The following is a 144,179-nucleotide window of genomic DNA, read 5'->3' as shown; positions in this document are numbered from 1 at the left end:
AATAATTTTTATGTTACCCTTTTATGTTAAATTTTACCAAAGTAAAAAAGAATGATTTTTTTTTTTTTTAAGTTGTGTGATAGGTTGCTACAGGGAAGAGGTGGACTAATTTACCCAAGATGGTTGGGGAAGGCCCTTCTGGAGGAGGGACACCAGATCACAGAGCGGAGAAGAGATAGGCTTGGCCGGCTTGGCTGCACCACCATTGTGGGCAAGATGGGCAGGGACTTTGGAAGCTAGGGGAAGGAGGGCAGCTTTTATTTTAGGAGCAGAGGGAAACTACAGAAAGATTGTAGCTGTGGGAGTGACCTAATCCAGCTGACATCTTTAAAAGACCACTCAGGCTGCTGTGTGGCACGGAGATGGCCAGGCGACGCAGAGGCAGTGGTGGGAGGCGGTGCGGCAGTGCAGGTGAGAGGTGAGGTCTCTCCCCTTACGCATCTCAGCCCCTTTACCCCCTCTCTCCGACTGTCCCCTCATCACGAGGCCAGCGGGTCACATGGTGGAAAGGAAGATGGAGAAATCAGTGTTGAAATCCGCCGGTGCCTGTGTCAGTGGCAAAGGCTCCACTTCTGGGGATGGGGCGTGGCCCACGCAGCCTCTCCTCTAGCCTGCTTCACCCATTGGCCAGAGGAGGAGAAAGGCAGGGCCAAGGGTAGGGGTGGGTGTGGCTTACAAGAGCACAGGCCTGAGAGTTTGGCAAATGAGCTCATCTCCCTGGGCCTGGGTTTCCTCATCTGTAAAAGCAGGATAATAATAGTACTTACATTGCAAGCTTGTTGCAAAGATTCAATAACGTAATGTGTGTCAAGCTTTCAGCATAGTTTCTAGCACAGGGTAAGCACTCAGTAAAAGATAGCTATCATCATCATCATCATCATTATTTTGCTTTGGAAATCTAAAACGTTTATTTAGTCTGCTCTGGGTACACTAAGACCATGAGACTTCCCCATCTGAGGGTGTAAATTTAGTTTAAGTCCCTTTGATTAGTAAAGTTAGCTACTTTTTTATACTCCGTGAGCTTCTCAGTGTCAGGGTGTGGAACTTCATCTTTTTTTTTCCTCCTTGGGGTCACATACTAAGCTCTCCCATCTATATCCCTTAATGCCCTGGTCTTTATACGCTCAGAACACCCGGAGTTAGGTATTGTCTGTGTTCCCTGCTGGATATGCTCCATTAAGAAAGGACCACCCTTCCCCCAGGCATTGCTATGTTAATAGGGCACTAGTTAAGAATCTGGACTTCCGGTATAGATACAAAATAATCGAAAACAGGATCTTGAAGGGCTATTTGCACATTCAAGTTCATAGCTACATTATTTGCAAAGGCCAAGAGGTGGGAGCAACCAAAATGTATGTACCTGAAATATTATTCCGCCTAAAAGAGAAGGAAATTCTGACACGTTGCGAACATGGATGAACCTTGAGGACATTATGCTAATAAGCCAGTCACAGGTCAAATACTGTATGATTCCATTTGAGGTATATGAGGTAGCCAAAGTAGTCAAATTCATAGAAACAGAAAGTAGAATGATGGTTTCCAAAAGCTCAGGAAAGGGGGAAATGGGGAATTGTTTAATGGCTACAGAGTTGCAGTTTTATGGGATGAAAAGGTTCTGGGTATCTATTGCACCACAGTGTGAATATACTTAACATATATACTTAACAACTTTTTAAGTTTATTTACTTATTTTGAGAGACAGAACGAGTGGGGGAGGGGCAGAGAGAGAGAGAGAGAGAGAGAGAATGAGAATCCCAAGCAGGTTCCATGCTGTCAGCATGGAGCCCGATGCAGGGCTGAAACTCAGGAACCATGAAATGGTGACCTGAGCTGAAATCAAGAGTCAGATGCTTAACCAATGGAGCCACCCAGGTACCCCACGTTATGTGTTTTCTTTTTAATTTTTTTAACGTTTATTTATTATTGAGAGACAGAGAGACACAGAGAGGGAGGGGGAGGTGGGGGAGGGGTAGAGAGAGGGGGAGACACAGAGTCTGAAGTAGGCTCCAGGCTCCGAGCTGTCAGCACAGAGCCCAATGCGGGGCTCGAACTCACAAACTGTGAGATCATGACCTGAGCCGAAGTTGGACGCTTAACCGACTGAGCCACCCAGGTGCCCCCCATGTTATGTGTTTTTAATCATACACACACACACACACACACACACAAGACCTAAGACTTCTGAGGAGAGAGGGCTAAGTTACCACCTGGACTCCAACATAAATGGGAATAGCAACTGTACTGATCTCTTAGGTGGAAATGAGTATTGCATGAGATATTCATGTAAAACTCAGTGCTTGGCGCATGGTAGGTACTTAATAAATGCTATCTCTGCTTTTATTATCACAAGTGCTTGATACATATCTGCTGAATGAGTGAAGCAAATACTTGAAGAGTAAGTAACTCTTACTCATCACAAGAGGACTTGCATTTGGAGATCTTTTTGGTCGTCCCCCTTCTCAGTGAGGTCCCCTCCCTAACCCTAGGATGGCTTCCTCCATTGCAAAAACTAATGGTCCCATTTTGACTATCACAGTCAACTATTGTCATAGTTGTTCATTCTTTCCTTCCTGAAACCTTTTCTTCACCTGGCTTCAGGGATGCCACTTAATGTCTTAGTCTGTTTCCCCGTATCTCCCTGACCTCTCAGTGCTGATGTATCCAGAACCCAGTGATGGCTTCTCTCCTCTCTCCTCTCCTCTCCTCTCCTCTCCTCTCCTCTCCTCTCCTCCCTTCTCCTCTCCTCTCCTCCCCTCTCCTCTCCTCTCCTCCTCTCTCCTCTACCTTCCTCCCCTCCCCTTCCCTCCCTTCCTTTCCCTTTCTTCTCTTCTCTTCTCTTCTCTTCTCTTCTTCTCTTCTCTCTCTCCTCTCTACACTCGCTCCCTAGATAACTTCGGCCAAACTTGTGGCTTCAAATACCACATACACAGTGACTCCTAAATTTATGTCTCCACCGTGGACCTCTCCCCTGAAATCCAGACTCCCATATCCCCTCCCTACTTGATGCCTCCTTATAAACATTTCACTCAGCATATTGGTAAACAAATAAGAGAGATCCAATTTAATATGCCTAAAATAAACTTTCTATCTTAGAAAATGGAAAGTCCACTTCCAATTCTTCAGACCAAAAATGTTGAAGTCATCCTTAACTTTTCTCTTTCTCTCATGTTCCACATGCAATCTGTCAGTAAATCCCAGAATATATCTAGAAACTACCCACTTTCTTCCACTGCTACCTTCTTGCTTCAAGCTTCAACACTCCTTGCCTGGATTATTGCCATTGCCTGTGAGTGGTCTTCCTGCTTCTATCTTGAACCCCTCCCTCTCAATAATTTAATCCCAAAAACAGCAACCGGAGTGATTTAAAAATGTAAGTAGGAAAATATGAAAAGCCAAAAGTGAATATCCTACTCAATGGTAGAAGCCTGAAAGCTTTTCCTCTGAGATCAGGAACCAGGCAAGGATGCCTGCTTTTGCCATTTCTATAAATGTACTGGAAGTTCTAGCCAGAGTAATTGAGCAAGAAAACGAAATAAAAGGTATCCAAATTAGAAAGGAAAAAGTAAAATTATCTGTTTGCAGATGATAGAGCTCACATATGGAAGACTACAAAGAATCCCCAAAAAGAACTGTCAAAGCTAATAAACGAATTCAAAAAAGTAGCAGGGTAGAAAGTCAACACACAAAGTTCGGTTGCATTGTTGTATGCTAACGAATCAACAACCTGAAAAGGAAATTACAAAAATGACTCCATTGACAGTAGCATCAAAAAGAATAGAATATGTCAGAATTAATTTAACCAAGGACGTAAAAGACATGTCCAATAAAAACTACAAAGCATTGCCGAAAGAAACTAAAGGAAACATAAATAAAATGGAAATCCTTCCCATGTTCATAGATTAGAAGCCTTAATATTATTAAACTGTTAATATAACCAGAAATGATTTGCAGATTCAATGCAATCCCTCTTAAAATCCCAATGACCTTTTTTTTTTTTTTTTTTGCAGAAATAGAAAAATCTATCCTAAAATTCATATGGAATCTCTAGAGACACCGAATAGCACAATCTTGAAATAGAAAAACAAAGCTGAAGGACTCACACTTACTAACCTCAAAAGTAACTACAAAGCTAGTCATCAAAACAGTGTGGCATTGGCCCAAAGACAGGCATATAGACCAATGGAATAGCATGGAGGGCCCAGAAATAAACCCTCACGTACATGGTCAGATGATTTTTTTTTTAATTTTTTTTTCCCAACGTTTATTTATTTTTGGGACAGAGAGAGACAGAGCATGAATGGGGGAGGGGCAGAGAGAGAGGGAGACACAGAATCGGAAACAGGCTCCAGGCTCTGAGCCATCAGCCCAGAGCCCGACGCGGGGCTCGAACTCACGGACCGCGAGATCGTGACCTGGCTGAAGTCGGACGCTTAACCGACTGTGCCACCCAGGCGCCCCTATGGTCAGATGATTTTTGACAAGGGTGCCAAGGCTGTTCAAGGGGAAAAGGACAGTCTTTTCAACAAATATCCAGGAAAACTGGATATCTACATGCAGAAAGAGTGAAGTTGGACCCTTAAACACCTAACACCATATACAAAAATTCACTCAAAGTGGATCAAAGACCTAAATGTGAGATTCCAAACAATAAAGCTCTTCGAAGAAAACACAGGACAAACCTTCCCAACATTGGACTTGGCAATGATTTCTTGGCTATGACACCAAAAGCAGAGGTAACAAATGAAAAATGGACCAAGTGAATTCATGAAAACTTAATTTTTTTTTCTTTTTGCATCAGAAAGATGACACTATTAACAAAGCAAAAAAGGCAACCCACAGAATAGGAGAGCACATCTGCAAATCATACATCTGATAAGGGATTGGTATCGAAAATATATACAGGACTCCTACAACTCAACAGAAAAACCGACCTGGTTCAAAAATGAGCAAAGGGCTTAAATAGCCATTTCTCGAAAGAAGATGCAAAAGTGGTCAATAAGCCCGTGAAAAGATGCTCAACATCACTCATGCTATGGTCTGAGTGGCCGTGCCCCCACCCCCATTCATATGCCAAAATTCTAACTCCCCAAATGATGGTGTTAGTGGGCGGGGCCTTACATGTTCTGAGGTATTTTGCTATAGCAGCCTGAACGAACTAAGACACTAATCATTAGGGAAACACAGATCAAAAATATAATCCAAGGGGCACCCGAGTGGCTCAGTTCATTGAGCGTCTGACTCTTGATTTCGGCTCAGGTCATGACCGCGTGGTTTTTGGCTTTGGGCCCCATGCAGGGCTCTCTGCTGTCAGCACAGAGCCTGCTTGGGATTCTCTCTCTCTCCCTTGCTCTCTGCTTCTCTCTCTGTCTCTCTCTGTCTCTCGCTCGCTTTCGAAAATGAATAAACATTTAAAAAAAAATACCATTAGATACCACCTCATGCTCACTCGGGTGGCCACTATTTGTAACATCTCTGAACATTCAAAAAACAAAACCCCAGAAAACAAGTGTCGGTGAGGAAGTAGAGATATCGGAACCTTTGTACACTGTTGGTGGAAAGGCAAAGTGGGACAGCCGCTGTGGAAAACAGCATGGCAGTTCCTCAAAAAATTATAAATAGAATTACCATATGATCTGACAATTCCACTTCTGGGTATATACCCAAAAGGATTGAAAGCAGGCTCTCAGAGAGATATTCGTACGCCCGTGTTCCTAGCAGCGTTATTCACAATCGCTACAATGTGGGAGCAACACAAAGGTCCCCTGACACTTAGGTAAGCCAACCGGGGTACGTCCGCACTGTGGAATATGACTCAGTTTTAGGAAGGAAAGAAATTCTGCGACATGTTGCAACATGGGTGAGACTAGCGGACATTATGCTGAAGGAAATCAGCCAGCCACAGAAAGGCAAACACGGTATGATCTCACGTACGTGGGGTAAAGTTGTCAAAATCCTGGTGACCGGAAGTAGAGCGGCGGCCGCCAGGGGATGAAAGGAATAAGAAGTTGGTTAATGCGTATAAGCGTCTCTGTTTTTACAAATGAAAAGCGTTATGGAGATGAATGGTAGAGACAGTTGCATAACATCATGAATGCATGTCGTCTGGCTAAACTCTACACTTAAAAATGGCTAAGATGGTAAATTTAATGTGGCCTGTATTTTACCAATAAAATTTAAAATATATATATATATATATATATATATATACACATAAGATCACGTCTTTTCTGCCATCAAAACCCTCAATGACATCTCCTTTCACTCAGGGTGAAAGCGAAGTCCTTACAGAGGACTTGAGGGCCCCCATAATCTGGTGCTGTCATCTCTGCGACCTCAGCTCCTACCACCTTCCCACTGGTCCACTCCGCTCCAGCCTCGGTGGCCTTCCTGCAGTTCTTTGAGCAGCTTCGCGGGTCTCTGCTGCAGGGTCTTTGCACTTGCACTTGTCCTGTTCAGAGCCCTCTTGCTGCTGCTGTCTCTACGGCGCACCCCCTCCATTTTCTCAGATCTCTACTCACTTGTCTTCTTATCAACAAGACCTTTCTGCCTCCTTTATAAGGAGTAACACCACTCCATCAATTGCCCACCTCCCGCTCTGCCCTTTACCTTGCTGTATTTTTCTCCGTAGCGTCTATCACTGTTGGACGTGCTCTGTGTCTCACTGATTAATCTCGTTCATTGTTAACAGACCCCCTGAAATCTCAGCTCTGTCAACGCGGGGATCCTGCCTGACTCCCGCACTGCTGTCTTCCCAGAGCCCGTCTCAAGCATATGTAGGTCTGTAGCAAATATGTGCCCAGTGCATGAATCAATGGGCTCAGTGTACTCATCTGTAAAGAGGCCGGCATCTGCAGGGGTTCTTGAGCTGTAAGAGTCTCTGAATGGTTGAGATGCACTGTGCTGTGTCTTTCCTAGAAGAAAGAGCATCACTGTCTTAATCGCCTCAAAACCCACTGCTTTGGGTAAACTTACTGGGTAACCCCGTGGCCCCAGCCCAAACTGGAGACTGAGACTTACTGGGTCTTTTCCCCATTTCTGCACTGACTGCCTCAAGCCCCTGTCTCATAGCCGGCCCCTCCAGCTGGTGTCTTTACTAAGAGGGATGCTGTTTGCCCAGGGTACCAGGATAGACTCCTGGATCCTCTGGGGAAAGGGCCGTAGAGATGCAAATGCTCATCCCCGGGAGGCCGGCTTTGCTGGGTGCACACAGCAGAATGAACAGCAAATTCTTTACAGGCAGAGCACAAACCTCCCTACCCCCTCCCCACTTAGGCTGGGAGTTTTCCTTCCTGTCCGCTGTGGCAAGGCTGCCCCAGCTATGGCATCTGGCAGTATTTCCCTGATTCTCTGGCTTTCTCTCTCCATTGCCATGGAAATGAGCCCCTGACGCTCCAGAAAGACATATCCAGCGGCGTTCATTCACACATCCAATTGCCCTCACAGAGGGCTGAACACACATTCACATGCACACACACACACACACACACACACACACACACACTGACCTCGGTGCAATCCCGCAACTGTCCCGTGACACCACAGGCATGAGAATGAGTGTCACATGGCAGGTACTTAAGACTCACATGGGCTGCTCATGTGGCTCATGTGCAAAGATGAAGGGGATATAACCTCGATTCACAAATGTGATAATCTTTGCAAGAATCTCTCCCTCTCGCCCCCTTGACTTCAGCTTAAGAAGCAGAACCAGGGGAAAGGCCTTTTGTTTTTAAAGCAAATCAAATCATTGTTCTAAGTCTCTTCACTAGGGAGAAAGAAGACCAATACCTTGCTCTACGTTTTGTTTTGTTTTGTTTTTTAATGTTTATCCATTTTTGACAGAGACGGAGTGCAAGTGGGGAGGGGCAGAGAGAGAGGGAGACACAGAATGTGAAGCAGGCTGCAGGCTCCGAGTGGTCAGCACAGAGCCGGACGTGGGGCTCGAACTCACGGACCGTGAGATCATGACCTGAGCCGAAGTCGGCCGCTCAACCGACTGAGCCCCCCAGGCGCCCCAGTACCTTGCTCTACTTAAGGGTGGCTGTGATCACATTCCCTCTCAGCGTGCCTGCTACTTACTTCATTATGCGGCTGTAACAAGGGTATGTCATGCTTCCCAGGCTGGTGAGGACCCACTGTGGACTCAGGCTTTTTTTGCTTCCCTTGACTTATCAGAGGGGGTCTTCAAAGTTCTGGAAGGAGTCTTGTGTACTGGAGCAAGGGGCGCCATGGGGATAACTGATGGTTTGATATCTGTACCTGCACCAACAGCTCAAGCATATGCTTCACAAGTGCGTGCATGCACACACAATACATATATCTACAGAGATCATTTCCACACACCACACACATAGGTGTGTATCTATGTACATATATCCCAGCCCTGCATAGACTCCTTAGGCACAAATGGACCCACAGACGACTGTCTTCTTCAGTGATACCTACCAAGCACATATCTGTGTATGTAGCACATTTACCTAATGATAAGCAACGTGGGACCCTTTGGTGATAATTTCACAGAGATCCCAAGAAGCTGAAAATAAACAATAGAGGGCATATCCCCTGCCCGTTGCCAAGTGAGGAGCCATCTCCACCTATGCAGGACTTAATAAGCAGGGGGAGGAAAACCTAGCTTTTCAACCCGGAGCCCCCTATGCACTTGAGGGTGTCAAGGTGTTGAGGTTGAAGACGTAGAGGGGAAAGGCATTCCTGGGAAAAATTGCTGGAATGCTCTGGCATTTTCTCTTGGCCTCACCTCAAGGCAAGAGATGGGAGTGCTTTCCTTCTCGTCTTAAGGAAGAGATGTGGCTAGGGATCCGAGAAGAGCTTGGCCTATGTCCCTGGGGTTTGGGGGAATGCATGGGATTGGTGTTGGCCTCCCCACCCCATTGGAGAAGTCTACAGGCAAGAGGAGGCTGGACTGAGGAGAGGGATGAGGAGGGTTCTAAGCTGGGAATGGCCAGCACTCCAGTGTTTTCGAGGGCAGAGAATGCATGAGTACTTTTTGCGGCCATGTGGACCATGCAGAAGAGACAACTGGCTGGAGACTTTATCCAAAAAGGCCACCCAGGTGTAATGACCCCAATGACGAGTCTACAGTGGATAAGGCGGCTAGTACACCGGTCAACAGAGATAGTCCCCGCCTCACAGGAATTGCAGTTGGGAGACCCACCCAGTGATAAGGGTTTCCAAGAACCTACAGAGTACCCCGGAGAGAAAAAGTAGGTTTAAAACCTCCGCCAAAGCCAGAGGAAACCAAAGCGAGGGACCAGGGGTGCCAGGGAGATCAGGTCTCCCCTGCCCCACTCTCTATTTCTCTTGAAGGAGCCAGAGGAAGCCTAGGCAGTGGCCTCCCCATCCCTCAGGAGGCCCTGATTGGGCGAGCGGACATGCCTTTACTTTAAATAAAATTTGGAGTTTCTTCAATTCCCCAGACTGGAAATTTTAATTATGGAAATGAGAGTATTCTTGGGACTATAAGTGTCTGGGGAGGATCTGTTATTATGTAAGATGAGTGACCAAAGAAATGATGGCTGAGTTTCCACCCCTCCAAGGTTTCATCCAAAGTGGCAGGGAGAAAAGAGTCCGGCCAGCTGTTTACAAGGGCAGTCATAAGAAAAAATGAGGTTCCTTGGTTGGTGCCTGGAACCTAAAGACTTGTGCTTTTTCTACCAAGAGTGGCACCTGCTACAGATTCACCCAGACGTAAAGATCCAGCAATGAGCTTTCTGCCCCAACCCACACTCCCATTAACATGTATACTCAGCCTCCTTGTGACTCGGGGAGGGGGGAACACTAATTTCATTTCTTCACCTAAACCACAGACACATGCACACACACACACACACACACACACACACACACACACAGACTCACTCACTATTAACACTATGGATTTGCTGCAGATCGACCAGAGCCAAACTAGGAAAGAGCCCTTCAGCAAACCACTACGAAAATACATATTCTTTTTCCTTTTAGACCCATAGATAACATGTGAAAAATTACCACATTTGAGACCCCAGATGATGATGTCTTACCTTTCAACACTTCATATCTTTGGCCAAAAAAAAGTTGCAGTGTGACCTTAGACCATGTATGGGATTGAGCCATGGAAAGCACAATGACCTATAAAGCTATTTCATAGGTTTTGACCTACTGCCACGTTTGTTTGAGATCCTGTTTATGAAAGTGAGCATAATAATTCACACTTAGCAGGACTGTTGTGGAGATTAAATGAGCAACAAATACCAGGACCTAACTGGGCAGCCAGACCCACCAGTTTGCAGATGTATCTTGGCTACAGATTGACAGGACTGAGGTGCCTTGCTGCTCATGGCTTGTTGCTTGGTTTCCGTGTGTTGCCCCTCCCTAGACTCTGGGGGGCCTAGGCCTTTCGAGCCCCTTGGCCTACTTCTCTCCTTTCAGAAGGGATCTTTCTTATTCTCTACACTTTCATTTTTATAGCCTCCATCTTTGAGATGTAACTCCTCTCTTTCTGAGAAAATCATTAGTGTTGTTTTTCTTATTGTTCTTTGGCAGTGTTCCATGGCAGACGACAGGCACTTCCACATCATCTCCGTTACCCGTGGGTCCCCTCTTTCCTACTTGGTTTGTTCCAGAGATAGACTGTTGCGTTGTCTAGTTGGTGAGTTTCACTATTATGTAAAGAAGCGGTGACTTTGTTTTGTCCTTCGGCTGGTCAGTTTCCCTGGATTGGTGTCCTTCAGTCTCCCGCCTGGGGATTATCAGCCTGGCACCTCGTTCAGATTCTCTGGATTCAATAGGGAGACTTTTTTCTTTTTCCCAATATCCTCATAAAATAAAGTCTTTGCCCCGATTTTGAGCGGTGATCGCGTCTCTCCATCTCGTCTTCTACCCGAGAAAGCGTCCAGGCTTTGTTGTATTGGAGGAGAGACGTTTGTCTGGGCTCACTGGTTGAGGGGGAGAGTGGTGGTAGTGACAGCCATGATAGCGATAGATGGCAATGATATTGGTGACGACGGTAACGGGCGGTGATGGCAGAAACCGTGATGATGCTGGTGGCGGCTGTGGTGGCAGTGATGGTGGCGGGGATGGGTCTCGCTGTCTTCCTTCTTCAACCATCCCTACTATTCTTAGCTCCACTCCTCATCCAACCTCCAAGGTACCCAGGGCCTCCAATTCCGAAGATGGGCTGGGGGCCTGTGGCTTTTCCCTTGTAGGCTTCGGTTAAAGCTCTCTCTTGTCGGCAAAACTGGTTACTATTCACCCGTCTGCTTTCAAAAACATTAATTGGCACCTCCACGCTTCTGTTCTCTTTGTGCTTGTAAACTTATATTTTTTAAATCCCTTTGTCATTTTCGCGGTGTTTGAGAAAGAAACAGATATAAATGGGTGGGTTTGATCGCCACTGCCCTTTTAAAAGCTGAGACTTTGGCGTTTTAGATCTTATTTTCTGCTTTCCCCCCATTTATTCCTTTATTTTCAATATGAAGGATTGAAAGCACATTGAACACTCCAGAAGAGCTAAGAGCTATGAGTTCCTCTCTATCCCATACAAGCTCACCAGGGGCTTGGATCTCTCAGGGAATAAAAGGGATCTGCACAACTTCAAATTTTTTTAGTATTTTTGAGCACATTTTTTACAAGTGAAGACGCGCTTAAACAAAAGTTAGGAAAACGGACGTATTTTTTAAACAGTCGCATTTATCAAATTCATGGTTTCAACACCGAAAAAAAGATCACACGGCAAGATAATTATGCCATCCAGAAGATAATTGCAGGATTTATTAAAAATATTAATTCATAACACAGAGGCAGACTGGCACAGTAATGAGATGCAAGCTTAAAACGGTGTGATGAATATCTTCTTTGACTTGTACCTCAACTCGGTTAGAGATAACATCAGCCTGCTAAATCTTAGGGCCTGCACGGATATGGAGGCTGTGAATGCACCCTCCACATGCCCCTGCCTCCTCCCAGCACACACACACACACACACACACACACACCTGTGATGAGCTGCACCCCAGAACACCTACTTGCCCCAGAGGCAGTGAGCAGAGTGGCAGAAATGGTGAGCAAACACTGGCCCATACTTGCCCCCGTACCATGGGCCAGGTGGACCAGGCTTGGTCAGCAGCATACCACAGTGCAGCAGACGCTTTGCTCCTGGCACTAAGCCCGGGCCCAGGTCTTGCATATGACTGTCTCTCTGGAACAGAATGTCCCCTGGGCCCTGGGAAGTAACCGGAAAAGGAGTTAACTGACCAACAGAGCTTTTCTCACTTTAAGATACTCGGGATACTGGAACTCAGCTCCAGGAGGACCTGGAACCTGGGTGAATTCTTCTCTTCTCAGCTCAACCTATCATTCCAAGCAATTATATATGAAACAAGAGAAAAATCGCCCACCATCTTACTACTCACCCATCCCACAGGTCATCCATTTTCTATTTTTTCCACGCTTTCTTCCTATTTATCTACATAGTCATTGGTTGGCGTGCATGCGCGCGTGCGCGCGCGCGCGCGCGCACACACACACACACACACACACACTGAAATAAACAGAACACCGGCTTGAATGTCAGGCAGAGCTAGAATTCAAATCCTGTCTCTCCCTCTTCACCAAGTGCGTGGCCTTGGGTATGCGACCACTTCCCTGAGCCCATTTCCCCTCTGTACAAACGGAATAACAACACTATCAACATCATAAGATTATTTCAATACAAAGTCACGTGAAATAGCATATGGGAAATGCCAATCGCAAAGACGGCTGCATAGGAGGTGCTCGATAAACAGCAGCCAAAACGATTGCCCTTGACTCTTTAACTCAATGAACATTTTTTGAAAGCGTGGACTGAGTGCCGGGCAGCAGGGAGAGAGAAAACAGAGTGCCCGTCTTCCAAAAAATGCGTCATCCAGAGCCAGACACGAACATGCGGGCGACAGTGACACCATCTCTGTGCTGGCAAGGATAAGGCCGGAGCCGAGCCGGACGGAAAGATGGGAAGGAAGCACCAGGCTGGTAAAGATTTGGTTAACACAGACCACGGCGGGTCTGAGAGAACCTGCAGGGAGACGGGCTGGGGTTCTGCCTTTTTAGACTGAACATCAAATGACAAGCCCTTGGGATGTTGCTACATAATCTTCCCATCATTTGTAGGGACTGCATAATATTACACCGCTTCCGCGTGCTGTATTTTCCTTAACCTCTCCCCTGCCCCTTGGTTTCAAGGTTACCAGTTAAGCTATTAGTGATATCACCACCATGAACACGCATGTGAAAGATTTTTCCTTTCAGGAATTACTTCCGTCGGATCAATTCTAGGTCAAAGGGTATGAACCTTTTCCAATAGCTCTCGCAACTCACTGCCAAGTTGTGGTCAAAGGGTTCACACACTGGATGGTATCATGATTCCGTGCGTTTTGCCGGAATAGACAAAACGGGTCCTTCGGTGATGTGTCGGCTTCCATTTCCTCGATGAGTTGTTTGGTGGAGGAAATTGAATTCAAATGAATTCCCTAGGGTGGGTATAAGGGACGGGGAGGGCAGGAAATCGTGGCCACGGGTCTAGGTTGGGGACTCAGATTTGGGGACTGGGATTTCTGCGAAGCCTCAGCCTTGAGGAGGTGTGAGGGAAGCATTTCTTTTTTTTTTTTTTTTTTTAATTTTTTTTTTTTTCCAACGTTTATTTATTTTTGGGACAGAGAGAGACAGAGCATGAACAGGGGAGGGGCAGAGAGAGAGGGAGACACAGAATCGGAAACAGGCTCCAGGCTCTGAGCCATCAGCCCAGAGCCCGACGCGGGGCTCGAACTCACGGACCGCGAGATCGTGACCTGGCTGAAGTCGGACGCTTAACCGACTGCGCCACCCAGGCGCCCCGAGGGAAGCATTTCTTAATTGCATTGTTGGTATTTCCCCTCTCTTCCGTGGCTGACCAAATGAATAATTAACACCATAATAATCACCACTGAATGTATTCAACAGGGGAGAAAAGGGGCCACCTGTAACCCTGACTTCCTTTTCACGAGGATGGTGACCATTACATAGCAACCCCCTGTTCTGCTGAGCACTTTGAAAGGTTTGGAAAAGCAATTGAGACCAAGATAATATTTGTGGATCTTCCACGACTGATGGGCAAGGTGTTGGGGTTCCTGTGGTTGTCTGCCTGCACCTGTCTATCCCGGCCTCGGGGAAGGGCGGGGTGAAGGCCATCCCGGGACAGAGGAGGGGATTCAACTTTTCTTGAGTCCTGGCCTGAAGGAGGTGATGAAGGGGAGTCCAGTTCTTCCTGCTCCACGATGGTTGTTCCATCAGGAGGATAGATGGTGAGGGGAGCAGGTGCCAGAAGGACGACTGTCTGGTTTTCCCAGACCAGAGAGGATCCCTAAAAGAGGGCATGATGGAAACGTCCAGGGAGGACAGAGGATCCTGAGAATATGGGATGGGCCGAGGAGATAGGATGCTGGTGGCGTGCTTGCCTGGACAGGGTGAGTCGGCTGGACAGCTGGATGGGGCACTGTGCAAGGCCATGTCCAGCTGTGCAGGGACAACCGTGCAGCTCTACAGAAGTGAGTGGCCAGATAAATGAGCCTGAGGCAAAATGAGATGTGCAAGGTTTTGCTAAGTTCCCGGGGGCCCCAGAAAGGAATGCTGAGACACTGAGAAGGGCTAGTGTGGGTGGACTTTGGAACCAGAGGCGAATGGCCAGGACCATGGACTTCAGTGATGGGTGGGCACACAATGCCCCAGAGGTCAGTTGAAGGCAGTCACCCAGAGCAGGCACCAGCCCAGTGACCGGACTAAACCGTCAGACAGCTCAGGCTGCAGAACACCACCGACTGGGTGGCTTAAACATCAAATATTTGTTTCCCACAGTTCCGGAGGTTGACACATCCAACATCAGGGTGCCAGTGTGGTTGGGGTCTGATACAAGTTCTTGACCAACCCCCAACCCCGCCTCCCCCCCCGCCCCCCGCCACCGTTTGCCGTCTTTTTGCTGTGTCCTAGGGTGGAGAACAGAGAGAAAGAACAAGCTCTCTTCCTCTTCCTATAAGGACACTGATCCTATCATGAGTAATCACCATCTGACACCACCTCTTAATGCCATTTCTTTGTAAGTAAGTAAGAGTAAGGGTTTCAACACAGGCATTGAGGTGGGGTGGGGGTGGGGAGCGGATATAAACAAGCAAGCCATAGCAGAAGAGAAGAGACGACCACCAGCAAGATGGCAGAAGACCGTGAGCTTTGAGGTGACCTTCCTTCCTTTGACCCCCCCCCCCCCAAAGTCCTAAAATCTACTCAGCTAACTTAATCGCTTGTTGTAAATTGAAGTTTTGTGAAAACCCATAATGAGGCTCCGTTTCCAGCCCAGGTGAAATAGGCATCTGGCCGGCAGGCAGAAGCTGGAGCCCTGAGGGCCATGAGGGTGTGGCCACAGAGAACTCTCAGAAACGAATGGAGACGGTTGTTGGCTTTCAAGACAGTGACACTGGGTTGCTCCAGCCCCAGTACACAGGCTGTGCACAGAACAAGGGCATCCAGCCTCAACTTCAAGGGCAAATGGGGCTGAAATCCCCCAGAGAAGCTGCCTTTTCTTAATACGCTTGTGGTCCAGCCCTTAGCAGGGTTTGGACGGATGGGGGAAACTGGAATGTTTGGGCCTTTTGCCTCTGGCCTCCATCGGCCTCGACTATTTACCCCAGGATACCATACAAGCATGATCATTTCCTACGTGGGCTGTGACGTGAAAGCATTTGGGGGGTCTTGCTCTCAAGCTGCTCCGCCCAGTTCGGTAGAAATGTCTCGTGTCTCGCGACATTTCGTACAAACGTGTCTCGTACAAACTGAGATGTGCTGTAAGTGTAAAATACATACCAGATTTTGAAAACTCGGAACGAGAGCAAGAAAGTCACCAATAAATGGCTTTATGTTAATTACATGCTGAAACGCCAATATTTTGAATGTGTATTACCTAGGCTGCTGAAATTACTTGCCTTACTTTGTTACTTTTCCAATGCGGCTGCTAGAAAATTTAAAATCACCCATGTGGCTCCCGCTACATGTAGGGGCAGTGCTGCGCCAGAAAGAAAGTTAACATTTTGCAGACGCCATAGGTGATTGTGTCCGTCTGCAAAGGTAGCGTATTTGCGTACGTGTGTGTGTGGGTAGATGTGGGTACGTGTGTGTGTTTGTGTGTGTGTACGTGGGTGAGAGTGAGTGTAGATGTGTGTGCGTGTAGGTGTATCTGTGTGTGTGACTGAGTATATATATATATGTGCGTGCATATGTGTATGTGTGTGAATGTGTGTGTGTGTATGAGAGTGAGTGGCTCTGTGTATGAGTATGTGCGTATCTACGTGCGAGAGAGCAAGTGCGTTCGTGTGGGCACATGTGTGTCCGTGGATATGTGTATCCGTGTGTGTGTTTGGGGGGGCCCGAGCCATTGGAGGGGGGGCGGAGGAGGCCCAGTGGTAGGTCAGGACACCGTGATTCAGAGGCCGTGACAGGCAGCCTGACCTGATGAGACAGTTTGGAATGGCACGTAGGAGCAGAGTGAAGGGGGCCCCGGGGGTCTCACAAATCACCAAGCTCGAGAAGCAGCGCCATGGAACTGAGGGAGGAGCCAGCCAACCGCGGCGTGGCTGCCACATGGATTGCCCGGTGGTTACAAGGATGGGCTTTGGAGCCGGATTGTTCGATTCTAGCTTCTCCACGAACTACCTGTGTGGCCTTGGGCAAGTCACTTAACTTTGCTGTGCCTCAGTGTATTCATCCGTAAAGGGGACATCTATTTGTCATTGGTGACTATATCATTGGGTCATGGTGAGGTGGTAACGCGCTCGTACGTGCCAAGTGCTTCAAACAGGGTCTGTTGGGTCCTGCTTGGTCACAGAATCCTCTATTATTTTTGCCAGGAGAATATGGTCTTATGACTGAATTGGCCCGGGTCTTGTGCCCAGCTCAGGTGCACAGGCAGCTGGGTCTGTCACCCCAAGAAAGGGGAGAGGCAGGGAAGTGTGCAGCTGATATAAACAGCAGCTGTCCCATCTACTCCACCCTCTGGCTCTGTGACCTTGGGCAAGTGACTCGATGAATCAGAAGCCCAACTTCCACATCTGTAAAAGCTTCCTGGAGAAATTGTAAGGATTACACAACCTGTGCCCCACGGAAGGTGACGAGCAAATAACTTAATGACCATGTTGCTGTCATTGGCAGTAAGGGGCTGACTTTCGGTTTGGGCTAGACAATGGCCCCGACTTGGAAGCTGTCCCTTCTGGAGATCAGATCCCACCTCAAGCTCTCAACTCAGTGGCAGCAGAAAGGTCAGCTGGGACTTTGGGGCTGAGACCTGCTCAGTGGGCACTGGCCTGTGTCTGTTTAATAAATATCCCCTAGCCTCCTGGAAGGCTTCCTTCCCTTGCTGCGAAGTTTTGGTTCAACCTGTTCTCCTTTTGTAGTTGGGGTTTTGTAAGAGGCCAAGTTCCAGGCTGGGGCAGGATAAACAAGATTGCATGGCTAATGATTGGTGAGCTGGCCCGGAATGCAATTTACTGCAGGTTGCAGTGGAGGGGAGTCGGTCACCCCCTGGGCAGTTTACAGGGAGGTTGTTAAAACAGGAAGGAGGGTCCAGACTCTGCAGGATGGCTGCTCCGCATTTTTCTCTACCCTTTTTTTTTTAGGAGTGGAGACACCTGCTTCCGACGGGGAATTCTCTGCCTCAATCTGAGTTACGAAGAAATAAAAACCGTGTGACCAGAGCCTTACATTTATCTCGCATTTTGCAGCTTGCAAAAGATACTCAGTTCTACCACCACTCCAGTGTTGCAGGTGGGGCAATTGGAGCTCAGAGAGGGGACGTGACTTGCACAAGGACACACAGCCAGGAAATAGCAGGGCCCGGATTCTAAAATTTTCCACAAAGCCAGTGAGGCAAAAATAGTGTTTGTGCTCAATCTTCTGGAGCCGAAGCTGACCCTTCCCTCTGGGTGGGGACATTTGAATTGAATACAATCTTAGAGGAAGGGAATGCGATGGTTCCCCATTCTAATGGGATGTCACGATGATGGGGAGAGACATTTTCCTTTTTTCCTAGCTCGGAATTTTAGAAGTCTGTTTTCTCGACCTCATACTGTTCTTCTCTGCTCAGTTATCGCCCGTCTCTCCAACCCAACTCTGGCCATCTGCCCCGTGTCTGAAGGGACTACACGGTGCAAAGGCCGAAGGAAGAGATCCAAGTTCTGTTCCTGCTGCCTGACCTCAGGCAAATCACTAACTCTCTCTGGACCTCAGTTTGCTTATCTGAAAAAGGGGTAGGTAAAGTCTAGATGAGCTCTGGGAGCCCGCCCACGCTTCTAAAGCTTCCAGTCTGGCCCCCTGCCTGCAGCTCCGCCACAGAAGAACCGGGGCCCAGGGCAACGTCTGGCCCTATCCTGGCACCTCGGTGCTTTGTCCTGCTGGGGACATCTGCAAGTCTCCCCAGGCCTCCGTGGATGGCCCCAGCTGCCCTCTCTGGTGAGCTCAGCACAGCATTCGTGAGAACCGATGGTGGAGATAAAGACAGACATGCCGAAATGAGGCTCTCTCTCTCTCTGTCTCTGTCTCTGTCTCTGCCCCACGCAGGTTTCCTCCCTCAAGGCAGCTGCAGACTGGCCTGGGGGAGGACTGGTTGCCATTCCAGAAGGAGCAAAAACTCGGGGTGGACGGGTTCCATTAGCTCATTCTTCTAATTGTTCTGGCTGGTTATTGTTTCTCCTGATTTATTTCCAATTAGCGCTAGGGAGCTCAGCTTGGGGTTGATTCTGCCAGTTTCCCGGAGCCAGTTCTCAGCTATTTCTGGCTTGGCCAGACCCAAAGCCTTCCTGCTTCCATGCTAGCTGCCATTCGGGGAGGGCCTTCTGGGCACTTAGACCACGCTGCCTGCCACCCTCCCGACAGCACTTGTGAAGCTGGTCTCGCCATCGCCATTTCACAAAAGCGGAAACTGAGGCTCAGTGAGGCGGTGAGGCGAAGGGACTTGCCCAGGTTCCCACTGGCGGTGAGCGGGCGGTGAAGGCGAATGCTGCCTTACAGACCGTCAAAGACAGGCGCGTTTCAGTAAAATTGGTTGCCATGGTCTGCTTTTATTGCGCCCGGCGCACTGCCTTGCCATCGCATTACTTGCACTACTTAGAAACAATTAATCCACAAATAAACCCCAGGCCTCGTCTTCCAATCGGAAACCCAGCTTCTGGGACTTTTCGGGCCGTTTCTGAGCTAGCCGGGAAATCTCCTGGTCATATTAGGAATAAGCGAAGCCATTTGGGTTTTAATAACATGGTGAGAAAATGGTGTGACTTTAAAGTCTTTATTAGCCCTGGAATGCATTTTCCAAAGCAGGAATTAGCTGACACAGGCAGAGTGTCAGCTGGAAAAACAAGGTCTGGGTTAGGTGGCCCAGAAAAAAACCTGCTTTGGTGCCCAGAGCCTCCCACTGATTTCAATTGCTGGTTAGCACAGGCCAGCAGAATAATTGTCCCATTGGTGAACGTGCCATTAGAAATGACCCCACACAGCTAATGGGGGTTTAATACTGGCTTGCTTGGTCCTTGGTATGGGTCCTGTTCTCATTTTTAGGAAGAAAATTACCTGTCTGTCATTTCTTTTAAACTTGTACAGTAATAATTAGCCAGGCCCCAAAGAGAAACTGGTTCCCCTTAACCTTGGCCGGATGAAGGCTCAGTGACCCATTAAAGTCTGTGAAGTCATTTGACTCTGGCTGGCTAGGGAGGCAATGTGGCAGATATTTGATAGAAAATGGTTATAATACCTCACATTTGTTCCTCCTTTTACACTCTTCAGAGCTCAGGGTAACCTTGGGGTCATGAGCAAGGATTCTCACGAAGGGGTCGGCCAACCATGGCCTGCCAGCCAATCTGACCCACCTCATACTTTTGCAAATAAAGTGTTATTGGAACACCGCTGTGCCCATTCATTTACATTGTCTGTGGCTGCCTTTGCACTCTCACGCTACGATCGAGTAGTTGCATCAGAGACTGGATGGCCTGCAAAGCCTAAAATATTCACTCTCTGACCCTGGACCAAAAGGGTTTGCTGACCTCTGCTCTAATTCACACAAGCCAAGTTTGAATCCTGGCTCAACCACTCACTGGCTGTGTGATCTTGGGCACATCACTTTATCTCCACTCTCTGCTTCAGTTTCTCCATCTGTTAATTACAGGTAATAACAGTACCTATGTGGTAGATGCTAGCTAGCAGCCCTCATGACTCCTTCAACTTGGGCATGACCATGGGACCGGCCTTCAGCAACTCAATGTAAGTGCAAGTGGTGTGCATCACTTCTAGACAGAAGCGTTTGGAGCCGGCATCGGCTTCCCGTGCTCCCTTTCTCTGCCACGTTGTCCAAGGAGGCCGTGTGACCCGGCTGCTGCACCTACGAGCCGGTCAATTCGTTTCTTGAAAGATTAAAATGGTGACAGATCCTCTCTACCCACAAATGATGTTTAGCACGAGTGAGGAATCAGTCTTTGGTGTTTAAGCCGCTGAAGATTTGAACATCGTTTGTTACTTCAACAACACCTAGCATATGGTCTCCGGCCCATTTCACAGTGTTTTGAATAAATTAGAGGAATCAGAGGCGCCTGGGTGGCTCAGTCGGTTCAGCGTCCGACCTCGGCTCAGGTCATGATCTCGCGGTCCGTGAGTTTGAGCCCCGCGTTGGGCTCTCTGCTGTCAGCGCAGAGCCTGGAACCCGCTTTGGATTCTGAGTCTCCCTCTCTTTCTGCCCCTCTCACGCTCTGTCTCTCAAAAAATGAATAAACATTAAAAAAATAAAAATAAAAAAATAAAACTAGATGAATTAGGTGTGTAGGCTCTGTAGAATAGCGGCCGCCGTATAGTAAGTCTTCAGTGAATGCTAGCCGAAATCACTAATATCATGATGTCAATCATTATTAATGAAGACGTATACTATTTTTTCACAAACGAGCTCATTTTCGAGCTCTCAATGACTATGAGGTAGTGACTATTATCTTCATTTATTTGTTCAGTAAGCATCTCATGGGCACCTGTTTTACGTTCGGTAATATGCTAGACTCTAGGATATAGAAATAAATCAGAGAAGCTTTTGGCTCATAGAGGGAAGATCTGTCTCACTCCGACTTTAGAGTGGAAGTGATATTATAGGAAGACGTCACAGCTGAATCTTGGAAGATAAGTGGGGGTTCACCAGATGGAGAAGGGAAGGAAAGGCATTCCAGGCAAAGGGAACCAGCATATGCAATGACACAGAAGCTGAAATTATATGCTCTTTTGGGGAAACATTGGGCGGATTCGTGTGTTAGACAGACAAAACTTTGATTAGGAATGTAGCAGACAATGTTGCTTGGCCACTCAGTAGGTATCTGCAATTCATTCTCCCTTACCAGCTATACCACCCAGAGAGAAGCAAGATATATGCTTTCCCAGACTTCACCTTGCTAAAGATGGCCACGTGACACTGTTTCATCCAAAACAATGTCAAGAGAAGTTTCCTGGAGGAGCTTCAGGTTAAAGCAAAGAAGCCAACGAAGAGATCGCCTCACTGTTATGTGTGAGTGCAATGCCTGGAGCCGTGGCAGCCATCTTGTGACAATAAGAGGAAGGACAGGAGACCTGGGGAGACGTGAAACCAATATCTGGACCTTAAAGTGCTGCAAAAGCAACGTTGGAGGCAGGTACCCTCAGACTTCCTGACAAGTGAACAATATATGTCTTTGTGATTTAAGCGAATGCCCGCCTGTTGTTTGAAGCCCAAGGAGAATTCTGAGAAATGACGCTGGAGAGGTTAGCAGGGCCCAGATTAGGCAGGGTCCCTAAAGGCAGTGGGGTTTTGTGCAGGGAAAGCTTTGCATAGGGAAAGGAAATTCAGGCTTACGGAGGGTAAGTCACTGCTCAGGATCCCACTGCTAATAGGTGTCAGAGGCTGGGATTTGCCCAAAGATCTTACAAACTGTTGACCAAGCCTCTTCCCACTGCTGTGTAGGGCATTTTGCCTCATTTTGCCTTCAATTTGCTCGTGGCTTGTTTTGGCCCGTGGGTTATTTCTAACTGCATGCCGGATGAGTTGAGATTTTGCCAAAGCTTCTTCCTAAGTTGGGAGTAGATCTGTGAATTTCGTAAATAAGGAGACTTGAGGGGGTCGGGGAAGAAATCGCAGAAGGTGAGAAGGTGAAGCAACTTAGGACCAAACTGGCTTGGGGAAAAGACTCACAAGGACCAGGACATGGCCCGAACTAGACACAAGAAGGATAGTACCAATCTTTCCACCATCTTGGTTTCATTGGCCGAGAAGAAAGTTACAGCCACAGCATCCTCTCCTGACCCTCCGTGGTTTGCATCTCTCTGACACACGTTGCTGTGACAGCCTCTATGAGACCATGAGCTCCTCGGGGCTAAAACAGTGCCTGACCCATCTGTATCTCTCAGAGCCTGGCTTTGTGTGTGCCCCAGACTGGGTACTTCCCAATATCTGCCCTGTGGAACCTGAAATGTAAGGCAAAGAGAAATTAGGGGTGTCCTCATCTCTGGGGTAGCCACCTCTTCAAAAGATAGTATCACAGGTCATCCTGAATCTTGGAAGATAAGTGGGCTTTTCTCCCCCCCAGGCTCCTTGAGACAGGTGGACCCAACTCGCACATCAAGTCCCTCCCCCTGGTCCCCAAAAGACGAGCGCCAAAGACCAGCTGATATTCAATCTAGTTTAAGAGTTAAGAAGGCCAGTTCTTTCTTTTTCCTTTAAAAAAAATTTTTTTTAATGTTTATTTAGTTTTGAGAGAGAGAGAGAAACAGAGTGTGAGTGGGGGAGGGGCAGAGAGAGAGGGAGACACAGCATCCGAAGCAGGCTCCAGGCTCCCAGCTGTCAGCACAGGGCCCGATGTGCGGCTTGAACCCACGAGCCGTGAGATCATGACCCGAGCCAAAGTCGGAGGCTTAACCGAACGAGCCACCCAGGCACCCCAAAAAGGCCACTTCTGAGACCCAAATGGCCTGGCTCTGCCACTTATTAGCGTGACTGTGGGCAAATAACTTACCATCTCTATGTCTCAGTTCTGTAGTAAGAAAGGATTGATTTCATATACTTGTGAGGATGAAGTGAATTAATACTAGGAAATGCTGGTATGTGCCAAGCCCTTGGTCAATGTTATTATTGTTATGTTTCGATTTGATCAGTTGCCACTGTTATCGGTATCATGCTTCCAGGCAGCCCCTTAGACCCTGACCCTTACTCTGACCCTGCTCCAGCTTCTGGTACATAAATTGAGTCTTCACCAGGGTCCTCCTAGCTGCTGGCATCCATTCCGCCATAACTGGCTCTGGATTGGGAATCGATCTTCTCGCCCCAGGGCTTGGAGCCCGGGCATTGCCCACTAGATCCTGGCTTAGTCAGCCCCGCAGGCCCAATGTCCCCTGTTGCCCAGGGAAGACCAGCTCTGACCCCGCACTCCCCCCCTCCCTGCCCCGCGGGGCTTGCCCCCTTCCACCAGCTCTGTACTCTCACGGGTGGGGGAGGGGAAGTCTGCCCCGGTGGCCCTGCCACGCTGAGCCTGGTCTGTGTATTCCCACCTTCACGCTTCAGTCGCTGTCACCCCTGACTCATCAGTTAGTTAACAAGCTCCGGAACCATTCCTCTTCCCCTGTGGCACCTCATCAAACAGCCCATCTCGCCTGCGAGAGTGCGGGCTCCATGGGGATCGTTCTGTGGGAGAACTCCGCTTGTCTGTTTTTCTGTGCGTCTGTCCTCCCTTTCTCATTGCTCGGAGAGCGTCTCAAGGGCAAGGGCTCTGTCTCTTCTTTCTTTTGCAGTTAGTATGTAGGGAGAGTTTTGCTTTTCGCAGCAGGGAGTTGCGGACCATCTGGCTGGCTGATCAGGAAGGTTATTAGTTTTAACAATAATAATAGTGGCTCACATTTACTGAGCACTTACTATAAGCCAGGCCGTCTGCAAAGCACTTTTTTTTGCATTAACTTGTAGAGTGTTTACAATAACCTTGGGAGGGCAGATTTTTTTTTTTCTTCCTTAATCACTATTTTACAGATAAACCACACTGCAGCTTAGAGAACTCATTGCCCACATCAGGCAGCTAGGAGAGACTCCGTAGGATTTGACACCAGCCGGTCTGACTTCAAAACTGTGTCCTAAATCTGTGCTTCTCAAACTTTTGGGGATGTACGAATCACTTGGTGACCTTGTTAAAATGCGGATCTGGGTTAGGACCAAAGATTCAGCATTTCTAAGAAGCTCTCACACGACGATACTGCTGACGAGATCTGGATTAAATCGTATTTCCTCCTACCATGTTAGGTTGACTACAGCATGCTCAATTAAGCTTTTTCCTGGAAGGAAGTGTTTGAAGTAAGTCATGGAAAAGGCTCGTGGCTGAGAGTCCTGGGTGTGAATTCCAACAGTTTTACAGTCATCATGACCTTGGGCAACTTCTACTCTTAGGAACTCAGTTTGCTCATCTGTAGGATGAGGCTAAATACAACTTGCTGGATTATGAAGGATCAGATGTGATAACGCCCCTGAAAAAGGACTCTGTGGACTACAGAAAGTATGGCTGTTACATTTACTATTAAAGTCCTAAAAACCCAAATCATACTATTACTAATAACAGCTCCCAACCGAACGGACCATGGGTCACGGACATTCAAGTTGTCATTCATTCACCAAACTCTCTTATTTTTTTTTTACCATCTGCTGATCAAGGGTGAAGGGATTCATCGGTGTTTTATTGCGCTAATTAAGAGCTTTCACTACCTCAGGATGTGAGTCTTACAGAACTTTCTGTGGTGTGTTTTATACCCACAAACCGATTCGCCCAAGCCCCTTCCGTCTTTGGTGCAATGGATGAAAAGGTAAAAAGCCTGCGTCCAAAGGAACATGAGATCACAAGGAGAGCTCGACTGAGCAGGAACGTGGAGCAAAGTTGACGTCCCCCCACTGAATCCCCAGCCCTGGAGGTCCAGCATGGAAAGCAAACAACGGCTGTAGTACGTATCACTACAGTGACCAACGGACCGATTAGCAGGGTTGTAGGTATTTCTCAGTAGGTCCCTTAATGTAGTCTCTGTAATAAACCAGAGGTGGTGGGTTAATGATGGCTACAAATTCTCTGCTGCTCCTCCTATTAAGAGGTGATGTCTAGCTCCCCTCCCCTTGAATCTAAGCTGTCCTTGAGACTTGCTTGATACCAATAGAAGGTCGCAAAGTGATCCTCTGGGGCTTCCAAGCCCGGGCCTTAAAAGGAAAACTGACAGTTTCTGTGCTCTCCCCCTTGGAAACCAGCTGCTTCCAAGAAGCTTAGGCCAGACTACTGAGGGGTGAGAACCCTGGCAAGGGAAGGGGCCTTGAGGGTGAGAGGCCATCTTGGGTGTTGTAACTCCAGCCCTCAGCTCCACCATGTGGAGTTAGATAACAACCCACCTGAGCCCAGTCCACCTCCAGAATCGTGAGAAATGATGCATTATTGCTGTTTTGAACCCCTGCGTTTGGCAAGTTACACAACTGAACACTAAAACCCTAGACACTTCGTGGATCTGTTTTCTCTTTCGAATTCTCCGTCCAGTTCGTACATCCGACACGTATTTCCCACGCGCGAAGCCGGTAGCCCTTCGTGTAGTCCCTCCACAGGCAGCGTCCAGGGCTGGCATCACGCAGAAACTGGTTAGAAATGCAAATTCGGAGCCCCACCTCAGATCTACTGCCCCGGGCACGCGGAAGACGGATTAACAAGCCCTTGGAGTTATTCTGACACGACACTCAAGTTATCGAACCACTGGGCTGAGCCCACGGTTTTCTATCCTGGGAGGACTTGAAAAACGTACGCTGGCTTCAGAGAGTGCTCAGGTGTGTGTGACCCATAAGGAGTTTCATGCTGCCTCTGCCGCGTAACCGGGTCCCACGGAGGAATTAAAGAGGTGCCTCCTGAAGCTGGGCCCTCTAGACCAGGGCTTAATGCGTAGAGGCACAAATGATTTACCTGAAGCTTTGGTAAAAAACAAACAAACAAAAAAGAGGCAGATTCTGATTCAGTGGATCTGAGGGTCGGGCCTGAGATAAGTGCTCCTCCTTATAAATTCCCACCTGACTCTGATGCAGCAAACCTTACCTACAGTCGCAAGGCTCGGGGTAGTCGCTGTCACCATCTCTTCCGAAGGGTAGATGGCTTAAAAGGCAGTTTTCGTTTTTTTTTTTTTTTTTTTTTTTCTTTTTTCTTTTTTCTTTTTTTTTTCAACGTTTATTTATTTTTGGGACAGAGAGAGACAGAGCATGAACGGGGGAGGGGCAGAGAGAGAGGGAGACACAGAATCGGAAACAGGCTCCAGGCTCTGAGCCATCAGCCCAGAGCCCGACGCGGGGCTCGAACTCACGGACCGCGAGATCGTGACCGGCTGAAGTCGGACGCTTAACCGACTGCGCCACCCAGGCGCCCCAAAAGGCAGTTTTCTATTACACAGCCACACACAGAGGCCCACGCACACCGTTAGGAAAGCTTCAATCAGAGGCAGCCATGCCCACTGCCGCGGGGGCAGCCTCGGTGTCCCTTCCCCATAGGAGATGCCATGTGAGCTTTGCCTCGCATGATCATAGATGAAGAGGACTTTGTCCAACAGACACGGAGAGGGACGTTTTTCTTTCTTTTCCTTTTTCTCCCCCCCAACTCTTTTTTATTATCAATACGTATAAGAGAAATTTACCATCATAACCAGTTTTAAGGATACGGTTAAGGGGTATGAATACATTCATAATACTGTGCAATCATCCCCACCGTCCATCTCCAGAATTCTTCCCTTTGTCACAACGCTGAAACTATAGCCATCCAACAATAACTCTTCATTCCTCCCTGGCCCCCGCCAGGCCCTGGCGACCTCTATTCTCCTTTCCATCCCTGATTTTGATGACTCGAAGTACCTCACCTAAGTACGGTGTACGTCCTTCTGTGACTGGCTTATCTCGCTTACCATAACATCCTCAAGTTTCGTCCCTGTTGTAACAGGTGTCAGACTGTCCTTTTTAAGGTTGGACAATACTGTGCGGTATGTATATTCTACCTGCTGTCTATGCCTTCATCCGCTGCTTGGACACTTGAGGCACCTCCGCGTTTTCGCTGTTGTAAATAATGCTGCTGTGAGTATGGTGTACAAACATCTTTTCGAGACCCTGCTCCCATTTCTTTTGGGTATGTACCCCGAGGTGGGATTGCCGGATCATATGGTAATTCCATTTCCATTTTTAATTCTTTTTGAGGAATCGCCGTACCATTTTCCGTAGCGGCCCTCCCATTCCCGCCAACGGTGCACGGGATTCCAATTTCTCCACATCCTCCCTGACGCTTGTTAGCTTTCTGGTCTTTTGATAGTAGCCATCCCGATGGGTGTGAGGTTGAAAGGCATTCTAAGGTCGTAGGAAGAGCCTTGTCAAGGATGCTCCAAAGAGCCACTCGGTGTAGCCAGGCAGCGTGGAGAAAGGGAAATAAAGCCAGAAATGGTTTATGGCTAGGTTAGGAACCACCTTGAAAAGTAGGCCAAAAAATCTGAATTTTGTCCCATGGGCCATGGAGAGCCACGGAAATTTCTTCAGCAAGGAGGTGACATGTCTGAGATCAGAGTCTAGTTCCCCCATAAGGCGGAGGGGCTGTCCCGATTGCCGTCACGACCACATGATTTATAGGATGAGACCAAGTGATACCAGAAAGACTTGAGGGCTTGGTGTGAGATGCAACAGACCGATCTCTTGAAACTGAGGGGACTTGCCCTCCTTTAAACTGGACACTTCTCCAATCAATTCGAAGAGTTGTCTTCAGGGGGAGGAACAGCAAGGTTTCCATTCCCAGAGAGCATAGATCTGCTCACCTGTTCCAGTAAGTAATGTTCTCCCTGCCGCGATGAACAGAAAAATGTGCGTGATGGAATGAAAATCTCCACTGCCGGGCTACCCGTGGGCAGCCTCGGTTACTATGGAAAATTCCTGATTAAAGTCAGCAGACGAGTTTCCTAGCTAGCGACTATTATTAAGAGGAGCTTCAGCCTTGCGCTGACATTCAAGATTGGGTTCTTTAATATGTCATTCCACAAGCCAGGTGATTAGACCTCTATGTTTTTTAAAAGCAAAGAGAATGCACCCACCTTTGCCAGACTGACTACCCTCTTTAATAACCCACGCGGTCCTGCTCAGTTAGCATGAGAACAAAACTGCAACCATGAAATTATTTTAACAAGACCATAAAAAAAACAATTTGCTGGAGTGATGTTTAGGGAGGGGGGGGGCCACCCTCTCTCTAAACTAATTAAACTGTACTATATGTCCTTGTGTAGTTCCTGACATTTTTCTGGTTCACTCAGTTTGAATGGTTGCCCGAGGATCAGCGCCAAGCTCCCAAATGGCTAACTCAAAACAAAAGCAGGGTCTCCAGAGTATCCTTGAGCATCCAACAAATTGAGGGGAAGTGATTTTGGGTTAATCAATGTACTTCGGTTGCAATCACATCTTGCCTCATAGAAAAGACCAAAACAAAGAATCACTGTCTGAAGTCCAATCCAGGATAAACTGGAAAGTGACATTGACCTTATTGCATTCATTTAGTTTTTATTTTGTATTTTATGTTATATTTAATATTCTATTCTATTCTTTTCTAAAAATCACACCCTGCTGTGGATGAAACTATTGACAATGGTCCTTCATTTTCTGTCCACTCAGCCCCACCCCTCTAATAATTTATGTCTTTCCCACTCACACTAGCTGTTACCGGAAGCCACTGGCAGTTTCCTTGAACATCTTTACAGGCAAGTGGTCTATTCTCAGCATGGTAGGGACTAGACATTGATTAATGGCTGGGAACTTTGGTTTCTGGCAAGACAAGCCTTAGTTCAAGCTGGAGAGGCCTTTGGGTGTCGGTCAGGCTCTCGTCAAAGCCAAATTGAAAAGCATATTAAGTGTGTTGGATGCAACGCAATTATGTATGTGTTAGATATGAAACCCCCTTCTGAGAAAGGAGCCCAAATAGCATGCCCTTATACTCTTTCAAACTAATGTTTACTAACCCTTTTGGAGTTTAAAGAAAATGTTCCCCTTTGAAAAGCTCTTTAACAATGACAAGGCAATAAAATTTGTGGAGTACCGGCTCCCCTTAAATTCCAAAGAACTGTGAAGCACAGATAAAATACATAATTCAGTTCATTTCCAGTTAAGCAACATACAGCGAGCACCTGCCGTGTATGAGATACTGACGGGGGACTATCTTTTGGGGGAACAGGATGAAACTGATAGTGACGCTTCCTGACTTCAAGGAAATTAGACTGTCCGAATTTAAGAGAGGAATTGGTAAGATAAATGGTTAAGCAGAATTAAGAGCTGCTCATTGATAAGCCCTAACGTTTGCATAACCCTCTACAATATGCAAAGTACGTGCATATATGTGTATGTGTACACACAGCTACGAGGCTGTTCTTATCTCCTGGCAATAGATGCTGATGGTCTCTGACTGCAAATCAGCGGGGAAAAAAATCAGTGGGGGAAAATATCAGCTGGAGTCATGGGGACGCTCCAGAGGTGAAAACAACCAGGTGATGGATAAGAAAGTACGGGCTTTCGGAGTCCAATAGAGATGTGAGTCCTGGCTGTGCCACACACTAACCCGGAGCTTGTCAAGTGAGAGACACGATGCCCACCTATTAGGGTTGTTGAGAGGCATCTCCGAGATAAAATGTCTTAACCCATTGCTTGGTTCATGGCTGGCTCTCAGTGTCTGTCATGTCCTTTCCCTTCTTGTGTGATGCTTGCTTTATCAATCCCAAGTGTGCCTTGTGCAGAGGTGATGGGCCATGCTGAAGCTCATGCTATCCCTTCCCAGGGTGCCCTAATCAGTGCCATGGCACATTCTGTCTCCGACCCCAGCGCTCCATAAAGGATGTGTCTCACTTTTTACAGAATGGCTGCCTCCATTTGTCTGAAGGAGGGGCTGCCCGGAAGGGAAGCTGCCAAGAAGAACAGCAACCCAAGTCAGGCAACTTCCTGTTTTGAAACCCAAGGACCTGCTTGTCATCAAGGAGGAGCAGTAGAGGCTTGGGGAAGACAGTACCAATACCCCGTGCATAAAGGGCTGCCTGTCGCCTGCGGTTAGCATGGCTGGCACTGGGCTCTTGAGCCCGCTTCTGGCTTAACTATACACCCTTCCTCTACGGCATGCATTTTCTTAGAAATCCAAGATCCACGAAGGGGGTTATTTGGTGGCACGATCTGGTGCGGGAAGGATAGCCTGTTATTTGGTTTCTGCATGAACCCGTGGCGTATGTTACTTCACCTTTGCTCCTCTGGTGTTTTCCGTCCCTATCCACGTGAAGAAGCAGCAGCAGAGCTCCTAGTAGAGGCTGAGAGCCCTCAGTCCTCATGGCTCACGGCTTGCCAGAAGCCCAACGCCTGAACGTCAGCTCTCTAGTGTCACTGCGGCCACCCTTGGTCAACCACCATCATCTCTTAATTAGATACCTGCGGTGGTCTCCTAATCACTGCTTCCCACGCTATCGCCCTTGCCTTCCCACAACCTCCAGCCCACGTAGCCGTCAGTATCAACTCTCAGAATGGAACTCTGACCCAGGTCCGGCCAAGTGGAGTACAACATCCCCCCCCTGGCCAGCGTGACTGGCTCAGAGATGGGCTGTAATCCAAGCTAGTGAGTAATTAAAACTCTCATCTCTTAAGCACTTGCTGTGTGCCGGACACGGGACAAAACCCTCAACCAGCAGCATCTCACTTCTTCACCCTCACAATAATCTTATGAGGTCAGAGCTATTATCATTAGAGAGGGTGAGACAATTGCCCTCTCTATTAGGCACAGCCAAATAATTGAACTCCATTCTTCCCGACTCCGGAAGCCACACTTGCACTTGAGTGTAAGTGGGGACACGGACCCCTCTGTGGATGCTTTCTCCAAACAACGGAATTTGTAACTTTAAGACTTTGTCCTCTAGTGAGGATATCATGATGATGCAATATACTCTCCTTGAACAACATCAAGGAGAGTAGGGTCCTGCCACACAGCCTGGCTGCCCGGGGCTTGCCCTGTGTTCCCTCCCAGCAATGTGAGGGCAACATATTTTCTGCCTGATGATAATGGGCATTTTATTTTTTTCCGGGTAAAATGCCATCGTGTTATCACAGTCTGGTGCATCCTGGTACACCTTGCTGGATTGATCAGTTTCTCCCTCCGAAACTGATGTGGACACTTTGGTACATTCATCCTGGGATGGAGTCTCCTGCACGATTCTTCCTTTTTGGTTTGATATGGAATAAAATTGACCTTGTGACCATGACTCCCACCCTCAATGCATTTAACGGACTCCCCCCACAGAGAAAGAGTCTCACGCTTCAGAGCAGGAATCTGGGGTCGGAAAGACCAGTGTTAAGAACTCTCTGATCTCCAGCAAGGTACAGAAAGTCGCTAAACCCATCAGTAGGTGGAACGATAATCTTACCTCTCAGGGCTGGTGGAGGACCCGAGCTCATTTAGGTCACCTGCTTAGCATAGTTCCTGACATACAGTAAAGACTCAGTAAACTGTAGTTCTTTTTGTTCATTTTCCTACTGAGAGGGAGAGTTCATTCTTAGACTTATGATTATTTGATTCATTAATTTATAAACCCACTCCAAACACATGTTGTTGATGCTTAAGCAGCCCCATCCTTCTTCCTCCTTACGTCTCCTTTTCTTAATCAAAATATATGTCTCTCAGGGCGCCTGGCTGGCTCAGTGGGTAGAGCACCTGGCTTCTGAGCTCGGGGTTGTGTGTTCAAACCCCACGTTGGGCGTGGAGCTTATTTAAAAGAAATTTCTCTCGTAAAATGATTTCTACTACACCAGTTTCTGTATTTTTAATTGGAAACATGCACACGACATCGCTTAGTTGTCTCTCTATAAAAACCCACGTGAGATACTTCTGTCCAAGTCAGGTGTCAAGGAAAATTTTTCTCCTGAGATATTAGCATGCTTATTCCTTACATAATGTAAATAAAGTAGCTGGTCATGTTTCCTTTTTGTTCTGGCCACTAGGAAGCTCAAAGCCCAATTTGTGGCTAGACTTTGATAAAAGCCTAGAATCCCGTTTGCTTGTTTATCTTATCACTGCCTTCCTGGTCCTGATCTGTTAAATCTGCCTAATCTTGATTTGGTCTCTATGCATAGTTTGCTACTCTTTACTGTATTATTGTAATGTATTATATTACTGTACATACTTAATAGTTAATGTCTCATTATACGATGCCCATAGAAAGGGGTCGATTATATATAGTCATTGGGATGATAATTTATCAAAATATTACATATTTGTTTATCTGCCGAAATCACATAGTCTGACAAGTCCAGATGATAATGAAGCAGGTTGTGGGGGAAGGGGAAGGTGCAGGTGTGTGTACATAACTATGTGTCCGAGAGAGAGGGAGAGAGAGACAGAGAGAAGCTTCCTCCACAGCATATATGACTCTATAGTGGGCTTGGGTTCCTGGGGAGTGTGTCACCTAAGACAGTTGGGGAGTTTTATCTCCTATCTTCTGATAAACTTGGGTGACTCATTTCTTTCTGGCTTGTACATTTGTCCCAGCCCTCTGGCTACTCCCTGGACTCCGGAATGGGCACCTTTAATCCACTTTCTACCGGATCCCAGAGTAGTTTCCTTTCCGTTTTTAATGCAATATGAGCACGTGACTTTCCTGCTTGAACCTTTCCGTGCAACCCACAAAGTAAGCCTTAAGACTTTCTAATGTAGTGCAACCCCCTCATTCTATAATTGAGAAGAATGAGAGCCAGAGAGGCAAAGCGACCGTCCTAAGGTCACACAGCAAACAAGGCGCAGAGTGGGGGCCAGAACTGAGGTTTCCTTCCTCTGTTCTTTCATTCCTACATGCATACATCTATTTATTCAAAAAATATTTCTGAAGATGAAGAGGCATCAGACATATTGCAGGCTCCCGAGACAGCAGTGGGCGAAAATGACGCCGTGCCTGCTATCTTTGGGCTCACGTGCTAGAGGGGCAGATTAACACAGAAATGGGCGGCTTGAGCTGAGTGCTGTACAGACCACGAAGGGGCACGGTGCTAGAGAGTGAGTGGGCCAGTGCGGGGAGGGGGCAGGGGCCGCTTTGACGGGGACCTTTGAGCAAGACAGTCGGGGGCAGATCTGCCCCCGGGCGTGTGCATGGGCTCCTGAAGAAGGCACTGGCTTGGCTGGATAAGGAACATGTCCAGCACAGGGAGAGAGCCCGAAAGAGACGACGGGAGAAGCGACGGAAGAGGACGCAGGGCCTTGGCCAGGCCTCCTGCTCTGACACCCCAGCGCTGGTTTCAGAAGCTCATCACAGGCTCGGGTGCGTTTTCAGACCAAAGTCCTTCGAAACATCGCAGGGGAGCAGGGAGAGGGGGGTTTCCTTCCAGACCCGACCCAACCACAGCTCACCCCTTCTTACTGGATCAGATTTACACCCGGTGGTATTTTTAGCCTTCTCTCTCCAGCTCGGGGAACGCACCCCACATGAAAGAGGAGACAAATTTATCTCTGTGGTTGAGAAATACTCACGTGTGAGAGGCACGTGATAGCAGGAAAGAGCACGGGCTTTGGAATGAAGGCAAGCTGGGTTTGGACCTCAGCTCTGTCGCTAAACTAGGTGTTGTCCTCAAGCAAGACTACCTCACTTCTCTGCACTTTTGATGTCCCAGCTGTAAATGGCATCGGTAAGAACAGGCATTTGTAGAACACTTAGGCTGAGCCAGGCATGGTTTTAGGTCCTTTATAAATAGTATCTCGATTCATCTTCTTATGAGGCCTCCTCTTGCATTATTATCATCAAGCCCATTATACTGATGGGGAAACTTAGACCCAGAGGGGATCACCTGCATTCAAATCCAAGCATTCCTGTCTTTTTTTTTTTTTAAATGCTTATTTATTTAATTTTGAGACACACACACACACACACACACACAGAATCCGAGGCAGGCTCCAGGCTCTGAGCCGACAGCCGCGAGCCCGACGTGGGGCTCGAACTTATGAACTGCGAAATCATGACCTGAGCCAAAGTCAGATGCTTAACCGACTGAGCCACCCAGGCGTCCCAAGCGTTCCTGTGTCTTATGTGTGATGCTGTTGGCGGGCATCTCAAAAGAAGGAGGGCCCAGCCTGGGCCCTCACAGTATTTAATCAATCTTCCGCTTACCCTAAAGAAGCCACCAGATGATCAATGGTTGCAAATGTGAGCCAGTGGAGAGAGGCAAAGCTGGTTGGCTGTGTTGCTCACCAGCATCCCTGACCCAACAGCTGGATGCCCGGAATATGCTTCCTGCCTTTCTGCCATGGAAAAATAAATGGGTTTAACTTCTCCCCACTGAACTAATGGTCCCTCACAAAGCTGTATGGTAATTATCTCACTTGCCCAGGGCCAGAGCCCAAATCGAGGCCCACATATCGTATGTCTAAATATTAGAAGTTATAAATCAAGCTAACAAACTGTTAAATAAAATATGTTCTATCCACATACCTTGACAAATATATGTGCCTAACCATCTGGAAGGCCAAGATGAAATTAGGGATCGCAGACGCCTCCAGATTTTGTGACTAACTCTGGTGACATAGGAAGGCTGGTTCCACGCGGCCCCTAACCCCAGCCTTGTTCTCTGTCCTGTAGTGAGATGGGCCTTGTGTAGGCGAACGCCTGAGGGTTCTCCAGCCTGGTGTCCTAACCCCATCATCCGCTCCGTCTCCCCACCAACAGCTGCACTTTGGCCTGCCCTGGCCTTCAGGGTTTGCATAAGGGCAGCTTGCTCAGCCTTTGGGAGGACAGACCTGGGGAAGGAGTCCACGCAGTCTCCGGAAATGGGCTCTTAGCCTTTTGAGCACGACATCCCTGGTCCCCAAGCACGGAGCATGATCTAGAACAGTGATCTCTAGTAGAAATGCAACCTGAGTCGCAGATGCGAGCCACGTGCGGAATTTAAATTTTGCGATCAATTATAAAAAGGTATTTATGAGAAATTTGCCATGGCTGTGCTGTTCCGCTTTGCCAGCACATCTCAGCTGGCTCTAGCCGCATTTCAGGAGCTCAGCAACCACCTACCAACTAGCGGCTGCCTCATTTGGCAGTTAGGATGTGGAATTCTGCTACGCCAAGTGTCGTCTGGGGACCAGCAACATCTATGGTACCTGCAGAATGTCAGCGCTTCCTCCCTCCAGACAGAATCAGCACTTTAGCAAGATCCCCAGGTGATGGATACAGGCATTTAAGTTTTACAGACTGGCTTCTACGGAAGGCCCCTTGACCTGCTGACTCCACCCAGAGAGGGCCAGAGCTAGACGGGGAGCAGGGCGGGGTGCTTTCTAAGGGTGGTTTTTCCCGACTGCTCCTACTGATTCATACTGCCTCCCCTGAGTCCCTTCCAACTGGGCAGAAAAGGCCAGCACGGTGTGAAAAAGGCAAACGTGGGGGGCTTAGAGAATAAGAAAAGGGCACACAGGAAGCAGGAATGGAGATGTCTGTGAAAAGGGAAAAAGAGGAGAAAAAGCATGGTTCCAGGGGGACGGCAGGCAGGTCTGGGGAAGGGTGCTCTGAGGAGATTGTCTCAGCTGGGAGATAATGGTAAAGAGTTTGCACTGGTTTCTGAGCATGAAGCATGGGAATCTAGTAAATGAGAGAGGGCCAAGGTCACCACGTGGGAGGCTTCTGAGAAGACCTGTACAGGGAAATTCTTGATCACAAGTCCTTACACGGCAAAATCAGAGCTATGTCCCAACAGATTGTATTTGGTTCAAACTGACGTTTTATCCTGAAGGTAGAAGCCAGTCCCATCATGCGCTTTTCGTGGAGGTTTGTCAAACACGCCGGCAGTGAGGGTTTCCATTCAAACTTCCATTAGTGGAAGAAGTGCCCGGTTGGCTCAGTAGGTTGAGTCATACTCTTGATTTTGGCTCAGGTCATGATCTCACGGTTGGTGAGTTCACCTCCCACCTTCGGCTCTGCACTGACAGCATGGAGCCTGCTTGGGAGTCTCTCTCAGGCTCCGCCCCTCCCTCACGCATGCTGTCTCTCTGTCTCTCAAAATAAACACATAAACTTAAAAAAAAAAAAAAAGAGGAAGTTATGTAGTGGAAATGTCATTGTCTTTGCTGTTAGCATAATGGACGTTATTTCGAGAAATTACATCCTTGGCATATTGCAGACTCTCAGTTTAAGCTGGACCTGTGTCAGGTTGGAGCGGTAGGATAACGCCTGGAGATAAAAAGGAAAGAGAACGAGAGAAACTAAGGTCTACCAGCTGGATACATATGGTATCTCCATGAATGGCCAAATGCCTCTCTCAAGTGTCATTCGATCCGTTGGGGGTTTTCATCAGCAAGTACTAGGATGGGCAGCTAACAGTGGCTTAAAGCGTGGTTCTCAAAATGTGGTTCGCCAGCATCACCGCTATCACAGGAACTTGTCAGAAACGCCCATTCTTGGGCCCGCTCTAGACCTACTGAATCAGAAACGCGGGGAGTAGGGCCGACAATCTGTGTTTTCATATGCCCTTCAGGTGATTCTGATGCATACTCAAGTTTGAGAAAGAATACCTTACACCCTAAGGACATTTACTATTTCTTAATGAGACGTCTGGAAGCAGCCTCCGTACGGCCAGGACTGTGGAGCAGCATTTCTGGGATTCTCTTGCCCTTTCCCTCGTGGTCCTAAAATGGCTGCCATGGCTGTAAGCACCTCACGTCATACTCACCTTGCAGTGTCCCAAACCGAAAGGACGAGGTGAGGGCAGAAAGGGGGTCTTTGCTCCTTAACACTTTCTCTTTCAGCAGGGAGGAAAACGTATCTCAGGAACGTCCTCAGCAGACTTCCCTTCTGAATTCATTGCCCAAACCTGGGTCTCATGCGTGTCCCCAGGCAAATCCTGGGCAAAGTGGGATAGAGTCTGACAAAGACTTAAGCTAACACAGCTCGTCTCCTTGAGTTCACTGTGCTCCTCCAGTGCCTGAACAAAATTATTCTCTATTTGCAAGAACACACCGGGGCTGGGGGTGGGTTAGGGGATGGCTACTTGCTGGTAACCAACAGGATCTGTCACAATTGTCCCCACTTTACAGATGTGAAAAGTGAAGCTCAGGGAACAGCACATACCTAGGAAACAGCGGCTCTGAGATTCAAACGCACTTTCTTCGGACTCTCCAAATCTTTCCATCGCCTCATTCCACCTATGAATTTATCAATGACCCAGAACTGGGGAGGCATAAAAGATTGCTTCTGTGACGTTCCGCGGTGGCAAACATTCAGATATGGATTATAATTTGGAACACATCAGTAGAAGAGAGGCCACTAGCTGGACACCTGCGCACCTATGCTTTACTTGGTAGGAGATCTTTTAAGTTTTTGTAAACTCATGTTCAATATTTAATATTGGGAAACGTCACGTTAAAATTTCAACTTCTAGGTGCCTCTGAAGAAACATGACAGGCTCTTGCCACAGACCCAACATCCCCTCATGGCGAGTATGGGTAGGAGCTGAGTGGTCTAAGTTTTTTCATTCCCCACCATTCCTTACCACCTTACCCCTGACCCGGTTCGCCTATTTGTATCACCAGACTTGTCCCAGTTGGCGTTTTGCACGTTCCCCCCACCCAGGCCTGCCCCCCTCCCCCCACAACACCCGCCGGGGACCAAAGCCTGCAATGCTGAGGGTGAGGGATCCAGTAGCATTTATCCTCACCCCCACCTCCCAAATCTGCAGCCAAGAGTCCTCGGGGCCGGGCAGGGATGGGACGGTGGGAGCTTATGGAGGGAAATCTGAGCTTTCCCGTGGGACCGCCTACACTGGGACGCTGTCGGACTTCTCTACAGTCCTTGCTCTGTAGGCTGAGACACTACCCCAGGACGGAGGCATGGGGCACCCCCACCCCCAGGGGTATGCCACGGGAGTGGCCCCCCAGGCTGCAAGCAGTTTGGGCAAGGGGATCTGAAACAAGGTGGTAGGGACTAAAGCCGAGCTGCTTTACCTCCTTGAAGCTGGTTTCCACTGAAACGCCCTGAGGTTCCTGTGCAATGTCCTACTCCTCAGGGTCCCTATATGTCCTCTGGGACTTGTTTTCGTTGTAAACACTACCTGGGGACTAATTGTCCTCTCAAGCCACTACCAGAGGAAGTTGTATATACACCTTGGGCCTATTTCTTTATTTTGCTTTTCAATTCTGAAATACTGTTTGTTTGCTTTTTCCGAAGGACATCTATGGAATTGGGGGGACGGTGTTGCCCCAGGAGCACGCTGTTACAAAAGGAGAAGTCACACCAATAATAAAAATGCTGATGATAATAGTGTAGCTAAGAAATGAGGTAATGCATGGGAAAAGCCCTAGCTCAGCTCTGTGCCAGCTCGGAGGACACAAATACTCAGGGAATTCTCCGTCCGTCCGGTGGGAGAGCCAGACACATAAACAGGCCATTACAATGGAATCTGATCAGGGCGGCTCCAGCAGTAAACAGGGGGTGTTCTCAGCTATGGGAGGATCAGCACCTTGCGATGGGAAAGCTTCTGGAGGAAGTGACAATTGAACCTTGGCACCATTGGCTGAGCAGAGAAGAGGAGAAGGGTGACCAGGCCAAAGGAGGCATGGGAGCAAAGGCTGGAAATAGGTAAGAACATGGTGCATGGTAGCACCTGTATATTCCCGGAACTCACAGGGAAGTGTTATGGAGGGCGGGGAGGGGGGAGGCTGGAGGAGTAAGGAGCAAGTCATGAGGTCCGTAGATTTCTCCTGGATGAACGGGGATGCCGTGAAGGGTCTTAAGTAGAGATGTGACCAACCGTGCTTATTGGAATGATCACCCAGGCTTCAGATGTTCTGAGAATGAAAAACAGAGGGCAATGGATTTGAACCTAGCCACTGCCCAGGACTATTTCCTGCTAAGGAAAGAGGGAGCTGATATGTGACCTCTGTCTCCAGGGCTCTCCATCTCTGTATTCCAGAGGTGTGAAAGCAGAAATTGCAGATGTCCTAAGGCCCAGCCTCCGGAGTCACGCAGCTCACTTCTGCTGCATTCTGTTGATCGAAGCAAGCCACAGGCCCGTCCAGATTCTAAATAGACTCCACTCTTTATGGGAGAAGAGGCAAAAGTTAGCAGTCATCTTTGTGTGCACCATGCCTTACTTGTGTATCCTTTTAAATCGTCTGCAACAGAATAGGATACGTAATACGTGCTTAATAAATATTTATTCGGGATTGATTGATTGACCAATTGGTTAAATCATTTATTTATTCGTTTATGTGGGAATCACTGACCATAAAACAGATCAATAGTCTTCTTGGAAGGAAGGAAGGAAAGAAGGGGGGGGAGGAGAAGGGGGGAGGGGAAGAGAGGGAGAGAGGGAGGGGGAAGTGCTGATTCTTGCGGTGTGTCAAATGCCTCTCCAAAGCCTCTCTTTGTCCAGACCCTTCCCCACCTGCCCCAACCTTCTCTTGTCCCTCCACCCTGGCACTCTTTCTCTTGCATATTGCACAGACTGGCACAGATCAGTAAATATTACTCTGAAAGATAAAACAAGGGGATTTTTTTTAAGTCTGCCACATCCCCCAGTCACTGCACACATACGTACACCTTGAACGCACACGCAGATGCTGTTAGGTCTATGAGAATGATGATTCATCTCACCATGTACTTCTCTAAGTCCCCGCCACTGCCATCCTTGTGAGTCCAAATGGGAGCATGAACTGATGTGAGCTGATGTGCAGAAACATTGCCTACAGTCAAGAAAGAAAGAAAGAAAGAAAGAAAGAAAGAAGCGAGAGAAAAGAAAGAAAGAAAGAAAGAAAGAAAGAAAGAAGGAAGGAAAGAAAGAAAGATAGAAAAGAAAGAAAGAAAGAAAGAAGGAAAGAAAGATAGAAAAGAAAGAAAGAGCGAGAGAAAGAAAAGAAAGAAAGAAAGAAGAAAGAAAGAAAGAAAAGAAAGAGCGAGAGAAAAGAAAGAAAGAAAGAAAGAAAGAAAGAAGGAAAGAAAGATAGAAAAGAAAGAAAGAAAGAAAGAAAGAAAGAAAGAAAAGAAAGAGCGAGAGAAAAGAAAGAAAGAAAGAAAGAAAGAAAGAAGGAAAGAAAGATAGAAAAGAAAGAAAGAAAGAAAGAAAGAAAAGAAAGAAAGGAGGGAGGGAGGGAGGAAGGAAGGAAAGAAGGAAGAAAGGAAAGAAGGAAGGAAGGAAAGGTTGCCCTTCAGTGTTTACTGTAACTCTTGATTTTTTCTTTTCTGAAATCACTTTTGCTAAGTCAGTCCCCATGTGGGATCCCCTTTGGTGGGACTTCCGTGATAGCTCTGCTATTGTTAAATTGCATCCCTCAAAAAGCCACATTGAAGTCCTGACCCTTGGTACCTTGGAAAGAGACCTTATTTGGAAATAGGGCTGTTGATAGTGTCATTTGTTGAGGTCAAGCTGGAGTAGGGAGGGCCTTAATGTGCTAGGGCGCAGTGCCCTACAGGAAGAGGAGACACACAGACACGCAGGGTGAACGCCAGGTGAGGACAGAGGCAGAGCTAGAGCGAGGCAGTGACAAGCCAAGGAAGGGCAGAGATTCCCGCCAGCACCCTAAGCTAGGAAGAGGCAAGGAAGGATCCTACCCAGAGTCTCAGAGGGAACACAGCCTTGCTGACACTGTGGCTTCAGACTCCTGGCCTCCAGAGCTGGGAGAGAATAAATATCTGTTGTTTTAAGCCCCCGGGGTGTATATTATGTAATGGCAGCCCTAGGAAACTTAATTGACATGGCTCCCCACAGCCATCTTTGCATCTCCAGTAGGACAAGAGTCTCAAAGGAACCGGGTGATTGATTTCAACTGGGCCAATTGGAATAGAATTTTGGACGTCAAACGCACACCCTCTCACTGGATTCTAAAAAAGGTCCACTTCCTTCCAAATTTCCTATAAAAACTGCAGAGACATTCAAAGATTCAAGGAGGCGCTCTTTTTCTTTTCCTCGAAAAACAAACAAACAAGTTCTCAGGATAACAGGGGCAGGAGGACAGCGTGACGGCGACAGTGGACAGAGAACGCGGAGTCTCAGAGCCGCCATCTTGTTGTCAGCTGCATGCTTTTGCACAGGTGGATCAGCGAGGGTCCTGGAGGAAAGGCCACTCGCTGCTCATGGTTCTGATGAAGCGATGTGTGGGGAGGGACCACGTAGAGAGGTGCCGAGAAAGTTAGGGGACAAACCAGGGATGGTGAGGCAACAAAGGGAGGCTGGGACCCACTCTTGGGCCAAGGGAGCAAAGGAAGAAACCGTGTTAGTGAAATCCATTGGGAACTGCTCTCCATGGAGGTCCACAGCTCCTGGTAGGCATGCATTCAAGCAAGTAGGGGTGAGAATGAAAAATGCCAACCTTCTCTTCATTCTGTTTTTTTTTTTTTTCCAACCTTCTCTTCAGTCTGAACTTTGTCGTTGTTGTTGTTGTTGTTGTTTTGTTTTGTTGTTTTCTCTGCCAAATGGAGATAAGACTACTGACCTGACAGACTTGGGAGAAGTTAACCTGAATTATGAGGGACCCAGGGCAATGCTTGGCACAGAGGCGTGTCCTCAATGTCAATAAACATCTCGTGAACACGCAATGACGGATGGAATGGATACTTTTATAAGGCACACACCATAACTTTCCTTCAGCAAAAAATTTAAAAAGCCTCAAGTGATAGACTTGGATACATTGCGTCTCCACTCCATGTCGTAAAAGGTGCAGAGGGAATTGCACAGCATATTAGAGATAATTAACTCCAAGTTTGAATCAGGGCTTCCAGAATTCAGGAAGGATTCCTCTAGTCAATCTTGCCCTAAAAAGGCACCGAGGCACATGCACAGGAAGGAAAATAGAAGCCAATTAATTCAAAACATTTGGTACCTTGTAGCCTCAAGAGGTTTGGATGGGAGCACTTAGCGACTGTGACTGAAATAGCGAGCGCGTCGGGCCGCATGGTGGCTGGGACCAAGCTACCATCCAGAGTAGGTCCACTTCTAGGGACTGGTGACTCAAAGGCAAAATGCAAGATGGGGTTTCCTGAGCCCCCGTGGGTTTGGAAGGGGTTTGGAACCAAAGGCCCTTTCTATCCCTGGGGAACTATGTTCGAGTCTTTCCCCAGTTGCAAGAGAGAAAGGAGGGCATCGTTGGGCGCCTCCTAAAATACCGAGCGGTGGGCTAGAAGGCTCCTGCACATTGCCCCTGCGGATCCTCACGGGACCCAGGAGATGATGCAAGAAGAACAAACAGGCTCAGGGAGGGCAGAAATGTTCTTATCAGTTAAGCCACCTTGCGTTGGGGTGTTCTGTTACTTTTAGCTGAAGGCGTCCGAACTTGGGCACGTAGCCTTGTCTGACCCGCTCCTCCCAGCTGGTTCCATCTCACCCTCAGGTCCAGCTCTGAGGTCACTCACAGTCACCTCTCTGCTGGACATGCCTCCTACTGGTCCCTCCATTCCATCCTGTTCTGTTTCCTGAAGAACCCTGGTGACTCCTTAAGCTTCCCTTTTTAAGGGATAGCACTCCCCTCCCTGACTAGAATGTAGGCCCCAAAAGGTAAGGGATGTGTCTGCCTTGTTCATCTCAGGTCCCCAGGACCTAGCTTAGTGCCTGGCATACAGTAGGCACTCAATAAATCATCTCTGGGTGAGTGAGAAGTGGAGAGCTGGCATTCTAACCCGAAGCACCTCCCACCTTTGAACTCATTTTTTTTTTAATGTTTATTTATTATTTTTGAGACAGAGAGAGACAGAGCATGAACGGGGGAGGGTCAGAGAGAGGGAGATACAGAAGCAGAAGCAGGCTCCAGGCTCTGAGCTGTCAGCACAGAGCCCGACACGGGGCTCGAACTCACGGACTGTGAGGTCACGACCTGAGCCGAAGTCGGACGCTTAACCGACTGAGCCACCCAGGCGCCCCTCCTCATTTGAACTCTTAAAACACAGCTGACATACAATCAGGTTCCTGGTCTGCAGTTCATTTCTCCACCCACGACTGATAACCATGGTCTCTGAGTGGGAGATCTCAGGCACAGAATTAGAATGGCCTTCTCATCCCTCTGGTCCACCTCCCTGCCTTCTCTGCCACGGCCCCCACCTAATTTGCTGCTGGGAGGAAAAGTCATGTTGGCGATAACATCGTCGATCCCAAGAGCTCTTCGGAATGGAAACTGCAGCTCCGAAGGGCAACGTGATCTGGTCATCGGCAGTGAGTGGAAGACATGGCAAGAGAACCTAGGTTTCCCGTCTCTCTCTATGTCCCAAGACCTTTCCAATAACTGGTCACTTCTCTTAGGTGGAGACAGAGAGAGTCAGGATCAGATCCCAGAATTGCCATTATCTCCAGGGTAAGCTAGAGCATGTCATTTAAATTCTGTGGGCAGCAAATTTACCCACCTGCAGATTGGGGGCTCCACCAGCCTCCTCTGGGGGGTAGGTACGTGTGTGTTTCTTAGAAGATCATTCCAGGGCTGCTATAAGGCCATAAGGGTTATAGCAATGCTAAAACCAACTTGTCCTCCAAGTCCAGGGTCAAGGGACCACCTAAATCAGGCATTTAAAAACATGACCTTTTACAAACACGCAGCCCTATCCTTAGCAAGATGCTTAACCTGAAGCATCGTCGTCTGCTGGCCTCGTCTGACGGGTCATCTATCCCAGCCGCTGGACATCTGGTGCCTGCGGCTGACCCATTAGCTGCCTCGCCTGCCCCCAGAGCAGAATGATCTGTCCTCCGCCTCCATCCAGGCCACCATGAAATATTCAAGCCGCCCTGAGAGCAGATCACTTATTTTGACTGGATTCTGCTAGGATCGTGGGTTGGGTTACAGATGAGAAGTCTGACCAACTAAGAGAAATCAGAGGTCTGGAGCAGGCTGCTTGCAAAATGAGGAATGAACACTGAAAAGTAAATCACAACTCAGGAGCCCAGTCTGCAAACAAATGCAAACTTGGCGAGCTCAAACTTGCTTTGGGCTCCTAAAGAAGTAGCGGAAACCTGAGAAAAGATCCCAGGCAGTGGAGGATTGCAGTCTTTAGAGTTGTGGAGATCAAGGTTCCAATCCAGCGTGGCCGCTTTCTGGCTCTATTCCTTTGGTAAGTTACTGAATGGCACGGAGACTGTTTTTCTCTACAAAAGTGGGGTGGAATAAGTCCTACCTTCCTCAAATACGGTCGGGTATTTGGAGGGACCTGGTAGGCAGTGACATAATGCAAGTTTCCTCCTCTTTTCCAACCAGGGGCTTCTTTTTAATCTAGGTCAGCTTTAGGAGTGAGAGATAGCCAGGCTACATCTGATGGAGGCAGGATGTCATTCACAGATAAGAAAAAGAAAAAAAAAAAAAAAAAGGGCAACATCCTGGCAAGCAGGTGGAAACATGCATGCTAAGCATTGATGGCCCTTTCTGCCTTTAACCCCCACGAAGCCATGAGTTCCGGGTCATGGTTTTGAAATAAATTGTTGCAATGTGAGCGAAAACAAGAAAAGGGGGAGGAGGGGGCTTTGGACTAGAGATCTCGAGAGTCACAATAATAAAAAGAATTCTTCCTACAGGGGTCCCAGCAGTAAAGGTATTCTGTAACTGGGAGTTCATAGCTGTAAAATCGAAATGTCAGTAGATTTAGTGCTATCAGATTAAGTGCCACCCCCCTAATGGCCACCAGCTCTGACTTTAGTACTAAACATCTTACAGATGTTTTTTTATCTCCTTTATCCTCTTTTCCAAACAGTGTCATGATAAAGTCTCAAAGCCAATGTTACAACTTCAAAGCCTTTCACCTAATGGCCCCTTTGGTTCCCCAGGGGACTCTGGGGAGCCAATTGTATACCATGAATTATCCACTGGGTTATATCCAGTTTGCATAACGGACACTCACACTGCAGGAGGAAAACCTGTGGTCGAGGCTCCAAGGTGTCTCTGAGCTCCCTAGCAGCCCCTTCCAAAAGGGAAACTCGATGAAGTCCAGAAGGATCTCTCCCTCCTTAAAGGGAGGCGACACATACTTTGGGGGTGGTTTCTTTGGCTTGGCACCTTTGAAGTGGGTTACCATCTAAAAGGCTTTGGGCTGGATAGTTGCTGTTTGCTTTTCTGGCTGTGGCTTCCGTGGTGCGAACACAGGATGTATCTGCCCTGCCATGTGCAGAACGCCCACAGGATCTGGCAGGCCCTAGGTTCCCCCTCTTTGCCCCCACGATGTGCCGGACTTTGTCTTCATGCATGGATTCCACACTCCGGCTCCACACACTCCATTCATACACTCCACTGACAAGTCTCCCGTGAGGTAGACAGTACAATCCCCATTTGACCGCGAAGGGAAGGGAGGCCCAGAGAGATAAGGTAAGCGGCCCAAGGTCGCATGGTCGGCAAGTGGTAGGGCCCCAGCTAGACCCCAGGTCTCCTGACTCCAGCTGCAGCTTCAGAGGTATAATGAGGGGTTTAAGCACACACACACAGAGCATGTCACAGAGCTGGTACTCAGACCTAGGACGCGAGATCCCAAGTCCAGTGCTCGCTCCACAACATTCCACACCCTCCCAGCCTCCTGCCATCCATTTAATAAATATTTACTGCCTACCTGCTGGGCACCAGAGCTGTTGAAGTCCTAAGGATACAGCTGTGAGTAAGACGGACAGCATCCGTGTCCACGCGGGCTCTCCTTCTAGTGGGGGAGACGGACTATAAATAAGGAAGCTGATAGGTTGACCAAATCATTCTGGTGGAGGTGAGTCTCACGGTGGAAATGTTCAGGGGCCGTGGAGGGAAGGCGGGTGGGGGTGTGGGGTCACCGATTTCGATCAGGAGGGTCAGGAGAGGCTTCTCTGAGGAGGTAGTTATCTGAGAACTGAGTGATAAGTAGGAGGCAGACACAGAAGACAGAGCAAGAGGGGTGAGGGCCGGGAGGTGTGAAGTCTTTGTGACAGGGACTGATACGAGGGAGGGGTGGGGGGAAGGTCATGGATGAAGAGCTTCCGGTGAGGTTGGACAGAGGTTAGCCACAGGCCTTGAGTGCATGTGGAGGGCTGATATTTTCCTGAGAGCATCACAGAAGCGTGAAAGCGTTTTAGGCACAGAGGTGACGGGACCCTAATTTGCATCGTAGAAAGATTACTCTCAGTTGCTGTGTGTGTGTGTGTGTGTGTGTGTGTGTGCATACACACCCTGGGGCTGGGGGTGGGGTTGCAAGTGGGGGTGAGGGAAGCCAGGAAGATGCTTCTGTGGGGGCCCCAGCAGGCCCGGACTAGGGTGGTGGAGACGAAAATGGAGGGAGGAAGCGAGCGGATTTGGGTTATATTTAAAAACAAAGTCATCAGGGCCTGTGGGTGACTTGAAAGTGAGCAGTGGTGGGGGTCAGTGTTCAGAATGACTTACAGGCTCTGGGGTCCCTTGAGGATACCAGGTGAAGAACAGGGCCATCTATTTGGGGGCTGCTGGAACAGGACCGCGGGGGCAAGACCTGGGGGCAGTGTGAAGGCCCTGCAGTGAGGCCCGGGTCTCAGGTCTCACCCTGCGGCAGGAGCCCATCCAGCAAGCAAGCAGAACCCTCTGCCCACAGAGCAGGCAGATCACAATCCCCACTGTGCCCAGAGGCTTCCGGGGGCCCCAGCCAGCCAGGCCCTGCTGCAGCCAGGGCACTGCACTCTCTAGATTGGGTTCCTGGAAAAACTGTTCAATTATTGATAAGGAACCCTCCTGACATCATTGAAAGACGACGAGGCTCTCTCCTCGCCTAAGTCATGCCTCTCTGCCTTGCAGATCTGGGTCTCCCAGCTCGGCAGTGGTGATGCAGCGGGGAGGGCGGGTGAAGGAGAGGACGCAACAACTGAAATGCAGTTCTAACAAAAACACTCAGAATGTAAAAATGATGATGCTAATACTGTAATAACGGGCATTTTCTGAATACTTGCTATGTGCTAGGCAGGATTCCAAGGGACCATACTCTTCTTAAGAACTCTAGGAGGCGGGGCGCCTGGGTGGCGCAGTCGGTTGAGCGTCCGACTTTAGCCAGGTCACGATCTCGCGGTCCGTGAGTTCGAGCCCCGCGTCGGGTTCTGGGCTGATGGCTCAGAGCCTGAAACCTGTTTCCGATTCTGTGTCTCCCTCTCTCTCTGCCCCTCCCCCGTTCATGCTCTGTCTCTCTCTGTCCCCAAAAAAATAAATAAACGTTGAAAAAAAAAATTAAAAAAAAAAAAAAAAAAAAAGAACTCTAGGAGGCAAGTCCTATGGTTATGCCCACTTTACAGGTGAGAAAACTGAGGCCAAAGGAGGTTAAGTAAGTTGCCCCAGGTCACCCAGCTTCGCGATGGCAAAGCCAGGTTTAGACGCCAATAGTCTGGCTCCAGACCCCATGGAAACCCCTACTGCCCTGAACTACCTCATGTGCTATCCCAGGTACAGTGTGGGAGCTGCTAGCAGAGGAGGCTACTTTCCTTTTCCTCATTTAAAATGAATCAGTTACGGGCTTCTGGGTGGCCCAGTCGGTTAAGCGTCCGACTTCAGCTCAGGTCATGATCTCACGGTTCATGGGTTCAAGCCCTGCATCGGGCTCTCTGCGGTCAGCACAGAGCCCACTTCGGAGCCCCGGTCTCCTTCTCTCTCCGCCCTTCCCCCACTCATGCTCCCTCCCTCTCTCAAAAAATAAACAAATGTTCAAACAAAATTTGTTTTTAAATGAATAAAATGAATTAATTAGATGCAATAATGTGGGAAACATTTAACTAAATCCCTGGTAGGGGCTTATATTTCCTATTTTACTTAGATTTACTAACCCCCTGTGAAATGAGGACTCTTGTGAAGCATATGTTACAGAGGAGAAAACTGGGGTTGATAGACACAAGAGGGTCTACCTAAGGCTGGGCAGCTAGGGAAGGACAGACCTAGAAATTGAACCTCGGTCATTTAACTCCAACGGTGGTGACTTCTCTAGCTGCTCTGTGCATATACATATATGTAAACTGTATATATACGAATTGCTCAAGTTCATTGGAAAGAAAGTACCGTTTCAACATAGAGCACACGTGCCTTGTAGTGCGTCCTGATGTTGTGACTGAGCCTTCTCATACCCCCAGGAAGCCTGGTGAAAGATCCATCTGAAGCTAAAATTCCAGCTGCTTCCATGTTAGACCCTACATCCATTTCTTTCCTGTTCCACCAACTTACTGCTTTGCAATAGTCTATTGTTTCTCTTTTATTTTGCTGTCTTTGAACTGTTTTCAATATTCCTCCTTCTCCTCCTCCCTCCCTTCCCTCCTTTGTCATTCAACCAACATCCACTGAGCACTTGCTCAGCAGCTGTGATGTTGCAGAAAGATCACCAGTAGTGGGGCAAAACAGGCCAGTGCTCAAATGTCCTTGACTGACTAGCTCTGTGACGTTGGGCAAGTTCTTTCACCTCTCTGGCCTCAGCATCCCCATCTGTAAAATGGGCTAATCCTCCAATGTGCTCCGCATGGGTGGCCACAAAATAGAAGCACGGTCACAGCTATGAAAGTGTCTGATAGGGAACTTGGCATACAATGGGTACTCGTGCGTACTGATGGACACTGAGACTTTGGGTGTGACGGGAGGCTCCGAATGGACCACAGACTCCACCCTGGAAGAGCCCTCTGCCTAGAGGGGGAGACAGGGCAGAAACAAGGCAGGCTGTGACAGGGCCGTAGGAAGGGGAAGACAAAGTGTCCCGAGGATTAGCAGAAAGGAGAAAGTCTTGTCATGAAAGTGCCTTAGGTTCTACAGAACAGCCTGGAAGCACATTCCTCTCTTTCTTTCTCTGAGGGGTCAGAATGATGTTTTTCTAGGCCAGATCTGAACCTGCCCTGAATCCTCAGTAAAATAGGGCAGAAGGTAATGAGAAGGAATCGAGGTGATCCTACCTGTGATTGAGGCCAGCGGGCTTAGAAGCTGGAGAAAGCTCCCTCGGGCTGCTCCCGTCTTTTGGCAAGAGCCAAAAGTCCAAGTCTGCCCGGAGTCCTGGTTCGGCCACTTCCTAACTGTGTGACTTTCGACAAGGGCCCCACCACCCTAAAGCTTCGGGCCCACCACCTGGAAAATATGACTAAAAACAGTTCCCCCCTGGGGCACCTGGGTGGCTCAGTCGGTTAAGCGGCCGACTTCAGCTCAGGTCACGATCTCGTGGTCCGTGAGTTCGAGCCCCGCGTTGGGCTCTGGGCTGATGGCTCAGAGCCTGGAGCCTGCTTCCGATTCTGTGTCTCCCTCTCTCTCTGCCCCTCCCCTGTTCATGCTCTGTCTCTCTCTGTCTCAAAAATAAATAAAACGTTAAAAAAGAAAAAAAAAAAGCAGTTCCCACCTTTAGGGCCGTTATGAACATGGAGAGACCTATATGCAAATTCAGGGCACATGGGATATGCACAAGGACCAGCTTTTAATTTTTGTTCTCTTCCTCGTAAATGGGGGTATACTGGGGACTCTTCTGAGACAGGTGAATTTTATTGGCCAATTCGAATTTTGGCGGCTCCGGAACAACCAAAGGGTAAGCTCCTGACAGTTTTCGGTTTTCGACGTTCAACAGAGGAAACTCAGAAATATGTGTGTTTTGAATCAATGGGAGCAAGCTATGTACAAGAGAGCTGGGCTCCTGCATTCAAAAGCCAAGTGTAGGGGCAGCCCCCATCCGACCTGATCTCACGCTCACACTGCAGGACAGGTGTAAGGTAGACTTGTTGGGGAGGATATCCGGGAGCACTTTTGTTGGCTACAGCCATCAAACTGGGGCAAACATTGTGTGCGGGCCAGCGCCATCGGTATCTTTCAGAGCTTCGCAAAGCACACACATACACAGGGGCTCCACTGGGCTCATTCATGCAGTCAGCTCATGCATATGCATGAAGTAACTGTCCGGTGACCAATCAAGGGACACCATCTGAGCAGGAAAGGAAAGAGCATTAGGCCAGGGAAGCAGAACTCTGTTCAAATCCAGGCTCTGTCTCTTTCATCTGTTTGAGCCTCAGTTTCCTCATTTGCAAAAATGGACATAAGAAGCTCGGGCTGTGGGGAATATTAAATTAGAGAAGCGATATGAAAATGACCTGACACAGCCCTCGAAGAGTAGTAGGGCCTTAATAAATGCTGGTTAAATTGGAATCTGCCGAGGACTACAGGACATAAAGATTTAACGAATATTTATTGCGATCCTACAGAATGTCAGCCTCGTGTCAAGTTCTGGGCATGTGGGGATGAATAAAACATGCCATTGTGGGGTTTATATCTTAGACAATGGGACGGACACACAAATATCAGAAACGAAATCATAGAAGAAGTAAAACTGATGTTAAAGGACATGACTGCGTTTGCAGTCAGAGACACTCCTGGGCTTGCAAAGTCCCCTTTGGCTATTTCTGGCTTTGAAGAGTGTAGCCATAAAGAAAAATGAGATTCAATACCCCATTCGATTAGAGTTGGTGAAGAGACCCCATCCAACGTGTAAGGGACAGAGGGTGACGTCAGGCTCCTGGCTTGGCCAGCACAAGTCTGCCAAGCATGTGCACCCACCATCCCACTCCACAAACGAAGAAACGGGCCACCACCATGGAGGTCCCAAACTTCTCTTTGCCTGCAAACGTCCCAGGGAGTCAATGGCCTCTGTGGTTATAGTTGAGATGCAGTGTTCCAGAAATCTTCCCTTTGCCCATCCAGTCCCACGCTCCCACCTCTTCCACTCTGCTCTGTGCCCTGGGGAGGCTTATCTAGGTGGATTGAATCTTTGGACCACCCTCCTTGCCCTCTGGTTCCTGGTTGGGCTCAGACAATGGGGAGCCTGAGCGGGCGATGGGAAGGAGGGAGGAGAACAAGGCTGCAGGATTTAGTCCCCTGCCTCCGCCTTGCTGGGTCACTGTGGGTTGGCTGGGTCCCTCTACCAAAAGCCACAGCTCCTGCAGGGTGGGCCTTTCGGCACAGTTCAGGTCACCGCTCTGTCCCCTCTCCCTTCAGGCCTAGGGGAGGTGACAGCACTCAGCTATTACTGGCCCCAGGGAACTGCACTACCCCTGTGGTTTCCCCACATCTTTGTAAATAGCTCCTTTATTAAACTCTTCTCGAATCACTAATTTAAGTGTGCCATCTGTTTCCTGCCAGTCCCTGACTGACACCTCCAGGTTCCCGGCCTGGATACTGCTTTACTCTGTGCATATATTTTTCTGGACCAGTGGAAAATAAGGCTGGAAATTTGGCCATGACAAGGTTGTCCTTCCAAATCTTTGCACATCCTGTTTGCTGTTCAGTTTGGGCCACTCACAAGAGTCTTTCCTGCCAGTTCTAAGAAAAAGTGGTTTTCGGCCCTCGTGTGAGATCAGGAATCTCAGACGTCTAAGGGGACAGAACTCACACAAACCACGGGGGTGTATTCACCTACCGTATGTGGCGCTTCTCACGACTAATTTGCAATGACACACGCCAAGTCCTCAGGAGAGCCCCTGACGCGCAGTAGGTGCTGTCTCAACCTTACTTGGTCGTATCATCGGCTTGCTTTTACTCCCTAATGGTTCACACAGGTATTGTCCCAAACATCCATTCTGCCCTGTAGCCTTGTTGTTATAGATCTGCAGCATGGAGAAATGCAATTCACGTTGTTTCGAACTCCTACTGGGTGCCAGGCACTTCAGGCCGTGTGGCTGAGCGTGGGACTGACGCGGTGAACAGACATGATTTCTCTACCCATTTCCTGCCTCATCCTTATCCTAGCTCCTACCCTGGAGCCAGTTACGTCAGGCCCCTGTTGATGGCTCGGCCTCCCTGTGCGTAAAATCCGTAGAATAATGGTACCTACCTCTTGGAGGTGCTATGATTAAATCAGTAAGATGTGTGAACATGCTTAATAGCACACGTGCTTATTCGAATTTTGTACATTATCTCATTTCGTCTTCAGGGCAACCCTAGAATAGGCAACCTTGCAGGTCTGTGTGACCCCAGAGCCTGGCTCCAGCCCACCGTCTCTGTGGAGATTACGTGGGGGGAACAGAGTTGGAGGAGGGATGTAGCGAACGCATTGACAGTTGCCGTCAGGGTGTTGGGTTGTTACTACGTGCATACAAAAAGGAAAGAAAGACATGGCTGACATGGCTGACATGGCTGACATGGTTGACATACAAAAAGAAAAGAAAGAAAATGGCTGTACCCATGGTAGGGAGGTGGGAGGCCCAGAACCCGTCCAATTGGAAAGCAGCAGCTGGCAGGACTGAAGCTGATCACAGTGACCATCAAACAGGAAGCAGGGGAGGACTCCAACTGTCCAGGTCGCCGTAATTCCCTCCTGCAGGACAGTGAAGGATGAGGACACTTTGACAAGGCCCTGTTCAGCCAGGTCCCCACAGCCAGGCCCAGCTGTACAAAGCAGTGTCAGTGGCTCAGAAGGGACCGTATGGGGGACAAGAGCCCCCGTATATAGTTTCTTCTCTGGGTGGGCTCCCATTTCCCGCTCTGCCTCCGCTCGATGCCTGCACCAAGGCAGGGCAAAACCGCCCCATTTCCCCCCTGAAAGGCATTCACTCGGGGAGGAGAGACGAACAAAAAGCAACGGGGAAATAAGATCTGGCTTCGTCCGATACAAAAGGGTGGGATAAAGGACAATGTGTATCAAACCTGGCATGAAAGAGACCAGGGACGAGGCTGATGAGGTGGGGACCCTCCCGAGAGAGGCTGCCAGTGGGACCTAACAGAGGAGAGCAGCCACTATGAAGGGCTGAAACTTTGCTAGAACTAGCTCAACTGTAGGTTGAAATCTTCTGGCTGGGATGGCTTCAGGGATTGACAGCTTTGGATTCCACACCTAGCTCAGTCTCCTGGCTGGGCTTCCAGCCACGAGCCTCTACTCTGTGATCCCGCCCCCGGGCATGTTTGACTGGACCAGGGGAAGAGGTCAGCTGACCCTAAAGAGACCAATCAGAATCTCACTGGAGGGGACGCCCCCCCCCACCCCCGGGGTTGTTTTGATTTGATTTTTCTCCCCTGTTTTGTTCACTGCTACATCCCAAACGTCTAAGATAATGGCTGGCGCGTAGTAGGTACTCAGTGTATATTCACTGTATATAAACTGTCTCCGCACTTCTCATCAGGATTCAGCCTCTGCAGAGCTGGTACTGAGGAGCCTGCCCCTAACTTGGGATCGGAAGCAGCCACATTCTGCAAAATGGACTGTGGAATGTGCAGAGGGAAAAAGAGGAGGAGTAAGAAACAGAAAGGAGAGGGAAGGAGGCAGAGAGAGTCCCGACAGGCGATGGGAATACATCCCTGTGTCTTCCCGGGCATGTTCCCTGTTGGCCTTAAGCTAGCCTGAGTGAGTCTTGATATTTAAAACCAAGTCATTCTAACCAAAACAGCATGTCTCCTTAGAGTCCCTCCCCAAAGGGATTGCTGAGAATTCCTGTGCGCTCTTGAAGTATTTTTAGCTGAGTGCACTTGGAGGCATGAAGGACAACTTTAGCCCTTCACCAAATACCTTGTCTGATCTGCCTACTGAGACACGGAGGTGGGAGGGGGTAGGGCAACTCTAGAGCCTGACGACCTGACTTCCAATCCCGGCTCCTTCCCACCCATCCTGCAGCCTATGGCAGGTTTTCCGACTTTTCTGAACCTCAGTTCCCTCCTTTGCAAAATGAACATGGGAACAGCTCCTACATCCGTGGGTTATTTGAGAATATAAAGTGCTTTGCACAGCGCTTAGCACACGGTTCGTGCTGGATAAGTGATAATAATGTATCCAATACATCGAACAAGCAAGATTCCTATAAAACAACTTCTTATCTTTGGCCTATCATTTCCCTTTATACCTACTCATTGTGTGCAATCTATTCCTTGCTCCAGAGTGAGAATATGGTCAGGCCCATGAGTTTCCTAATCACTGTTAGGTCATAGAAGGTCCAGTGATCATCCTAATTCAGGGACACTGCCTCCATTCATTACCTCTGTCTCCTCTCCTCTTCCTGATAGGGCCTACTGCCAGCATTTCTGCTCCTCCGTGAGCTTGCGAGCCTGTTTTCTGGATCCTCCAAGAAGGTAAGGGGGTTAGAAAAGTTCTCAGTTGTGTGTTTTGTCGAAGGCTGGCTTTGCACTCTCTGAGTGTGACAGATGTTTTAGGTTGACATTTAGATTTTCTGGAGACGTCCCTGCTGTGACCACCTATGATTACAACCTCTCACCTGCCACCTAGGGTCATATCCCTACTTCCCCTCCTCTGCTGCCATCAGCCACGGTCACTTCCAAGAGCATGCGCCAGACCCAGGCGCCCCACCTCCCACGGCAGGGCATACGACACAAGCTCTCTGAGAGTCCCCGATGGCCTAAGGGCTAAGGCCGAAGCACAAACTCCTTTTCCCAAGAAGTTTTCACAAACTCTACCCCACATTTCAACAGCCCAACCCAGTTCTCTCCTCCAAAGTGGTGAAGAGCTTGGAGAAGTATGCAACTGGTTTTTGGATTTTTCTTTTGTAAAAGGCTTCGCTTGGTGGGCCCCGCCCCACCCGTGAAATGTAGCCGCTGTCGCACCTTGGTGCCTCTGCTAAAACCCCCATTTTGATCTCCTGTTAACAAACCGACACATGCATTTAACCTTTCCGTTCACAAAACGTGATCAGGTGCGTTGTGTCAATTCGTCACAGCAACTCTATCAGGGTGGCAATTCTGTTCTCCCCATGTTACTGATGAGGAAACTTGAGGCACAGAGAGGTCGAAAAGCCTGCCTGAGATCGCCCAGCGGAAGATTTGCAGGCAGATTTGCACTGTCAGCCTGATTCCTTTTCACGGCAGCACGGAGCTTCCCGAAGAGAAAGGCACATAAGGGCTCTGTACCCTTCCTCTGTGCTGCCTGGCGCTTGGGCTGCGAGCCTTCCATGGCCCAGGGCACTCCCGATTCGAGGGATGTCCTAGAGGCCTGCCCTGAAAGGCAGCGGCTTCCTTAGCACAGGACTCAAATACAGACCGAGACTTCCTTGATGCGGATTGAGGCAGCCAGCCCTGTGACTGGCAGCTGGGTTCAGAGAACCGGCCAAAAAAAGCCTTGCTTCCTTTGCACATAAAGCGCCCATTCTCAGCCACACACACTGGCACAGACACTCACAGACCAGAGCCTCAAAGGGCCGGACAATAAAACAGACACAGGCCAGGGCAAGAGATTTTTTTTTCTTTCCAAATGCAAAACGCAGATAATACTCAACACTTATATACCATTTGCATAGGAGCTGAAATTTTTCTAGGAAAGGCAGAGATTTCTTGTGCCAGAGTTTTGGGGGCAGATGGCTGGGGGAGGTGTCTATAAAGACAGCTTTATAGCCTGCGGCCACTTCCTCATGGTGATCAGCACATGGGCCCAAAATACACCAGCTCCCTTTCCCCCCATGTTTCTCGTCTTCTACCCATCTCCCTCTCTCCTTGTCCCCTCCCTCTCTCCATTATTGATACCTTCTAGTGGCCAGCCCTGGGCTAGCTACAGAGATGAATGATAGTCAAACCTGTCCTCTCTTGACTCACAGTCAGGTAGGGAAGCAGAAAAGGAAAAACCGGGGCGCCCGGGTGGCGCGGTCGGTTGAGCGTCCGACTTCAGCCAGGTCACGATCTCGCGGTCCGTGAGTTCGAGCCCCGCGTCGGGCTCTGGGCTGATGGCTCAGAGCCTGGAGCCTGTTTCCGATTCTGTGTCTCCCTCTCTCTCTGCCCCTCCCCCGTTCATGCTCTGTCTCTCTCTGTCCCAAAAATAAATAAACGTTGAAAAAAAATTTTTTTTAAAAAGAAAAGGAAAAACCAACAAAGAAAACCCGGGATAACAAAGACGGAGATACCTGCAGAGTGCTGTGGGACCACAGAGTGGGGAGGAGGGATCGAGAGGAGTTTCAAGATATCTTACAACTGGCGCAGACAGACAAGTCTGAATGGTTGCCCAACGCATCAGAACAGATCCCAGCCTTTACACAGAACTGAGGGATGTTCAACTCGTGGCGGGCTAAGTGAGAGCTTCATAGAGGAGAGTATGCTTGAGTTGAGTTGTGAGGGCATGTTCATTAGACAGACAGACTTCAAGAGGGTGAACTGCAGGCCGAAGGAAAGGTCAAGGCAGAGACGCAGGAAGGAGAGTCCAAAACAAAGTTCCTAAGTGCAAGCCTGTAGTTCGCGGGAGGTTCGTTCAATCAAAGAAACAGCGGTCTGGTCCAAAAACGGAAACTAAACCATCTTATTTGTGACATACATCTGTTGGGCAAGGTAAGGAATTTTCAAGGGTGGTTTTTTACAATATACAATGCAGTACAAGCCGTAGAATGTAATGCCCCAGGAAGGTACAGTTGTGCTGTGCACAGCCTCCCAGGTTAGAAATGGTCAGCTGGACTTCAGGTTAAAGGCCCTTAGCTTGGTGGTCATCCTTTTGCTCCTCTGTCCTTGGAGTGTCTGGAACCCCCTGATTCTCAGTGGCCCAAATACCTAGATTTTGTCCAAAACCCAGTACTGGTTTTCCCAGATGTAGGAACATGATGAAAATCTAATTGACCGCACCCTGGTCTTGGGGATGCTAGCCCCTGATTCTCAGCTGCCCCAGTCTTTGTGTAATTAACCTTTGGACCCCAGAAATGAAGGCTCCATAACAGAATTCGAAGGTCGTCTCCAGGACAAGAAGGAGCTTCTGGGCTGAGACCTTTTCTCTCGGCACTCTGAATGTCAAAACCCAATCGAGTATAACCGCCATTGCTTGGATCCATATCTCTAAAGTGACCCAGCCTGAAAGGCACCAAATAACATCCAAATTTTACCCCCACGCAGTGAGAAAGGAAGAAAAATAAAATCAGGCTACTTCATCATGTGTCTCTCATGAACGCGTCTTATGAATATTTTGCTTTAAAAGACTAATGTGCTGAGGACTTGGGAAAACGTATTTGTGTGCATTCATTAAGTCTCCGACTCAGAAACACATTCTGGGACTAATTATTTTTTAACTAACTAATCAGCATGTTTCATTCATAAATTGGGATTTATCAGTACAGCACATGAAAGGAGAGAACATATTATTATTTTAATTTGGTTAATATGCAAAAACGCGCTGTGTTTGTAATGACCTGCTTTCACTGAAGAGAGGCAGGCTAGAAATAGCAGCAGCTTTCTCTAATGAGGGTGCTGGCTCCCGGCCCCAGCTGCTCGCCACTAGATACTCTGTTTGCTCCCTGACCTACCAGTGCGTGTGTGTCTCCTGCAAGGAGACAGGAGCGATTTCCTCAGGAGGGGAAACCCTGAACGCCAGTGTGCTGGTTCTTCTGATAGAACCAGTTACACCCGCTTTGTTAGTGGGGGAGAAAAAGGAAATCGTGGAGCACGAGGGTGGAGGGTGGTGGGAAGGAGCATTCACTTTTGTTGGCTATAAAACACACACGCGCACACACACACACACACACACACACCCTGAACCTGTCAAGAATAGGGCCCGAATCCATTAATAAGAGATTCCACTCTAATCTAGTGATTCGTGTCTTCTCTCACCCTATTGTGCCTGCCATCCGAGGTGCTGTTTGTCTGTCATGCAAATAAATCCTATTCTGAAGTCCCCTGATAAAGGGATTTATTTATCAGCCCGACCTGAGTATCCCATTTGTTCCTGCAAATGAGCAGCTCCTCCTGGCTCCCACGCACCCTGATTTAGAGCCACGGAACTAGGGCTGCAGGTTCGCCCAGTTTATCAGGAGCCTGGATTATCTCCCCACCCCCTCCAACTGTCAGGTCCTGCTTTGAACCAGAATTGTCTTGCCCCCGTGGCCTGCAGAATTGCTCTGGCCTCACACAGAAGCGCAGTGTCGGGAGGGGTGGGGGCAGAAGTCACCGCTGGCCTTTCAGTGACGTACTGAAGCAGGGTCCAGCTGCATTCTTTCTGTCCAGCCCTGGTGCCAGTCTGCCTCGGTCTCCGGCTGGGGACATCCTGATGTGGCACATTCTAGAACCAGGAGCTGCTTTTTTGTTTTAGAGAAGGACATTTCCTCTTCCGTTTTTTTTTTTTGTTTGTTTGTTTTTTGGTTTTTGTTTTAATTTTTACTCTATTTTTAGAGCTATTTTTAAATTATGAAAGAAATACAACACGTTCAGTATAGAAAATTTAGGAAAAGGGGAAAACTATCCATTAAAAAGTCTATAATCCCACCACCAAGAATGCACAGTCCTATTTGGGGTGTTTCCTTCTGCCCCTGTGTGCCCATGGCAGAACAGGCCCTCTCAGTGAGTGAGCAGTCGGGGCTTCCTCTATTTGTGAAGCAATACTGTATAGCAGGGTGGGGGAAAATTATGCTGTATTTTAAATGTTTACATGCAACAGAGTCACATGATTATTAAATGGCAACAGTATATCTGTGAGCAAGTGTAACTATTCAGAGTATCCCTGTGATTATTTATAAAACTGCATTTAGGGGCGCCTGGGTGGCGCAGTCGGTTAAGCGTCCGACTTCAGCCAGGTCACGATCTCGCGGTCCGTGAGTTCGAGCCCCGCGTCGGGCTCTGGGCTGATGGCTCGGAGCCTGGAGCCTGTTTCCGATTCTGTGTCTCCCTCTCTCTCTGCCCCTCCCCCGTTCATGCTCTGTCTCTCTCTGTCCCAAAAATAAATAAACGTTGAAAAAAAAAAATTAAAAAAAAAAAACAAAAAAAAAAACTGCATTTAAAGATCATGTCGAGGGGTAACTGGATGGCTGAGTTGGTTGTGCGTATGACTTCAGCTCAGGTCATGATGTCACAGGGTCGGGCTCTGTGCTGACAGCTTGGAGCCTGGAGCCTGCTCTGGATTCTGTGTCTCCCTCTATCTCTCTGCCCCTCTCCCACTTGTACTCTCTCTCTCTCTCTCAAGAATAAATAAATAAACATTAAGAGAGAGAGAGAGAGAGAGATTGTGTCAAAAGGCTAAATTTGAGACCTTAAGTGAACATGAGACCCAGTCAAATTGCTCTCCTGGGTCCTGTACCCCACCCTCATGGGCTTTGTCTATGTGCCTTTGTGCTTGTATTATATTAGGGATCATACTATCTTCACATTTTTATATTCTGATTTCATAGTACTTTGTTAACATTTTTACTAGTCAATAAAAATTCTTCTGCAACCAAGTTTTGATGGCTACCCAACATTCCATATGAAAACTTACCACTTAAGTTTTACCCATTTAATTGAACACTTCAGATGATTCAGATGATTCCTTTTTCCCCCCCACTATGATAAATAATACTGCACTGAACATCTTTTTTTCATGTTTATTCTTGAAAGAGAGAGAGCGTGCGCAGGGGAGGGGCAGAGAGAGAGGGAGACAAAGGATCTGAAGCGGGCTCTGTGCTGACAGCAGAGAACCCGACATGGGGCTCGAACTCACGAACCTTGAGATCACGGCCTAAGCCGAAGTCAGATGCTTAATCGCTTAATCGACTGAGCCACACCAGGAACCCCTGCACTGAATATCTTTATATGAAAATCTTTGCAGCTCTCTGTGGTTACTTCCTTTGGATGGATTTCTAAAAGGAAAATGACTCACTCACAGGCTAGGAACATTTTAGTGTCTTGTTTCACGTTGCTCAATTTATTCCCAGATAGGTGGTACTGATTTATCACGAAAGTTAGAACATTTTCATTGCTGTAATTAGTCTTTAATTGCAGAACTCATTCACAGAATACAGGCTCTCTGTACTCTCCTCCAATCTCTGCCTCCCTCAGAGGTAGCCACAGTTTGCAATTCAACAACCGTCCTCTGGTAAAGCATTTAATTTGTTATCTGAGCGTTTATATGAAATGTGTCTCTATTGAACTAATAAAAACTTGTGTATCTCTGTAACTATAGGAAACATGATATTTGTGTGCCCGCACAATGTAAAAGTCACTTTTTTACACAAATGATATATTGTATGTATGTTGCTTGACTTCCCCTCCCCCCCCCCCCACCTTCGGCTGTCTTGGAGCTTTTACTGTGTGTATATAAATCTACTAACCCTAACTTTCCATACAGTTCCATGGGATAGATATAGCCTAGTTTTGACAACCATTCATCTCTGCACTTTTTGGTTGATCCCATTTTTTTTTTTTTTTTTTTTTTTTTTTTTTACGAAGAGTGCTGTGATGTATACCCTTTTACACAAGCAAGTTATTTGAACAGGTTTTTTCTTTACAGCAGAAACCAAGAAATAGAATTTCTGGGTCATGGGCTATATACATTTTTGACAGGCACTGCCAGAGTGTAGAGGGTGTTTTAAATTACTTTTATTAGGGATATTCTAGAATGCCTCGGACTTAGGCTTCATTATCAGGATGTAGATCTGAAATGTTCTATTAGGTGGCATGTCACCCAAAGGTCTGTTCATATAGTCAGTCATTCATTCATCTGTCCATCTCTATCTTCGGAGGATCCAGCATGGCCCTTCAATACATAGTACACAGTTGTCAATGAATGTGGGTTAGGTGCTCTCCTCTTCACCAGCCACACCCTTGAGGGGCCTCACCCCGACACCCGATTCCTTTCCACACCTGCCAACCCCTAGCTCAGCTTTCCAGACAGCGCTCAAATTTCGCCTCTTCTTGGAAGCCCTCCCCGGAGCCCAGGCCGAGTAAGGCAGCTTCTCTTCCATGTCCCCATGGCACCCTTATTTTCCTGGCTTGTCATGCTTCCTGCAACTTGGAATCTAGTCATCTCTCCCCTCTTGGCCTGGATAGTCTTGGAATCTCAAGGGTGCGTCACCTGATGCATGTGTGCGGACCGCTGACTGCACCACGTGCATGTACATAGGGCAGTCTGTCACCTTCGAAATGGAACGGGCCAAGCGTAGGCAGCATTTTTCAGACAGAGCACCACGGAAAAAGGCTGTAAACAATTAGATGGCTAATAGTTGACCCTCGATGGTGATCATGATGTTGATAAAAATGATGAACGATCGGTAAGTAGAATATATCATGAACTCTCCCCCACACACAAATTTAGAACCTGGTCATTCACCTCTCTGGAAAGTGTTCATAACACTCCTCACTTCGATATTTCTCCGTGAAATCGAGAAGTTTCTTAGGCAATTTATCTTTTAAAATGCATCACAGGGATGACAAACAGCAGCAGAAACATGGCTCAAATAGTTGGAGTGTGGCAGCTTACTGTCATCAATCTCTGGGCAGGGTCTCAACTATGAAAAGAAATGGATGAAAAAAAGACTGGAAATAAAGATATCAGAATGTGAATAATGGTGGCGTCTGTGGAGTTAGGGCAATGCATGAGGTTCTTTGTGCTTGTTTAAACCTTTTTGATTATTTTGCCATGCATATAAATTCATTTTAAATCAGAAAAATAGAAACCCCAAAAAAAAAAAAAAAAAAAGTCTAGAGGGGGCGCCTGGGTGGCTCAGTCGGTTAAGCGGCCGACTTCGGCTCAGGTCATGATCTCACAGTCTGTGAGTTCGAGCCCCGCGTCGGGCTCTGTGCTGACAGCTCGGAGACTGGAGCCTGCTTCGGATTCTGTGTCTCCCTCTCTCTCTCTGACCCTCCCTCGTTGATGCTCTGTCTCTCTCTGTCTCAAAAATAAATAAACATTTAAAAAAAAAAGTCTAGAGGTTAATCATATTTCTAAGGAGAGAACTTTAAATAATTGCGATGTGTGTACATAGATGACAGAAGAAAGTAGTTCCAAAAGGACTAACCTGAAATATTTGCTCACAGATTACCTAGTCACTCATTCAACATTACTTGGATACATGGCGAGGGGCGGCGTGGCTGGATGCCCCCCTCATGAAGCTCACAGTTTAGTGGGAGCCACAAACTCAAGTACTAATGGGGGTCAGGCAGCAAAGAGAAAGAAGTGAAATCCACCTGCTGGCCCACTATTAATATTTACTAACATTTGCATGCCCAGGTAAAGAGTATAAATGGAAGTCCATCCACCATATGTCGGAATACTTACAAGTTATAAATAGAATTAATAAACTGAAGTATCGGGTAGTCTCCTACATTGACAAATACACCTTTACAATGACCTGTAAGGCCAAGTTCAAAGTTAGAATTCTCGGACTCCTCAGACTTCCTTACCTAAAGATGATGATACGGAGAGAACTGGTCCCTAGCCCAAGATAACACACACATGTGCGCACACACACACACACACACACACATACACACACTGCAACAGACCATCCACTCTTCTACTCTTCCCATGCCTGACTTGAGCTCACACAGAAAAGGACTTTGTGCAAGTGGATGGGCACCTTGGCCTGCACATGCAAGTTTCATTCCTTTCCCTCCCCACCAAAACACCCTAGCTTTCTCTTGCCGTTCCTTAGGCCTAGGGTATGTATGCCATTCACCTTTGGAAGAACTAACTGACAAAGAGGTCTCTACAGGCTCTGGAAGCCGGCACAGGTCATATGGGCAGGGAGTTTCAGGGTCCCTCGGCTCCAGTAGTATGGTTTATAAGAGGTAGTGCAGGCATCCCTTGGCTCAGTGAACTTCTGGCTGCATGAAGAAGGGCACCTTTGGAGAGGGGACAGAGTGGTGCCTCTAAGGCATGGGGCCAAAGGCAGGGTCCCACTTGCCTGACTCCTTAGTCAGCATTATCAGCTGGATGGATTGGGACCATGGCGAACTAGATAGCAAACGCCCTATCTTACAAGAGTAGCAACTACTTAACTCCAGCCCCAAATTGCCATATGTAGGAATCCAGATGGCCACATCTTCCATTAAAAAAAAAAAAAAATTGGGGCGCCTGGGTGGCGCAGTCGGTTAAGCGTCCGACTTCAGCCAGGTCACGATCTCGCGGTCCGTGAGTTCGAGCCCCGCGTCGGGCTCTGGGCTGATGGCTCGGAGCCTGGAGCCTGTTTCCGATTCTGTGTCTCCCTCTCTCTGCCCCTCCCCCGTTCATGCTCTGTCTCTCTCTGTCCCAAAAATAAATAAACGTTGAAAAAAAAATTTTAATTAAAAAAAAAAATACAAGTCTTGGTTTTCTTATGAAATTGCATAATTTCTACATGATAGCAAGTAATAACTTTAAAAAAAGGTAAATTACTCTGCAAGCCCAATCTAAAGTATCCGTGAACCACCTGTCTGTGACCTCAATGGAAGGAAAGAAAATCAAAATTCCATTTATATGTTGCTTGACCATTATTTGGTTTTGAAAATGATATTCACCAATTCATTCATGTCACTCAAGCCCAGAAGTACATGATGCTATGTCTCCATTGCTGTACGTACGTTTGAATTTCATGCATCTTCTGTTTTCCAGCAGAAATCCAATTTACTTGGTACCTTCCAGTACTGACATATGTCCCCGTAACCCATCAGCAAAGGCCTGATGTATGGGTTTTTTTTCCTGATGCTGAGTTTCATCATGTTCTCCTCTGGTCTGCCAAAATGACTTGAGCACATACCTCTCACTGCACTTCCTATACACCTGCTGTCATGAGCTCTTTATAACCATCAATTTGAGAATCATCTGCGAGTCCCCAGAGCCTACCACGAAGTCACATCGTAAACTATTTTATTTGTATGTGTATTTTATTTGTTCTGAGCTGAGTTTGTGGGCGGTTGGTGCTCTGTAATCACCCACATCTCCCCAATCACAAGTGAGTAATAATCATAGCTGACATTTCGTGGACATTTGCTCTAGGTGGGGAGCTCGGACAGGAGCTTTACATGCATTGCCTCATATTATCCTCGCAACTAACTGCTTAACAATGTTTATCCCTGTTTTCCAGATGCAGACACTGAGGCTCAGAAAGACAAGCAGACCTGCTCATGAGTCATCCAGCAAATGGCAAATGGCACTCTGGCAAATGGGATTGAGACCAATCCTGCCCCATTTAAAAGGTGTGTGTTCCTAACCAGTAAGTCAGTGCTTCCCTAAAAGTGCCACCAACAGTCCTTTGAGATGCTTTCAGCATAAACCCTGAATTACTAGACTTGTGTTTGAGTTCATATATGTTTATTTCAGAGTGTGTGAGGAAAAAGTAAATGACAGCATCTGTTTATGACATGACGTTGCTTTTTCTATTTATGTTGGTCTACAACATTTTCCTTTTCAACTTATTTAGCTAAGTTCTAAAAAATTGAGTCCATTTACAAATAACATTGGGTGAATAATAGAAAAGGTAATATAATAATACAGCAAAAATTATGTGCTTGAGCATATAAAAAGATTAGAATTCGAAAAACTCTGCCTCGTAAACCACCATCTAGGGATTAAAAAGAAACACAAGCACAATGAAATGAATGTTTAAACTCGCACCATGCACTTGCAAGTTTGTAGAACGTTGCTTAGAAAATGCATCCCAGACCCTGCCTAATGAGGGCTCCAAGCAGCCTCTAAATTCCTAAATTTGAATCATGTTTATTTCTTTTCCCTTTTTCTATTTTTAGAACTTAAATGGCCGAATGGATTAAAAAAAACGCCTCTAAATGAAAAATGAGCGAGGGGCCTGGAGCTCTCCTCTGCCTCATTTTAACTCTGAGCAAATGGTGAATTACAGCACCCTGGACATTGTGGTTTCTAACTGCCAAGCTGCCAGGCTCTTAAATAACAGCCACACAGAAGTGTGGCCATAATGCTACCTATTTCTCTTGCTAAATTATTTATGCATTTATTATATTTTACATGGGCTGTTGAACCTGAAGGTGCTTTTGTGGGGACCGGGTCATTTCTAGAAACCCATTACTGAGAATCAACTCAGCTACCTTAGAAACGGGTACATCCAACTGTATATTGATCATTAATATTATATAATTACTGCCTCTGTAGTTGTTTTGGGGGTGGTGATGACTTTACACGTATTCATATGTGTGTGTGTGTGTGTGTGTGCACTATCCAATGGCTTCAAGGCAATTCACCTCATTAAGAAGCTGTTTAACATTGAGGGTATATCAATACAGGCTAGCTTAATGCAATCGTGGAACTGTACCTAAACTTACTTGGCCCAACGAAGCTATTACCCTGTATAATGTGCCTTACACAAGATTGAAGTGGTTTACTAAGTTTATAAAACCACTCTCCAGGATTTACAGTGACTGATTCGCCAGAAAGATCTTCAGCATCGTAGAAGTGTTATGCCAATATAAACTTGGTGTATACTAATAGGAGATGGCTGTATTTTTCATAAAGCAACACAAAAGAGCAACGATAAAATCTAGAGTACTCTTTATAAGATCTTCCAAAGTGTGTTCGTTGTTAAATCCAACCTAACATGTATGACTTTGGATTTACTCGTGGCTTGAGTGTCAGAAAAAAAAAATGAAAAAATTCAACCTTAATTCATCACACACTCATTAAAGGCCTACTATGTGCTGGCATAATGTCAAGCCCTGAGGATACAAAAGAGAAAAGAGTGCCTGACCCAGAGGAGCAGCTCTAGTGACTGGGATCTAAAAAGTCATTTACATAATAGTCAATTACATGGCCAAGCGTCTCTGCCAACTTAGGAGAAGACACCACCTTTGCTGGGCGGTCAGAGGAGGCCAACGAGGGTGCTTGAGTAGGAGTTCCCCTGGCAAGCAAAGTAAGTGTTGTTGGCAAACAGACACACATGGAAAGGCCTTAAGGACATTGTGTGATGAGCTTGGGAGACATTTTTTGACTTCTCCAAAGACTCTCCCTTTACCTTTGCTAGCAGAATTCCGATTTTGTTTTCCGTTTCATGTTGGGAGTTCTTTGGTCTCAGGAAAGGTGGGCCCAGGTTTGCTCTAGATCATGGCATGTGACCTAGTTCTGACCAAAAAGATGTAAAAGGAAGTATGCTGAAGCCCCCTGGGAAAGACCTACTCTCCTTGATCAGAAGAAACCTCATGACCAGAAACTCAACTCTTTGAAGCCCTTAGTTTCTTGCCTCTGAAAGTCACAGTATGATGACTAGGTCTGTGGCAGACATCTTAAGGCCCTGAAGGAAAGGCCAAGAACATCTAGAGATTCCAACCCAGAGCTCTGACATCACTGACCAGTCACCTCCCACCAGCAACCGCCCACCTCTAGACTCCTTGATGTGTGAGAAAAATAACCTCTTATTGGTTAGGTCATTCTTACTCATGCATTCTGTGACTTGTAGCAAGTGGTATTTGTGACTGATGGCAGGTTCATGGAACCTCAAGTTTTTCAGGATGGTTGGAACAAGGTTCTGGGGGAGCAGCACAAAATGATGCTGAACCATCATCTGGTTGGTGAGGTGCATGGGATGCCATGTTAAGGAGTCTGGCAGTGCTTTTCAGACAGTGGGTCCTTTTCTAGTGGGGTCCACGAGATGGTTGCACGTGGTACCCAGACAACGCAGTGTGTACTCCTAAGTCGCACAGTGAGAAACTGAGTTCCCTTTCCATTCTCTTTCAGTCCCTCTAATTATGTAAAGAAGACCTTTCAAGATTGGGCTAGTAAGTCTTTCGCACCTTTCTAACCTTATTAATCTTCCTTTTTAACAAGGAGGAAGAAGCCCTCGAAATTAGGGCCTTTGATTTGTAATCTGGGATCTAGGAGAAATTCACACCATTATTTTGTTTTCAATATTTATATGTCACAACATACTTTTAGGTTCTAGTGAATGATAATTGTTGTTCCTTTTGGGTGGTAAATCACATTACCTTGAACAAGTTTTTAAGTTTTTTTAGAAGGTAGGCCAACTTAAGGAAACCTATTAAATGCAGGAGCTACCCCAATATGGCAAAAATTGTGAGGCTGGAATGAAAATCCTTGAGGTTTGAAAAAATACAGTTGAATACATCACAAAGCCACTGAAAGTGTTTAAACAATGGAGCAATTAGACTCCCCATTTAGAAAGATTCAGTGAGCAAAGCCAGGTATTAAGCCGGAAGATAGCATCTGCAAAAAAATCCAGGCGAGACCTGAGCAGACTTGAACCAAAGTAGGAGATGGAGAGAAGGAGGAAATGCTGAAGAGAGAGATGAAGAAAAACTGGGGTCCAACTCTAAGAGAATGGAGGAGGAGAGAGGAGGAGTTTAGGATGACTCCTATGTTTGGCTTAGCCAACCGAGAGAATGAATCATGGCACCATTTAGCAAACCAGAGAAAATGGGAGGTGGACTAAGGCTGGTCACAGTGAATTGAAGGCCCAGTGGGGACGTTCAATGGATCACTAGTCCTCACAGCATGTTCCATCAAACCAGGAGCACTGGCATCACTTGAAAACTTGTTAGACATGCAAATTCTTGGCCCTACCCCGTACCTATTCAATCAGAAATTCTAGTTTTAACTAGTCCTCCAGGTAATTCTGAAGCGCACTGAATTTGAGGACCACTGGGAAGAGGAAGAGTTCTGGGTCAAACTATCTGAGCAAAATAACTGATTTTATTTTATTTTATTTTTTTCAACGTTTTTTTAAATTTATTTTTGGGACAGAGAGAGACAGAGCATGAACAGGGGAGGGACAGAGAGAGAGGGAGACACAGAATCGGAAACAGGCTCCAGGCTCTGAGCCATCAGCCCAGAGCCCGACGCGGGGCTCGAACTCACGGACCGCGAGATCGTGACCTGGCTGAAGTCGGACGCTTAACCGACTGCGCCACCCAGGCGCCCCGTAAAATAACTGATTTTAGATACAGTCCTTCCCTGGACCTGTTTCCTCAACTGCAGAATGAGGGCACTGACTCGAGTACACAATTCAGGTACGACACTGAACTTCTCTAGGCCAAAGTGCCTCATCCATCAGTATTCACCTCCCCTATTCTTCACTGGTAATAGAGTGTCACTTTTTAACGAGTCACCTGAGCGTGAAATAAAGACCATACTTCCCAACCTCTTTTGCCCAAATTGCATATGGCCAAGTTCCTGCCGGGGGAAGGAAAACGGAAGTGATGTGTAGGTCTTTCAAAAAGTTTCCTCAAACAGAAGGGCCATGTCTTCTTCATCTTTTCCCTCCTTCCTTCAGTCTAAAATACAGATGTGATGGCTGGAGCTTGATCAACTATCTTGGATCATAGGCAGAAGTTACATTTTAGGGAGGGAAGGAATGGGATAAAAGGAACCCAGCTTCTGATGACTTCCTGAAACCACCCCACCAGCCCTCTATTGATTCTCTCAAATCCCTTTTATGTGAGAAAGGAAGTTGTTTTTGCTTGGGCCATTGTGATTTTGTTTTTTTTTCTGTGCTCTTACATAATTTGGAGAGAATCTCTTGTACTTTAAAATTTATGAGAAAGCAGTATGAGAAAATTTAATCAGAATATCCTGGGGGGACGGGGCCTAGAAATCTGCATTTGACAGGCTGCTAAGAGGCCCAGTGCACACTAAAGTGTGAGGCTGGATGCTTATGAATCAACTCATAACTGTTCTTTAGGAATATATATACTCCAGGAATAGGGGACCAGGAAACTTGGATATAAAAGAAGTTAGTTACTTAGTAAAGAATTTAGCAATTTTTTTTTTTTTTTTTATAATGCCTTTCTTTGAACCTTTATTGGTTAAGAGTTCCAAAGTGAAACCCTTTCGGTAGTAAAAATTCCAGCTGAAAGGAAATCATCAAATTGAACCAGTGCCTATGAGTTTATGGCTATGCTGGGGCTAGAATTTGGGTCTGACCTCTGGGCCCTACATCTTCCCTGAAAGCTCCAAAAAGCTATTCTTTTTCTAGTCTCACAGGTGAAAATCCTCCGGCCTATCCACAGGGTATGAGATGGCAGCTGTTCAGCAGTAAGGCCAGGGTTTGGTGCAGGGAAGTGAAGTGTGTCCAATCAAAACAGCAAGGGGTGATCTAGGTCGGCAGCCCATCCACATAGGTGGCCGAGGCCACAACAGTCATCCCATGTGATGCATGTCACAGTTTGGAAGGTCAACCCCCTGTTCCTGCTCACCTAAATCTTTGCCAGGAGAAGGCAATTTCAAGTGAAGCATGTCTGTGTCCAGGACCTTTCCAAGCCATTTAGGCAGTAACAGTGCACTGGAGGAACTGACTTCACCACCCCCACCAAAATGGCTTGTTAATATGGACTCTATGTTAATGATAATAACCTTGAATGAGAAAGCAGGGAGAAAACAGTGTTTAAGACGCAGAGGGTTCGTGCAGAATGTAAAACAACAAACAAAAAGGGAAAATATAACCCAGCAATTAACGATAAAACAAAACGAAACAAAACAGTGGTTTTTTTTTAAGGAAACATGTACGCTTTTCAATATCAAAACAGGGTGGAGATCAGAGGCGGGGTTTAATAAAACCTACTTTCGGGACTTGGTTTTTTTTCTGTCTAGCTTGCCTTCTGGGAGTAAGCTTCCAGATGCTTGTGGACAAGAAGATATTCCAAAAGTAATTCCACTCTTCTCTCTTCCTGTACCTTCACAGGACCTGCCTCTGAATATACTACTCTTATATTTTCTTAGTTCCAGTAAAATACATATTCTACCACTACGTTAGAAGGCTTATTAACAGAGCTAGGCAAAGTAGCTGGGTATTAATCTCTTAGGGGACGGGACCATGAACCTGCCCAGACTTGCCTTCTCACTACAGCTCACTACTCAACAATATCAAGGACACCGTGTCCTTCAATTCCATCACAGAAAGCTCCTGGGCCACCAACTCTAAACTCTAAATGGATCAACTGCTTTGAATGTTTCTGCATGCAATAAGAATGTGCTCATATAATTTACAGTAGTACCTAGGTACTTTTTTGTATGGGTGTCATCTTTTCACAAGGTGCCTCTGCGTTTTACTCAGATGAACTGAAGCAGGGCCGCCACGTTGTATAACTCCAGGGGGTGGCATTCCCATAATAGTCCGTGGCGCCTTATGGAATTGCATAGTGCACAACATGAGTGGCCTTGGGTGGTGGCGCTGGTTACTAAAGTCACCAGACAGGCCCCTGGGGAGTGGGGTGTGTGCTGTTGGGAAGGCTGACGGATGCTTCAAGGGCAGTGGTGGAGGACATCAGAGTTGGGAGTGGGGCAGAGTTCACTCTGGGTGATTACGGGGTGAGATTTAGATCACCTGCCAAGCTTTAAAAGAGGCCGGTGAAGGAGATATTAGGGTCATGCTTCCTGGGAGGCTTGGGTTTGGGGTGTGGTTGACCTCAAACCCCAGAGGGGGCTGGGCAACAGCCAGCAAGGTACAGGCATTCACTACGCTACAAGTTCTCTGAAGGTGTGTCAGCTCCTTGCTGGACAGGGAGGGAGGTTTATTTGTTTCGCTTTGTTTGTCTTTATCCGGTAGCACCTTAATGTTTGTGCAGAGCTTGCTTTCTCTGCAAACGGAAAGGTTCCCAGGGAGCATGCTTCATGGAGGGGCTCTCTTCTGCCAGCACAGCGTTCAAGCCAGCACTCATCTACAACTGTAGATCCCTTTGGAGATCCTAAATGGAGCTGCTGAATTGTTGTCATGGTTACCTAGGCCAGTTTCCGAGGCCAGAATGTTTTTAAGGAGGGCAGCCCTGGGGTGGGTATCCTGGGTTTCTGAGTAGACAAATGATCCAAGAGAATTGTTTCCCTCTTCCTTCTCCCAAGCTTCTCCTCCCTAACCAGGAGCCTGATGTCTATAGTGACAATTAGCTCCGGTCCAGCCTAAACCTACTGCCCATACTTGATTTAGTCTTAAAAGAACAGGCTGACCTAGCAGCACCCTGACTGTGGCTCAGATCTGCCTCCTCCCCGTATAAAGCAACACGGGTTCCTGGATTCTGTCATGCTCACAGCTGCTTCTAGGCAAAAGACACTTGGGAAGTACAAGTTCTCTGCACTTAATATGTTAATAAGGAACTGATATTTTTAAAAAAAACCTCAGCCCATCACTTCACATGTAGCTCGTGTAATTTACTAACCTAGTGAGAGAGGAAAACATCATTCATATTTAGTCTATAAGGAAGTGGGGGCTCATAGAGGTAAAGCCCAGGGTTGTACAACCAGGAAGTAGATGTAGAGGTAGGATTCAAATTACACTGTTGGGCTCCAAAGACAGTCCTTTTCCCCCCAAGTCATGGCTGCCATTTTAGCCACGGAGAATTGGTAGCTCCAAAAGACTCAACCATCTACTGGGTACTGAACATTCATTCATTCACTTAACAAACGTGTTCTGAGTCTGCTCTGTGCCGGACCCCACGCTGGCCACTAGGGGCACAAAGATAACCGGATAAAACCTTTGCCCTTAAGAAATGAACCCACTGGCAACTAGCAGTAATTTAAAGAGAGGAGTCTACAAGATGTTAGAGAGAGGGGCAGTCAGGGCAAAGCATTCTGGAGGAAATGACACCTTGGACACTCTGGTGGAACCGAACTGGCAAGACTCAAGGTATGTCCCGTCGTGGAGAACAAACAGCAGACTAAGACCCAATCCCTATGCCCAAAGAACTCCAAATAGAATTGCAGAGGTAAGACTCATGCTCATGATAGAAGGAAAGAGAATAAAAATCACTGCTTCAGGCTCGAAACAGGCGTTCTACCCGGAAGTGTTGGAGGACGGAGGAACTGCGGCAGAAGAAGAAGTTAGGACCATTCAGGGAAGGCTACCAGATATGAAATGGAAGCCACCTGTGTTCATGAGCTTCTTCCTACAAGTTTTTGACCACTCTTTTTTTCCTACTCTGGCTCTACTGTGATTCCTTCTCTTCATTTTTCATTTCTCATTTCCTACTAAAGGGAAACACTTACTCATCATCTTTAGAGTGAGGCATTACCCTAGTCCCCGATGGCGGTCGTAAGTGGGAATGTACAAAGATGAACAAGACCAACGCTGGAGCAGCTAATGAATCACCCAAATGATAAGAGTTTGAGAGGCGTGAACTCCAAACAGCAAAAGGAATGAATTAATTCAGACTTGGTAAGGGGACTGTCATTCCAGATAGCGTCCACTGTAGTTGGTTTGTTGATTCATTTCTTCAGCATTCATTCACCCGTGTCTTCCTATCCACAAGGTCCTCTCCTCAATGAGCCCAGGTCTGGCAGACATAAGCAGCCATTACAATAATGGGATAAACGAGCATGAGACACACAGGACTAATGGGCCATGGATGCTCGTTAAGAGAATTCAGGAGGCAGAGCTGGTAGCGTTTGAACTGATTCATAAGATGAAAACAAGAGTTTACCAAGTGGAGAATAAAGAAAAGGGCATGTTAAAAGGCACCGGGAGGGTGTTTGGAGCAGCTTAGTGTGGGGCATTTGTTCGGAGATGAGGTGTTAAGATACAACCGCCCACAGAGCGGAAAGGCCTTGAATACCAGACCTTCAAGGAGTTTGGCCTTTTTCATAGAAAGATCTGAACAGATGAGGAAGACCGTAAGATTTTCGTGTTGGAAATGTCTCTCTGGTACGGTGTGGAGAGCGGACTAGAATAGGATGAAGAGGTCTCAACCACGTACGTTTACAGCAGCTGTATCTTTGTGCCTGATAGACTGCACCAAGTCTCCCAGCTAAGCCACGCTGGGGAGTGGGGGTGGTGGAATGGAAGGTGAAGGGAGAGTCCCGCGTGAGGTCAACAGGCAGGACAAGGACGTACGCAGTTCCAGGCTCGGCACAGAGGCTGGGGAGACCCGCCTCCCCTTCCAGATCCCTCTGGGGCGGAGCTCGGGCCAAAGCACGTGATGCCCGGGGACCCACCTTTACTGTGGGCAGGCCTCCCGTTCATCCTTGGTTTTACCGGTCGCCACTCGGATCCGCAAGACCCTGGCTCTTTTTCTTAGTGCTCGAGGGATCCGTTCTCTTCCGTGCGTCCCTACATGCAACTCCTGCAAAGAGAGGGGAGGGGAGATAAACAGCGAAGGAGTCCTGTGCCCACACTAAAGATGGCAACCTGCTGCGCTCACTCTGGGTGGGGGAGCGGGTTCCAGTCGCCAGGCCTCACTGGGCGAGGCGCAGACGGAAGGGGCGTCTCTCGAGGTGAGCTTTCGACCTTCCTGGGAGGGGACCGGAGCCGGGGGGCGTGGTCTCGTCTAAATTCTAACAGCTGATTGGTGTTTCGACAGGTGGGCGGGGTGCCCTCGGTACCCCACCCCTCCCTCTTCGAACCGGAAGTGTCTCTCGGTCTTTCCAGCTGGTTGTCATTTCACTCGGCTCGGTCCTGAGGAGAAGGACTCAGCCGCGGCTGCGGGACCCGGACACCGGGAGGCGGTGGCGGCGGCGGCGGCGGCGGCATCGGCATCGGCGACAGCAGAGGAGGAAGAGGAGGAAGAAGGAGAGCAAAAGAAGAGCCAGGCGGAGTCCGCAACAACGACAGCGGGGACTGCGGGACCGGGGCAAAGTGACGGCGGCGGCGGCGACGACGGCCCAGCAACCGTGAGGAGAAACAAAAGCCTTCTAAATTATAGATTTTTTTTTTAATCTGAGGGAAAGAAGAGAGAGCACAAAGGGGGGAGGCCCTTTTCTTTTAGAATAACTACACTAGCGGGTTTTCCCTTTTTTTCCTCTCCCTGCCCCCCCCACCCCCCCAACCCCCCCACCCCCCCTGCGGAGAATCGAACTGAGAGAACTGAACAAACCGCCCCTGGGTCCCATGAGGGAAAAAAACCCCGGAGCCGCAGAGAGGGGAAGAGGCCGAAACTGCAGGACCTTCCAGGTCGCCCCGTTGGTCCCCGCACCCCCGGGCCGCCAGCTCCCTGTCGTCGAGTCTCGCTAATCCTTGCTGATCGCGATCCCCCCAAGAGGGAGAAACGGGTGTTTCCAACCCCTTTCATGGGGGAGAGGAGGCCGGGGGGGAGCCCAGGAACAGCGACCGCAGCAAGATCTGCACCCAGAGCCTCAGGAACAGCCCCCGAGGCCAAAACTGCGCCCCGTGAAAGAGCAGAAACAGGACCGGCAACAGCAGAGACCTCCCTGCGATCATCTTTCCATTAGTCAATGCTGATTTCCTCTCCCGCAACCAGGAATTCACCTCCCGCCCCAGATAACCTAATATAATCTATATATATAAATATATAATATATAATGTTCTTAAATTATTCCTGATTTTTTTTAACCAAGCTGCCAAGAAAAGAACGTATTCTCCTCTTAGCCCTATTCTAATTTTTATGTGAGTGAATCTAAACTGCTGAGGAAGACCATATGTGATTGTTAAATTATATATATATATATTTTTACTCCGCGCAAGGCTTATTCTTCTACATCCATAGATGCTTGAGAAGCTGTGTTTTTGTCATTCATGTACATTTTCCTTTGGAAAAAGAAAGCGCCTATTTTACTAACCAAAGACTTGAGTTTTGCCCTCTTCGTTTTTATTCCCTCCTAGAAACAAGCCCAGTCGGATTCATGTCCATGTGTTAAGAGACTTTTTTTTTTTTTTTTTTTTAGTTTTTTTTTTCTTTCAGAGACCAGAATTCCAAATCAGAACTATTTCGAGTGATAAGCTGCGATCTTTGAGCTAGCTATATAAATAAGACACTGCAAAGAGACAACTTAAATTTCGGGTGGAGGACGCAAAGACGCGGGACATCGGGTTGCCCTTTTTTATCATAAGATTCTGATCCTAAAAGTGATAAATGGGGGATTACGGGTTTGGAGTGCTAGTGCAAAGCAATACTGGGAATAAATCTGCTTTTCCAGTCAGATTCCATCCACATCTGCAGCCTCCACACCATCACCAAAATGCCACCCCCAGCCCTGCTGCTTTTATAAATAATAACACAGCTGCCAATGGCAGCAGTGCGGGGTCAGCTTGGCTCTTTCCCGCTCCAGCTACCCATAACATTCAGGATGAGATACTGGGGTCAGAAAAAGCAAAAAGTCAGCCACAGGAACAGCAAGACCCTTTAGAAAAGCAGCAGCTCTCCCCCAGTCCAGGTCAGGAAGCCGGAATACTGCCTGAAACCGAGAAGACCAAGTCGGAAGAAAATCAAGGGGACAATTCTTCAGAAAACGGCAATGGGAAGGAGAAAATAAGAATCGAATCGCCAGTGTTGACAGGGTTTGATTATCAAGAAGCCACGGGGCTGGGGACTTCGACCCAACCCTTGACGTCTAGTGCATCGTCTCTTACTGGTTTCAGTAACTGGTCGGCAGCGATAGCACCTTCTTCCTCTACAATCATCAATGAAGATGCAAGTTTCTTTCACCAGGGAGGGGTCCCGGCTGCTTCGGCCAATAACGGTGCTCTGTTGTTTCAGAATTTCCCCCATCACGTCAGCCCTGGCTTTGGAGGCAGCTTCTCCCCTCAGATCGGGCCTCTGTCACAGCACCACCCTCATCACCCTCATTTCCAGCATCATCACAGCCAGCATCAGCAGCAGAGGAGGTCTCCCGCCAGTCCCCATCCCCCGCCTTTCACACATAGAAATGCTGCTTTTAACCAGCTGCCTCATTTGGCGAATAATCTTAACAAGCCCCCCTCTCCGTGGAGCAGCTACCAGAGCCCCTCTCCTACACCATCTTCTTCGTGGAGCCCGGGAGGTGGTGGATATGGTGGCTGGGGAGGTTCCCAAGGCCGAGATCACCGCAGAGGGCTGAATGGAGGAATAACGCCCCTGAACTCCATCTCGCCTTTGAAGAAAAATTTTGCAAGCAATCATATTCAGCTGCAGAAGTACGCTCGCCCCAGCTCTGCCTTTGCTCCTAAATCCTGGATGGAAGATAGCTTGAACAGGGCTGACAACATTTTTCCTTTTCCGGTAAGATTATGTTCCATTTATAGATTAAGATGAATAAGGAAATTGCATGGTGTAGTATCTGTTTAACTAAAGAGAGTTTGAATTGTTCATGCGCATATCAGAACTCTTCTCAGAAAATGAGTTAATTACCAGACGTTATTTTGGCAGGACAGGAGTATAATTTGGAACAAAATATTCAGCGGTTTCTTTGGGAAATTTCTAATTGTAATCTCCCCCATAGATAATAGTATGAATTGGCATACTTATGAACACCAGATAGCTAATGATGTCAGAATTATTAACTGTAATACCTTTCTAGCCTGACAGGATCAGCAGGGTTGGTTTTTTCCCTACTTTTTTAGGTGGGAATAAATAATGTATAGATACAAGTATATTTCACTGTGGAAACTGATGATCATTTTCTGCCCACATGAAGTAACTAGATGACAGAATTCATGTTTTTCCTCCACTGTAGTGTAGGGTAGTGATTCAGTGAAAACCAACTATTGAATTATAGTTTTCTCCCTGGTTCAATTTTAAACCTGGAACCTCTCTGAATCTTGCAGTGTGAACAGTCTGAATTCATCAATTCAGCAATTCCTCTTAAACCTCTTTGCAAATTCCGGCCTGCCCTGTTCAGTAAAGACTGGTACAGAAATGATCTAAATGTTTTCTTCATCCCCATTTATTTTCAAATACCATGAAACTGTTGATCTCAGAGTGACTCTTTCATGATGCCTTTCATCCATTTGTTTATTTTCCAGTGTTAACACTAGGGGTGTAGATAAACCGTTCCTAAAAATAGATCCAGGCAAAGATCACTTGTCTTTCTGGCCACCAGTGTATCTTTACTCTGTAAGAGTCACATTGTTTGATGTTTTTGAATTAATGAGCAGCCGGTCTGGTTGACAGATACGACATAAAGGGAATTTCATAGTTAATTGAGCATCAGTTGCCCCACTAAGTTTGTACACTTCGGGGGTATGATTGTTTATATGTGTTTAGGAAATTTATATGGGATGATAAGCTAACACTGAGTCAGGCCTCACAATGACCCCACAAGGTAAGTTCTATTGTTATCCCCATTTTGCAGAGGAAAAAATTGAGTATCAGAAAGATATAACTTGCGCAAAAGCACACAGCTGATTCGAGTGCCAATTCTAGGTTAAAAAAACAAGGATTAAAATACATGTCTGTATACGTGTGTATGTACATTGTGTGTGTGTATATACACATGCATGCACCACAGATAGAGGGTTATTGTAGAGACGTTTCTGCAAGGGCTAAAGCAGATTACAAAATAGTTGCAATGTCCCCAAATATGATGTCAGCACAAGCAGAATTGTCTGTTTTGATTAATCATTTGCTTAGTGGGAGGGGAAGTTTGCTAAGAGAATCCTATGTCATTCCAAGGAATTAAATGTCCCTTCCCTGAAGGATTCAGGTGTAACAGTTAGGATGTATCTTAAAATATTCCATTAAGTTTATTTTAGAGTTTTAAACTTTTTTTTTTTTTTTTTTTTGCCTAAGTATCAAAAAGCTGTTGGCTTTTGCTTTTATAAAGGATTCTTTACTCAAAACTGAAGAGCAGTTATCTTGTGTTAGTGGTTAGGTAAAAAAAGGCTCTTTTAGATATTGGCAATTTCATGAAGTCTGTTTTTAAAAAAGTTGCTTTTAGTACTCTTTGGAACATAAATTTAAAGAAAGTGTAGTGCAAAGGTGACTTTTATGAATTATTCGTATGTTGCTAATTTTTAGATCTGAGATGGCATTCTGTACATTTCAACTGATTAAGATTGGTTCAGAACTGAATACACTTTATTTTACTACTATACAGTGACAGAATGAACTTAGGTGACCTCATGCTTTATTTTCTGTTCTCAGTTTACTGATTTTTGATAAAGATTTGCTTTGGGAAAAATAAAAAATTCGGAAAATGAATAAACTATATATATGCACATTATTAGTATTTTGGGGGGGCTAATGGAATGTGTTTAACGTGAAATCTTTCGGTTCAGTTGGAGGTTTATATGAAATAATAATAGAATAGACTAAGAGTGATCCTAAAACTAACTAACTAGGAAACTAACTCTTCCCTTAGGATTGTTGTCTATTATGCTGAGGATGGGAAAAAGGATGAGTCAATATACTTGGCTCAAATATGGTAGGATTAGAAAGTAGATTGTTGATTACTGCTCACCGTCCCCACCATTTTTAGGAAAGGGAGTGGGGTTCAGGGAGCCAAGAGCAAGTGTGGTGGTAATTTGAAAGTCACAATAGAAACAAGGGATTTTAAAAAATCCTAATTGGGTTTTGAAAAAAATCACACGAAGTTAGTAAACTGACTACTGTAGTGCTTACTTAAATGAATGTAGTTCTCTGTGTGTGTGTGTGTGTGTGTGTGTGTGTGTATTTTAACAATTACTCTTTTGAATTGGTTTTTGGCAAAAAAGAAAAAATGCCATTTTGAGTTGGTATGGATTACTTGGTTAAATTTAATATGAAAAACTCAAACACTTAATTGACTGGGAGCCTGGAGACCTAGGTTATGGTCTTGGCCCTATCAATATCATAGCATTTGGGGACCTCGGTTTCTCCATAAAATGTGGGGGATGATGGAGGTGATGCTAAGTTCCTTATGATCCTGAAGTGAGCTACTGCGAAATTGCAATTGCTGCAACCACAACCACACTCTTTCCTAACCGCTGCCATTTTTGAATTTATTACCCTAAAAGCTATTAATTTTAGGAAAGAAATTTTATAGATATTAGTAAATCAGTTTCAATGGCTATTGTCAAGAATTCCTAACGTGTTGTGTAGAGATCTGGAAACGCACCACAGAAGCTACAGGATCCAGCTTACATGGCCACATTATAATGTTACTATTCAATCAAAGGCCAGCATGGTATTGCTACATTGAAAGGAAAGAATTCACCTGATAGGTAACTAACACCAGGCAATGTTTGTTTTAACTTGAAATCAATCAGAATGTTTTTCACATTTGTTTAGTGCAGGTTTGAGTAGTACAGTGAATTGAAATTGAGGATAACGTCTTCAGTTAGTTTTTTTGTCCAGCCTTAACATTCTCTTTTATCCATGTTTGCGGAGCAAGAACAGAGATTTCAAATATGTGAATAATCCTCTAAATAACTGATATGGCAAGGCATTGTATTTTGTGAATATTTTTTGTATTACAAAAAATAGGGTCTTTTTCTAGTTTTTTGTTTTGTTTTTGCTTAGTTTAAAGCTTTAATTAATACGAACTCAAATGACATGCCTCAAATCCTGTTTTCAGATACCACTAATGTATATAATTATATATACCTAATATAATTGTATATATTGTATAATTAATATAATAATAGCTAACATGCTTATGATATTCAGTTTTACATATATTAACTCATTTAATTCATTCAACAATCCTGTGGGGTAGAAATTATTATTACTTTTCAGACACAAGATTTGGCTTTTAACCAGTGTACTACAGTGGCTCTTGACATAAACATGATACAGGTTTTGGGGGAGAATGCCTCCTAGAAGCAAGTAAGATGAGAGGAAAAATTTTATAGTTTGAATGGTTGGTACATGCTGATCAAAAGATGTAAGTTTCGAAAGTGGAAAATAATATAAAATAATAGAATATACTTCTCAACTTTAAAATGTTAAGCTTACATAATATTCAAGTCAATTTTTTTTTGTTTATTTTTAGTATGTACCATATGTCAGGCACTGGCATAGGACTTCTCAATCCTATGAGGTTTGGTTTTATTGTCCCAATTTTAAAATGAAGAAACAAGGTCCATATTCATGTGATTAAAGGCATGATTTGACTCTTACATTAAGGAGGAAAAAAAAAAAAAATTCCTTGTCCTGCCAAACACATCCTGGAATTTCAATGTCCAAACCAAATAATATATTGGGGCACTTGCCAATAATTATATTTGAATACAGCACTTCTTTGGAGAGGTGCCTATTTTCTGTCCTTACAGGAAAGTAAAGGAGAATTGTATAGTATATATTCTGATACTCTCTTATCTTCAGCTCAGTTATACTCACACCTCCATTAGCTAAATACCAGGAAATAGACAATAAATAAATAAATTAATTAATTAATAAAAAGGCGGGGGGGGGGTGGGCAAAATCTTTCCTAAAGACCATCCTAAAACTTGATAGGGAGACATTTTGGGATTTAGAGCCCATTTGCTTTTACTTAAGACACAGTCACCATGGATTTGTCTTAACCAAGCAAATAACTCATGTCACTTTAATAACTCTGCTTGTGTTGTAAGTTTATTGATCCTTAAAATGATATATGGCATCTTATATTTGAAAACAGAAAGTTACTGCATTGCTTCACTTCTGAAAGTCATGGTGAATTATTGCAGTTGTCTAAGTGCAACCTCATTACAGTTTTGGTTTTTTAATAGCGTCCTGGGAGGGAATCTTTGTATAGGAAACATTTTCTATTACTTTGTATTTCTTCATATTAGAAGAAGGAAAATTCAGTTTTTAAACTATGAAGTATGGGTTGGATTGTTTTGGCTCCAGCAGAATTGAGATATTGGAACAACTTTGGAAAAAGCCTACCAGATACAATTTTGTGCCTTTTTGTAGAAAACCTTTCAACTAGGTTTAATTGCTTTTCTGATGGAATCAAAACTTGGGCAGGGTAGAGTGGTTTTTTTTTTTATTATTTTTTTTGTTGTCTTCACAGAAGCCATGGAGTATGATCAACACATTGTTCTATGTCTTTCAGGAAAAACCTGTTTATAGCAAGCCTCATGAACTTGGTTGTTGCTAGCTGCAACTAGAAAGATGCTCTTAGTTCGTGGGTTTACGCTTTTGAGAATAATTCTTGTTGGTGTTCATGAGAAAGAATGGAAAAGTAGTCTTAAAGTTAACATATGCCTAGTTTAAATTTAACAGCCCGTGTTTATTTTTTTAAGAACTTTATCTTGCTGTAAGGAAAATAAGCTTGAAGATCCATTATCACATATTTTCAACACTACATTGTACTTCAGTTTTTGGTCCCAGCACAGATAAGATAATGTATAGAATTAAGGCAGGGAGCCCATGACATGAGCATTCATTTTAATATTTCCTGACAGACTCATTTTATATTTAATTGTTCAGAGAAAATTGCTCTTGCAGAAATTAAAGTATGTTTTTACCATGATAAATTGATAGCGATGTGTAATTTTTTAACTTCAAAATTAGTGTAGGTTCTCATCACATTTTATATTATTGAAACAGAAGGGGTTCCACTTTCAGGGTTTCAGAAAATTCTTAGTAGCTAGAAAGATAAAGGTACAGTCCTCTTTTTAATCAGTTTTTGAAGGTGAAACTTGAAAAATTATCGAGAAAGCCTATTTTATGACGCCAAACAAACACAAAGTAGAGTGAAGCACAGGCTCCGGTTCTTAGCAAAACAATGAAATTACTTACAATTATGGTATCTACGAAAGATTTTTTAACAGTCCTTTGTACCGCCTCTCTCATGGTGTATATTTTATTTACGTCTTACTCCTTTTGAATGAGCTAGATGCAATCCAGGACAGATAAAACATTTAGCAGAATTATCAATTTTCTTGAGAAGTTTTATAATTGTGTATGCGCTTAAAATTTCATTAGGATTGGCAGACTGTGTCTTTCAGTACTTTGAAAAATTTTACCTGTAGTTATTTTGAGCAATTTAGAACATTTTATTGCCTTTGTATACATTAAAGGAGACTGTTTCAAAGGAGAATTTGTGATTTTTTTGGTAAGAGATAGGAAAAGGTACCATGGATTTGAATTGGGTATATTTTAGCTTTTATTCTGGAATTCAGTTTCGTTTTGTATATTTTAATTTATTTAGCACATATTTAATGAGCACTTCCTATGTTATCAATGTCTCATAAAAGTTGTTCTGGTTTGATTTATAATTTATTTCTGATCTGTGCTAGTCCCTGAATGATACTAAACATACTTTTTTTTTTTATCTCATTATAAATAAAATGAGCAATTGATAGTTTCAGGTCATTTTAATCCATGAGCTGTTTTAATTTTTTTTAATGTTTATTTGAGAGAGAGAGAGAGAGAGAAGTGAGAGAGAGAGAAAGAGAGAGAGAGAGAGAGAGAGAGGGAGGGAGGGGCAGAGAGAGACAGAGACACTGAATCTGAAGCAAGCTCCAGGCTCTGAGCTGTCATCACAAAGCCCAACGCAGGGCTCTAACTCAAGAACCAGGAGATCATGACCTGAGCTGAAGTTGGACGCTTAACCGACTGAGCCACCCAGGCACCCCTCCATGAGCTGTTTTGAACTTTAAGGCAAATTAAGAGATCCACCTTTAGCTATAACAAAAGCAATGTGTTAATGGTATTTTCAAATATTTTATTAATGGTCACATTTATAAATATATGCTTGTGTGTGACATGTCTTATTTAAGTTCTGTGGCAAAATGGCAAACTTTAACCTATGGTTAACAGAATTCAGGCCTTATGACACGTAAAGGAGAAAACTCCATCAGCCACTTACAGGTCCTCTCTCATGTTTGCAAACTGAATTAATAAAAGTTCAAAGTCTTAAGCCATGCCAATACTTTTCATATTTTAGAGTATTTAGATTGGGCAATTTTAGAGTATTTAGAGTGCTCTGTCTCTGTCTCAAAAATAAATAAACATTAAAATAAATTAAAAAAAAATATTGATTCAAAATCTTGCAATTAGCATGTCTTCTTAAAATATGAAAACCATTGTATAACTTGTGTCTGGTAATTTGAGCTTAATTTTAAAGAAGACTTTCATAAACCAAACTAATTTTTTTTTTAACGTTTATTTATTTTTGAGACAGAGAGAGACAGAGCATGAACGGGGGAGGGTCAGAGAGAGGGAGACACAGAATCTGAAACAGGCTCTGGGCTCTGAGCTGTCAGCACAGAGCCCAACGCGGGGCTTGAACTCACGGACCGCGAGATCATGACCTGAGCTGAGGTCGGCCGCTTAACCAACTGAGCCACCCAGGCGCCCCAAACTATAATTTTTAAAAAGAAAGTCACCGTACTTAAATGATAGTGGAATTCAAAGCTAGATGATGTTCTCACTTTCTTGAACACTGCTAAAAAAATTATTGACTTTTTTTGGTCTCTATTTTGGCAAAGTGTTTTCCCTCATGATTTTTAAATTTTTTATTAGGAAAAAAATTAAGCATATTCAATAGTAGACAAAATAGTATAACAGAGCCCCATGTACATGTCATCGGGCTTTAACAATGATCAACTTGACAGTCTCCTGTATCTTCTTATGTTATTTTCATGTTATTTTATTTTATTTTTAATTAATGTTATGTATTTATTTATTTTTGAGAGAGAGAGAGAGAGAGAGAGAGAGAGAGAGAGAGACAGAGTGTGAGTGGGGGAAGGGCAGAGAGAGAGGGAGACACAGAATCTGAAGCAGGCTCTGGGCTCTGAACTGTCAGCACAGAGCCCGACGCGGGGCTCGAACTCACAAACTGTGAGATCATGACCTGAGCCGAAGTTGATGCTTAACCGACTGAGCCATCCAGGCGCCCCACTTTTCATGTTATTTTAAAGCAGTTTCCAGATAGTGTATCATTTTAACTGTAAATGCTTTAGTATGTGTCTCTAAAAGATTAGGAGTTTGCTCCCCCCCCCCCCCCCACCACAACAACAGCAGCAACAACAACAACAACATTTCATGGGTGTTTTTAAGCCAAGATAGTGAGAGGGGCGCCTGGGTGGCTCAGTTGGTTGAGCATCTGACTTCAGCTCAGGTCATGATCTCGCGGTCTGTGGGTTCAAGCCCCGTGTCAGGCTCTGTGCTGACAGCTCAGAGCCTGGAGCCTGCTTCGGAGTCTGTGTCTCCATCTCTCCCTGCCTCTCCCCTGCTCATTCTCTGCCTCTCTCTCTGTCAAAAATAAATAAACTTAAAAAAAAAAAGAAAAGAAAAGATAGAAACTGAAGCAAGGCCCACATTCTGTTGCACCTGCTCAGCTTGTTTCACCACTCAAGCTGGTGCTAATCTCCAAGGAAATCACTGCTGGCTTCATTTCCTCCCTCTGGGCAGAGAAGGGTGTTGGTAGTCACTTGGCTATCAGGAAAAAAAAAGGAGAGATCCAACAAAAATGCCAAAACGTATCAATTGATGACCAAAAATTTGGGAGAGGATGGTCTAGTGTTCTTCTATCCACCTTACTCTTTCCCCAGGTTCAGGCTTCTGTGGACTTGTGAGAAGGATCTCTGAAAGGAGAGAGAACAGGACACGACTGGGAGCTTTTGGGGTGTATTTTTGTCTGTTTTTGTTCTTTCAGAAGAATTGAGCGATTTGGGGCTTTTGTTGGACTGCATCAGATTTTTTCACCTCTTGCAAATGTCTGATACTTTCAATGGTCCACGCACTGGGAGTACATGACCAAGGCAAGCAGACTTCTTGAAGTGTACAGTCTGGGCCAGAAGTACCTTCTGCTCAGGAGACTCTGGGGAGCTAAGGATATGGGGGTGGGAATTGTGAGGGCCCAGAAAGGCTGACACTGGGCACAGGCTGCTTTTTGACATTGCTCTCAAGGTTCCCAAAAAAGATGTCGTGGGTTGTAGGACACGGGCCTCAGTTTAGGAATAAAGATTGTGCATTTGGGTGACCATTTTCCTTGCTGACTTAGGACCTGATCCGGCCCAGCAGACATGGAACAGAGGAACTCTGATAGGCAGTAAGCTTCCAAAGGCAGAGGAAGGGCCAGAAGGGGCTAAATGACTTCATTCCTTAGTGTTGAGTTTTAGTAGTATTTACCTATTTTCCTTAAGCTAGTGACTTCTTGCCCTGAGTAGTTTATTAAGTAGGAGAAATATTTTTTTCCATTTCAGTTTCCTATGAAAATGCGCTACAGGAAATAGCACAGCAGCTGAATTATTCAGATATAACAGTTCCTAATTTAGTATATTACTTTCAGGCTCTTTTGCTATTTCACTAGAGAGAGAAGGGGCAGAAAGACTGTTTATTGAATAGATCTACTAACAACCGGGCATTTTGCACAATCTGTTCAGATACCTTATCTTTTTCCTCACCACGATTTATTATCTTCATTTTGCTGATGAAACCAAGGTTCACAGATGCTGTGGCATCAAGATCACTTGTCTAGTAAGTGGTCATTTAAACTCAGGTTTAAATGAGAATTTTTCCAAAGAAGACATCCAGATGGCCAGCAGACACATGAAACGATGCTCAATGTCACTCCTTATCAGGGAAATACAAATCAAAACCACACTGAAATACCACCTCACGCGGGTCAGAGTGGCTAAAATGAACAAAATCAGGAGACTGTAGATGCTGGTGAGGATGTGGAGAAACGGGAACCCTCTTGCACTGTTGGTGGGAATGCAGACCGGAGCAGCCGCTCTGGAAAACAGTGTGGAGGTTCCTCAAAAATTTAAAAAATAGCATTGCTGGGCATTTACCCAAGGGATACAGGAGTGCTGATGCATAGGGGCACTTGTACCCCAATGTTTATAGCAGCACTCTCAACGATAGCCAAACTACGGAGACAGCCTAAATGTCCATCAACTGACGAATGGATAAAGAAGATGTGGTTTATATATACAATGGAATACTACCTGGCAATGAGAAAGAATGAAATCTGGCCATTTGTAGCAATGTGGATGGAACTGGAGGGTGTTATGCTAAGTGAAATAAGTCAGGCAGAGAAAGACAGATACCATATGTTTTCACTCTTATGTGGATCCTGAGAAACTTAACAGAAGACCATGGGAGAGGGAAAGGGGAAAAAGAAGTTACAGAGAGGGAGGGAGGCAAACCATAAGAGACCCTTGGATACTGAGGTCAAACTGAGGGTTGTTGGGGGTGGGGGGAGAGGGGAAAGTGGGTGACGGGCATTGGGGAGGGCACTTGTTGGAATGAACACTGGGTGTTGTATGGAAACCAATTTGTCCATAAATTATATTAAAAAAATAATAAACTCAGGTCTTAGAATAGAATAGACTTTAATTATTTCTCTCTGCCAGGCAAGGTGAGAATGAACAAATAGTCAACAAAAAGAAGGGGTCTGTCGACCCAGGAATGACTAATCAAGTCTGGAAAGGCAGCCAGCTTGTTTTGTAAATTCAGTTAAGTGGTGACAAGAAGTGTTTACCATTTCAAGGATCTCTAATGCTCAAAATGAGTGTGGTTTATTTAGTGAAGGTGGAATAAAATTGTCTTCTCAAAGGCTTTCTGGAGAGATCTCATTCATCAGTTCACATGGGAGCAAATGGAGCTATTGATCCAATCAGAATAAAACACCAACGACATTCACTCATTTAGTTATGGTTTTTTATAGGGAGCACTTGGTAGCCTATGGTCTCTTAAGATTCTGCCTTAGTTATTAAGCTGTCATAATGAGAAAGTACTATGGAAGAGGAAACACGTGAAGAAATATGAGATGATCCTGAGTGTGGTTTCTTCTCCTGCAGATAATTACCTCTTTGACTTTAACCTCTGACACTTGTTCTCTGCATTCAGGCCCTGTGTACAGCAAAGGACTTCATACTTGCTGGGCGTTTACACATTGAAATTTCTAGGTCACGATGAGGCTTACTTAAACGGACCACGTTTCTAAGCTTCTCTGACGTCAGACTCTACCACTTACCGTGTGACTGGGAGAGCGATTAGTTAACTTCTTATAGCATCATTTACCTAAAATGGGGATGATAATTGTATGCACTTTATGTGATGGTCGTGAGGAACCAATGTATGTATATCATACATAAGTCACATAAGATGCACAACACTGAACCAGGAGGAACGTGTTGGCCACTTTAATAATGGTGGTGACAATAATGAAGGACTTATACTCTGCACATGTGCAGCATGTCTGTGGCTGTGTAGATGAGTGGTGCTCACAGTCCACTGGGGGGATGGCTGTGATGGAACTTTGTCAGCATCGTGTGGAATGGTGGCATGTTAGGGGGGATGGGCAAAAGGGACTCGTTTCTGCACAGGGATTTGAGGGTCATCTGGAAGTGGACTCATGAAAGTTGACTTAGGTAGTCTTTTTTGATGCCTGTGGGCTTACATATTTAACCCAAGACGAACATTCACATCTTGGCAAATCTTGGATTAAAACTCCCATAGTACCTTTGATTAATTATGGACTGTACTGGCATCTCAGACTTCCTATTTATTTTGGCAGCTGACATCCTGGCATAGACTTTCCTTTCAAACCAAAATATTTTCTTTTCCCTTCTTCACTAGGGAAAAGTTTAAGCCAGAAAGAGAAACTTCCATTGACTGATATAGATACATAGTTGTCTGGGAAGTGGGGATCACAGTGCTGTCTGTCTTTGTAGGGAGAGAGTGAGTGAAGGGAGTAGTAGCTGACTTTTGGCTTTGGTTCTTAATAATGTGGCTGTATTCAGTTAAGTACTTTTTGTGTGTTAGATCCAGTCTAGTAATGCAAAAACATGCTAACCCAAGTATAAACCGACAAGAACCAGTAGTAGAGTGGTCATGGTGGTTGAATTGTTGAAATTGAACTTGATTGTAATCTTTTTCCAAGTTAGGCGTCTCGGGGCTTGGAGAGGGCTTTGTTTTGGGTTCTGAGAGCAATCCCTTCGCTTTATGCAGAAACCTTAAAATGGGTGACGTAGACTATTTAAGCTGGACTGTATCATGGCCAGTCAGCCAGGATGTAACTCACAAACACAACCCCAAGTATCTAAGGAAGTTAACCTGTTGAATGTAATTGCTTAACTCAGTGCCACTCAAAGTGTGGTCCCTGGCTTCACTTAGAAACTTACTAGAAACGTGAATTCGTGGATCCTACCCAGGCCTACTGAATGAGATACTTTTGTGGGTAGACCTCCTAATCTATGTTTTGACAAGATCTCCAGATGATTCTGATAGACTCTCGAGCTTGAGAATCACCGTCTCTCATACGCTCTCAAGTTTTAGAATATCCATCTGGATGTTGAAAAAAAAAAAAAAGCCATGAATGATGATTTTGGTTTGTGGTGTAACTGCAGTCTAGTTGTTCTTCCTGTGTCAATAGACCGACAGGTTCATGTGTTTCTTTTGGCTACTTCTGGAATGTTATGAAAAGCCATTCATCAGATATCTGCTGATGTGAGGCTTCCTATTTTGCCATGGCAGTCAGGATCACTCAGGTGCAAGTTAAAAGGACGTGTCCTGCTGTTTGAAGTACTAATTTGTTTTATCAGAACATTATGTTTTATCAACTTTGATTTTCATAGTAGCTTGTATTTTTTTTTCCCATTAGAAATTGTTCTGTGAGGTACAGATGACAGAAACTGAAACCAACCAGTTACTGACCTGCAACTCTATATGTTAAATATAACAATTAGGATTACAAGATAAAATGAGGTCTAAGTGTCGTAGTCAGGTTTGCTTTGCTGAGCCTTGAAAATAATTGGTATTCTTCTGTCTTCATTCAGGATTATTAAGCTCACATGTTCTAGAGTCGGAAGGCCTGGGTTCAAATTCTGCCCCTCCACTTACCTCACACTGATACAGTTATTTAATCACTCTAAGTTTCCATTTCTTCGTCTGTGAAAAGGGGTAATTACGGAACATACCTAACTGTATAGGATTTTTGTGAGGAATAAAGAAGATCATATATATAAAGCATTAGAGCTTGATAAGTGTTAGCTACTAATGTTAGTGGTATTATTACTACTGTTATTACCACTTCTGTGGTTGGCAGTAGAAAGCCTAGAGTGGCATTTGTGGTAGGTTTTTAATTTGTGCACCATATCTATTTGCCACCTCGACAGAAAGAAGGAAGATGAGGCTTCTTTTTGTATCTTCTTGGTACCTCTGACATAATCCTATATTATCCTCATACATACTCTTACACATTTTATTCTTTCTTTCTTTCTTTATTGAGAAATATTCCAGTGCCTACAATTTGTTGGGCACTTGCCAGCACATTCCTGCTCCTTGGACCTTTACAGCAGAGTATCTCATTTATACCAATGTATGTCTTTTGTTTTATTTTTGTTAACATTTTTTTTCTTAACGTTTATTTTTTTGAGAGCGGAGGGGAAGAGAGTGAGGGAGACACAGAATCTGAAGCAGGCTCCTGGCTCTGAGCTGTCAGCACAGAGCCCGATGTGGGGCTCGAACTCACGAACCGTGAGATCATGAACTGAGCCAAAGTCGAACACGTAACTGAGCCACCCTGGCACCCCTGTGTAAATGTATGTCTTAATTAGTGTGGTCCTTTGACTGCTTACCCAAGGAATTACTGCCTGCTCTGGAGGGCGATTTAGGCTTGAATCCTGACTAAGCTGCTGAACTATGCATAACCTGTCTGTGCAGTAAACAGAATTTTCCTTAGTCTTAGTTTTTATCATGAAAACAGGAATAATGCCATCTAACTTAGAAGGAGGTTTGAGGATTAATTAAGACAGTATTAATAAAGTACTTAAGGGGTGCCTGGGTGGCTCGGTCAGTTAAGCGTCTGACTTTGGCTCAGGTCATGATCTCACAGTCGTGAGTTCGAGCCCTGCGTCGGGCTCTGTGCTGACAGCTCAGAGCCTGGAGCCTGTTTCAGATTCTGTGTCTCCCTCTCTGTCTGCCCCTCCCCTGTTCATGCTCTGTCTCTCTCTGTCTCAAAAATAAATAAACGTTAAAAAAAATTTTTTTTTAAATAAAGTACTTAAAATAATGTCAGGAACTTAGTAGGTGTTCAGTAAAAGATAGTTCTGGTTTTCTGCCTTTTCTCCCTTTAGGCTGCCAAGAGAAACAGGTGATGGTATGTTGAAGCAAATATGGTTTCTGGTGTTTTTTGTTTTATAATAGAGTCTTTGCCGTTTCACCTGAAATCAGCACATCCCCTTCAACAAATTGTTTTAAGTAAATTTTTTTTATTTAAAAAGCTTATTTTCCATTATGTATAGCATAAGAAAATGTAACGACTGTCCTCCTAAGACTTTTAAGGCTTCGTTTCTTATTAACCTGTGATTGACTCTCACCTTTTCGTGGGCACAAAATCATGAGCTTTCATTAGTCACTCTCAATTACATTTTTGCTTCCTGCCAATAGTCATCAATATAATTAAACTAAATCTTGGGAGACGACAAACTAAGGACATCAGAAGGCTGGAATACAAATATATTTTGGAGCTAGGAAGAGGTCATTATAGATCTAATCAAATGTTTTCCTTTTTCAGATCAGCAAAGAGGTCTGAAAGATGAACGTGCCCAAACTCACATGACCCACCAGTGGAGGAGTTGGGGCTTCCTAGTGTCTAATGTTCATTCCACCGATTTATGCTGATGATCATATTTTGGTTATCAGCTCAAGTTCAATCTAGGAGAGCTGTCACTTAGCAAGTTTTTTATTTTATAGTTTACTTTCTGGGAAATGGATCCTAGAAAATAGATAAGTGATTATGATATTTGGCCCAATTAGCAATCAAAAAAAGGCAAAGTCAAAGAATGAAATAGGGAAATCAAAGCCCTCTTATTTTGACACTTTGGTTATTGCGTAGGAAAACCAACATCGTTTGTGTTCTTATTCCTTGGGTTTATTTATTTGTGTCTACTTCTCCACCTATTTCCTAGTGGCTCACTTAAATTTTAGTTTTGTTTTGTTTTTTTTAATATTTTAACTTTTTATTTATTTTTGAGAGAGAGTACAAGTGAGGGAGGGGCAGAGCGAGGGGGATACACAGAATCTGAAGCAGGCTCCAGGCTCTGAGCCATCAGCACAGAGCCTGATGCGGGATTCAGACCCACGAACCGTGGGATCATGACCTGAGCTGAAGTTGGACACTTAACTGACTGAGCCACCCAGGCACCCCTAAATGTTAGATTTTGTTTTTATTTTAACTAGAGGTTAAAAATCGATGGAAAAGACCAGTGAGAGGGAGTAAATCAAGAAGGATAAACTTTAGACCCTCTCTGAGAACAGAATGTTTACTTGACAAAATGTGTGGCTTTTGAACCCTTTGAATTGCCAAGGCATCATAAGAAATAAAATGTCAGGGGCGCCTGGGTGGCGCAGTCGGTTAAGCATCCGACTTCGGCCAGGTCACGATCTCGCGGTCCGTGAGTTCGAGCCCCGCGTCGGGCTCTGGGCTGATGGCTCAGAGCCTGGAGCCTGTTTCAGATTCTGTGTCTCCCTCTCTCTCTGCCCCTCCCCCGTTCATGCTCTGTCTCTCTCTGTCTCAAAAATAAATAAAACGTTTAAAAAAAAATGTTATACGGATGTAGTCATTTATAATAATTGTAATAAGGCTGGACTGTGGGAAGGAATACGTAGTAGGCGGTTGGCAAGAATGTGGTACTTGTGCCATTGGGTCTGTACCTTGCACGTGAATCATCAGCAGTCTGTCCAGACACCATTCCCTCTTGAATCCACACACAGCCTGAAAATCTTCCTCAACACATCGCATCTGAGAATCAATACCAATTGATCAGAGTTTGTATATTGGCATTTATTTGTTAATCTTGTATTAAATCGTGAGAAATGAAAGGAAAGTTAGTATGAGTGTAAAAAGGATAGAGGGTTTGTTTGTTTTTAATCCCATAAAGCATTACTGAAAATTTAAAAATTTCATTTAGGGTTTTAATTTTAATATGTTCCACCGGTTACAAGTCAATGGTTATATTAGCAAAAATCTTTATGTTTCAGGCACTATGCTGGGGGAGGAGGTAATGAAGTGGCTTTGGTAAATTTCAGTACCACAGTTAGAAACTTACAGGTTAAAAGGAAGCTTATTTTTTGTTTTTTTAAATAATTTTTAAAATATTTTTTTAAATGTTTATTTATTTTTGAGAGAGAGAGGGGGCCCAAGCAGGGGAGTGGCAGAGAGAGGGAGACAGAGGATCTGAAGCAGGCTACGCACTGACAGCAGAGAGCCCAATGTGGGGCTCAAACTCCTAAGCTGCGAGATCATGACCGGAGCCAAAGTCAGATGTTTAACGGACTAAGCCACCCAGGTGCCCCAAGAGGAAGTTTCTTTCTTTCTTTTTTTAAGTGTTTGTTTATTTTTGAGAGAGAGACAGAGCTTGAGCAGGGGAGGGCAGAGAGAGAGAGGGAGACACAGAAATCAAAGCAGGCTCCAGGCTCCAAACTTGGAGCACAGAGCCCGATGTGGGGCTCTAACTCATGAACCATGAGTTCATGACCTGGGCTGAAGTCTGATGCAGGAAGCTTCTTTATTTAATGGAAACAACTGTCATAAACCAAAACAAACTGCTTCTCTTCAGTGATCTTGTTATTCAGTGATTGGCAAAATGCAAGTTCTGGAAATTCACAAGGTTGCTTACTGCTTTAGTTGCATTAAAAAAGAAAAACAAAACAAAAAACCAGGCTGAGTATCCTCTACCCCACCACCCAGGACAGCTATTTTGGCAAAAGAAAACCTACAACTCTAAGGCAGGAAAGGGAAAATGTAAGAACAAACCTTAAGGAAATAGGAGGAAAGAAATATTTTAAATATTTAAAAATTACTTGAAGGCATTTATTTATTCATTGCTTCAGCAAACGCTTGTGCTTTCTACCTTTCAGATCCTGGGTGAGGCACAGTGATACAGAAATGTAGGGCAAAGCTTCTCAATCTGTTTCATATCATGACACACATAGAAAACGTAATATTGAAACAGAAATCATCTGTTGGGGAGTTCCTGCTACATCAGTCCTGTGGGCTTAGGCGATGAATATTTTGGCACACCGCCACCCTTTGGAGTTGTACCCATTGGGAACATTTGATGGAAGACATGCTTCCTGACCTTGAGAAACTGACGACATAGGCAAGTTATCAGACACCGAGAATTCTTGCCTCCAACACTGGTTTTGCATCGGAGGTAGTAGAGACAGTGGATGGCCTAGTTATCGGTGTGGTTCGTAGATTTCGGAACAGGGGACAAATCCAGCAACTGTAGAATAAGACAGTGGAATTTTGTTTTAACTTCTTTCTCAAGTTATGCCTCAAATCCACCTGGCTTCCAAAAGAATAGGCAGTTTTGATTTAATTCAAGAGTTTTGATTTGATTCAGTGCTTGAGATGAGGAAGGATAAAAAAGCAGAGCAGTTGTCTCCCTTTTTGTGAACACTACTCTTTAGAAATTCTCATTCTGGCCATGTGTCCTCCTGCTTCTCTGTAGACCATATTGAGAAGGTGAAGATGATGAGGAAAGAATCGGGAAGAAAAGTGAGAAAGATAATTCTGGAGGGAGTTGTACCAGGTCAGAGCAGAACAGCGTGTTAAGGCTTCTGCTCCCCATCCCCAGCTTCATCCTCTCTACCCCCAACAAAAAACCTGTAATACTCTGTTTTAAATATTGGATTATATCCAAATATAACTGTTCTTGAGCTCCTCAAGTTGCAGAGGTAAAGAAATTGGTGTCAGGGCTGTATCTTTCTCTCTAAATAAACATTAAAAAAAAAAGAAAAAGAAATTGGTATCCTAAAACAATTCATTCAGAGAACATTCTGAATGTCTACATGGTGGAGTGTGGTCAGAAGTGATCCCTATTTCAGGGAAATAGGACAGGTGGTGTTACAGAAGGACGGAGGAGAAATGCCAAGTTGATCGAAAAATGCTCTCCAGTGGAGAACGTGCTCTATCAGTCTTAGCGTTCTAGAAGTTTGCTAGGAAGGAGGAAAAGTGAGATTCAACAAATTGAAAGAGAGGGGTGGGGGATAAAATCAGGGGAACCTTTTTTAAAAAGCCAAAGCTTTGCGTTAAAAAGTAACGTAAGAGAAAATAAAGCCGAAGAGAGGGTTATAGACTCCCGCTTGTCAAATTCCTTTGGAAGCCCCTTTTCTTTAAGACGTTTGGCAGTTGTCTCTGTATGTGCACCTGTTTATTCTTCGGGTGGTTCCGAAACCTGTCTTACTGCTTCCTTTCAGAGTTTAATTTTAAAATATTTTCATCTCCTACTCGTCACTTGTCAGGCTAAACTTAATCTTAGTTATCTCTAGTACTTTTCCTCCAGAAGAATGCCAGAGTGGTTGGTTCGTTGTGTATTTTCAGATTTCTCACCCACTCTTGAAATGCATTTGGTTAAGCCAGGGTTTAGACCAACAGTGTTGACCCCCTGTCTTCCCTTTAAAATTATGGCAGCAATATCAAGATTGCCTTGCCACTTAGTGGTCAAAAGACTGTTGGATAACGATTTCCAAACTTTGGGTTACAAGCATATGGCTATTCGGTAGCAATCTCTACTGAATGCAGCTCGGAGCCTAAAGTGCTGAAACAAGTTTGTCAAGTTTTGCCACGTTACTGCAATCTTTTTTTTTTTTTTAATTTTTTTTTTTTTTTCAACGTTTATTTATTTTTGGGACAGAGAGAGACAGAGCATGAACGGGGGAGGGGCAGAGAGAGAAGGAGACACAGAATCGGAAACAGGCTCCAGGCTCTGAGCCATCAGCCCAGAGCCCGACGCGGGGCTCGAACTCACGGACCGCGAGATCGTGACCTGGCTGAAGTCGGACGCTTAACCGACTGTGCCACCCAGGCGCCCCAGTTACTGCAATCTTAAGTGGCAGACAGGTTATGAATTTTATTTTTGCATTTGTTTCATGTTGTTGACTATATGGAAACAGGTTTTAGTTGCCTTTGCTTTATTAGTAAAAGTAAAGCTTTTATTGAAATTACTAGAAATCAAATCACTCTCTGCTGAACCCTGGGTACTTTTGTGCTTTTGATATTTTGGAAGTGTTAAAAATAAAATGTAGTAATAATGTACCTTACACATAGAGGGAGTAAAATTGCCCCTTTTTGATCTGTGTCCCATCGGATGCAGCTTATTGTCTCCTTTTATAATTAAAAGCTATTTTAAAAGTGGTTTGTGGCTGTTTGTGTTTGCAGGATCGCCCCAGGACATTTGACATGCACTCCCTGGAGAGTTCCCTCATTGACATTATGAGAGCTGAAAATGATTCCATTAAAGGTAATTCAAAAAACCTAACTATTTGGTTTTAGTGAATAGTTAAACATTTGTATTATCTATGTAATCTCGTGAGCAATACGGCAAATATATTATGGGTGCATATTTTGTCTGTAGTCAGTTCCATCAACTTTATACATGGACCTCTCTTGTGAAAAAATCAAACGTATTTGGTGGGCGTCCACTGTGGGCCCTTCCCAGTACCAATTAAGAGAGCTACAAGAGTTCTAATTTAATGGGAGACACGAACCATACACTTCGTTTTTTGTTTTTTTGTTTTTTTTTTGTTTGTTTGTTTGTTTGTTTTTACATCTGAGGCAAAAAGTGCTCAGTGTCTCAAACTTCTATGTGTCTCTGCTCTTGATAGTGACTGGACACTAGTCAGAGTCCAAATGCTGATAGAGGTTTTGGTCTAGTTTCACATTTTTTTTTTTTTTAATTTTTTTTTTTTTTCAACGTTTATTTATTTTTGGGACAGAGAGAGACAGAGCACGAACGGGGGAGGGGCAGAGAGAGAGGGAGACACAGAATCGGAAACAGGCTCCAGGCTCTGAGCCATCAACCCAGAGCCTGACGCAGGGCTCGAGCTCCCGGACCGCGAGATCGTGACCTGGCTGAAGTCGGACGCTTAACCGACTGCGCCACCCAGGCGCCCCTAGTTTCACATTTTTAAAAACGGCCAGTAGTTTCCAAGTTAAAATGAAGTTTTATTATTGAAATAGTTTTTATGGATTATGTTAGGAAAAAATAGTGTTCTTTCTGCATTCTGGTCTCAATTCTATTGCTGACTGGCTCTGTTATTTTGGATCGTACATTTTCTTTTGCCTAGGCCTTAATTTCTCATCTTTATAGTAAGAGGCTTAGCCTCACTGTTAAAGTAAGGCACTTATAATGGATAAGCTTTAAAAATAAAATATAGATGCCTGGACCCCATTCCACGTATGGGATGGGACTTGGCATGTCAACTTTTCAGTGTCTCACGTGATGCTCACCGGCAACCAGGACTGAGAATTACCAGACTGGGTATTCTCTAACGGCCCTTCCAGCTCTGATTTTGTGAAAACCACCCCACAAAATAAGATATTTTTCTGCACATAAATGTCAGTTTACTGGAAAGCAGGGTTGGGTTTTTTTTTGTTTGTTCGCTTGTTTTTTTTTTTAAAGAAATTTGGAACGTTGGATACATTTGGTCATCCCACTTACCTGTTCGTTCACTCATTCATCCATTCATTTGTTCAGTGTTTATGATCCTACTTTGTGCCAGATGCAGCTTTGCGCTAGGGTCAAAGGTGGCAAGACAGCCTGTTGCTTTAAGTGGTGACCAGCCCGGCCTGGTTTTCCTTTGAGTTTGGTTGATTATATTACTGCTACAGTCAAACTTTTAAGTATTTTTTTCAGCAGACGAAATGGTACATTTTTTTCAGGAGAGCTTTTTGGGGTCTGGGGAGATGAAAAATTATATGTGAAAAAAGTATGCATCCAGCTGTTGAGATAACTTTGCCATAATTAAGAATATTTTTGAAGATCTTTACTGGATTCCCCATATAATTCTGACGGGTGACTCTAACCCAGATATACACTGTTTCTGAGGAAAGATGATCTCTTGTTCAGAATTTATTTTTGCCATTCCTTAGCACTCTGACTTGGGGTCAGCTTCTTTGACATGTCTTTCTGTTTTCTCATCAGAAGAGTGAGGAGAGTCTAAGGCCCTTTCTAGCACCAGAAAAACTACACACTCATAAATTAAAAGTATAAGCTAAAGGAGAAATGTGAATATGGTCTGTAGATTGTACCAACGGCAGTTTCCTGGTTTGTACTCTACTTATGTAAGGTGTCACCACTTGAGGATGCCGGATAAAGGGTACATGGGATCTCTCTGTACTATGTTTTGCAACCTGCTGTGAATCTGCAATTATCCCCAAATTAAAAGCTAAGTACAGAAAAAGTAGCTGAAGGTAAAGGACATTTGTTTATTCTTAATGTATTCGATTCCTTCAGCAACTTTCTTTTTTTGGGGCGGGGAGAGCCTCTTATGTACTTGATACAAGGGATAATAAATAATCAGAACTCATTTTTCATGATAAGTGCCTGTTTCTTTTTATTTCATGATATTTTATTTTATTTATTTATTCATGATAAGCGCATTTCAGAGAAAACACAGTTTCTAAACGGTAGCAGATGTAAGCAGTTTATTACGTGATGCTTCTAAGAAGCAAGCCCTAACTAGTACTTAGGTGAGAAATAAGAGTTTGCACACATTATTCTAATAGGATTAACAGTAGCATTTCTTTGATTTATCAGATACAGCCAGAATATCTCTCAGGTTTATTTCTATTTCTTCTAGTGTGCTGAATCATCGTATAAAGTTCTGCTTTTATTCTATATTCCCCTTTCAATTTCTTCCTACCAGCTTTTACCCAAATCAAGTTTCTTTAAGCTGATTCTGGAGGGATAACAAAAAATTAAGTCCGATGACAGAAAACATCAAATCTGATCGGCCTGGTCTGGAAACATAAAGGTTTTGTAAAAATAGTGATTTATAAAAGGAAGTGCGGCAAAGCGGAAGGGCCATCGGTTTTGGGGTCGGATCTGGATTTCAACTGCCATTCTGTTGCTATGGTTTATGGTGGTTGGGAGGATTGAATGCTATGATATATCCATGAGATCCGGCACACTGCCCAGCCTTAAAAGCACTCAATAAATGGTATAGATTATTACTAAATATCTGTTAAGTCTATTTTCAAGCCTATCAAATGAGAAACTTAGCTCGAACTTAAGCTTAAGTGCCAAAGTGACTTAAGTATATTAAGTGAACTTTGTCCCTTTTTTCCTTTAAAGAGTAGTAAAGAATTCATACATGAGTTCTTTGTCCCAAAATGTCAGAGTATATTTATGCTTGATTTTTTGTATTTAAAAAAAAAAATTTCTTTTAACGTTTATTCATTTCTTGAGAGAGACAGAGCGTCAGTGGGGGAGGGGCAGAGAGAGAGAGGGAGACCTAGAATCCGACGCAAGCTCCAGGCTCTGAAGTGACAACACAGAGCCCTACATGGGGCTCGAACTCATGACCTGAGCCGAAGTCAGATACGTAACCGACTGAGCCCCCCAGGTGCCCCAGCTTGATTTTTTTTAAACCAAGATGATGAACTTTATATTACTGTAGTCTATTACCACCGAAATGTAGTTTGGCTCGAGGAAATACTTTACTTCTTGTCGAGCTCCCTTGGTTTAGATAGCTACTAGGAAAGCTGTACTTGATTTTAACAGTGATTCTATTGTGAGATTTTTTTTTTTAAAGGTGATAACAGAAGTTGAATATCTTAAAAAAAAAAAAAAAAAAAACCACAACAACATATTGTCCTTTTAAAGTAAATATATAAAACCTGCCAATCCATTTTGAAAATAAAGAACCCCTCTGGTTGCTCTGCTACTTTAGAAATGGAGAAAACAGAATATGGGCGTTGATTCTGTGAGACTAGTAGAAAATAATATGCCTCTCAGAAAAAAAAGTATGAGAATTCAATTAAAAGAATTTGAGAATTAAAAAGAGCCCACCATATGGAAGCAAATTTTGTATTTGGGTTTATTTTATCTTAAAAATAATTTCATAAAATATATTATGAATGACTTCACTTATTTTTAATCCTTCGTTTGCAGTTCCTTAGAGAAGTGTGATTGTTGAATGTGTTTAAAGTTGATATAAGACCTAGAAGTTGGATGGATTGATATGGCTATATTATTCATCTAAATTAAAAAAAAACAACCTAGGAAACGAAATTTTGCTTTTCCTTTTGGGAAAAAAAATCTCCTTTAATGTAGTGTGGTTTAAAACTTAATTTTGCAGTCAACAGACAAAATGCTTAATAGGCCTAGGAACCTTCAAATAAAGCTTTTGAGTATCTTTATGAACATGTTGTTGATTCCAACTGGCTTGTTGAAAACTTTTCATCTTTTTAAAATTTTTTTAACATTTTTAACAAATGTGCAAAAGGAGTACCTGGCCTTCATTTCATAATTTATATTAGTTTTGTTTACAGTTGAAGTAGTTTCTCCAAGAATATTAAGGCTACTGTCATTTTCTTCATGGACAGTGGATTAGCTCTTTGGGAGGAAAAGGGTCTTGCCTCTACCTTATCTCCATGTCCTTTCTCTGATCAGCTGGCATGTCTGTATGTTATTTTTATCCACGAAATTATATATTGCATTCTCCATAACCAATGCCGGTAATAGTCCGTAGAAGCCTTTCCCCAGAGACCGATTTCATTTTCTTTACTGCACACTCAGTCTTGTAAGCTAAGAGCGTGAGCTGTTGACAGATTTTGAATTTTGATCTCCCAGTGGCAGGTTGCTCATTGCCACAGAATTATTAGGCTTTATCAAGTATTTTCTTCACCTGCACAGAAGAATCTTTTACTGTTGTAGGTGGTCAGCTGATCATTTGGGGGGATATTCTATCTTACTGTTATTTGTGTTTTTTCTTGCCTGTGAAATTGGTACTTACTGTTTAGAAATGGAGTAGCGTGAAATATATTAAAACCACATGCGAGCACATCTGTTTTCAGCCTTCTGAAGCATGGGCTGGACATAGTGAAATAAAAGATGCACAAAATGGTATTATGTTCAGTGTATGGTAGGAAAGACCTCTGACGATTAAGGAGCCTTTTTTTTTTTTTTTTTTTTTTTTTTTTTTCCTTTTCTGTCTGGGAAGGGAATGAAAGCGTATAGATGTAAACCAAAAAGTAGCTGTTAGGGAGAGGAAGCAGAGGGAGGCCGCACTGGAATAAAGAGAGAGAAATAGTACTTGAAAATGATCAGATGTCAGATGGAGTAAAACAATCCACAGTTTCATAATAGTGGCTGAGTATTTTAAATCCTGCATATGGAAGCAACTTAGTATATAGTTTGCTTCATTTCACTAGAAAGCCAAATGAGACAGCAAAATTATTGCGAGAATAAAGGCAAATCTGTAAATTGTCAAAACATTATAGTTGTTCTTCAGGTACCAACTAACTAAATTATGAGTCAGAATATCATCCTATTTTTTCCTCAGAATATTGTGAAATTGGAATCTTCTTGTCTTTATATTGTTACAGAATGTATCTTGCTTTCATTTTTGGAAGAGGGACTAAAAGTATCCACCCAGTGAGTTTCAGGCATCTTAAATACTTGACTTGAATGTAAGCAATAAGGATTGCATTCAGAAGTGCAAGTTGTTTCAAGTGCCATTTTTTTTTTACATATCCCGTGGTGCCCAAGAAATCTATTGCATATGTAGAGTAAGCAGTGGGAGTATGTTACACACTTAGACATTACTGCCACACTTGCTTCATGCATTCATTTAATAAGAATTTATTTTGAGAGCTGGATCTACTCCAAAAACGCGATGTATTTAATTCCCGGCTGCCGAAGGTATTGTGACCTTGCGTTTTAAAATATTTTTTGATATACGTTTTTCTTTCTTTATTACACATTAAATCTGGGGGCCCTCCCCCCCACTATTTTTCATTGCTGTGGATTTGTTTGAAACAAATGCTTAAATGAGTAGGCAAGTGATGATTCCATCTGTGCCTCATTTCTTTGTTGCTAAGCAAAAGAATTTATAATGATCTCTCTAGAAGAAAATCATGAAACTCTGTTGAAAGTTGAGTACACAAAGCCTGTTTCATTTATTTTGCATAACTTTTTTATGTCGCTGTAAGAGAATGACCTTTGGGATAATTTAAATTCCTTACAGTAGGGGGGGAGGATAAAGTTAGTGCTACTTAAAAATAGATACCATAAAAAAGAGCCAGGAAGCCTTACATTTTTCTTTGATACCCAATTCTTTTAATAATCCTATATTCCAAATTGCAGCCATCTAATTCTGTAGTTTAAAGAACAGATGTTGCAAACTGATACAGATGTTTTAGAACATACACTGCAGAGTGACTTTATGTATACTTGAGATAGCTCCAAAAACTTTTTATGAGAGTTGTTGAAAATAGGACTACATTTAATATCATTGTTATAAAATTGGATTTTGGAGTGAATAAAATTATAAAAAACGAAAGGAGCTCTGACTAAAAGAAGTTCCGCTGCTGTAATGTTAAAATGATTTATTTCAAATGGTAGTGAGGGGATATCATTTCTTGTAGTATTTAACCTTTTCCCAGTTGAATCAGTTTGCCTGTGGCAATTCTGCACCCCACGCCTCCACCGCTTTTGTAAAGGACAAGATGAACGTTTTCCTTTAAGGGAGATTTAACAGAGCGTGATACAAAGTACCGTAAAGAAGAAACGGATAGTGCAAACCAGCTAATTTTGCTCGTGATTCTTAATCAAATTTCACCTTCCAAGTAAATGACTATTTCTTGGCGTCAGATGTCTTCTGGTGAATTGGGGGCATCTTTAAATATCTTGAAGATTCAGAGTCCGTCAGGCAGCGGCTCTGAAAGTCGGGCGGGATCCTTCCTGAACTCGGCTGGTTCCTTCTTGCTCTGTTTGGATGATACCAAGTTAACTCAGAGCGGCATGGCAGGGGAGTGGCTAAGGCCTCCAGAGAGAAGAACATGGCCTTGCTTCTAGAAGCTTCGTGAATAATAGAGTTAAGTACACAGCAAAAAATACAATTTAAACTCGACTGCAGTGAACTGTGTGTGTGTGGCTGTTTAGAAATGAAACGAAGCGGTTTCCTCTCCTTTCGCTCTCTCCCTTTTATGACCGCTGAAATGGAACATCCTCAACACTCCTTCTCTTTTGCTTGGCTTAGCGGTGCCGCAGGATGGGACCTGGGCTTCTGTGTTGAGGTAACTTCTTTTGTGAGCCAGGAGAGGACAAAGTAGCGGGGCATGATTTCCTTTGTATCACCGACGCAGGGTATATTCTTAATTGTGAACCACTGTCCGCTCTCTGGTTTACTACCGGTCAGGATCTGTTGGATTCCTCAAGCACTGTGTAGGCAGAGCTTACAAAGGTGTGGATTTTGACCAGCACAGCTTCACTTTTTCAGATTGGGGATTGCTTTTGTTTTTGGTTTTGTTTATTTATTTTGTTTTCGGACGGGGTGGGGGGGGGAGTGGTGGGGATGGCTGGGAGAACAAAATGTGATGTGTATGAACAGAGCATTGGACCTTTAGCCTCTGAACTGAAACCCGCTCTGTTCATAGTAAACACTCCTTGTGCTGTGTCCAGACCCTCCTCTGCCCAGTTTATTAACATAACATGTCGTGGTAAGTAGATTCTTTGCCCTGCACCCTCCACACATTTGTGATAGAATATTGACTTTTGTTTTTATTTGTTCTGAAAATCATGTAAGCAGTTGTCACAAAGGGGGAGTTTGTCTTATGTCATCCATGATGTGGGTCCAGAATTACCTAAGCAGTCCTCTTAATCCTGAGCATGGAGCACGAAGAATCTTATTTTGAGTCCATGAAAATTCAATGATCCTCTTAAAACATTGTTAAACTCCTGATTTTACCTGCGTGAGAGGTGAGGGTAAAGGGGCATGGGGGGTGGGGGGGGTTGAGAGTGAACTGTTTATAGAAGGTTAAAGATCCGAAACATTTCTTTAAAAGAAGCTTTTAACTTCGTAACCTTTCCCCCCCTTTACAGTTGTGTTAAGGCTCACATATTTTATGGCTGTTGTGGCTTAATTTTGTTGGATGTACGTTCAGAGCAGGGACTGGTGATGGAATCAACTACACGCGACAGTTAACACTTAGAAATAACAAGAAAATAGTAACTTGGGAAAAAAAGGCAGCAGTCAGGTAGCAAATTAACAAGTGCTTTTCTGCAGTGTTTTACCTTTTCAGTGTTGTGTACAACTTAGTAAGTATAGGTATTACCTTATGGACAGGCAATAATATTATTTTTCGTTCAGAAATGAAATCAGAACGATATTTAAGCAGTAAAGTCTTTAGACTTTGTCAACAGTTTGCCAGCGTTACATATTAGGGAGCTTCCTACACTAGAAAAATCGTAGAAGGAAGTCCAGAATATTTATAGAGATCCATTTTGTTCATGCCCTGCCTCCAAATAAATAATAGTATATGTGCACCTTTTGGTAGTGTCACTTAGTACTTTTGGTCTCCCTTCTATATTCTAAAATTCTCTGGAGAGGGGACTTGCTCTCTTACTTCGTGACAGGTAGTAAACCAGCCCTGAATACTAATAGCTACGTAATGAAAAGTCTTTTGATAATGGGGTAATACAATAGGGAGTAGTCTGCAAAGATCGTAAGACTTTTCCTTGACCCTGTGATCTATAATCCTTGAATATGTTATTTGCCAACTTGGAGCTGTCATAAAAATATCCAAGATTCTCTTTGCGTTCAGTTCAGTGACAGGAAGGACAGATCAGTTGCACAGTTGTGCCACAAAATTATTTCTTCCTTGATAGGCATGGAATTTCCACATGACTAGTGTATGCAGGTGATTCATTTAGCACCTATATATATATACCCGGTACGGTGAATTTCTCTACCCCACAGCTCCTTATTTTTTCCCCCTCACGTTGCCACTATCCTCACTACTAAAGTTACAAGATGGAAAAGAGAGAAAACTCTCACAAGAGTCTGTTGTTGTTCAGCGCTAAAAGTTTGCAAAAGGAGTACTTTTTAACTAATTTTGAACTAGTTACTACTCTTTGAATCAGGTATTGAGATGGCCAGGCTGCCTCTGGGCTTCATTATTTTGTCTAATTGACTGATTCTGAATTCAGTCCCACGCCAGTGCGCTCTGGTCTAAAAGCAAGGCTTTGTTTTATTCTGGGTATTACCTGGTAACCAGTCAATTAAGAACGTTAGTGGAACTCTGAAGGGAAAGCAGTTCCATAATCTCTTTGGAATCCAGTTGGGCTGATGCCAGTTGCTATACATTGGGAAAGAGAAGGAGGAATCAACCAATTAGAGGACCCTTTTTTCATTCTCAAGAAACCCACAATAAGTGCAAATCTCAATTCTGAAGAGCAGTCGTGATTAATTGAAGTATAAAGAACTTAAAACAAAAAAATCTAACTTCTACTGGCCCTAATATTCCAAATAATAAATGCCTAGTATGGTTCATTAAATACGGGTATTTAAATTAGCCACTCCATCTCTTTATTGTAAATGATCAGTGGTTGTTACCTTCTAACCGACTTTCCCAAATTGTGAGGAGTGAAAAGAGAAGCATTTAGGATCGTGCTCCAACCTGGCTCTGCCATTAGCAGTAATAAGGCCTTCGGTCCATCACTTCTCTCTAGATTTTGGTTTCCTCCCCTGGGAATGGAAGGATTGAACACCATGACCTTTAAACTACTGTTAGCAATTCCACAAAGTCTCTCTGACATGGTGTTCCTAAGTGACAACATTGCAGAGTTTTGTAATTTAATGACGAAAAGTAGCGAATGGATTTCGTTTGAGTTTGGGCGTGGCAGTATTTTATACTGATTAGTTGTAGAAAGGGTATACCAGGAATCAAATAAATGTAGTCAGCTGAATGTAGGCTTTGTTTTTAGACTGCATCTTTTCTTTTTGAGATAGGCCTAAAAATATTATGTTTAGGAAGCCTCTGTTTAAACTTGGCGTCATGGAATGTTTTTGTTCTCAATGTGGACCGTGGGCCTCTTGAACCATGAGAATTATTTGATGGGGCCCTTATGAACCCATTAGGACTAAGCATTCCAGTTAGGTGATAGATATATCATTTACATATGCAGGATTATCTTTCAGAAGCATGTGGATGCTGATGTAATGTAATTAAAATACATTTCAAGGTGTTGCTAAATTCATAGTAGCCTTTTATTATTAAGGTGGTTTGTTGTTGTTTTACCGGTAGTATTCATGGGAGCGGGGGTTGGGGGTCTCATTTGTTAGTGTGGTGGGGAGGCTCTCCGAAACTTTTTTTTTTTTTAATATTTTTTTAATGTTTATTTTTGAGAGAGACAGAGACAATGTGTGAGCAGGGGAGGGGCAGAGAGAGAGGGAGACACAGAATCCGAAGCAGGCTCCAGGCTCCGAGCTGTCAGCGCAGAGCCCGACGCAGGGCTCGAACTCACAAACTGTGCGATCATGACCTGAGCCAAAGTCGGACGCTTAACTGACTGAGCCACCAGGCACCCCTGAAATATTTTGATTAAAGTAGGTCTTAATAATTACAAAAGGTTATGAAACACTGCTCTAGAGAACTTCTTTAATTGTTCTTCTTTAAACTGCCATTGGAATGTACCTCGTTACCAAAAAGAGTGTAGTGTGAGGAGGAATTTAATAGAGGAGATGGTGAGGATGGAGACATAGAGGAATGAGGAGCTGAACTTGCCTTACCCTAGATTATTAGCTCCACCAAAATAGCACTTTGGGACTTTGTCTCTGACGTCTAAAACCATCTTTTTGCCCTACGAGGCAGGGCTAGGAGCGTGGGCTGTTTAGACTACGTCTGGCGCAATGCTAGGGTCCGGGGGAGCCCTGCGACAAGGGGCACGCGCACTCTGGGGTTGGGTAGCATGGCAGCCCCTGATAGCAGGGGGAGACAGCCTTCTTTAAGGCCCACGGTTTGAGCTCCTGCTTATATTCCAGTTCCACAAATATTTGAGCACACTCTATGCACTAGGTAGTAGTAGATCAGAGGACACATTTGATGCCAGTCTACGGTTTTCTTTTTTGAGATAGACCTGGACATTCTGTGTAGCAAGCAGCGTTAACAACCACTTCCAAGTGGAAGAGCTCATCCTTCTGATACTGTTTCTCTGACTTTCACTCTGTGCCCCTTCTGGGATTTATGTAAGTTAAATCCTTACCATAACCTTTTATGTGAGTTTTGTGATCTCCATTTTACAGTTGAAGAAGTTGAAGTTCAGAGAGACACAACGGCTTCTGGAAAAGTCACTCATCACTCAACTAACTGGTACCTAGAAAGGAACACAGAGCTTCTGGTTCCTGGTTTAGTAGCTTGGGTGTTTATTATGTGGCATTTAAGAGGAAAACATAGGGGCGCCTGGGTGGCTCAGTTGGTTAAGCGTCCGCCTTCACCTGGGTCACGATCTCGCGGTCCGTGAGTTCGAGCCCCGCGTCGGGCTCTGGGCTGATGGCTCAGAGCCTGGAGCCTGCTTCCGATTCTGTGTCTCCCTCTTTCCCTGCCCTTCCCCCGTTCATGCTCTGTCTCTCTCTGTCTCAAAAATAAATAAACGTTAAAAAAAAAATTAAAAAAAAAAAGGAAAACATAAAAAGAGCCTGACCATTTTTTTTTCTTCTTCTTATTTTTTTTTTTTTTTTTTAGTATGCTTTAGACAGAGAATAGGCGTTAACGTTTCTTAATTTTTACTTAGGACACTGGGTCAGAATTGAAGATCTGCATTTTATCATAATGTACTGTAAAAGATTCAGATCTCAAATCTGCTGGTTTCTTACTGAAGGTTACATTATTGAGGGTAGAGGTCAAAATAGGATCGCTGAGAGAACGTTTCCAAGGTGGCTTGTTTTCCCTGATTCTGATTCACCAGGTCTGTCATGAGACTGAAGCATGCGTATTCTCCAAGTGATTCAAATACACTGCTGTCTTGCCCCACTGTCATCTTCACTCACTTTGTGAACCACTTTGGATATAAAATCTAAAGCTGTGGGAGGCCATTCATACAACAAATACATATCAAGAATCAGCCATGTGCCAGGCACTATTTTAGGCTGTTGGGATATACCAGGGAATAAAAGCAAAGACTCCTGGCCTCATGCATCTTATCCTTCAAATAATTAGCAGATATCTTGGAATAATAGCTTGTTTATTATTTAGTTTTGAAGGCTAGTAAGGCAGAGGAAGCCTCAGTGCCTTAAATATCGATAGGAGAAAATAAAAACTGGGCCTTCTGAGAAACCACAAAAGGTGAAATTACATCAGGTGTGAAATTCAAGTGCATTCTTCATTAAGGTTCAATAAAGTCATCAGACTTTATATTAAATAAGTGATTAGCGTTGAGGATAGGTATGTATGCAGAAAGCCAGTTAATGACTCTGCCGATTGCTTTTTGGGGGTTGGACTTCAGTAATCAGTTTCAGGAGCAGTTTATCACTCTTCTCTAAAGTTCTCAATCATTTGCAAGCAACTTGGCTTCTGGCATCTAGAGATTTCCTAAGTTTGTCTTGATCTTTTTTGTTCATGTCAGTACAGAGAGCCGTGTCTCAAAATCATTTGTACCTTGGGGTCAGATCGCTAATTCTTTGTTTATTCACTGGTTCTTTTAAAATGTGTCTCTTGTAACACATGCCTTTTTTAATCAAACTTTTGCCAAGGTAGGAGAATTTCAATTTACTGCCTTGACTTTTTTCTGGATTACTTAAAACTTTACTACCCGTTGGTCTGTTTTTCCACTTTTCTTTCCATTAGTATTATCTTTTTGTTTTTGTTTTTCAAACTGGCTTTTGTTCATTCAAATTTGGACAAAAACTATGCCTAGTTTTTTTAAGCTTTAAAAATTGCTATTAATCACTGGTATCATAACATCCTCTTAAGGCAAGTTATCTTGTTGCTCTGTCCTCTAAATGTAGCATCCAGAGTCAGAAGGCCTCTGGCAGGGATAAAAATAGCCTTCCTGCTTGCCGGCTTGTTGTTGGTTTACTGGCAGTAGGAAATCTTTTGAATTCCTTAATTGGGTCAGCTGTTTGCTAGTTTCTCTCTAGACATCCCCTTCTGCCTGAAATTCTTAGATGCTTTTTGTTAGGTCTTGCAACTTTGTACCTGCCCTGAGTTCCAGTCAAAGCCATCCTTCTTTTTTATAGGAAACCTTCTATAATCTATGGAAACTTACCCCGTCTTACGGATAAATGTTATCGTTTGGCCACTATTACAATCTCTTACCACAATTGAAAAATAAATTTGAGGCATTGGTACAAAAGGAAGACCTCCATGGTTTTTTTATAAGGAACATTTTTCAGTTGAATTTTCAGTTTTCATTTCCTAAAACACTTCTGCTACTTTGCCAATTTGGCTATTATAAAGGTAAGGAGTTTGATGTTTTTCCCTCTTCGCTCTCCCAAAGAATCACATCCGTTTGTAACCAAGAACACCAGCAAGCTCTCGTCTCTCTGAAGCTGAAAAATCCCCCAGATGGCCACTCCCTTCTCCAAGTTTTCAGTTTGGATCTTATTTGGCTGAAACAAATCCTTCCTCTTTCTTTCATAAGTGGAAGATTGTTGGTTATCTCTGGCTTGTGGTCTCAGAGGGGAAAAGATGTAATGTTAATAGAGCACCTCTTCTGTACCGGGGACTTTTCTGAGCATTCTGCAAAAATTGTGTCATGAATTTCTCAACAACAGCCTTGCAAAGTAAATGGAAATACTTGTTTTATCGAGGCTTATAAAAGCTACGTAATTCGACCTAGCTCACAAGACGGGAATTGGTCTGCCTCTCTACCCTTTCTACTGCATGTTCCGGGGCAGAGAGACCACCAATTGCTGGCTTTGCTTCATTTGCTTCAAGCTATTTATGGAGCATCTTTGCTCGAAGCTCTGGGAGGCAAGACCTCCAAATGTGCCCTGAAAGATTTTGTTGCCTTAGAGAAAGAGGGAGTTTAGAGATAGGTAATTCAAATATCGTGTAAAGGGTGTTTGTATGGAGTGCATGAGGTTGTCTGAACCAGAGAGCCAGTGGTTTGGGCAGGCAGGGAGGACTTCCCATAGGATGAGAAGCTACCTGGGCAGAAGGGTGGTGGCTTGAGTGGTGAGACATTGGGAGTAGAGAGAGGAGGGCATTCCAGACAGAGGGTGGAACCCGGAAGTAAAAGTTAATGGGCCAGTAGTTCTGGACTGGCTAATGTGGGAAGGGAAATGGCAGTGTGGAAAGATGAACCTGGGGAGATAGGCAAGAGAAGTCAAGAATTTTTAGTAAGCCCTGGCTTTTAAAGTGAAAGCCAGCTCTTTCTCAGAGAAGGGTTTTGTTTAGCGTGAAGTGTGTCTGTGTGTGATTTAAATGTCTCTTTGGATGGGTGAGGGGCAAGATTCTCCAGCTGATGTCAGTCCCAGCCAGTTCCTCCTTTGTGATTTTGCATGGAGACATCTTTACTGGAGGCTGGTGGTATCACAGATAGGTTAGGGGGTAGAATAAGGTCAGTGGGATGCATTAGTAAAAATAATTACACGATTAAGTGATAGAACACACTGAACACATTTTACAGTAGTTCCTATTGATATGTGTTCTGCATCTGTCTAAGTATAAATTTGGTATTCAGAAACTGAATTTTTTGTACATCTCTTTGAGCCTCGCTCTGTGTTGTCTAGGTCCCCACAGCGCCATCTTGCTGCAAGTCTCAGGCAGTGTTGGTAAAAACCGCAGATGCAGAAAGGCAGGTAGAGAGCAACAACACCTCCTTTAAAAACTCATTGGTGGCAGTATAGCTTTGACTTGCTTAAATGTGAGCTAAAGAAAATTAGCAGGGACACTGCAGTGAAACAAGTGTATATGTATGTTTATGTATGTATGTGTGTTGGTACTGTGTATAAATCTTTACTCTGCCTTAGAAATGGGCCTAAGCCTATATACTTATCCTTTTCCTGTTAGAAAATTTTAATGGTGTCCACTGAAAACCCTTCTCTTTTCCTTGGAGTATCCAGGTTTTTGTAGGGTGAGTCAATCAAAAAAACTTAGACTTTTACATCACTCGTTACTTTATATAGGACTGCATGGCTGTATTTTGGGCAACCTTGCAGTTATCCCGTATTATCATTCCTTAGCCTACACACGTCACCGACAATGCTGGCATGACTGAAAAAGAAGGTTGTGGCATGAAATCTAATAGCACTATAGAACATTTGGCATTTTTCGGTGTTTGTATATGTATATTTCTGTGTTTGAAATAGTAGCATTTATTATATCATTTCCTGCCGAATCATCAGTAGCAGTAATATCTGGATAATGTTTTAGAAAATAACTTTTTCTCTAATTTTGAAAGTAATGCATACATATATATACTCTAATGTATCAGAGTATCTCCTTCTAGTCCTTCCTCCTTTCATCTCATTGACGAGGTTCCTTTAGTTTTCGTCTAAGTATAATAGTACATAGTGTTCTTTTGGGTACTTCTCCCCCCCCCCTCCCCCCCCATCAGCAGTTCTTATTCTGGTCGGTAAATATTGGTTCTGCAACTTGCAAATGCCTGGCATAAAATTGGCTAGCTGGGGTACAGATCTTTTCCGAGCTGTAGAATTTGGTAGTGTAGTTCCCCAGAGTCTCACACTGTATCAGTTGCCTGTATTTGGCTAGGTTGAGTCATAGCACCAAATATAGTCTCTGCCTTCTGCATGATGTATGCCGGGCTCCTGGCTCCAAATGCCCCAGCTGGTCTCCAGGGACTACTATTTTTCTGTCATAATCTCCCTTAAGATTAGGATGGCTAGCCAGGCAGTATTTCTATATATTCATAACATAATCAATACTAAGAGCCTTCCAAGATTGAATTTTAAACATTTTTTTTTTTTTTTTTTAACGTTTATTTATTTTTGGGACAGAGAGAGACAGAGCATGAATGGGGGAGGGGCAGAGAGAGAGGGAGACACAGAATCGGAAACAGGCTCCAGGCTCTGAGCCATCAGCCCAGAGCCCGACGCGGGGCTCGAACTCCCGGACCGCGAGATCGTGACCTGGCTGAAGTCGGACGCCCAACCGACTGCGCCACCCAGGCGCCCCCCAAGATTGAATTTTATCCAGTAGGTTCGCTTTGCCTGAAATCCCAGTGTCGTCCTTCTCCCTTGAGAAGTTCAATTCTAAATGTGCCAAAACCTGGGTTATATTTAGAGATAGATGAGTTATCAAAAAACCAACCAAACAAAACCCACAAACACTGGATTATATTCATATTCAGATAGCTCATTTATTTTTGTTCTACTTCACTTTATTCGTTTGTAAAATGCTGGTATTTTAATTTCAGTGGAATGAACGCATTGAATGCTTACCTGGTACTCAAACAGGAAACTCAAGGTACCTAGGTAAAAGTCTAATTCTTAAAGGGGGCTATTGTGATAAAGAGATAAAAAAAAGAAATTTAGATGATTACCTAACAAGGTTGGCTGTTGCAACATAGTTAGAAATAAAACTTAGTGAGTTAATCTAGAAAGGGGGTTGCCTTTTGGGGAAGGTTGCACTGGAAAAGGGTGAGTCTGAAGAGAGAAAAAAAAGAAAAGATTTGAAAAATCCCCTCCCCTGGGAACAAAGGAAGAGAGTACTGTCAGACAAAAGAAGGGATTGTCAGTGATCTAGCTGTGGAATAGAAACCGCAGAAATGTCTGTAAAAATTGGCATCCGTGGAACAGAGGGAATATTAGCACAGAAATGAAGGGTGTACAAGGAGAATGAAAAGGCTTATGCAAGACTTGAATGTCCCATGGCACTTAAAATGAGAGTTTATGGAAGATTTCCAGAAAGGAAGTGATACGTGTCATCCATAATGGATGTCATCAATGGATGACTCTAGATATTTTAATTGTAGAAAGAATTTACAGAAGGGTAGGGCAGTCAGGTTAAGGAAGCATTATGAAGTTTTAAAAAAAGTTTTTTGAAAAAAAATATCATTGCTTATATTTTCTGAATTGAAGTAGAAAACATTACTGATTGGTTAACAAAATGTCACAGGTGTATTTGTTACCTGGAGGCCAAAATTGATTCCAGCTTGACAGGACTCATATCACAAGACCAGGTTAGAAAATTAAAAACAAGTATCACTTTCAGAGTTAAACTATGAACTTGGCTGTTGATTCTTCAGTGCCCTATTGTCTTAGCTGAAGGGTAGAGTTACTGCATTCAGAAGTCGGAAGAGCGGGAAAGGTGTCAAAGGTCACCTACCTTGGCGGTAAAGGGTAGGATCTCCTCAGAAGCTGTGCGTTGAGGCAAACTCTGAGAACTGAGTTAAGGACATTTTTGTGCCTGTCAAGTTGAAATATTCTTCTTATCTCTCTCTCCTTAAAAGAGATACCCAAAAGGTGAGTTTCTGATAAGGTGGAACTTGGTTTGTGTAAACTGGGCCAGCCAGTTTGGTCATTTGTCTTTTTTGGATTCTCATTGTTGATTATCCCTTTTCGGCATCAGATCAGAGGCATTTAGTTTATATGGAACAGTTCTGGTTTCACCTGGAATGTTAGCATTAAAAAAAAAAAAAAAAATAGAATATCTTCTTAGAAGTAAAACATTTCCTTTTAACTTCGATTAATATAGTTAAATACTTTTGTTTCTGTGTTGACTTACATCCACTTAAAAAATGAAATGGTAAATGAAAATGGTATGTATCATAGTTCTCTTATTTACTAGAGGGTTTTTGCAGCAATAAAATTTATACATGTGTTCCATTACAGAAAATCAGCTGCTACTTTGAGTTAACTGATTCAGAAACACTACTCACCCGCTCCTAACTTTTTTAACAGTTAAGGTCATGTTCTTTTTCCAGCATCACCAGTCTCTGCTTTAAAAAAAAAAAAAGAAAAAAAAAATGCTTGTGACAGATCATACAATCCAGGCTTATAGTTAAAAGCAGTTTAGATGGAATTCGCCCGACTTGGATACTTGGCTGTGTATATTAGCGTTAAATAGTTGAGCCAACTTTCATGAAGAAGTTGAATATCAGAATTAACTTTTACCTCCTCCTTTCCTATTTCCATCCCTAGCTTCAGTCTAACTAGGAGCAAACTGAAATTTAAGTGAGATAATTAACAGCTTAATAATAATCCTTGTATTTGGCCTTAAAGTATAGGAAAATTACGAAGTTCAGATTTTGTTTCATATTAGACTCCCAAGTTTTGGACATGGGTTAACGAAAGCTATTAGCAATAGAGCACAGTTTTCTTTTTTCATGGCATGAGGTCGTTTCTTTGGAGACTATTTCAAAGAAGCAGAATTTGAGAAATCGAAAGATAGTTGAGGCCTAAAGTTCCTTTCTGAGGAGTTGTAAATATATGGCTGGTGGAGCGATAGGACCACATATTAGCTCTGGTTCCCATAGTGTTTCCTGGAGCTAGATAGAGCCTCCTGGCATGTTGGAAGGCTTGCCTCAGCCTTAAGGCGTGCGAGAACCTCTGCTTACCCACGTTTCCATACCTTCGGAGAGTCTGCTGTGATTCTGTGGGATTAGAGTTTAGTGTGCTATTTCCTAATGAAATGTCTGTAATTAGGAGTCAGTTTTAACTTCTCACACTATTCCCCGATTTACAAAGTGCTGACCATGGTAGATAATTAACAGTCACGTTCTCCTATTCGTTCTTTAGACTTGTAGAGGGTTTTCCACCATTCTTATGAAGGCAGGTGCAGATGAACGTGTGGAATATGGAGACTTAAAACTGTTGCCCTAATAATGTTTATAATTTACAGAGTAGAACTAAGGGTATGGTGTGTACCCAGAAGTAGTACATGGTACTATGTGGTGTAGATATTTAGAAACTCCTCCAGAACAGAAATGTAATTCCTTATAAATGGAGAGATCCACCCCACTGCTGTTTCCCTCCCTTTATTTGTGGCTACCAATTTAGAAGATGCTGTGGCTTCCAAAAATTTTAGTGCCAACACAAATTCTCTTTTGATGGACATCTTGGGTGTCCACTGTAGGTTCAAAACTAGATTTTGAATCACCTCAAAATCAGAAGTAAACCAACCCGGCATTTATTGAGCACCTATTGTGCTCTGGGCATTGTGCTCTGGGCTTTGATATTTTCTGTCACATGTAAGTACAGTGATATGTTTCGCTTACCTTCTGTGCCTTTCCTCCCAAATGAGAATTTACACCGATTAGTGTGTCTGTACATGTAGTTATAAGCCTGGGCTTTTGTTATGAATTATATAGAGAAATCTTCCTGCTACTTACGTACTTTTAAAAAACCACAAAAAAACTGCACACCTGAAAACTTTCACACTTATGGAGCAAAACAACTATCATGATGAGTTTGTGTTAGAACATAATGTTATAAAGGAAATTACTTTGTGTGGGAATTTGGAAATTAGAGAGCAAATAGTTAAATATGAGGGATATTTTATTTTCCCATTTTCAAACTTGCCCTTTTTGGATGTTTGTGAACATGCTGATTGACATGTCCTCTGACTCATTGTGTTCATTAGCACAGCAAAGTTTTATCCCATAATAAAGCTTTTTAAAAATACCTTACCTATTAAAGCTATTAATTCAGCTTTGTTACAAATACGTTTAAACCATCTATGAAAAAAATAAATTTAGTAACGGCCTTCTTTTACCTTCAGGTCGTCTAAACTATTCATATCCAGGATCCGATAGCTCTCTGCTTATTAATGGTAAGTGATAATTGATTTACCCTAGTGAAGTTCACAGAACTGAACCAAGTTAGTCCTAGATGAGAAAATATAGTAGGTATGCTTTGACCGGTGGAAAAAATGACATTAGTTTGTTCTGTAATCATAATTGCAAGTTGCTATTAATCTATTAGCTGTATAATGAATAATTATGTTTCCTCCTAATTGTGGCAGGAACTTTTTAAACTTTGAGAACCAACTGATTCTCTGTCTTGAAATTGGTGACAGGATAAATGAGAATCACATACTGATACATAAAGAATGGTTTAATCTACCCTTAGATTCTGTAGAGTGACCTTTGAAATGTCAACATAAAAACCGTTTCCATGTAGTTAGAAAAATGTTCCAGGGGAAAAGGAGGGTAATCAGAGATCTGAAACCAGAAAAAGCAGCCTGAGACCACAGGGCTTGACATTGTGAAGGACAAGGTCATTCACTGTTGGCTGTCTAATGAGAACAAGAAGGATGAAGTTTTATTGGCCTTTACAGTGCCTTTGGTAAATTCTCCTTTCTGGTTCTAAATATTACCCCATTGTACTATCGAGTTCTCTTTTATGCGCATTTGCTGAAACAGACTAAATTTCACCAGGAAGGGGCATCTACTCATAGAAGGAATTAAAGAATCAAAAAGTGTCTGTTTTGTTCTACTATCGTTTAATTGGGTAGAATTCAAAAGACATATTTACTTCTTTTCTACTCATCCACTATTGAATATGGATCTTAAATTTGTGTGTTCACAATGCCTTCTATCTGCCAAAGTTTAAGTCCCACCATCTCGAAGAAGTATTCCCTGACTAAATGGCCATATTCTCATCATTCCAAAAACGAAATCAAACCAAACAAGCAAGCAGAAAACCAGCACACCACCTTGTACTCCTTGTCCATGGTATATCGTGAATGGAGGATTACAAATTATTTTTGTGACTGGATCTGCTTTTATGTTTGAAATCAGTATTCTGAAGGACATAGGATTGTTGAGTCAGGCAAAGTGAAGAGAAATTTGATTGGTGAGAATTGCGATGGATGCGTCAGATCCTCTGGAGACTGTACAGTTTATAAAAGCCTCACTTATTATCAGACTCTTCATGCTACAGCTACCAGAAATAATGTCAAAATATAATACTTCAGCGTAAATGTGTGTAGACCGAAAACCAAACCCAGTGGTGATAATGACATCGAGATAAGGGGGAATAATATAAGGGGTTGCCATTACAGCAGGATCTTAGCTTTTCTTGTGGGACGAGTTCCAGAGTCTGTGTGCTGGAAATGGCAGTGAACCCAAGATTGGAGATACTGATGTGTGATCTTAGGCAAAGTGGCCAAGTCTTCTTTGTCTCACTTTCCTCATGCAGTTGCTAAATTAGATCATTTGCCTCTGGGGTCCATCTTTGTTGAGGCGAGACTCTCTCATGGGTTTTCTTTAAAGCTAAATTCACTTCAGAATTTTTAGAGTCTAATATTATATTTCCTTTAATATCCTTTAATATCCTTTCTGCCATTAATATCCTTTCTTTTATGAATAGATTAGTTTTTGTGACCCCTACTTGGCAAAGAAAAATAAAGGTAACTTTCTCCCCCAAATAATTACATTCTGACATTTTACTGGTCCACAGACTCTATGGTTTTTGCTGTTACATTCATGGAAATTTTGTTTATTAGATATACTGGCTGAGGTTAATATGGTCTCAAACTGAAAGGTAGGAAGATAAAGAACAAAGAGATGTCAAAGAGGGAGAACTTACTGGTTCCTTAAGCAGGATCGCAGAGTGGGGTTATGACTCCCGTAGTCTCAGATCTAGTGTTCATCTCAGAGGGTCCTAGACCTTGATTTTGTCAGATTTGATCAAGTGTCAGTTTTTAATCACCAGCCAACTAGGACCAGGTGCCAATTTATACATTTTTAATACAGAATAAAACTAGGTTGACCGGATGCTGGAGTTGGCTGACAGGGTCATTTTCTCCCCGGTAGCAAAGTCCAGATTATAGCAGATTACTTTAAAATCCTGGAATTAAAACAAGGTGGGGACGGAGGGACGTTGAGGCAGTTTTCAGTCACCTTGATTAGATGTGGGCATTGCCTGTTCTCTTCAGTCAGACTTATGAAGCATCTTCTATGGTGGATTGCTTCTATAGATAAATTACTCTTATTCATGTGTTGAGTTTTTAGTAACTTTGCTGTCAATTTAGCTCATGTTTTGGAAATCTAGTGTAAAGCATTAATTGTACTTAATGAAGATAAACTCACAAATACTACCCATTTCACAAAATTGAGATGAAGATGAAATGCATGTAAACCACTTAGCATAATACATGGCACACAGTCAAATTAAAATAATTAGAATGGTTAGGAATAGATGTGGCTAGGAATATTAGCGCTAAAAATTTGTAAGGAAAAAACAAGGGATTAAGAGTCTAAGAATTGTCTATATGCTAAAAATTTGTAAGGAAAAAACAAGGGATTAAGAGGAATCTAAGAATTGTCTATAGTTGAACATGCTTTCTTTGTCTGATTATTAACAGAGGGGCGCCTGGGTGGCTCAGTCGGTTAAGCATCCGACTTTGGCTCAGGTCGTGATCTCGCGGTCTGTGGGATCGAGCCCTGTGTCAGGCTCTGTGCTGACCGTTCGGAGCCTGGAGCCTGCTTTGGGTTCTGTGTCTCCCTCTCTCTCTGCCCTCCCCCCACTTCTCATGCTCTCTCTCTTTCTGAAAAATGAATCAACATTAAACAAAATTAAAATAGACAACATGAAACTTACTGTATTCATTTTGAATTACAGTCCCTTCCTGTCTTATGTCCTTGCAGTCTTTTCTGAACACTGAAGATAACAGCCTAGTTGATTGTGCTGCTATATATTCATTATTAAGTTTAAGACTTTAAGGAACTATAGGAGCTTTCCTTCCCTGCCCACCATAAATCATCTGTTCATGTTTTAAAACCTTTATAAAAGTGGTTATGTAGCTATTCGACTTTGTGTAACCTGCAGTGTTTCAGAGTTTTTTTTCTTCCAAGCCACTGTTGAGTGGAAAGACATTTCTCTTTTGTTCGGATAAAAATGTGTAAGAATTGTTTACTCTTTCTCCCACGAACCTCTGAATTTCGACTCTGATTTTTATCGTACAATTTGGTTTGAAATTTTCAAGCAATCTCCCAAGTTTTTTTTTTGGAAAAAAGTAGGCTTTAAATCCTCAATAAATAAAAAGAAAAAAAGATTCAGAGTGGTCTACCAGCTTCAGCAGTTTATATTGAGTTTATATTGGAGTAGTGTTGGGATTTGCATGTACAGAGATAAAAAGGGCTTACTCATCTGGTAGATCAAATTACTTTTTTCCCCCTTGGCCATGCTCAATCATCAGTTTTCATACTATGCAGTGACCTTCATATACCACTCATGACTTTTAAAAGACACTGCAAGTATAATTCAACAGATAATAATTGATAACTGTGCTAAGAATGTTGTAGTGCACATTCTGGGGAATTATTCAATTTATTGCCGTTATCAGTTGTAGAGATTTTTTTTTTTAAGGGACATTCACAGGGGAAATCCTTGGGTTTTAAGTGTATAAAACCCCCAAACTTCGTAGCTACTTTCTGGATGCTGTATTCATTTGCTAGAGCCGCCTTAACAAGTACCGTAGACTGGTGGTTTAAACAGACATTTTTTTCCTCGGAAGAAATAAACTCCAGCTTCCAGTCTTGGAGGCTAGAAGTTCAAGATCAAAGTGCCAGGAGGGTTGATTTCTTCTGAGGCCTCTCTCCTTGGCTAGATGGCTGTCTTCTCTCTGTGTTCACATGATTTTGCCTCTGTGCATGAATGGTGTCCTAATTTCTTCTTATAAGGACATCAGTCATTTTGGATTCGGGCCTACCTCAATGACCTCATTTAACCTTAAGTACCTCTGTAAAGATCCTGTTGTCAAATATAGTCCCATTCTGAGGTCGTGGAGGTTAGGACTTTAGCATAGGAATTTTGAGAAGGGGACACAATTCATCCCAGAACAGATACCTTTTCCAAATAAGTTTTATGTAATAGGAATATAGTTAGAACATCCATTTCATGGTTATGAAAAGCAAGCCTGAAACTGACTCAGTTTCTCAGCCAAGTCAGAAAGGAGCTTGGCTTTCTGACTGTCCTCAGGTTCCTCAGATTCCTTGGTGTAGCTTTGAGACAGGCATCAGATTAAAAGATTAGTTTTCCCTTTACCCATCTTGAGAATTTATTTTGCCTGAGAAGACTAACATACAACTACCACCACCTCTGTATAAAAGTATTCGTGCTTGGTACTTTTTTTTTTTTAAATGCGTATTTATTTATTTTTGAGAGAGAAAGAGAGTTCAGGCAAGGCTGAGAGCGCAGAGCCTGATGACGGGGCTTGAACTCCTGAACTGTGAGGTCATGACTTGAGCTGAAGTCAGCCGCTTAACCGACTGAGCCACCCAGGCGCCCCTGAGCTTGGCACTTTTTTTTTCCCAACCTCCCATTCCGCTGCTTCAGCCCATAGGATTAACTGCTTCAAAAATAGAATACTTCTGGCAGGGAAAGTTATAGAATAACAGCGAAATATATTAGGTTTTAACAGATTCATGTATGTATTTCCTTTTCTCTGTGGATGTCTTTTACTTGGAAGCATCCATTAAAATATTTGTTTGTCCCAGATAGGAGATTCGTAAGAGATCTTTTAAAGGTTAGCATAGAACAACAACTCTTAATTATAGTTCTTTGGAATGAGAGGAGGAAGATTGTTTGCTTAAGGGCTGCAGGGCGGTGGGGTGGGGCGGGGGGGGGGGGTGGCGACATACACAGAAATCTATGAAAAGAGAGAGGGTATAATTTACCCAGGAGAAAAGTAGATTATAGTCACTTACTGAAAATGTATATAATATGGTTCTAGTTGCTAGAATAAGGAGCATGTTGAAAGATGCCTTCCTGAAAAAGATAATATGAAAACATTGTAAACTCTAAAGTGCTCTGCGGTTGTTAGCCTTAGAATAGTAATGAAAAGCCGAGAGTAATTATTGAAGACCAACCTCAGAATATAGACACATGAGTTTACTTTTGTGGAGGGAGAAAATTACTATTTACTGAACATCTGACTATGTGGTCATGATATATACATAGGGTATCTTTTGTTATTCTCTAATCAGCTCTCCATTTTTATAAAAAAACTGAGGGTTGGGGCTATAGAGAAACTAGAGTCACATTCTCTGCCCTTCTCTAAAATAGTCTTCACACATAATATATTTGTCTCATCTTATCAGTATCTGTGAATATCATACCAACAAGTTAGCATAAACACAAGCCAACGTGACATAGGAGATTCTAACTGTGAAACGTATATTTAAAATTTGTGACAATGCGTCCATTACATTAGGGGTAGATTTATAAAATGATTTAAAATGCTTCTTTGCCTCTTTGTTGAATTGCAGGCCCCAGTCTTTATGATGATTGCCTGCTTTTTGGTTTTACCATCTTCATTCTTTTAGCTTCCAGCCTTTGATTTATATCTTTTTAAATGACTACTAATTTGACTAATTCCCCTACATACTTTTTTTTTTTAGTCCTATTGGAAAAATCTGTTGTTCGATAACATCTCTTATTCTGAGCCCTCTCCCCTTGTTTCTCCAAATAGAATTGCTATCTGTTTTCTCAGCTTGGGGGCAGTGAGAGTTGTAGACCAAAGGCCTGAGGTAGGCCAGAGTTGCCGGAGTGTGATCAGTCTTTCATTGCCTCCTAAAACGTAGTAATCGCTTATCCCTCATGGCCTAAAGCCTCTTCTTTACAAAGTTGCTTTTCTTTAATATATCATTTGTTTGTTTTTAATGTCAGTACCAAGAAGAAAACCAAAAACGATCTGTGAGCGAGTATGGTAATGTAGTTGATTAATGTAAATAATACAGAAAAGGATAAAACAAGAAGTGAAATCCTTCTTTCTTTCCCCATGCCAGTTTTTCTCCCTGAAGGTTCTTGTGGTTTTTAGAAAAAAGATTTATGCAAATTCCCGCATACCTATTTGTATTTTCTTTATTTTTTAAATTTACACGTTATGAACCGTAGAGTACACACATAGGAAACTCATGGAAACTCTCTGAGAGAGCTTTAGATACCAGCACATGAATATTTGCCACTCTTAAAATGGCTACATGCTAGGTATTTACTTCTTAAGATTGTTTCACTGTTATGGATACTTGCTTCTTTTTGACAAGAAATGAGAAACGTTTGACAAATGAGAAACAATGAGAAAAAGATACTTTATAAGAAACAAATAATATTTTCATTTTTATAATGATCTATAGAGAAAAGATCTGAAAAGTCTATCTCTACCTTCTTTGCAAATCTAGCATCCCAGAGTACTGGAATGTTACTAGAGGGAATTTAATGATGAATGTAGGGCATTTGTAAGCAATCCTGTGGAGACATTTTGGAGAGAAAGTATTTATCAATAGATCTAATAACAGCATGCATCTAGAAATCATAAAAATTGATAGCTATGGGGCCCCTGGGTTGTTCAGTCAGTTAAGCATCCGACTTTGGCTCTTCAGGATCTCGCGGTTCATGAGTTTGAGCCCCGGGTCGGGCTCTGTGCTGACAGCTCAGAGCCTGGAGCCTGCTTGGGATTCTGTGTCTCCCTCTCTCTCTGCCCCATCCCCACTCATGCTCTGTCTCTCTCTCTGTCTTAAAAATAAATAAAACATTAAAAAATAATTTATAGCTACAATGTTTCCAGTCCATTTAGAGCATTCTTGAATCATGTTAATACTGAACATGAAATTATTGAGGACTTTATAAGTGAAAACTAAGAAATTATAATAAAAGTAGGTAAACATATAAATGGTAGTCATTTTAAATCGTATGGGAACTAGAAGATTTGTGTGTAATAATAGCATGCATTTTACAAATATCTTTAACAGTGTACCCTTTGAAAATTAAAGGAAGAATCTGGGCAGAGTTTATTTCAGCCAACATAGCTAGAATTTTCCAAAGTGTAGATTTCTTTATACATATTTAAGTGATTTTTTTTTTTTTTTTTTTTTTACCCACCCCTTCCTTGGATGTTTGAGAAACATGAAATAATATGTAACATTTGATGATCATGAGATTTCAAATCTGACATTTTCCTCAATAAAGTGGTGCAGACCTGTGTTTCAAGTATTCCATCATCATAATCTTAAGCCAAGTATAATTTGAAATAGTTGGGAAAAAGATGCTTATTACATCTTTCCTATGTAGGATGAAGCGGCACCATTTACTACTCTGTTAATATCTGGGTTCTGGTTACATAGGTGTATTCACGTTATGGAAAATTCATTGGACTCTGTACTTAATGATCTGTGTACTTTATTTTGTCATGTCAAAACCTGCGTTAAAAATAATGTATAATTAACAGCGGAATAATAAGTGGAAATAAACATTCTTCTCTGTTCTAGAATATCATTGTTTTTATCTTTTGGTACTAATTTATATTAATTTCCCTACCTCATTTGACAGTTTTTGTGGTTGTAAGCGTTGTGTGCCTATCCCTTATTTTTCTCAGTGTGGGAAAGCATTTCTGAATAGTTTTCAGAATTTAACCATGAATTCTTGTGTATTGACCAGCTTTATTTTGTGGTATAAGATCAAAGTTTGGAAGTATACATCTAAAGATTTTTGAGATTTTATTTTTGCCTTTAATCTATAGCATTTACTGTTCCTGAAACTGTATTTATTTTTGATGAGTGGAAGCTATGAGAGCTTTATGTTAATTTTATAGCTTTTAAAAGTCTACTCTTTTGAAATATTTGTTTTCTTAGAAATCTGAGTAGCATCAGTCAACTTTTTAAGTTTGACGGAACCGAGATTTTCAAATCATTCGTTTTCCCAAACTCCCTTGTCATTGAGGTAGTTATAGGACTAGAATGTTCTTAAACAAGCACCTGTTTTTATATCTTTGCCTTTGCAACCTATGTCAAGTTAACTGAGAAAATACCTCCCCTCACCCCAAATTTAAGACCTACCAAAGTGAAAACCTAGTTGAGGGAGATTTTATGTGGTTTTAATCCATTTGCTCAAGTATTTTGGTGAAATCCAATGTTACCTACTAGTGGGAGAACATGTATTTTGTATGAGACAGTCTCACTTTGGAAAATACCCACACAGTGCTTCGAAGTTACAACTCCCTTATAACTGAATTAAACATCTTAAGCATTTATTTAGTGGGCTAAGAACTAAAACCCCGACCAGTTTGTATAATGACTTCTTCAAGGTACGACTCCACCTTCTAACTCAAAAATCGACCCCGACTTCCTGTTTGAACACTCCTCTGCAGCCAGGTCCCCACTCGTCCCATGTCCTTCTGTTCTAGGCACCTTTTCCTGACCATGACAGCGCTCCCATTTGCTGCATTGCTAGGCCTGCAGTGCCCTTCCTCTGTTTGTTCCTTAAGGCCTCACATGCCATCCCATCTCCTGCTCCAGTGCCACACCCCCTCTCCCTGACTCTTTAATCGGAGCCAGTTGCTTTCCTCCTCTGTTTCTGTTGCACCTAACACATAACTGCCACTGCAGTGGGCATGCTGTATTACCATTATTTGCTTATGCGGCTGTCTGGCATTCAAGTTTGCTAGTTCTGTGTAGTCAGGGCCGTGTGCTTTGTCTGTAGTGCCCAGCCAGATCAGGCATTCAAGCGATGTTTGTTGAATTGGTTTCAGGTGTTTGGGCAAGCCGGGCTTTTAAGTGCCAGTTGGTTTCAGGGGAGCCATTTTCTCAAAAGCTTCTCGATTGAAAGTTTGTACTGCCCTTTTCCTGATATTCAAGGAAATACGTATCAGTATATTGTATACTTCTCTTAGCCGTAACTACTTGGCAACGAAATGCCAGACCTTTTACTTTTCAGCGTTTGGGACATGGTGGGAAATTTGACAAGGGACAAGAAACTTCCTTTGGCTAAAAGGAAGTTTATAAATTGCCTAAAGATTTCATTTGTTACGATTTTCTTTATGAGGGATTAATCAAGCCATCGTGTAAAATTGCTATTTATCCTGGAGTGGTGAAAAAGTCTTGAATTAAATATTGACATATTTGCTGAATTGCTAGTTAGCAGGGAATCCTGGGACAATGTAAGATCAGTATGGTAGGAGTCGGTTTAGATCGTGTTACATGTTACCTAGTTTGGATCCTGGGTGACAGTTATAGCCAAAAACTTCTCTTACCACAAGTAAAATTCAATACAGCTTTACAGTGTTCTCGAAGAGCTTAAAAACAAGTCAGAAGGGTGTATTACATTGACCTCTCACCATCCAAATTCCTTGTTTTTGAGACATTTGCTAGGAAATGCGGAGCATAGCCAACTTTTTTCAGTTTCAAAAGCTGGTAGTTGAAATCACAGTTGATTATTTTGACAATGTTTGAAAGGTTGTTTTTGTTTTTTGTTTTTTTTCTCATTTGACATGCAGCAAGGACATATGGGCGAAGGAGAGGTAACATTATTGTTTCTAACTTTTGAATGTACCAGTTGTATTTGGAGAGGACCCAAGTTCACTCAATTTCCAACCCTTGTGGGGAAGGGGGGGCGGGGGAACGCACCGTAGCTTTGATCCGTACATTATGTGTCATAGTCAACATTATAGACTTTCTAATTTGAAGGAGTCAGCATGGTAGGATTTGGATTTGAATCAATAATGTCCCCGAATTATAAACTCAGCTTCTTTATATCAGAAGATTTATTTTGCTTTCTTCCTTGCTGAAAGGAATTTCTTAGGAGAAGAAACTTAAGGGTCGTTAAAAAGGAAAATATGGGGTGACTAGTCTCAAAATACCTGATCATATTGGAAGCTCTGTTATACTTGATTGAATACCTTATGTCTACTTTTCTCTACTAATTTCAGCATAATACTGAATGAGATTAGCTACACAAATGACAAATCCTATACATTTCCAACACTGGAGGAAAAAACTCGAGAAACTTTAGAGAATTTAAAAGAACGATTTCCTAGAGGTACCTGAATAAACCTTATTTTTGACGCCTGTGATAGCTTTGCCTTTTTACAAGCAAGGTGGATAGTCAGATAGCTCAACTCTAAAATGGAAGTGACTTTTAAAGACCATATGGAAATAACCTCCAAAGTCATTTTTTATCTTCATTACATAGCCCTTGAGCTATAGTTTTATGGGATAAATTCATAGCGAGTACACTGTTATTATTTGCGTTCAGTCAGGAAGGTCGAGAGGAAGGCAAGTGTGGCAACAAAGGGACATCGGGATGTTTCAGTGGAGGAAGAGCACTGACAGCTACATTTCTGTAGGATCTGTGAACAAACTCCTCAGGTAGTACCTGCAAGGAAATTGGCAGCCTGGAAAGTCCCAAAACAGCGCTCGAGAGATTCTACAGTTATTTGTAGCTCTGTGTTTTCGCTTATGATTTGCAACGTTCATATTTTGCGGTCAAGTACACAGGGGAATAATGTGAACCGCTTGGGCGTCTCTGGTCTCTTCCGCTTATATTTTCTGTATCATAGGATTTTCAAACCGCACACATAATGCCTAGTTTTTAGAATTAGCTGGCACCGGTGGCAACTGGTCCTTACTCAAACTGAAAAAAAATAGATCGTTAGCATGCCTAAGAATCTCAAATTCTGTAAGACTAGACAGTGAGGTTGGAGAGCAGCATTAAATGGGTTTCGATTAGAACCCACTCAGGTAAACTAAGGTGAGTGCTCACTTTAAGAATGGACTTGTGCATTTTAAGGACAGTCTTAGAGGAGGTCGTGCAGGCTACGTCATTCTGTGTTTTTGAAAAATTCAAGGGATCTAGCATCTGCTAGTCAAACTTAATACTTGGTATACATGTCTAGGTTGCCCGTGACCATGGGGCCCTGCCAAGGCAGTGCTGTCTACTGCCAGCTGCTTCCAAAAGAGAGTGCTCCCTCCTACTATACTTCTAGTTCACCTCCCTGAAGTTTCTGGATCCCGGGGGCTAGTTGAGCAGTCTTCTGTTTAACCGTGTGCTTTTCTCTCTGACTCCATTGAGACTTGAAAGCGATGGGAATTCAAGAGCCTATCTAAGCGATTTGTTATCTAGTGAGAAAAATAAAAGCAGCAGTTTTGTTGAATCTGCCCTTTTCCTGGTTTCTTGGGTAAGGTAATCGGTGGCAAGGAACATTTGCTGTTAGCGTTTTCTTTTTTTCCTGCTTTCTATTCCAGGTCAGTCTTCACTGTTTCCAATGGAAGATGGATTCTTGGATGATGGCCGCGGGGATCAACCTCTTCATAGTGGCCTGGGTTCACCTCACTGCTTCACTCACCAGAATGGAGAGAGAGTGGAACGATACTCTCGCAAGGTGTTCGTGGGCGGATTACCTCCTGACATCGATGAAGGTATATTTACAAAGAACAGGTTAACTGCACGGTGCCTCCTGTGGCACATAGTAGGTAACTCATAGATGGTGGTGGCTGTTATTATACTAACAATCTTATCTGACGCCAGGTATTCCGTTTTGATCTGCATGATTCTTTTGTTCTATCTCTCTATCCTGGCAAGTGAGAGTAGTTTACGGAGAAAGGGGAACAGGACTTTGGCAACCAGCTGAAGCAAGTGATTGTGCTAGATGAAAAAGAGTAAACATTGGAAAACCGGCTCAAGGAGTCTGTTGTGGGCAAACAGTGCTTGCTGCGTTTTCGTCCGTGCGGGCTGCCTTGGCCAAATTCCACTATGTGTTTTCCTATTTGTTTCCTACCTTTTATGAGTGCCCCATAAATGTGGTTAATTGAACATTTAAAATCTTAGATTAAGTGTGAACTTTTGGAAAATAAAGCCTGAAGGAGGACCACAAGAAAGGGAATCTTCAGAGTTTTATCATTCAAGGAGTATTTTTTCACTTGTCAAATATTTACAGGCTTTTAAAATGCCATGCACTGTTCTTAGGCTTGTTTATAGCATAACCAAGATAGAAAGTCCTTGTTTGCATAGAGTTTCAGTTCTAGTGGAGAAAGGCAGATAAAATAGTGTGCAACCATGTAAGAAAGTATCAGAGAGTAAGTGTTGAAAAGAAAATAGTGTGATACTGTGCTATTTTGTGATACGGTGATATCTTCTTAGATTCGGTGGTTAAGGAAATCCTCTTTAGGGAAGTGATATTTGAGCTGAGACCTGAATTAGGAGCCAGCTATGCAGAGATTTAGAGGACTAATTGTCCAGTAATATTTTATTCCTCTGTGGGTCTAAATGACCTAGCAAAGACCCAAGGTGCAGACCATAGAGCAACCACATATCCTTGGTGGTGGCGGTGGCGTTGTTGTTCGTCCTAATCTGTTTTGGTTTCCCGAATTGGAAATGGAAATAAACCAATTAATGTTACGGAGAATAGTTTTCTCTAAAAATCTGTAAAGTCTAATAATAAGGTTTAATGGCTTCCCAATAGGCTGAGATTAAATGTATTGAGTCACTTCATTTTCCTGAAGATGATCAATCTTTTGGAAGGTTGAGACAAAAAGATTTCAAAAAGCCAAAGACTGAGATAAACACAGTTCTCTTTTGTTTCGTTTGTTTTGTTTAATCTATGAAGCTGTGTTGGGATTTCAGGTGAGACTGAATCAGTCTCCATCCTGTCCTCAGAGGGCACAGCTTTCCAAGGTGTTCGTCTTGGGCTCACCACGTGGTCACAAAATTGGCCTCTCTAAGTAAGCTCCAAAGTGCAGCCTTCTCTTTTCTCTGCCTGGAATCCTCATTTTCCCTAGTACCGTAGATTCTAGGTGGTTTTTTGTTTTGTTTTGTGTTTTAACCTTTTAAAGTCTTTATAGCCCAGATGGTGTTTAATGAGTGAATTACATGCTTACATACAAAAAGAGAGAGACGACTGAATTTAACTGACCTTGCCTGGGATAAACTCCTTCCTGGCCTAGATAGTCTGTATTTTTTTTGGAAAATTACTGAACCATCTTAAATGTGCAGTTTCTAAAACTCTTAGAAGCACAGGTAAATATAACTAACCTGGCAAAGGAGATGGTTTAAACTGAGCCAAATTAATGGGAATTATGGTAGTCATCTTGCATTATCCTTAAGACCAAGCATGTTGATAAGTTATTTCTATAACATGAAATATGCGGTCCTGGAGAATATTGTGCTATGTGGAATGGTACCTCAACAATTATAGGGTTTCTGGGGAAATAGGGTTAGAAGCAGCTAATTTCGAACCTATTGAACTTTGTACCCAAAGTTCATTAGGAAGCACCATCAAAAAGGAAAGTAATGTCCGGAGATAACTTGGACAATGTAGGCAAGTAGGTCAGCATGGTTGGAGGTTACCTCAAGGAATACTGAAAATGCACAAAACCACTAGAGCAGAAACGCTGGCTTGCAAGCTTGGAGGCAGTGCAGATGTAACTGGACCTCAGCACCCGAGAAGGTGCAAACACTCCAGAGAAAAGAGCCCTGCAAGGTTGAGAGTATACCTCTCCAGCGAGAGAGCCCTGGTCGCTGTGCTCATTTGTAATTTTCTTACAAGAGAGAGGGAGGGCTCCTGCCAGCATATCCGACAAGCTAGGGGCTTTTTCTTTTCCTGAGGAAGGCTATAGTTCTCCTCCCTCTATGCTAGCTCACCGTGCCCAGGAAAAATCACTTGTGAGCCAGTAAAACTTCTAGGTTATACTGATTTCCTTCCTCTGTTTACCAGTCTCTCTTACGTGAGCTGAATGGTACTGCCGAAACGGGCATCAAGAGGAGAGCAGACTGTACTGTTTCACAATCTGGAGGAGAGAAAAACCGTTCTACCAGCTTGGAATTTGAGCACATCTCCCATCTCTTCTTTTCCTCTGACCTGCTCTCCTCCTGGGTCTTATCTATACACGCTTACCTACTGTTTCCAGAACTTCTTTGGAAATTTATTTTCTTATAGTCTACTCAGGAGTCTGTCTGGTCATGAGGAAATGGTACGGGCTGAGAGTCATCCTACAGAATGAATGGCCTCTATCCTTTTAAGACTGTCAAAGCTATAAAAGATAGCAAAGAATGAGAAGCTGTTCCAAGACTGGAGAATACTGATACCCTAGGGACAGGACATCTAAATATATCACGTGTCCTGGATAGGATTCTGGATCAGAAAGGGAAAAGGAGATACTACTGGGATAGTTCGAAATTTGGGTGGAGTCTTTGAATTGGGTAGTAATAGTGTAGGAATATCGATTTCCTGATTGGGAGGGTCACATGGTGGTAGATGGGGAGATGGCCTTATTTTGAGCAGGTGCCAGCGGTTGTATTTTGGGGTTATAGAGCGCAATGTCAGAAAAAAAATGATAAGTAAGTAGGTAGGTAGGTAGGTAGATAGGTTGATTTCATGCATACATACAGGTAGAAAGAAGGGCAAGAAATGTGTAAAATACTAACATTTGGGGAATCTAGATGAAGGAGGTGTAGGAGTTCTTTGTACTGTTCTTGTAAAGAGTAGATTTGAAATTTTTTTCTAAACTACTTCCCCAAAATGATTATAAAAATATTTAAATTTACTGTTTTGTTTTGCTTTGTTGTTCTTTAGATGAGATCACAGCTAGTTTTCGTCGCTTTGGCCCTTTGATTGTGGATTGGCCTCATAAAGCAGAGAGCAAATCCTATTTTCCTCCTAAAGGTAATTCTCCAAATTTAATATACACGTACAGTGTATCCTTACATTGTTTAATGTTTAGCCTTTTCATAAATGTTCATCTTTGCTATAAAATTTTCCATTGTTAAACTTATATTTTCCCAAATACATCTTTAAAATTTCTACCTAGTGTGTACTTTCTATTCAAATTTAATTTTACTCCAAAATACGTTTCAAGATATCAAACTGAACTTTAATGTTGATACTATCAGACTTCAGGTAGGAATATTTAAGTTTATTAATTTTTTTTTTTTTTTTTTTTTTTTTACTCTTTCTCTCTTCCTTAGTTTCAGTTTATACTCCCTTTCTGTTGAAGAATTATATTAAAAAAAAAGAAGGGAAACAAATAAGCCTCTTTTCCCCTTTTTATCAGGCTATGCATTCCTGCTTTTTCAAGATGAAAGCTCTGTTCAGGCTCTGATTGATGCATGTATTGAAGAAGATGGAAAACTCTACCTGTGTGTGTCCAGTCCCACTATCAAAGATAAGCCAGTGAGTGTTGTCTAACATGAAAATAGCTTCTTGTTTTTGCCTCCATCTCTGCTTGGTTTGAAAACCCACAGACATCTTGATGTGTTTGTTAGTGGATAAGTTTGTAAGTAGAATGTTGTTGCTGTCAACCTCCTAACATTGACATTCTGTATTACTCGTGCACATTCTTTTGACATTGAATTTTTTGGTTAATTAAAATATTGGTAAATCCTTACCATTGAAAGACTTTACTTGATAATACGTTTGATAAAGTAGCTGAATTTCCTCTGAGTAATAGAACTCAAAAATCACAAATACGTATTTGTCTATCTCCTTCTTCTCTTTGCTCAAAATTTTACCCAATAAATGTCCTTAACTTTTTGCACAAGGTATTCTCCCAAAGTAAAATGAATTACGTATATAGAGAAAGGTACATGGCTTTTTTTTTTTTCCGTTTTAATTTTTTTTTAACGTTTATTTACTTTTGAGAGACAGAGAGAGTCAGAGCACAAGCAGGGGAGGGGCAGAGAGAGAGGAAACACAGAATCTGAAGCAGGCTCCAGGCTCTGAGCTGTCAGCACAGAGCCCGACGTGGGGCTCAAACTCAACAAACTGTGAGATCACGACCTGAGCCGAAGTCGGATGCTTAACCGACTGAGCCACCCAGGCGCCCCTGGTTTTTTCTTTTTGAAAAAAAAATTTTTTTTATCAAAAAATTTGGTCTTTAAGAATAGTAGCAACTGTCCTGTTTTGACAAATCTGGCAAATCAACAACTGATTATCACTCAGGTTGATCTAGTAATGGGGTGAAGTTCAGAATGGAGGTGCCTGTGGGTTCATACTGCTCAAGCAGTAATTAGTGGAGCTTCCCTCGGGGTTGTCTAGGTCAGGAACACTCTTCCCAGAGTTCCCGTGGCCTAGACTCTTTATACTTGTTTATGTTCCCCCATAGTCTTCACAGTATTTGAATTTGGACCTCTGGCCTAGGACTTTGTTGATGGGCATATTGGGAATACCCCACTATGAACCTACCCATAGCCTTTGGTATGGGCATTTGTAACAATAAATAAATGCAAACAGTTAGGATGAGGTACATGATTCTTGGTTGGCTGAAGCAGTGGACCCATTGCTATGTGCAAATATTAATGTTTTTACTTTGAAATGCTTTTTGAAATAATGCAACAGGTTTGTTAGTATTAGGAATAGTTTGCATTTGTAGGATTGGGCACACAATCATAGTTTACTTATTAGCACTGTATTTTTTTTTTTAATTTTTTTTTCTTTTTAATGTTATTTCTTTTTGACAGAGAGAGAGAGAGAGACAGAGCATGAGCAGGGGAGGGGCAGAGAGAGAGAGGGAGACACGGAATCCGAAGCAGGCTCCAGGCTCTGAGCTGTCAGCACAGAGCCCGACGCGGGGTTCAAACTCACAGATCGTGAGATCATGACCTGAGCCGAAGTCAGACGCTCAACCGATTGAGCCACCCAGGCGCCCCATTAGCACTGTAGTCTGATTAACCTCAAATACCATGCTAACTTACATTATGTAGATTTGGGGGGATCGGGTGGGATGGAAGCCCAAATAATGTGAAAAACAGCTAATTACTGATAATTGAAGTATTAGTGATTTAGTTTATAATAGGTAATGAAACTGAACTTTCCATCTTGGTTCACTTGGTTCACTTAACATTGGTTCACTTAAAAAAATCACTTGGTTTACTCTTAAAAATGTAATGAAGGGTTGGGCTATGCTGTTTGTAAGTCTTCTAATTTTACAGCCTTATTGATCTATAATGATGTGGATTATTGTTGCTCTTCAAATACTCTGCAGTAATTTTAAACTTATTTCTCCATAAATTGTCAGCGTTAAGAATGAGACATTTTGGTTTGTCTGTTCCCTAGGTGCAGATTCGGCCTTGGAATCTTAGTGACAGTGACTTTGTGATGGATGGTTCCCAGCCTCTTGATCCACGAAAAACTATATTTGTTGGTGGTGTTCCTCGACCATTACGAGCTGGTATGATTAAACAAACAAAAGTACCCCCTTTATTCTTTAGCATAAGAAATAACCTTATAAAGTTTTTGTTTTGTTTTTTTTTAATGTTTATTTATTTTTGAGAGAGTGAGAGTGAGCATGCATGCGAGGGTGGGGCAGAGAGAAAGGGAGACAGAATCCCAAGCAGGCTCCACGTGGTCAGCACAGAGCCTGATGCAGGGCTCTAACTCGTGAATGGTGAGATCATGACCTGAGCTGAAATTAGACATCGGCCGCTCAACTCACTGAGCCACTCAGGCACTCCCCTTATAAAGGTGTCTTAGGAAAAATTCTCCGTAAACATTTGAGTTAATGTCCAAGAGAATTCTAGAATCAAAGTATCTGGCTTTGAATCCGTGTGCCCTGCTCCCAGTTAATAGTTGAGTGACGTTGGACAAATTATTTTCTCTAATTTTCAATGTCCTCATCAGTCCAGAGGAGTAGGAAGTGTATCTGCTTCGTCTAGAGTTTTGATAGTTTTGAGGATTGAGTGTGATGAGCAGGGCCAAGGGCTCTGTGTGGTGTTAGTGAGCATCACTCTTGTCGTCATCTGGAAGAGCCCTTCAAGGGTAGACTAGATGTCGAGATGTCGAGGGTTTGTTTCCCAAGCCCCCAGTTGCCCACCAGCTTTTATTGATCTCTGAAACATGGGAGGGTTTTCAGCAGTGCATCATGTCTTTAAGAGTAGGACCTACAGGAGAAATTTCGTCCCCGACCTCAAGTAATTTGAGGTTTAGTAGTATAAATGAGATAAGATAAAAATGAACGAGAATGCAGTTTCAAAATTTGAACATCTCATGGAGAACACCATACGTTCATTATTTCAAGCTTTTATATAAAAAATTGGTGGAAAACTAGACTGTAGGGAAAGGTAACAAGGCTTTGATGGAGATATTCTAGAATGACCTTCATACAATCAATTTGCTAGCGTTCACCTGATTATTTATATTAAGCAATACATTATTACTTGTAAAGCCATGGTGGCAACATGGTAGAGAGCGGACAGACCAAGATGACCGGCCCAGCACTATCACTTAACCATCTGTGACCTTGGACAGATTGAACGTCCACTCGGTGTCTCAATTTCCCCAGGAAATCACTACCTACTTCCTAGGGTTGTTGTGAAGATTAAAAGAGACCGTACGTGTAAAAAAAAAAAAAAAAAAAAAAAAAAAAAAACCCAGCAGAGCCCCTGCCCTTATTTAAAAGATTAAAGATTGATTTAATAATTATCATAAGGACGTGAGCTCAGAATACATATGAACTGCTTTTGATGAAACCTTTGGTGAGTGAGATGGGTTTTCCTGATTTCAAATGCCGTCTTTGTTCCTTTCTTACTTAGTGGAGCTTGCCATGATAATGGATCGTCTGTATGGAGGTGTGTGCTATGCGGGGATTGATACCGACCCTGAGCTGAAATACCCTAAAGGAGCTGGGCGAGTCGCATTCTCTAATCAACAGAGTTACATAGCTGCTATCAGTGCCCGCTTTGTTCAGCTGCAGCATGGAGAGATAGATAAACGGGTAAGTCCTAGATTACATTCTGGAAAGTTCTGGAAATGGCCCTCTCGGTGTGTCATTACCAAGATTGGAATGGGGGAATTTTAATATGGCAATAAAATTGGCAGCTGACAGTTATGCCTGTAGGACCAGTTAGGTGTATATTCTTTAATGCATCCAAGGGTTCCTATGAATTTTTTCTGTCTCTTAGTTTCTTGAGTAGCCTAATCAGAGCCCTGCATCAATTTACTGTGGTTGATTTAATCTCCTAAGCTATCACCTCCGTCCATTCACTTATTCAGTTAGTCATTCAGTAAATATCATTATATCAAGTACAAACATCAATGCCCTTGAGATCCCCTGACCTTTTTTTTTTAATCCCGAGACATCATGACTATCTCGTAAGCCCTATTTTCCAGTGTGCTATGTAACAAATGACTGAATAAATTCACTTGTAGGACTGCATTAGAAATATTTTATTGAAACAGATTAAGTGAAAGAAATCATAATCTTTTTATTTTTAGTGTATTCTACCACCTGAAATTAGGCAGTAATTAGCATTATCTTCAGTACTTTAAATTCCTCTTTGTTGGTTTGTCTTCTGAGTTACAAAGCTGGAGAAAACCTCGGAGAGAGCGCTCTCCTCTGTTTTCTAAGCTACTGTATTCGAAGCTCTGTGCTCCGTTATCCGTCTTATTTCTTTGCATTCACAGATTTATTTCTTAGTTTTGTGTTTCGTGCATTCACCAAATGTTTTAGCACCTAGGACAAGTAGTTGATGTTCTTCTCGGGAACATCTCCTGAGGAGTTGATGTTCTGATAGATATAACTGTATCTTATACTGACACTGCTCAAAGTGTGGCCTGTGAGCTGACTGCCAGAAGCAAATGGTTACTAGCTTGTGGGGAGATAGGAGTTTACACCATTACACCAGAATGTGAATCAGCTACATTAGGAAGCGTGGTGGTGATTAGTTCAGCTGACTTGGGGTTTTTTGGGGTTTTTTTTCGCCCCCTAGAAAGACCCTCCTGATGAAAGAAGCAGTGTGTTGATTTCGATTCTGGTGTTAGCTCCTTATTTCATGGGAGACTGGCACTTTCATTAGGACTGACTTAGATATCAACACTCTGAGGCGTTGTGCTCCAAAAAGCCCTTCCTGATTGATTGTGTCGTGCTGTTCTCAATTCATTATGTAGAAACTATCAAGGCGATGGTGGTTGACACTTACTGCTTATGTTTCATTTCATGTATACGCTGCTACAGTGTCGGTATGAAATACAAGGTTATAGTGGCTGTCATGCTGTGACTGTATGAAAAGAAAGGTCTAGATTCTAACATAAACACGGAGGGAGAGGGCAAGACACGTTGCAGTGTAAGTGAACAAGCCCACATGCTTTTAGTTCACTGAAAAAATAGCTACGTCTGACCAAGCAGTGTCTCCTGTCTCGCCGCTTCATCCCAGCAAAGGTGTCAGAGGTGTAAGGTTGGTCATTGGAAATGCACACTTCATTTGTATTCCTCTGCAATCAAGCCCTTTGACCAAGCGTTCTTGCGGCTCCATAGATGTCACGGAGTGGCCTCGGGGCCAGAAGGCTAATGCTCTGGTTTGTCTGCTCTTCCCGTCTTCCTGTCACTCGTCTTCTTTTGTTCATGGCTAACCTTTGTCAGGATTCCTTGTCACAACTGCATGGCACCGGTGGTAGTGATGGCCTGGCATAAGGGAATTTTAACCCTGAGTCTCTCTACGACTAAAAATAACCAACTCTTTTCTCACTGGTGAATTAACAGCCAGGTTATTTTTAATGCTTGAGAGACTCAAATGACAGGTTGGCCTATTGAACACTGGAACAGACCCAGTTTTAGAAATTCACCTCTGACTTTTAGACTGAAGTAAACCATTCTTACTGACAGAGAATAAGGCGAGGTTTTAGACTGTGAGTACTATGGCCGCGTCTTGTTTGCTCAGAGTTCCGAGTCTGGGTGATTATAACCCACGATGTGCACACTGTAAATAGAAACCGTGACCCAGCCTTTATTACAACTTAGACGCTTATGACACAGAAGTCAGGCATCTTCCCTCTGATGTGAATATTGAAGTGCTATTTTGTGGAACTGGGAAGCCCTTCGTTGGTTTTGTCCAAATTACAATTCCACATATGACAAAAATCCAGATCCACTAATTAAAGCGATGGTTTGTGTCTATAAAAATGCTCCTGTGGGTTTAATCTCGTAATGTTCTAAACAGTTGGCTTCCCTTTTTTATTTCTGGCGGAATTGTTTTTCCTTTGAAAAGTGTTTCTTTAATAAGACAGAAATGTAAAATGATGAGTACAGAAGCCTCACCAGGTCCTTAAAGATGGACTGGACTGCCTTCATTTCAGGAAAAGAGCTACTGACCCTTGTTTCGGGGCACCCCGGCACAGATTGATTCAGACAGAGGTTGGAAGTGCACGCACCACAGTAAGAGGTGCCTGGACCATTCACTGAAAAGTGTAAACGCCTTCCTTTTATTTTCGATTGCAGGTGGAAGTTAAGCCATATGTCTTGGATGATCAGCTGTGTGATGAATGTCAGGGGGCCCGTTGTGGTGGAAAATTTGCTCCATTTTTCTGTGCTAACGTTACCTGTCTGCAGTATTACTGTGAATATTGCTGGGCTGCTATTCATTCTCGTGCTGGCAGGGAGTTCCACAAGCCCCTGGTGAAGGAAGGCGGTGACCGTCCGCGACATATTTCATTCCGCTGGAACTAAAGGGTAACTACAGTGCTCATTTTCAGGCCTCAGAATAAGTGCACTCTTCTGTTAATTCTGACCCCTTCCTCGACCTCTTCACGCTGGCATGTCCTTTTGTAGCAGCCCGTAACTTAACAATAGTGTAACAAAAAGAATGACCTATAATATAGGCGTTTTGTAGATTCTCGTGTCACTGAAAACAGTACGTACGAACTCCTTTTTCGTATTGCCATCGTGTTGCACGGAAGTTTTATTCTCTTGTGTTGCTGGAGACCAAGAGGATCCAAAACTTCCTGTAACATTTTCTTAGAGGAGAAAGAGAAATATTAAAAGAGAAATGAAACAATAGAGTATTTTGGGTTTTTAATTAAATTATTGTTAATAATATAACATATAAGAATACTTTTATTAAAATTAACCATGCAACAGTAACACTATCAGTCTGTCCTGACACAGTTTTTCCCCCAGAGAAGTGCTTTTGCCTTTTCCTTTCTTTCTTTTTTGCCTCTCTTTTTTGCCATTCCCCCCCCCCCCACCGTTTTATTCATTTACAGCAGTGGAGGAAGTTAACAATTATTAACAGGAAAGAGCATGTTAAAGCAAACACAAATGCATGAGCAAGATCGAAGCAGCATTAGAACAAATTGTAAGGGTTTCGAGGCCGAGTAGAATTTCATGACGCCTCCGAGTTACTACCACAGCAGAAAAAAAAAAAAAAAAAAAAATTAGTAAAGTAGGCAGAGCTAGGTTTATTTTCTTTTCAACCATTTAAAAACCTTTAGAATGTAAAAATTGGGTAAATGTACTACTGAGGGGAGTGCACTTAATTTATTTTTAAACTTCCTCGTCTGGTCACGGCCCCAGGAAACCTACCAAAGCTAGAATTAATGACAACTGGTGGGAAAACTAGCATTTCCTCCCCCCCGAAGAACAAATGTATAAATTTTATTTTTGATGTTATATATAAACTCTATATCCTAATTTAGTAAACACTCATCAGGTGTCAGCCTTTGCTCTCCATTTTGACGTTAAAAAACAACACAGAACAGAACGGATCTAGAGATACCTCAAGGACATCAGTTTTGATTTTGTGTTAGCAGTACAATTGTAGCCCAAAATGGGAAACAAAACCAATATACAAATTGGCTGCCGATTGGCTTACTTTTAGATTTAAAGTTGCTTTGGGTATCCTGTAATTTAGTTGTAACATAGACAACGGAAAAAAAAAAAAAGTTAAAAAAAAAAAAAAGTTAAGTAGTTGCAGAGTGTTTTGCACTGTTGAACTAAGTAACTGTGTAAATCTGTGCAAAGGTACGTATGTTTATCTTACTCTTCCTATAAAATAAAAATAACATTACCGTTTCAGAACTTAGCATGGGACATAGTCAGTGTTTGAAGTGCCAACTTCATCAAGTAATGCATGCTTTATTATACATAAAATTCTAGCTTCGAAAGGCGTTATTATGTGTTGAACAGTACGCTTCAGGGGTAAATTTAAAATAGTCTCTTGAAGCCCTGGTCATGGAAGTGACTTTTATTTTAATTGACATTCTCTTATCAAATGCCCTACCCACCACCAAAAGGATTATTACCGGTGTGCAAAACATTAAAAAAAAATCCTGCTAGTTGTGCTACCTAACAGTACCGTCTTGGATCCTTCAAAACCAAAGACTTGCCCCCGCACTACGGTGGAACCACCTGGCTGATGACCCCTGCTGATTATCGTTAGGAAAAGCAGTCCTTTATTTTTAACACAGGCTTTAACGAACTGCATACCTGTTAAGTTCCAAAGGTCAAAATGGAGGCATATGCTGTCTAATGGTCAGACATAGAAAGGGAGCTGCTTTTAAAGAATTCCCTGCAAATACGGAAAGCAGTCATGCGAATGGAGGGTGCTCTTGTGTAGCTGGTCAGGGACTTTTTTTTCTTTTCTCCTGAACTACATAATTCTAACCGAAACGTTCATTTGCCTCTTTTTATTCTTTTCGATGCTTGTAGGTGGCTTGGGGTGTGCTATTGTACTGTTCCTACTCAGTAAACAGGTGTGATGAGTTAACAAGAAATAACACTGTTTGAGAACTAGCTTTGAATAATAATTTTTCCCTTTGTACATGACCTGCTGAATTTCGGTACAGTGTTTTTGTAGCTAACTTATTTTGTCATGCACATAATGTATATTTGTTATGCACTACTTTTGTATATCTTGTTTTTCCAACAGTGAACATTTTTAGGCACACTTTTCACTGACGGGATATCTCTTTATGCAATACCTCAATTTTTCATATTGCAAAGAGTAGCTTTTTGTACTTTTATTACTGAGAGATCTTCATATACTTCATTTTTTAATATAAATAATTTTAATAAATTTTATTTTCTTATATTCTGCTTTTTATACATTTCAGTGCTCTGCATACATTTTAAATTATGAATGTTGTGCACTGGCAATGCTATTTTAGAGTCTGCAGAGAAGAGAAAGCATGTTGCTTAAACATCCTTCCCCAGCACCAGCTATTGGTGTACCTATAATTTAAGAAATAGTCTATGTAAAGTCACAAATTAATGAAAAAAAATTCGCATGAAAATGACAGATAACACGGTAGTTCCTAAAAAGACAAAAAATTAAACGCATAAGCATAGGGTAGAAATTTAAAATAACAAAATTGTCTACAGCTTCTTACTAAGTTTTTAAAATTATTCACAACGCAGACATTCTTGGTGAATGTTTAGCCATTTTTAATATTAATAAATTGATGTTAAGTGTTTGATTCAGAGATGTCTGCTCTTTTAATTATATATAAAGGAAAAAAAAAAATAGCCTGCCGTGGGACAGGTGTGTAATGTTAGTATGCATGACTAATGTAAGAAATTGTTATTCTACTAATATTTACTTGTGATTGTGTGACAAGCGTGTTTACAGATTATTTGGTTACACTTCAATTTACAGGGCATAAACAATTATTATCTATTACTCTGAACGTTACTGATTACATGTCCTTCAGATTACACGGGATTGTAGTTGGGAGTTACCATGTAACTCAAAACATAATTAACATGGAATTAGTTTACAGATTTTAGGGTATCACTTCAATTTACCAAGCATGTAGTTCTAGCACACTAGCATGGCACCAGCCATGTACTTACAATGTAGTTACAGAGTAATTACATGGTTATTTTTGCAATGTAAAATAAAGTGTTTCTGATTATTTTCTATGTAAAGGAACCCTCTCTCCCTTCCCCTTCTGGTCCCCACGCTTTGGTATAATATATATACTTCTCCATACACAGACCTCTGCAGAATGCAAAATAAAACTTGCAGTGAACGAATTTAGCATTTTATGAGAGTGCTGTTGGAAAGACTTGATAATTCACCCCTTTTGTTTTGAAGAGTTGAATCTTCTGTTAAAAGGTGATTTAAAACTTGAATGTGATGAATTGTGGCAAGTTAACTTCAAGTTATGTGCAATACTTATTTCAAACTTTTGAAAGATCTTTGCAGTGTAATTCTTTGTTTTTAATTGCAGACATTTAAAAATGTCATTTTCTACTGTTAAGAGTAATCCTCTTTCTTGCTGGTGTTTCTAAAGAAAAGAATCAGAAATCAATCTTTCTACTAATGTAAATTTGAGATTATTTTTAAAAATGGAATAAAAGAGGTTTTGGTCATTTGCTTTATTTTATTATCTTATTTTAAAGCTACTGTGATTGATAGCATTGTAAGAATTGGGACAATATTGTATTCAACTGTTTTATTTTTTATATTTTTAAAATTTAAAGTATAATTAGTTTTTATAATTTTCATCAGATTTTTGTTATATTTTTTGGAAGTGAAACTTTTAGCAAGTGGGTGTCTAGTTTTTACTAATCCCTAATGTTTTTTTTTTTTTTTTCCAGTGTATTGCTCATATTATCAGAAGGAAAAGTTATTTAAGTATGTCAGTTAATTGTACTACTTGGCTGAATTTCCATATAGTTTTTACTGTGTATGGGGAGGTTGTAGTATTTATTATAGCATTTTAAATAAGGGTAATTCATTTTTTATTAAAGTCATTTTCACGTTAAGTTCCTATTTTTGTATGTTCTACTCTTAAGTTATATAACACAGTTCCTTTTTTAAAAGAGTTCATTTGTTGAAGTGCTAGTGGAAAATTAATGTTATTAAATAGTTTGCAAATGACTATTTATACCAGTATGCATATAATTTTTAAATATTTGTAATGTGAGATGTTGAATGAATAAAACTTTTAACTCAGCTTTCTTTTTAATATACTTATTTATTTGCAACATGAGTAGGTTATGCTTCCATGATCAGGAATGAAACCTTTAAAAAATATTAGGTGTATATCTCGGGCCAAGGCAGAACATACCGATACGAAAAGATGTCCAGCCATATAGGGACCAGTCGCAAGTATGCATTGCTTGTGTAAGTTTGTAAATATCTGTGGGTTGTTGTCTTTGATCTGTACTATTTCACACGTTGCCCTGCAGAGTCCTTTTTTTTTTTTTTCCCTTTCCTTTTCTTTTCTTTCTTTTTTTTTTTTTTTTTTTAAATAGCCTCCCGTGTGTATGGGAGGCCTCGGCCAGGATTCGAGCATTCGGTCACCTGCTGAAGGCCAGTGTCCAATAAAAGTAAGGAAAGGTCAATATGTGGGGGGTTTGATTTGTGGTCTTTGCTAATGAAGAGCCTTGATTTTTGGCCACCGTACAAGAGGATCTTGGTTAATAAGTCTGGACTTTCAAACCCCTAGTTTTTCCCCGGATCCTAACGTCACAGGATATGGCCTCTGGGATAATAATCTCTGTAGCATATGAATTCAAAAAGTACGATCTCTGACTCGATTTGTTAATCACGTGGACTACCGAGCACCACAGTGTATTCGTGTTTACATTTGACACCACATCTTCAAACTTTTAACTTCAGGACTTATTATGGCATGAAGCGTAACACGGAGAATGTTCTGTTTTGTCAAATTTAATTTCTGTTCTTTCACACCTCGAGGATAGTAGTCTTAAGACGAGAAGAAGCCGTTCTCGTCCTGAGACAAATGGACTGTAGAGGTCTTTTGCATCTAACTTGTCTTTCCAACCTGTAGCTCTTCCAGCTCTAGGGGAGCCTGAGGGGCCTTAGCCTGAAGGGCTGAGCAGCGCTTAGATATCCCCCCGGGAATACCGGGTCACTCAAGCTTTGGCTGACAATAGCGGGGAAAACTTATGTTCCCAGTTCAGTGAAGGGCCCCTGAGGAAGCCCCAGGGGACATTGGAGATGTGGGTGGCGTTTGGTCGTTTGGTCGCCACTTGACAACATCCCTGGGCGTTTTGGGTTGGTTTAGGCACTTAAAGTAGGGGCAAAAAAAAAAAAAAAAAAAAAGACATAAGTAGATTCCGGGGTTTTTTTTGGTTTTTGTTTTATTTTTGTTTTTGTTTTTGTTTTTGTTTTTTTTTTTTTTAGAAATATTTATGTTAGGCAAGTGCACATCAACTGTAAGCGATATGACAAATCTGAAAATAATATGTAGGCGCAACACGTGGGTGTTTTAAATCACAGAACGGTGAATCTGTAGCGTGTGAGAGGCTATTTGGGCTGCATTTTCTTATTCACTGGTAGTTCACCCAAATTCACCCAAAAAGGAAAGTTCTCTACCCCATTCTTCACCATCCTTAACAATCAAGTTGTTTCATAACCTCTTTTGGTAATGGCTTTGTATCCACACCCAGTTCAAAAGGAAAATGATTTTTTTATGGATTTCTTTCTTAAAGTTGGATAAATACTCCCTTAAAGTCTGATCAAAAGTCATGGGGAAAGTAAATTCCTGATTTTAGAAATTAAGGAACTGTGGAGATGTCAGTGATACAAAAGAGTAATTCTTTTCTGAAGTATGTAATGGCAGAATAATAAACAAGGAACTCCATATTTATTTCCCAAATCGGGATCTTCAAAACAGTAAGGTAATCCTTTCTATAAGAAACAGACAAAAAAAAATGTGAAGTTCGGTCATTAGATGAACATAGAAAATAAGGCACCCTGTTTCGTGGACAATCAAATCGTGCAATTAGCTTGCTGAGGCTTTGAGAGGTTGGACAATGAAGAAACCCATTTTACTTTGTTTAAAAGTGCCTCCCCCCCACCACCAAATTTCTTTGCCTACGGTCTCTATTTACAGATAACACAGGGCCCCATGGGACATACTTGGGATCTATTGCTCTCCATTTTAGTATGTGTACTAGTATCAGGAAGTCAAAGAATCTTACCGTTTTTTGTTCTAGAAGGTCTCTCGGTCCTGTCCCTCCTTAGTTATTCCCAAGGCTGGTAACCATTGTCCACGTTAACTTTACGGGGCTTCGAAGTCATTGCCTAGCTTCTAACCCCTGCACCGTTTCCGGTTTAGCTTCTTAATTCCCCTCCCTCTACTCCCAGTTCCAGAAGAGAGAAGTTTCTTTGCAGAATGGACCGTCACCTTAGGAAGCGATTGTTGATCGTGCCTCTCCCTGGCTCAGAGCGGCCCTTACTGCCCATGCGTGCCACGGCAAGTGCTGCTTCAGACAAGCACCTTGTGGTTTGAATCTGCCCTTCGTGACATGCTGTCTTCCTGATAATTCATGTCATTTCCCAACTTTGAAAATTTTCCTTCGCAAATGTCCCCCGCAACCCCTGCCAGTGCTCCGAGAGCCGGGACCGCAGGCTTTGAATAAACTGTAAGAATTCAGAAAATGAACATTCGTGCCCTACTATGAACTCTTCTGCAGTACCAATTCAGTCTCTTATTAAAGAACATTGTGTTTTTGGCATGCCTGAACCTTGTCAGAATATTTTAAGTTGGAATCTTTTTTCCTAGTCAAATTGGGTGTCATTGTTGACTGGCTGGAAAAGGAGAGAAAAAAAAAAAAAAAAGTGTCTTACTGTGATTCAGTGCGGTGACCAGAGTTGGAAAAGAGCCCTGTGTCGCAAGGAAGTTAAAAATGAACAGCAGTGTCCAAATCTAAGCCCGAGCTTTCTTTATCCTTTTCATTGGAGTTCTATTTCGGTAAGCAGGGCTTCGATACCATAAAAATGTCAACGTGATTAAGCAAATGTCACCATTTAAAGAGATTATTTTCCACTCGTCTCCCACCACCCCCCCCTCCCCCAACACCAAGAGAGAGAGAAAAGGACCAAACATCCCCAGGAATGACCCTCCCACCCCGCTGCAGAACCCGCCACAGGTGGCAGGACATTCAAAACGTGTTCTGGAGTGAGTTAGCCAGGATGAGAACTGGGTGTAATAAACATGTGTGAAACTGCATAAAAGGTCTTAGGCGGGGTCCAGTACAGACCTGAGCCTCCTTATCTGAATGCGTGGAGGCAGAATTCACCTCTCATAGTTGAGGGAAAAGGGAAGCGGCCCCTTGTGTGTTTAGCTGGCTATTGAAGATTTGATTCCAAAGACCTGCTATAGGGTTGGGGGTAAGGGTGTAGAATGGCCTCATCTCTCAGGTGACTCTCAGCTCGCCTGACTCGGCAGTGAGGGAATGGTTTGATTCTGGAAGAGGCAACCCGTAATTGCTGGCTACCTTGGTATGTTAGGCACTTACATACATGAGCATAGTCAGCACCCTCCCTTCCCCGCCCCCACCCCCACCCCCACCCCTGCCCTGGGAGCTTCTGAACAGGAGACAGAACTATCTCCAGGAGAAGTTGGGTGTCCCGCAAGGTTACACAACCCATATGAGGTAAAGGCTGGGTTCAAGCCCCATCTACCAAATCCCACGTTCTTTCCCCGTAAACCTCACTGCCACGGGGATGGCAATGGACGGGATTTTTTTTTTTTTCTTCCAATTGGTATTTGCTTTTAAAACAGAAGCTTCATTCTTGAAACTAATCTGGGCACAAGGTATCATGTTTGAAAGTATCGAGACAGGGAGAAAAAACAAAAGTTGCAGGCGAGAATGGGAGTTTTGATTGGGTCTGGGCCATCTCTACGATTCTTGTCTATCTACTGGCTTCCCTAAGTGTGTGTCTTTGGTTCAGTGACCAGAGTTGGCGGACTTCTCCAGGAGTAAGGACAAGGGAGTTGAAGTGTCATTTCTATTCACTTGGAGGAGCTACAGACTTCTTAATGCATACCTTTGCTTTTTGACTGAACCACCAGTGAAAGACCAATCAGTTTGGGGCGGGCAACAAAGACCAAAGGAAGACCCTTTCCTCCAGCACCATGAACCCCCCAGTTCCAGAATCACGAACAGTTCTCGAGTAAGAATAACAATTACAACAACAGCTAGTGATGAGGTTTCTTTTTCTTTCTTTCTTTTTTTTTTTTTTGGAGTGAAAGTGGGGTTCTGGAGCCAAAGACCAAGGAAGAATTCTTGAAGACGTCTTTGGTGCAAAAGAAGGTGATTTTACTGAAGCACGGGGACGGGACCCGTGGGCAGGAAGAGCTGCCCCAGGGACCACGAGGAGAGACTGGGTATATACTATGGGGTTGGGGGGAGGTAAAGTCCAGGGGAAGTTGCCAGTGAGATTTTCATATATTAAAGAAGACTCCCAGGATACTGGAGGCCTGGCTACTGCCAGGCTAAGGTTGTTTTTCTTTCCAGCAAAGCATTAAGGCAGTAAGGAGTTCCTGGACATTTTACTCCGCCAGCCTCAAGTATTTGTCAATGGGCGGCCGGTTATAAGGAAATTTAGTTCTATCCACCATTTCCTTCTGCCTTCGTTTCCCACATCACTGTGGAGGGGTGATGGAGACTGAGGTCCTGCGGGACTATGATCTCTATCAGTTAACCATTTGTTTTTCCCCTTTCCTTCATTCTTGGGCAGCCAGGAGTGCCCAAGGAATAGCACACATCCCACCTGGTTGGGGGTGGGAGTGGGGGGGGGTGCGGCCCCTCAGCTTGCCTAACGCTCCCCCATCACCTAGCACGGATGGCGTGCCTACCAGATGACAGGCATCCCGCTTGCTATAGGCGTTTCCTCTTTCCAACCTCCCACAACGCCACGAGGTAGGTGCTGTTCGTGTGGCTAATGTTCCGAAAGGTTAACCAGTCTGCAAAGCCAGGATTCCAACCCAGGCACACAGACGCCCAGGTCCTGTTTGACCTCACCCCCCTTTTAAGTTTCCAACCAATCAAAGAGGAATTGCATGAAAATTTCACCAAGAAGTGATACTGCGGGGCGCCTGGGTGGCTCAATCGGTTAAGCGTCCAACTTTGGCTCAGGTCATGATCGCACAGCCTGTGAGTT

General features: G+C 43.5%; 1 protein-coding gene and 2 long non-coding RNA genes across 6 annotated transcripts; all 3 read left to right on the top strand.

The window, feature by feature from the left end:
* Positions 1-17,037: 17,037 nt before the first annotated feature.
* On the top strand, positions 17,038-19,938 carry LOC123604362. Its single transcript, XR_006715308.1, has 3 exons — positions 17,038-17,306; positions 17,664-17,811; positions 18,131-19,938. It is a non-coding gene; the product is annotated as an uncharacterized LOC123604362 (long non-coding RNA).
* An 18,394-nt stretch (positions 19,939-38,332) lies between these two features.
* Positions 38,333-63,955, top strand: LOC123604324. Its single transcript, XR_006715294.1, has 3 exons — positions 38,333-38,667; positions 53,958-54,023; positions 63,680-63,955. It is a non-coding gene; the product is annotated as an uncharacterized LOC123604324 (long non-coding RNA).
* Positions 63,956-72,919: 8,964 nt separating this feature from the next.
* Positions 72,920-139,215, top strand: CPEB4 (cytoplasmic polyadenylation element binding protein 4). Of its 4 annotated transcripts, XM_045500997.1 has the most exons (10): positions 72,920-75,491; positions 94,303-94,384; positions 113,554-113,604; positions 123,049-123,072; positions 124,796-124,969; positions 128,122-128,211; positions 128,600-128,718; positions 130,600-130,714; positions 132,075-132,256; positions 134,756-139,215. In XM_045500997.1, exons 1-10 carry the CDS (start codon positions 74,367-74,369, stop codon positions 134,981-134,983), a joined length of 2,190 nt encoding a protein of 729 aa, XP_045356953.1. In that variant the 5' UTR covers positions 72,920-74,366; the 3' UTR covers positions 134,984-139,215. The 4 variants fall into 4 exon arrangements, with proteins under 4 accessions (XP_045356953.1, XP_045356958.1, XP_045356955.1 ...); XM_045501002.1 differs by lacking the exon at positions 113,554-113,604 and having other exon boundaries at positions 72,921-75,491; XM_045500999.1 differs by lacking the exon at positions 123,049-123,072 and having other exon boundaries at positions 72,921-75,491.
* Positions 139,216-144,179: the final 4,964 nt, after the last annotated feature.

Source organism: Leopardus geoffroyi, chromosome A1 (assembly GCF_018350155.1).
Source record: "Leopardus geoffroyi isolate Oge1 chromosome A1, O.geoffroyi_Oge1_pat1.0, whole genome shotgun sequence".
NCBI lineage: Eukaryota > Metazoa > Chordata > Mammalia > Carnivora > Felidae > Leopardus > Leopardus geoffroyi.
This window is presented reverse-complemented; position numbering and strand designations above follow the sequence as displayed.

Coding starts and splice junctions, on each gene's coding strand:
- CPEB4 (XM_045500997.1), top strand. CDS start 74,367: ATGGGGGATTACGGGTTTGGAGTGCTAGTGCAAAGCAATACTGGGAAT. Junction 75,492..94,302: donor ACAACATTTTTCCTTTTCCG/GTAAGATTATGT, acceptor TTGTGTTTGCAG/GATCGCCCCAGGACATTTGA. Junction 113,605..123,048: donor TAGCTCTCTGCTTATTAATG/GTAAGTGATAAT, acceptor TTTGACATGCAG/CAAGGACATATGGGCGAAGG.